This window comes from Hevea brasiliensis, chromosome 8, assembly GCF_030052815.1.
Source record: "Hevea brasiliensis isolate MT/VB/25A 57/8 chromosome 8, ASM3005281v1, whole genome shotgun sequence".
Taxonomy (NCBI): Eukaryota; Viridiplantae; Streptophyta; class Magnoliopsida; order Malpighiales; family Euphorbiaceae; genus Hevea; species Hevea brasiliensis.
In genome coordinates this window covers 96,172,569-96,299,562 of record NC_079500.1, presented here as the reverse complement: position 1 = coordinate 96,299,562, position 126,994 = coordinate 96,172,569, and the positions used below count along the sequence as shown (strand labels likewise).

Sequence of the window (126,994 nt, the reverse complement as noted above, 5' to 3'; positions counted from 1 at the left end):
ACTTCGTAGTGTTTTTTCGAGCATTAAATGAGCTTAGAAAATTTCGTAAAAATTATATACTAACCTCCGTGTTGTGGGTTTCGTGTAGGTACCTTCAATTCGCTGAAATTCGACAGTTGTTTGGATCTGTGAATTTCCGGCCAGACAGGCAGGCTACCGAAAAAGTCTCTGAATTGGGCTAAGATTTTAGCTACCCACCGTTGTCAGACGTCTCAAGCGCGTTCCCGAGATCGGAATCGGTATAGGTAAACCCGAACCTTGCTTTTTCGTTGTAACACCCCAAAATTTTAAATTTTATTATTTTATGAGCATTTTTGATATTTTAATTTTATTTAAATTTTAAGAAATTATTTGAGATTTTTCGGATTTTAAAAATCGGGTTCGATTTTTCGAAAATATAAACTTTGATGATTTTTAAAAATTAATTTAAAGACCACGTGGCAAAACTAAAAATATATTTGGAGTCTACGAATTTTTCTGAGTTTTCTGAAATTTTTTCGAAATTTTTGGACCTCGTTTTCGGTCCCGAGGCAGAGTAAAAATTCAAATTTTGTATTCTGAATCGAACCGACCGAATCGAACCGGACCGGATCGGACCTGTCGAATCGGACTGACCTTCTTCTTCCTTTTTCTTTCTCTCCCGCGCGCGTTTCTCCTCTTCCCTTTCTCTCTCTTTTTCTCTCTCCTCCCTCCTCCCCTTGCCGCGCCGCCACCTCCCTTGCCACCCCAACTCGCTGGCGCGCCGCCTCACCCCTCCCCCACGGCCGGCCACCGCCTGGAACGCCGGAAAACGGCTCCTAAAGCGACTCGCACGCACACGCGACTCTTCGACTTCCCGGCCAAAATCCAGGCGATCCGGCTACAAATCGGACCGGGTCTTGTGTCTAAACTCATCTACTCGTCGAGAGCTTTCCATAGACACCAAGAACACCGAATTCCATCGAGCGATTTGTCCAATTTTTGCCCGAAAAGTTTTAGCCCATTTTGACTTTTGGGCTAGATTTCTCACAAACTGTAAACCCCACGAGAAAACCGAGAGTACCAGAGCGCTCCACTCGTCGAGAGCTTCGCGACAACATAAATTTCGAATTTTTCCGACACCGTTTTTCGGTGGGTCCCATGGAACTTCGCAGTATTTTTCCGAGCATTTAATGAGCTTAAAAAATTCTGAAAAATTTATGTGCTAACCCCCGTGTTATGGGCTTCGTGTAGGTATCCTCAATTCGCGGAAATTCGATAGTTGTTCGGGTCTGTGAATTTCTGGCCAGACAGACCCGCTACCGGAAAAAGTCTCCGAATTGGATCGAGGTTGTGACTATCCCACCATTGTCAGACATCCCGAGCGCCTTCCTGAAGTCGGAATCGGCAAAGGTAAACCCGAACCTTGCTTTTTCGTAATTTTCTAGTGCTTTAATAGGATTAAAAATCCATAAAATATTCGTGATAGCTCAGAAAATTATGATTCTTTTTGCAATAGTTTAGTAATATTGCTAAGGACTGCGGGGCAAAGTTTAAGAAATTTTAGAGCTTATTTGGGCAGTTTTTGCAAAAATGATCAATTATAATGACTAAATTGAAATTTTACATATTGTGATGGATGACTGATTTGATGGGCGGGAGAGTGTGTGATGTGATTGAGTTGTGGATATATGGATTGTGAGTATAGAAGTGTGTTTTGAGCCCTTTTGCAGGTTGGGTAGGTCCTAGGTATAGGGAAGACTCTGCCGGATTTTCGGCACGACTTATGACGTATTTGGTCTTTTTCTTTGTTTATATTGAGTCAAATTTATTAAATGATTGTAATAAAATTGTCAGGTGAGCCGGGACAGCCTTCTTCCTCCGCCCAGCTGCCTCAGTGACCACCGTCAAGTCTGTGAGTAAAATATTAATTTTAATTGTAATTTCGATATTATTATATGTTCAAGCATGCCCATGCATCACTTATATGTATATATTTATGTAGTTAAACTCTAGGGACGATTTATGTTGCATTCATAACTGTTAAAGTGCCATGGATGTTGTTGTGGTAATTTGGAGCAGTGTGTGTGCGTTGGCGTGCGTGTGATGTGGTGTGGACTATGGATAGGACGGGTAGTCACGGCTTGAGATCTTCGCTAGGACCCGATCCTTCGGGGGTAGTCACGGCTTGAGTTCTTCGCTGGGACCCCGATTTGGTTTATTAAGCGAAAGTCCGGCTTGAGTTCTTCGCTGGCACCAGGTTGGATTTAAGAGAGCTGTATAGAGGATCAGCTCCCATATAGTATGATTGATATTACTGGGTGTGTGAGTGCTCCAAATTACCTTTTTGATGTTATGATGTGAAAATGTGATTGATGTTGCATTTCACTCTACAGGGTGCATTAGTTTTAGATAGTTATAGAGATTATGGTTAAAATTAATATTTTACTCTCTGAGTCGAACGCTCACTCCTGTTCAATATTTTTCAGGCTACAGGAGGATTTTATTGTGGTTAACCTGCTTTTCTCCTTCGCAGGTTGTTTTATCAATATTTGTGTAATTTTATTTACTCCTAGAATTTTCGCATGTGTTAGAAATATTTAAATGATTTGGGTCTGTAATATAAATTGTCATGTGGACCTGTAAAATTATTATATGCATGTTTGATGGACTGGATAAGGGAGCTGAGCTCCCATTTATCTTTATGTTGATTTGAGTATGTGGAGGGTGAGCTGAGCTCCCCAATTGATGATATATTTTGTTTACAGGTCGGGTGAGTCAAAAACTCCCCGTTGGAAGGTCCACTTTATGGTCGGACTCTGTCCAGTTGGTTTCTTGAATTTGAGCCCAAATGGGCCTTAGAGTTGGGTTAATGAATAGTTAGGCTTACTACGGGCCTCGGGGGCTTTAGGCTGGCCCAGGTCCTAGTGCCGGTCCGGCTCATAGGTTGGGTCGTGATATTCGTAATTTTCTAGTGCTTGAATGGGATTAAAAATCCATAAAATATTAGTGGTAGCTCAGAAAATTATGATTTTTTTGCATTAGCTTAGTAATATTGCTAAGGACCGCGGGGCAAAGTTTTAGAATTTTTAAAGCTTATTTGGGTAGTTTTTGCAAAAAAGGTCAATTATAAGGACTAAACTGTAATTTTACATCGTGTGATTGATGACTATTTGGATGGGCTCAGGAGGGGCTGTGTGATATGATTTGAGTTGTGGGTGTATGGTTTGTGGATATATAAGTGTGTTTTAAGCCCTTTTGCAGATTGGGTAGATCCTAGGTATAGGGGAGACTCTGCCAGATTTTCGGCACGACTTAGGACATCTTTGGTTTTTTTTTTTAGTTTGCATTAAGTCAAATTTATTAAATGATTGTAATAAAATTGTTAAGTAAGCCGGGACAGTCTTCTTCCTCCGCCCAGCCATCACAGTGACTGCTGTTAAGTCTGTGAGTAAAATATTAATTTTAATTGTAATTTCGATATTATTATATGTTCAAGCATGCCCATGCATCACTTATAAGTATGTATTTATGTAGTTAAATACTAGGCACGTTTTTATGTTGCATTCATAATTGTTAAAGTGCCATGGATGTTGTTGTGGTAATTTGGAGCAGTGTGCGTGCGTTGGCGTGCGTGTGGTGCGGTGTTGACTATGGACAGGACGGGTAGACACGGCTTGAGATCTTCGATGGGACCCGGTACTTCAGGGTAGACACGGCTTGAGTTCTTCGCTGGGACCCCGATTTGATTTATTAAGTGGAAGTCCGAGCTGAGTTTTTCACTGGCACAGGTTGGATTAAGAGAGCTGTATAGGGGATCAGCTCCCATATATGTATTGTTTGATATTATCGGGTGTATGAGTGCTCCAAATTACCTTTTGCTGTTATGATGTGAAAATGTTATGATGTGAAAATATTACAGATGTTGCATTTTACTCTACATGGTGCATTAGCTTTAGATAGCTATAGAAATTATGATTAAAATTGATATTTTACTCTCTGAGTCGAATGCTCACTCCTGTTCATTATTTTTCAGGCTACAGGAGGATTATTGTTGTGGTTAACCTGTTTTTCTCCTTTACAGGTTGTTTATTAAAGTTTATGTAATTCTGATAACTCCTAGAATTTTCGCATGTGTTAGAAATATTCATTTGATTTCGGTCTGTAATATAAGTATCATGTTGGACCTGTAAACTTATTATTATATGCATGTATGTTGGACTGGATGAGGGAGCTGAGCTCCCATTTATTTTTATGTTGTTATGAGTATGTGAAGGGTGAGCTGAGCTCCCCAATTGATTATATATTGTATTTACAGGTCGGGTGAGTCAAAAACTCTCCGTTGAAAGGTCCATTTTATGATCGGACTCTGTCCGGTTGAATTCTTGAAATTGGGCCTAAATGGGCCTTAGAGTTGGGTTGAGGAATAGTTAGGCTTACTACGGGCCTCAGGGGCTTTAGGCTGGCCCAGGTCCTAGCCGGTCCGGCCCATAGGTTGGGTCGTGACAAAATTAGATAAATGAAAGATATTATTAAATTGTATATTCTATAATTATGATATATAATAATTATAAGATATTATAATTCTAATTTTATTATATAATAAAATTATATATACAATTAGCTTTCAATTTCATTTTAATTCAATATAATTTAAATTTAATTATTAATAAAAAATCAAAATAAATTATAATGATAAATTATATTTGCTCTAATATAATATTTTATTTAAAACTTTAAAAATCATGCACACTTTTAGGCCTATTTGGACAATAAAATAGTATTTAATATTTTAACTAAAATCAAAGCAGTATTTCTCTTATTCATAAGCATAAATATTTATAATAATTTTTATAAGTTGATAAGTAAATAATGGAATGCTACTCTAAACTTTTAATATAATTTTTAGTGTTTTTGACAAAGTTAAAAAAAAAAATCACACCACAATTTTTATATTTAATAGTTAATTTAATATTTATTTTTATAATACTTTTATTTTAAATTACCATATAAATAAGTAACTACTAATAGCTAACAACTAATAATAAAACAGTTGACAGTTACTAAATAGTTAGTATTACAAAAAATTCCTTATAAAATTCAGTACTCACATGGCACAAGAAAAAAAAGGGGTATATTCATTCTTTGGATTGATGCTTTTTATTAGTAAAATGTTTAATTTAATCTCTGTATTTATTGAAAATATTTAATTTAGCTCATTTTAATTTTTTATTCAATTCAATTCAAAAGTTTCAAATTGAACTAAAAATTAAATTTCACAGATTAATTTCTTTATTTAAATAAAAAAATTAAGAAATTAAATATTTTAATTTAAGCCTAAAAATTAAGAAGTACAAAGCAATTGCATGACCAATGGTGCTCATGAATAAACTATATTTTTGGAAACCTAATAAATAATGAACAAGAAAACACTATAATTAATTTAAACCAAGTTGCTCTTGTTTATGGAACATGTGTGGATAACATGGTCGCCAAATGCTTGCTTAATTTATCAAGTTGCACTACATTCTACTAGAATGATTAAGCCAACTTCTTCTATATGTAATTTTTTTTTAATTATTATATTATTTTTTATATTATCCTCTTGATGCATTGTTAATTTATTTCTATAATAATTGATTGTCCAACATGAATATGATTAATTAGCAGTCTAATTAAATCATATTTAATTTTAATTAACACATATCAAATTTAATTTAATAAAATTTAAATTATTTTAAATTTATAATTTTAAATTTAAATTTCAATAAAAATAAATTCAATTAAGATATTATAAAAAAAATTAGATAAATTACATTATAATCTTTATAATTTAATATCTGTATATTTAAAATTAAATAATTTTATTCCTCATATTACTCCGCATCGACTTTCTTGGATTTTTGATAGTAAATTAAAAATATATTTATTATATAATATTAAAAATATATTGATATAATACCACAAATTTAATATTGATATAATTTTTTTATCAGAAAAGCATAATTCATTAAACAGTTAACGTAATACATAATCCTAAGTAGGGGGGTGGGGGTGCAGTTTTCGATTTAAATTGAAAAATTGAATCAATTTGATTAATTTGGTTTAATTGGTTTGATTTTAAAATTTAATCGGTTCGGTTTGATTTATAATTTTAATAATTTCGGATTAACCAGTTCGGTTCGGTTATTTTCATAAAAAAATCAAAAAAATCGAACCGAACCGAAATTATTAATATATATAGGAAATAAAAAAATCAAATCAAATTAAATCGAACCGAACCGAAATCAAAGAAAACCGAACGGAATCTTAAGATTTTTGAGTTTTGATTTCTAATTTTTTTTGTTTTCATGTTTTTATTATTTAGATTTAATGTTAAAAATATGAAATTTTATAAATTTCAGTTTGATCAATTTAAAATCGAATATTGGTTCGATTCGATTCGATTTTCTCTTATCAATCGATTCGATTCGATTTTTAAAATTTTTAATTTTCGATTTTATCGGTTCGGTTCGGTTCGAAACCGAACCGACCGCCCCTAAATTCCTAAGTTTCCAGTGGATTCGAAGTACTTCCAAAGGTTTGCCAAGTCAGCTTTCAGTCAGTGATTTTTGTTTTGTTGTTATTGAAGATGCCAAAATAGTTCTAGATTATTCACTAGGCTGCGCCCGCCAATGATTTTTTTTTTTTTTAACAATGTAATTTTATTTTTTAAATATTTAACTTTTTTTTATGATTATCTGTAAAATAAAACAATGAAATTGTAAAAAATTCAAATAATTTATGACTAAACGAAAAAAATAATTAAATCTTTTACCTTAATTGTTAAATTTAACAAAAAATTTTAATTTATCAATTTAATTATAAACATTTTATATTAATTTTAATTTTAATAATAAATTTAATTAACAATAATTAAATTCATTAATTAATAAATTATTTAAATATTTTCATTTATATATTATTAATATTAACTAATTTATTTAATTTGATTAATTTGTTAAGTAATTTTAAAATTTTCATTGATTTTAATAATTTTTCTATTATTGATAAAAAATATAATAATTAAATAATATATCTAATATTATATTTTTAATTTATATGTTTTTAACTATTTTATTTTGAATTTAATAAAAAAATTATTATTTAAATATAAAATATTAATAAATAATATAACTAAGATAAATTTAATTATAATTTCCCAAATAGTAAACATTTGATTCAGTAAAATAATATTTTTATTTAATTTATTTGCAAATAGTACCTAAAATGATAATAAAAATTAATTATTATCTAATGTTAATAATGTTGACATATATTTAAATTATTTTTATCAATTAAATTATCTAATTAAGTTAATTGCTCAAATTAAAACTATTATGAAAGTTTAAATTTAAATTGATAAAATTAAAAAATTGTGTTAAATCTGAAAAACTAAAATAATCTTTTTTTTTAATTAATTAATAAAATTTAAATTAATCTATACTTTAACTAATAAAATCTTAATAAGGAATAAAAATCCTAATAGAATATTAAAATCAACATCCATAAAATTATCCATATATATATTTTTAATTAACTAAAAAAGTAAAAGTAATTAAATAATAATTAATTAAATTAAAAAAAAATTCATTCGAGAAGTAAAATGTACAAAGATTAATTTGATTGTAGGAAAATTTCATCAGAATTTCAAAATAAAAACTTATACATAATAAGAAATATTATATAAATAGAAGTCTATTTAGAATTAAAATAAAAAAAAATAATTAAAATATGATCGAAATTTTAATAGTGTAATTATGAATATTTAAAATATAAATTATATATATAATTTTAGGGATTTTGCAAATAAATTTTAACTTCATTTTATTTGGCTAAAATTTTTCGTAAATTACTAAAATATTTTTATGCTTTCACACGTTATTATTTTTTCCTTGCTATAATTTTAAATTCTAAATTTAACCTCTTCCTACTTATTTAAATTAAAATATATTTTAATTTTTTTATTATATGTAAGAATAATAACATGTTTATATAATAATTAATAAAAATTCTAAATAATAAAGTAAAAGAGATAATTAAAACTTTAAATATATAAAACTATTAATTTATTGCCACTCTATGTAATTACAAACTCTTAATCTAAAAATTAATATTACCTTAACTTTTAATAAAAAAAAAACTAATAATTACCTCTTAATATTAATTATAATGTCTTTTTTACTCTCACCTTTAGTTTTATATATTGATTTGATATGAATAATTATACCCAAAATATCTATATAAAAAAATTATTAAATTAATATAATATAAGCTAATTATAATATAAAAAATCTTTCAAATTGGCATCAATTGTAGTAGCAAATTCTAAAACTCAAAAATTGGTAACATGATATATATTTTATTCAAAAAAATTTTCCTATTAGCATCTAGTATGGTGTACCAAGTGTAAAATCCCCCCATAATTATTCCTTACTATTAACACTTTAAAGAAAAAGGGGAAAAAAAAAGTAAAATAATTTCACCAATTTTTTTTTTTTGCCCTGCATATCTAAAATGTCTGCCTCATAGACTTAAAAATTGAAGAAATATAATACAACATTATATAAAATTTTGTTAGCTCTAGCAAGGCAAAAAGTGAAACAAAGCAATAAAAATGGTTAAACCTTGCCAATCAAATGCAGCGAAGCAGGCCAGCCAGAAGAAACAGCACTCTGTAAATTAGGTTGCTCCTTGTCCTCTGATAAAGCTGAGATGTAACTGCACAGCAAAAGCAAGAAGTAAGCCAAGTAATAAATGAGGCCAAAAGGCTGGTAATCTAAAGCACTAGCTTGAAACAATTCTTTAGATATTTTGAAGTTTTATGAAAAGAACGCATCAAATTAAAATTAAAATTAAAATTTAAGGTTTCTAATAAACATTTTGACATAGAGTTTTTCTCAACAATAGCTCAAAGTCTCAAATAATAATGCCAAATTGACCCAAAGAAGATTTAACAAGTGTAATGAACAAGGAGGGGATAATATTAGAATATCATTCTGAACCACAGGAAAAGAATTATACCCCAGTAAAGCATCAAACCACACATATATAGTCTGCTTATTATCATTAGGAATAGGAATGCCCCAATCCACTGATGCACGGGAAATTGAAAAATCTTTCAAGCCACTTCTGATCCAGCTTTGCACCTAAAAGCATTGATAGTAGAAAATAGATATCAAATACAACTAGCATGCATGGGGAAAAAAAACTACAAGTAACTAACTGCTTGAGTTGTAGGTTCAAACTTCAAAAAGAAAGAGTAAAGCAAAAGGACTGTCAGACTCCATAGAAACTATCAGATTCCTGGTGCTTCCAATGAACAAGAGAAGCACTAGGTATCCCAAGGCTGTTACCAAGCACATGCTGCAAGCCTGCAACTCACATTAATGCCAAACAGAGGCAAGTTTAAAATAAACCAAATAACTAATAACTTTCTATCCCGCATTCTCACTCCCTAAAATTACTGAAGACCTTTTGCAATTGAATTTAAACCTCATCTCCTGATACATGGGAACCAGGAGCTAGAAGTAAGGGCACCTTAGAAGCCCTATCATCAAACAATCAAATTTCAGATTTAGAGGCCAACTTTACCAAGCAATAACATGAAAGCTAAAACTAGCACCAGAGATTGAACTGTAACTTAGAGAATTTCCAGCTCATGTTTTGACAATATTCCTATTGATTATTCAGTTCATTTCTATCATATAGCATGCAAGAATTGATGCCATACCACCAAAACTTTCTACCTTTAAAGTAGAGCTTGATCCCTTGTCTTGGAAGAAACGGTAAGACTCCAATAAATGGACAATTAAATCTGTTTTCAAAAGCATGTCTGGAAGACATCAGCTCAAGAAATAGAGATACATAGACATGCTTTTGAAAACAAGACATCAGCTCAAGAAAGAGAGATACATAGACATGGTTTTGAAAACAGACTCCAATATATTGTCAGTAAGACCACACAGCTCCTACGATAGTATTTATTGTAGATTAACTACAATAAGTATTAGAATTGTCATTTCATTCTCTTTTATTCTATATCAACATAAGTATAGATCACTAGTAAATATGCAGGTAACACGTAACAAAAAAATTTATATTTCTAACTTTGCATTCCTGAATCTTTAGCCAGAACATGATTATGTTCAACAGAACAGAATAAAAAGCTTCTAAGATAATGTTTACAAAATAACACAGAATGCTTAAAATTAGCTGAGCAGAAGAAAAGAAAATTGTTTATTTCCTACCTCCTTCAAACGGAATGAAGGCTGCACAAAATTTGGATTATGCATCAAAGTTTCTTCTAATAGTTTTTGGTACTTTGACAAGGCAAAAAAATAATTATCCTCTTTCCGCTGAATACATGGCTTTAGATGCATGGGGCAGCAGTTGTTATCAAGTAGCTCCTTCTCATCCTGTAGAATTAGAAAGTTAATGTTGTTACTCACCAGAAAATCCTAACATTAATCTCAGTTAACAACATTTGCATCAACAAATAAAAAAGTAGAAAAAAAAAAGGGTTACCACATGCATTATATAAAACATAGCTGGGAGTGTCATCTCGTAACAACAATGCTTTTTTCGAATTAGAACTTGAAAAGAATGAAAAACAATAAACTTTGGAAATTTTTTATCCTTAAGTCTCAAAGGTTGTCCAAGAATATAATATACAGAATTAGCAGCATCAGAACCCTCTCAATCCCACTAATTGAAACAAAGGCTTTGAAAATGATAGAGCATGAAGACATGGAAATGCAAAGTGCGAAGGTGCCACCTTATACTCCTCACAGTTGACACAGTATAGTCCCTCATAGTCAGCACGGTAAATGTCCCCATTGGCAAGAACCCTAGAATAAAATTCCTTAACAATTGCTTCGTGCTTGGGATCAGTTGTCCGAATGAATTTGTCATACGCAATTTCTAACTGCTCTCCAGAAAACATAAACAAGTTACAGCCAGTAACATTCGTAAAAATCAAACAAGTAGAAAGAGCAAAATTGTCAGATGGAGAGAAAATTTCACATCTTTCCAAAGTGTCTTGTAAGCTTGAGATACAACATCACAGTGCTCACTTGGGCTGAAGCCATGGGCAGCTGCAGCAGTTGCAATCTTCTCTCCATGCTCATCTGTGCCAGTGACGAATATAACCTTCTTTCCTAAAAGCCTCTGCCAATTGATACAAGCAGCAAGAATCAGCCCCTTTTACACAACACAGCAACCACAGAAACGGCCCAATTATATCTACATTCCACACAACTTTATATGTGAAACCCACAAAGGAAAAATAAATATCGAAAAATGCCAGTAATTAAAACAAGATAACAAAATGCAGATAAACTAGTCTCTATGTCAATAAGCTAAAATGTGAACCAAAATAAATTCAATACATACATGCTGACTAGACAACATGACCAAAACGACTGTGCGTATAAACAACATAAACTTGTCCTAAACTATCAAGCTAAAAATTCTTCAACAAAACAACGAATTAACCTGAAATCGAGATATGGCATCAGCAGCAATGGTGGTGTAGGCACTACCCATATGAGGAGGAGCATTCACGTAATAAAGCGGAGATGTGAGGACGAATGTTTCTGTTGCAACTGCTTCATCGTTTTGGGCACTATTGTGACTGCAATTGTTAATTGTGCAAAACGCAACCGTTCTTGATTTAGAAGAAGAAAAGAAGAGATTTGGAGGGAAACTGAGACGATTCTTGAAATGGGCAGTTGTCCTTGGTCTTGTACTGATGGAATAGAGAGGGTTTAAGAGGCAAAGAGTGTTTTGTATTGAGCAGTTTATTCTCGCAGCCATTTCTTCCTTTTATTAAACTCAAGATTGGGTTTCTCACTGTTCAAGGCAGACTGTTGCAGCTTGCAAGCAGATTCTGGTTCTTCTTTAAACGCAGAGGCCTATCGACAAAGCAGCAGCGCTCGGTTTTGGTTCTGTTAGCCCGAGTGACGACCATATCGTCCGTCTAAAATTTACGTAATTACGATGTCGTTTTGGGCAACTCGACCTCTGCAACCGGTTAAGTGTTTTGCTCACCCCAATCGAATTTAAAACACTATTTTTTTAATCATTTATATAAATAATAAATTAAATATAAAGTATTTTTTTACAATAATTCTATAAATTTTTAATAGAATAAATAGAATTCAAATATTTTAAAAAATATTAATTATAAATTAATTATAAAATAAATAAAATTAAATATGAGTTTAATAGTTTGAATAATAAATTAAATCAAATTTAATCATTATAATACTCAATTTGAATAATTCGTGAGCTTTTAATATTCATTTTTATTTATATTATGTTTAAATGATAAATTACAATACATTTACGATCTTATCATATATGATGAAAATATAAATACACACTCCAACTCAATTTTATTTATTTTTAATTTAAAATAATAATTTTTATTTAAATTTAAAGAAATTTATAATTTAGTTCCTAAATTTTTCCTAAAAATTAATTATTTAGTCATTTGATTTTACGCTATATTATATTATAGTCTCTTAATTTTAAGAAATAAATTATTTAGTCTCTTTAGTTTTAATATATATAGTAATTTAATTTCTAAAATTTTAATATTTATAATAATTTCATTCATTAATAGAATGACTAAATTATTTTAATTTATTAAAATTATAGGTACTAAAATGTGGTATAATATAAATTTAAGTGTTAAATAATTAATTTTTAAAAATTTATAAATTAAAGTGTAAAATAGTATAAAATTAAGGTACTAAATAATTAATTTTTTAAAATTTATAGATTAAATGTAATTTAAGGCAAAACTCATGAACTAAATTTTAAATTTTCCTTAAATTTACAATGATAATAAATTCAAGCTAATTCTAAATGGGTCTGAATATTTTTAAAAATTTAATCCAGTTAAGTTTAAATATGAAAAAAAATTCAATCCAGTTTATTTTAATTTTAGTTTTTAAAATAATTTTATATAATTATTATTATGAAAAATTATGCACAAATTATTATTTAAATTTTAAAGTTAATTGCTAATATAATATATAATATATATTTTTAATTATTTTATAATTATATAGTTTTTAATTATAAGATAAATGTAAAAAATTATAAAATGATTTAATTCATTTATAAACAAAAAATTAGAGAAATAAAAGATATTATTAAATTGTATATTCTATAATTATGATATATAATAATTATAAGATATTATAATTCTAATTTTATTATATAATAAAATTATATATACAATTAACTTTTAATTTCATTTTAATTCAATATAATTTAAATTTAATTATTAATAAAAAATCAAAATCAAATTATAATGATAAATTAAATTTGCTTGAATATAATCTTTTATTTAAAACTTTAAAAATCATGCACACTTTTAGGCCCATTAGACAATAAAATAGTATTTAATATTTTAACTAACATCAAAGCAATATTTCTCTTATTTATAAGCATAAATATTTATAATAGTATTTATAAGTCGATAAGTAGATAATGAAATGTTACTTCAAATTTTTAATATAATTTTTAGTGTTTTTGACAAAGTTTTTTTAAAAAAATAAATTCAATTAAAATATTATAAAAATGTAAATAAATTACATTATAATCTTTATAATTTAATAAAATTTATAATTTAATATATGTATTTTTAAAATTAAATAATTTTATTTGTCACGACCCAACCTATGGGTCCGACCGGCACTAGGACCTGGGCCAGCCTAAAGCCCCCGAGACCCGTAGTAAGCCTAACTGTTCATTAACCCAACTCTAAGGCCCATTTGGGCCCAATTTCAAGAAAACAAACGGACAGAGTCCGGCCATAAAATGGACTTTCCAACGGGGAGTTTTTGACTCACCCGACCTGTAAACAAAATATATCATCAATTGGGGAGCTCAGCTCACCCTCCACATACTCATATCGGCATAAAAATAAATGGGAGCTCAGCTCCCTCATCCAATCCATCAAACATGCATATAATTTTACAGGTCCACATGACAATTTATATTACAGACCCGAATCATTTAAATATTTCTAACACATGCGGAAATTCTAGGAGTAAATAAAATTACAAAACTATTGATAAACAACCTGCGAAGGAGAAAAGCAGGTTAACCACAATAAAATCCTCCTGCTTTGAGAAAAATATTGAGCAGAGTGAGCGTTCGACTCATAGAGTAAAATATCAATTTTAACCATAATCTATATAACTATCTAGAACTAATGCAACTTTGTGGAGTGAAATGCAACAACCATATTTTCACATCATAACAACAAAAGGTAATTTGAAGCACTCACGCACTCGTAACATCAATCATAATATATGGGGTGATCCCCTATACAGCTCTCTTAAATCCAACCTGGTGCCAGCGAAGAACTCAGCTCGGACTTCCACTTAATAACCAAATCGGGGTCCCAGCGAAGAACTCAAGCCGTGTCTACCCCGAAGGACCGGGTCCCAGCGAAGATCTCAAGCCGTGTCTACCCGTCCTATCCATAGTCCACACCACATCACACGCACGCCAACGCACTCCAAATTACCACAACAACATCCATGGCACGCTAACAGTTATGAATGCAACATAAATCGTGCCTAGAGTTTAACTACATAAATATTTGCATATAAGTGATGCATGGGCATGCTTGAACATATAATAATATCGAAATTACAATTAAAATTAATATTTTACTCACAGACTTGACGGCAATCAACTTTGTGGCGGAGGAAGAAAGGTCATCGGCTCACGACAATTATATTATAATTATTTAATACAAATGACTCAATACAAATCAAGAAAAGACCCAATACGTCCTAAGTCGTGCCGAAAATCCGGCAGAGTCTCCCTTATACCTAGGACCTACCCAACCTGCAAAAGGGCTCAAAACACACTTCTATATCCACAATCCATATATCCACAACTCAATCACATCACACAGCCCCTCCTGGGCCCATCAAATCAATCATTCATCACAATATGTAAAATTTCAATTTAGTCCTTATAATTAATCATTTTTGCAAAAAGCGCTCAAATAAGCTCTAAAAATTATAAAACTCGCCCGCGGTCCTTAGAAATATTACTAAGCTATTGCAAAAGAATCGTAATTTTCTAAGCTACCACGAATATTTTATGGATTTTTAATCCTATTTAAGCACTAGAAAATTACGAAAAAGCAAGGTTGGGTTTACCTTTGCCGATTCCGACTTGAGAACGCTCGGGATGCCCGACAATGGTGGGGTAGCCAAAACCTCGATCCAATTGGAGACTTTTCCAGGTGGTAGTCTGCGTAGGAAATTCACAGATCCGGACAACTGTCGAATTTTCGCGAATTGAGGATACCTACACGAAGCCCAATAATAATATATAAAAAATCAGGGGTGTTACATTCTTCCCCCCTTACAGAAAATTCGTCCTCGAATTTTACACAAGGCAGAATAAAGCACATGATTATACATTGAACAGATAAGGGTACTTGCTACGCATATCCCGTTCTAACTCCCAGGTGCCCTCTTCCACTGACTGACTCCTCCACAAAACCTTAACCATAGGGATCTGTTTTGATCTCAGCTGTCTCACTTGGTAGTCCACTATGGCTACAGGCTGCTCCTCAAATGTCAAGTTCTCTTTTAGCTCTATCACATCCACATTGCGTACATGAGAAGGATCGGGAATGTATTTCTGAGCATGGAGATGTGAAACACGGGATGAGCGTGAGAGAGGTTGGGTGGTAGCTCAACCGGTGAGGCAATGCTCCAACTCTATCAGTAACCTCAAAAGGTCCAATATACCGAGGTGCCAACTTGCCCTTCTTTCCAAATCTCATGACTCCCTTCATTGGAGAAACCTTTAGGAATACATAGTCGCCCACTGCAAACTCCACATCCCTCCGTCTGGGGTCTGCATAACTCTTCTGCCTACTGAAAGCTGTTTTCAGTCATTCCCTGATTAAAGGAACTATCTCTGAAGTGTACTGCACTAGGTTTACATCATGCACCTTCGATTCCCCCATTTCTGTCCAACACAGAGGAGACCTATACTTTGTTCCATATAGTGCCTCATAGGGTGGCATCCTATCTTTGGAGTGATAACTGTTGTTGTAGGCAAACTCCACCAAAGCTAGCTGCTCATCCCATTGATCTCCAAAATCCAAAACACTCATGCGAAGCATGTCTTCCAGTGTTTGGATTGTCCTTTCGGACTGTCCATCTGTCTGAAGGTGGAAAGCCGTACTGAAGTTCAACTTTGTGCCAAGTGCCTCCTGCAACTTTCTCCAAAACCGAGAAGTGAACTGGGGCCCTCTGTCAGATATTATGGAAGCCGGAACTCCATGCAATCTGACTATTTCTCGAATGTAGAGCCGGGCGTACTGTGCCACAGAATATGTAGTCTTCACAGGCAAGAAGTGAGCTGATTTGGTTAGGTGGTCTACAATTACCCATATCGAATCATATCTTCGCGTGGTACGAGGCAACCCAGTCACAAAATCCATAGAAATCATTTCCCACTTCCATTCTGGGATAGGGAGCTCTTGCAACTTCCCTGACGGTCTCTGGTGTTCAAACTTCACCTTCTGACAAGTCAAGCACTTGGACACAAAGTCTGCTATGCCTCTCTTCATGCCATTCCACCAATAGCTATCTCTCACATCATGGTACATCTTGGTGGAACCTGGGTGGACACTGTACAGTGTATAGCGTGCCTCTCGCATGATTTCATTCCTGAGGTTGTCCACATTGGGCACACATATCCTAGAACCTTGCACTAGGGCGCCATCATTGGCAAATCCAAACTCACCACCTTCACCCTGCTGTACTCTTTCTATGATCTTCATTAATTGTTGGTCTCTGTGTTGAGAAACTCTAACTCTATCTCGCAAGTCTGGCCTCACTGAAAAATGAGCCAACAAGACCCCCTCATCTGAAAGATCTAGGATTAAACCTTGATCCATCAACTCATGTACTTTCTGAATCAACGGTCTCTTCTCTGTGAAATGTGCGCCAAAGCGCTGGAAGATTTTACGCTAAAGCATCTGCTACTACATTGGCCTTCCCAGGGTGGTACTGGATGGTGCAATCATAGTCTTCCAGAAGCTCCATCCATCTCCTCTGTCTCAAGTTTAAATCCCTCTGTTGGAAGATGTACTTCAAACTCTTATAGTCGGTGTATATCTCGCACACTTCACCATATAGGTAGTGTCTCCAGATTTTTAGTGCAAAGACTACACCGCCATTTCCAAATCATGGGTGGGATAGTTACGCTCATGCCTCTTCAGTGCCTTGAAGCATAAGCCACTACTTTTCCATTCCGCATCAAAACACACCTAGGCCAACTCAAGGCGTCACGATTACCAGTGTATCCTTCACCGCTCATAGGTAGTGTTAACACGAGGCGATGGTTAGACACTCCTTATCCTCATCATTATAACCGACTCTATCGAGCTCTCTTCTGTCCTTTGGATCTTATCCACTTCCCTTTTCCTATTTTTAGTATTGTTGATATCTTTTCAACTCATTGTACTTATTCCTTAATTTTTAGTCCTATCTCATCCTTACACATTTTCCTTCAAAGATGTCTATCCCATCATCAACTTTAACTTTCATTTTGTTTCTTAGTCTTATCTTGATTACTAGTTCTATTACTTCAGGAATTCTAACCTTACGATTTACTCCTATCAGCACATTCTTCACCTTATGTAACACTTGTAATTAACCATAGAAAATTTTCCTTGTATCCCCCTTTTCCCAACTTAACTATCAGAATATTATCATTCCCTACCAGCCTTAGTAGGAAATTGCTTATCCTGGATGGATATGAGCCCCAGAACTATAAGTTCCATCTGAACTAACACGGCTATGGAAAATGTGTGCCATGCCTTAATTCTAAACAAGATACTTCACATGTTCATTCTCCTTAATATAATCACATATATTGCCCATAGCTTTCCAAACTCCAGCCTCAACTTTTCCCATTAGTAACAATTTCATCTATTGAAACTCATCCATAAATAGTACTTCATCTAGCTCATAGTTTAGAACAGTCGCAAACCTTAGTAGCTAACTCAATTTAACTCCTGTCATTACTCTGATCGTCCTTTCATACTTAACACTAGGTATGCACTTACTGTCATTCTCATATCAGGAAATTGTATATGAATTGGTGCCTATTAAAATCTCAATAACTAGGTCTCCTTGACTCAGTTTCTGTTCCTTATATAACCTTCTAGAACCAAAAGTACAAGCTAAACTTGAAAAGAAAGAAAATATCCTCTTATATTCAACTACACCCGATTGTCATATTATAACGTTTCACCTAAGTTTCTTGGTCTTTCTCTCCAAATTTCATCATCTCCTAGCACAATTATGCTCTACCTATAAGGTATCATCTGCATGAACCCTTTACCGTACCATTTTCCTTCTTGACATAATATTTTATAATTTATTAACTTTACTTATACTCGACCTATGATTCATATCTATCATCGTTTTTATTGTGCCCTTAACTTTTGTTGATTCCTGAAAGATTTCTCTCACTAATAAATTCTTCCAACACTAATTCCACCCTTATCTAGGGTCATTAATTTGATCCTTGAACTTTCTAGTGATTTATAACCATCCAGACTTGTCACTTTTCGTTCTACCCCTACTATTGTCCTGTCATTATTGCTTCACTACAAAGTGATTCTGTTGATCACACTAAAAATGTTTGTCTGACATTCATAACGAACCTCTAACTACCTTCTCACTATCTCAAAAGTCTAACCTAAAACCTATGTGTCATTATCTATCATTCTTTTCCTCTCATCATACCTATTTGATCCATTATAATGACTTTTATTCAACTTATCGCTTACTAACTTCTCTTTCTCTACCTATTTAGGTAGTCCGCAATACCATCGCACACCTTCTAACATTTACTCATTATTATTGTATTCCATACCTCCATCACTTTTCTCACTAATGTGGTCCCATTTTGGGTTTTCCATCCTTGTCATTCTCCTTGCCAAGAATAACACTTAGCCTATCCTATATCTTAACTTTGTTCCTTTTATTATGCGCTCTTTAGGTTGTCCTTTCATTTATTTCCTTTGTCTTACCCAAAATAGAACTTGACTATTTTATCCCTGGTTCCATTCTTCTTCCTAACATAATAGCTGTACTTGCTAACTATATCTTTCAGAGTCTCTATCGCGTTATCATATGTCTGTGCTACTCATATTTGGTCCTTTGACCACTCTAGCTAGTACTTCCACTAGCATTTAGATTATATTGCATCTGCAATCAATTGCCCAAACTTTCATTCTGCACTTTCTTTATCCATTGGCCTTCTGTGATTTATCTTCGCTAATTTATTACTCTTAACACTATTATAATTAGATTATACTATTGTTTTGAATAATTTGAAATTAGAAAGGAACTCAGCAAATTACAGTCATACTTTTATTGTATGATCTCTATTCTTATCCTTTAGCTTACATAATACCCTTACTACCTCGAGAACTGATTCTGCAGTAATTTTATTTATTATTATTATTATTATTATTATTATTATTATTATTATTATTATTATTATTATTATTATTATTATTATTATTTTCCATGTTTACTCAATTCCAAAACTTAAGATTTCGGGCACCCAAACCCGTCATCCAATTCAAAGGATTTACATCCATCGTGATCTGATTATATATGATTCCTATAATGGAACTTGTATCCTCTCCAGGATACCGAGCCAACTACTCTCTACCACACTCTACAGTCCCATCTGGGACACTATTCCATAAGTCATCATTATCAGTAATAACCTTCGATCCATTCTGAAAAGATAGGACTATATCCTAACTTGCTGCAACAAAGGTACTACATCTACCACCTTGCCAGAACCATGTCAAGTTAATGACTCTTTTATCATATCATAGCTCTATAAATCATCAATTCATAGTTTCGACCTTCTTTAGGTCGTAGAGTTGTACTTTATTCCATCCTGATACCCACACGGTATGCTATTCTCACGCTATAAGTGTCACCTTTACTTTGCAACTAGTCCAAAACCTGCAGTGCGATGGCAACTCTTGATGTAACTCTAGCTCATCTTTGAGGTAATCGAGTCACGACTCTAGTTATCACCCAACCGTGACCTTTCAATATTCTAACTCTAGACTCTTAGCAGAGTTCCCAACTCCTCTGCAAATATAGAACTCTGTTACGCATAAGCTGTACCAAAGCAAGCCATCTCAAACACCCTCATTATGGAGCACCACGGGGATGCACGCGCGACTCTACACAATAATCTCATGTCGGTCTTGTGTCTGCGACTTACAGAGCGGACATCGAGAACATTGTATAGTTACTACGATACGTCTGACCGACTAGGTCTCCTAATTTCTTATCTCTCCGAATCTTCTATTATCACAAACTTATTACATTTGGGTCATCTGATGTTGCCGGTAGTGGTATCCTCATCCTTATCTAGGGCAACTGTACTTTTAAGACTCACTTTTATGTACTCGTGTCTTACGAAATGGGCACACCATTTAAACCCATCTTGACAAAATATAACATTTCTTGGAGTACGTATCCTCATGATAGATCTCACATGTCTACTAACTCTATTTCACATTTACGTGTACTCCACGAAAATCAAGACACTAAGCGAGGTAATCTTATATTTCCAGGCATAACGTAGAATCTAGAAACAAAGAATTACAGAAAAGACGAAATGAATCCTATACTCCGCATGTGACTCTAGTAGACTCTTCCCAACACTTAGATAATTTTTCCCTATGAATGGAGCCTAAGCTCGATACCACATTTGTCACGACCCAACCTATGGGTCGGACCAAGACTAGGACACAGGCCACCTAAAGCCCCGAGACCCGTAGTAAGCCTAAGCGTTCATTAACCCAACTCTAAGGCCCATTTGGGCCCAATTTCAAGAAAACAAGCGGACAGTCAGGCCATAAAATGGACTTTCCAACGGGGAGTTATTGACTCACCCGACCTGTAAACAAAATATATCATCAATTGGGGAGCTCAGCTCACCCTCCACATACTCATATCGGCATAAAAATAAATGGGAGCTCAGCTCCCTCATCCAATCCATCAAACATGCATATAATTTTACAGGTCCACATGACAATTTATATTACAGACCCGAATCATTTAAATATTTCTAACACATGCGGAAATTCTAGGAGTAAATAAAATTACAAAACTATTGATAAACAACATGAGAAGGAGAAAAGCATGATAACCACAATAAAATCCTCCTGTGCTTTGAGAAAAATATTGAACAGGAGTGAGCGTTCGACTCAGAGAGTAAAATATCAATTTTAACCATAATCTCTATAACTATCTAGAACTAATGCAACCTGTGGAGTGAAATGCAACAGCAACCATATTTTCACATCATAACAACAAAAAGGTAATTTGAAGCACTCACGCACCCTGTAACATCAATCATAATATATGGGAGCTGATCCCCTATCTGACTCTCTTAAATCCAACACGGTGCCGTGAAGAACTCAGCTCGGACTTCCACTTAATAACCAAATCGGGGTCCCAGCGAAGAACTCAAGCCGTGTCTACCCCGAAGGACCGGGTCCCAGCGAAGATCTCAAGCCGTGTCTACCCGTCCTATCCATAGTCCACACCACATCACACATGCGCCAACGCACGCTGCTCCAAATTACCACAACAACATCCATGGCACGCTAACAGTTATGAATGCAACATAAATGGTGCCTAGAGTTTAACTACATAAATATTTGCATATAAGTGATGCATGGGCATGCTTGAACATATAATAATATCGAAATTACAATTAAAATTAATATTTTACTCACAGACTTGACGGCAATCACTGTGGCGGCTGGGCGGAGGAAGAAGGCATCGGCTCACACGACAATTATATTACAATTATTTAATACAAATGACTCAAAACAAATCAAGAAAAGACCCAATACGTCTAAGTCGTAGAAAATCCGTGAGTCTCTCTTATACCTAGGACCTACCCAACCTGCAAACGGGCTCAAAACACACTTCTATATCCACAATCCATATATCCACAACTCAATCACATCACACAGCCCTCCTGGGCCCATCAAATCAATCATTCATCACAATATGTAAAATTTCAATTTAGTCCTTATAATTAATCATTTTTGCAAAAACTGCTCAAATAAGCTCTAAAAATTATAAAACTCTGCCCCGCGGTCCTTAGAAATATTACTAAGCTATTGCAAAAAGAATCGTAATTTTCTAAGCTACCACGAATATTTTATGGATTTTTAATCCTATTTAAGCACTAGAAAATTACGAAAAAGCAAGGTTCGGGTTTACCTTTGCCGATTCCGACTTCGGGACCGCGCTCGGGATGCCTGACAATGGTGGGGTAGCCAAAACCTCGATCCAATTCGGAGACTTTTCCAGTGTAGTGCATGTAGGAAATTCACAGATCCGGACAACTGTCGAATTTCCGCGAATTGAGGATACCTACACGAAGCCCAATAATAATATATAAAAAATCAGGGGTGTTACATTATTCCTCACATTACTCGGCATTAGGGGTGTGCAAACGGTCGGTTCGGTTCCGAACCGAACCGAACCGATAAAACCGAAAATCGAAAATCGAAAATTTTAAAAATCGAACCGAACCGATTGATAAGAGAAAATCGAATAGAATCGAACCGATAAATTTCGGTTCGATTCGATTTTAAACCGATCAAATCGAAATTTATAAAATTTTATATTTTTAACATTAAATCTAAATAGTAAAAACATAAAAACAAAAAAATTAGAAATCAAAACTCAAAAATCTTTAGGTTCGATTCGGTTTTCTTTGATTTTGGTTCGGTTCGATTCGGTTCGATTCAATTTGATTCGATTTTTTTGATTTCCTATATATATTAATAATTTCGATTCGGTTCGATTTTTTTGATTTTTTTATGAAAATAACCGAACCGAAATTATTAAAATTATAAACCAAACCGAACCGAACCGATTAAATTTTAAAATCAAACCGATTGAACCGAATTAATTGATTCGATTTGATTTTTTGATTTAAATCGAAAACTGCACACCCTACTCGGCATCAACTTTCTTGGATTTTTGATAGTAAATTAAAAATATATTTATTATATAATATTAAAAATATATTGATATAATACCACAAATTTAATATTGATATAATCTTTTTTATCAGAAAAGCATAATTCATTAAACAGTTAACGTAATACATAATCCTAAGTTTCCAGTGGATTCGAAGTACTTCCAAAGGTTTGCCAAGTCAGCTTTCAGTCGGTGATTTTTGTTTTGTTGTTATTGAAGATGCCAAAATAGTTCTACATTATTATTCACTAGGCTGCGCCCGCCAATGATTTTTTTTTTTTTTTTTAACAATGTAATTTTATTTTTTAAATATTTAACTTTTTTTATGATTATCTGTAAAATAAAACAATGAAATTGTAAAAAATTCAAATAATTTATGACTAAACGTAAAAAATAATTAAAACGTTTACCTTAATTATTAAATTTAACAAAAAATTTTAATTTATCAATTTAATTATAAACATTTTATATTAATTTTAATTTTAATAATAAATTTAATTAACAATAATTAAAATCATTAATTAATAAATTATTTAAATATTTTCATTTATATATTATTAATATTAACTAATTTATTTAATTTGATTAATTTGTTAAGTAATTTTAAAATTTTCATTGATTTTAATAATTTTTCTATTATTGATAAAAAATATAATAATTAAATAATATATCTAATATTATTTTTTTTTATCTTTTTATTATATTTTTAATTTATATGTTTTTAACTATTTTATTTTGAATTTAATAAAAAAATTATTATTTAAATATAAAATATTAATAAATAATATAACTAAGATAAATTTAATTATAATTTCCCAAATAGTAAACATTTGATTCAGTAAAATAATATTTTTATTTAATTTATTTACAAATAGTACCTAAAATGATAATAAAAATTAAATTATTGTCTAATGTTAATAATGTTGACATATATTTAAATTATTTTTATCAATTAAATTATCTAATTAAGTTAATTGCTCAAATTAAAACTATTATGAAAGTTTAAATTTAAATTGATAAAATTAAAAATTTGTGTTAAAATCTGAAAAACTAAAATAATCTTATTTTTTAATTAATTAAGAAAATTTAAATTAATCTATACTTTAACTAATAAAATCTTAATAAGGAATAAAAATCCTAATAGAATATTAAAATTAACATCCATAAAATTATCCATATATATATATATATATTTTGAATTAACTAAAAAAGTAAAAGTAATTAAATAATAATTAATTAAATTAAAAAAAATTATTCATTCGAGAAGTAAAATGTACAAAGATTAATTTGATTGTAGGAAAATTTCATCAGAATTTCAAAATAAAAACTTATAAATAATAAGAAATATTATATAAATAGAAGTCTATTTAGAATTAAAATAAAAAAATAATTAAAATATGATCGAAATTTTAATAGTGTAATTATGAATATTTAAAATATAAATTATATATATAATTTTAGGGATTTTGCAAATAAATTTTAACTTCATTTTATTTGGCTAAAATTTTTCGTAAATTACTAAAATATTTTTATGCTTTCACACGGTATTATTTTTTCCTTGCTATAATTTTAAATTCTAAATTTAACCTCTTCCTACTTATTTAAATTAAAATATATTTTAACTTTTTTATAATATGTAAGAATAATAACATGATTATATAATAATTAATAAAAATTATGAGGATAAGTCGAACAGCTTCAAAATGAATATGAGAAAACCCTTATTGTCTCTATCTGGGGATGAGCTGATGAGGGATTTCTAAGGTTACGTACTGTTCAGCAGATGAACTCTGGAGGGAGCATTGATCCATTCTGGAGGCCTGAACATATTCTTTTGATAAAGATCTTCTGGAAGAAATGAGAGATCTGATAGATCTGGTCAAAGATCCAGATCGTCTGTAGATGTTGTATGGACTAAGAAGAGGAATAAGAGATTCTACAACCTGAGCATCTTCAGGTAAAGTGGATATTTCCATGAGATTATCAATTCTAGAGGATAGTGTTCTCCGAAGTGGTGAAGAAATGAAAGAGAAGAAGTGAGGTCCAACCTGAGCATCTTCAGGTAAAGTGGATATTTCCACGATATTATCAATTATAGAGGATAGTGTTCTCCAAAGTGATGAAGAAAAGGAAAGAGAATAAGTGAGGTTAACAATCTCAGAGGGAGAAGGGGTCTATAAGGATGCATCTCCGAGAAACTCAGAAAAGAGAGCGTTGACTGCTTATAAGGGAGTCAGGTGGCAAAATTGAGCTTTCCTCCAAGATGACAAGTTCCCATTACCAAAGCCTGAAGCCTTGTTCACTCAACTACACGAAACCCATATCTTCTCCAAGTTTGATCTTAAAGCTGGTTTTTGGCAATTAGGTATTAACCCCTTTGATAGGCCCAAGACTGCTTTCTGCATTCCTACGGCCCCCTATGGAAAAACTCGAAATTCTTTGTCAGTCAAAACTTTAAATATATAAAACTATTAATTTATTGCCACTCCATGTAATTACAAACTCTTAATCTAAAAATTAATATTACCTTAACTTTTAATATAAAAAAAAACTAAAATAAACACCGATCAACTTTAACTCAGTTGTATTTGTTAGTCTTTAAAATTATAAGGTCTTGAGTTTAAATTTCAATTAGAACTATTTAAAAAAATAAAATAAATACTCACAAACTTTATTAAATAATATAAATTCTCTTAAATTATAAAAAAATAACAATGATATATTCTTATATTTTCTCTCCCTTTATAAATTAAGTATGCAATTTATTAAATGCAGCGATTGGACCTAAAAGTCTAAACATTTATGTTATTTTTTTTATTATGGCCAAACATTTTAATTTTAGAAAATAAAGCTTAATTTTTAAAGTTGAGTGTAATTATAATAAAAAGAAAAACTAAATTTGAGAAAGTAAAAAATAGCAAGAAATTCTGTATATGATGAATGTATAATAAGTAAAATAAATATATTTATGTGTTTAAATTTATAATAAATTAAATTTAAATAAAATTTTTATTTACAATTTAAAAATTTAAAATTTTTGTATTAGGTTTAATTTTAATTATTATAAAAGTTATTTAGTGTAACAGTAAATTTATTATATTTATAATGCCACGTGTTTGAGTTGTAGAAGTAGTCTTTTTGTAAAATAGGAAAAAAATTTTATTAGCAATGTAATTTTTATTTTTTATTTTTATAATATCTTTAAGACCAATTGAATTTAAAAGTTTAAATATTTTTCAATTACTAATTTTTTAAACATACCATGCACATTATTTATACTAATTACTTGTGATTTAATTTATTTTTATATATTTTTTATATAATTATAAGATTAAAGATTATTGCTTCAGTCTAATTAGTAGTAAAATCAAATAAATAAAATAAAAATAAGTAGTAACTGAATTAAAATAATAAAAATAAAAATATTAATATTAATTAAAATAATAATTACCTCTTAATATTAATTATAATGTCTTTTTTACTCTCACCTTTAGTTTTATATATTGATTTGATATGAATAATTATACCCAAAATATCTATATAAAAAATTATTAAATTAATATAATATAAGCTAATTTTACAATTTAAAAGGAAAAAAATTTATAATTTGATTTTGTATAATCAATTATATAAAAAATTATAATTCCTTAATATTTTTTAAGGAATTAATATAATATGTTTTTCATCATGGTAATTTATGTTAGGTACAGTTTAGACTTTTCATGATTATTAAATTAAGTATGATTAATTTCCTTAACAACATCATTAGTTATGGTGTAAGTTTTTCCTTTTTAAAATAATCTTTAAAAAATCAATCACATTATTAAATATAAAAATTTCAATTTTAAATCTCTTAAAAAAATAAATTAGTTATATGTGTTATGAATAAAATATAAAATATAAAAAAAATTTCATAATAAAATATAATATTTACCTTTAAAATTATATATGTTAACATAAAATTTATTTATAAAATTAGAAATCAGAGACAATTATTAAAATATACCTAATAATTTAAATTATATATCTATATTTATTTATACAAGGCTGACATGATATTTTTTATTTCAATTAGTGTTAATGTCAAGTTAATATTTTATTAAAAATTATTATAAGAGTATATTTTCTTATATATTTTATATTATTTTAACAATTCATTTTGTTGATCTTATTTATAATCCATTTTTTAAAATTTTTTTAAAATATGTTTGCCTATTATTTTTTGTAGCATTAAAAATTTCAATATTATAAATAATATAAACATTAAGAACATTTCTATATTTTTTGTAATTTTACTTATTTATTTGCTAATTATTTAATTAAATTTATGACTTCTTCAAAACAAATCATACCGTTAGAATCTTTAATTTTTTTTATTAAAATTTTAGTTTAGTTATAAATTTTTATTAAGAATCTTAGCTGAATTATATTTATTGTATTGTAATTTATAATATTTTAGTACTAAAATTACATATTTCTGTTTATTTAAATTTAAATAATTAATATTTTATAAATAGTAACTTTATAATTATATTAAAATATATAGATATGTTATAGATTAACTGTATTTTTTATTTATTAATTTCATATATTAGTTAATTATTTATTATATAATTTTATATTTAATTAAAATTAAATATAAGTAAAATTAAAATTAAAATTTATATAAATTTAAATAATAAAAATATAAATTTAATTAATATAAAAATTAAAGATATTTTTAATAAAATTAATGTTTTCTAATTTTTTTACTATATTTATATTATATATAGATTATAAATATTTTAATTTTAAATAATAGATTTTAATTTTTAAAATTGGATGAAATTATAATTAATGTGTAAATTGAATTTAAGAAAGTTAATCATTGCATTTGGGGAGAGAAGACAAACTTGCTTCTTACAATCGCGGAAATTACTGAAAACGCCCTTTTCACGGCCAAAATACGTGTCCCACATGAAAGCGCACACTTGGACACAAACTCTCCTGTGGGCCCCTCTCAACCGACACCCTCCAAACACTTTCGCCCTTTCTGTCTTGACGGGAAATGAGTAATTATCATGTAAACAAGTTGCACAAAATAATAAATTATCATGAAATCAATATATAAATAAATATAATTATTAAATTAATTAAAAATTATATAATAATTATATTTTTATAAAATTTACACATATATTTATATAATTTTTAATAAATTATAATTATATATATATAAAAATATTATTTTTTAAAATATATTAATTAATTATTATATATTATCTATTTTTTATTCTCTATATCAAGTAAAAATTATTATTATTATTTACATTAAGTAATTAAAAATTTAAAAAATAAAGAACTATATTTATAAATTACAAGTAATGAATTATATTTAAAATAAGGAAATAAAAATTTTAAAATAAAAAAATAAAAAAATTAAATAATTAATTTCATAAAAAAAATACTAAATAATAATTTTCTCACATAAAATTACCTCTTTATAATATAATTTCTCATCTTATTGCCGCTCGTACCACCTAAGCCTCCACCCGCAACTCATCTCTCCACCACGTCCTAAGAAAAACCCGCCTGAAACTTGTTTTCGTATTCCGAGTAGACCCTTATCCGACAGCTCTAACCTTGACGTTTTCTCAGGGACAGTTCCGTACTCTTCAGCTGTCTTTGGCAAACCAATGGGGATTCCTAGCGGCGACGACGTCGTCTTAATCCAACAACCCAAGAGCCCCGGTGACTCCACCGTCGTCACTGTCAATTGCCCCGACAAGGCCGGCCTCGGCTGCGACCTTTGCCGTATAATTCTCGAGTTTGGCCTTTGCATCACTCGCGCAGGTTTTCTTCAATTCCACCCATCTCTCTGACTCTCTCTCTCTCCGTTGACATGTAGATGTATATATCTCAAAGATTTGCATCTATAAAGTTATCGTCATTTTATTATGAATTTATATCATTTCTGGTTTTTTTTTTTTGAAATTTTTAATGAGCAATTTTCTTGTGTTTCATGGGTTCTAAGTTGCATGGAAAAGAAGAGGAAAAAAAGAAAATTTTTGCACTTTGTGACCTCTGATAGCCTCTTTTTCCATGGAAACATGCTGATTTTCTCTTTTATACAATTGCCAATTAATAGTAGAGTTGAAATGAAATAATTTGTTGGATGGCAGACTTTTCAACGGATGGAAGATGGTGTTACATAGTATTCTGGGTGGTTCCAGACTCCACCTTACATAGACTCAATTGGGATAGCTTGAAAAACCGGCTCTCTTATGCCTCCCCTCCTTGTTTGATTCCATTCTATTTTGATCAGAAGTCCAATGGTCCCTCACTGCCTTCGCTCTATCTCTTGAAGTTTTGTTTTCTTGACCAGAAAGGGTTGCTACATGGTAATTAAAAACTTGGTCTTATCTGTTTTCATTTCAAATTTAAGGAAACTTGATGATAAGGGATATTTATTCTCTTTCTTTTTTTGTAGATGTTACTAAAGTACTTACTGAGCTTGAATTTACAATTCAAAGAGTGAAAGTGATGACAACACCAGATGGGAAAGTTATAGACCTATTCTTCATCACAGATGGCATGTGAGTTTTTTCTCGTATTCATAAGAATTCAGTCGAGTTTATGATATATAGCATCCAACTGCATTAGTGTTTTTATGCATTTAATTGTAAGTTATCATCCTTTGGCCTTCAGGTATCTGTTGATTTTTTTTTCTTTAGGTGGTTTTTTTTTTTTTTTGGTAGTTCTTGTAGCCTATCTAGTTGTTTCCTGTTTATGCATCGACCTTTTACAAAATTATAGTAATTTTCATTTCTGGGCTGGTGTTGGCTTGTTTGAATACAAAATTTCGCTTTCATGTTCTTATTTACCTTGATTTTAATGGAATAGGTTCACTGAAAATTCATATATCGTAGTCTAAACATATTCACAAATTGGCAGCATTTCAGTGGTTTTACCAACAGAGATCACTACGTTTCCCTTCTATTTTCATTCTTTCTCATTATGCTAACCAAGTAGGGCAGCAAAACTAAGTTAGATGAAAAAACGGGTAGCTTGAAAGAATAGGATTAGAAATGAGCATCTTTTATCAGTCTATTAGGTACTAGACCAATGATCAAACATCTGTCAAAGCAAAAAGAAGGTTAAAACACATGACTGCTCTGAGTATGTGATAGGGAAGATTTGCGGGTGCTTTTCTTTTCAACAAATCCTACATTGAAAACTGTGCTGACTGGGTTTCCCTGGATTTGCACTTTCTGCAGCTTTTGCAGTTGTAGGTCCATAGCTTGTTGGTGTTAATGATTGACCCAGCAAAGGGCTGGTTTAAATCAGAACCACACTGGTTCAATCCGCAATCAGAACCAGTCAAAACCAGATTGACTAAAACTGTCTTTGACAGAAACTGGCCAGATTTGGTTATGGGCCAAAATAGGATTTTTTTTTCTCTTTTTTTTTTTTAAAAAAAAAAACAACTATTGTATTTGATCAAAACAGAACCGTGGGAGCCCTGCAGTTTCAGTTCCCCTGAGGCTGAACCTTGAAGCCGGTTCCAGTCCAGATCAGCCCGTTGGCCAGACATAGTTAATGGTCATCCTTTTCTGCATAGCATGCATAAAAAGGCATCAATAGAATTTGGAACTAGAAATCAACAACATAGGTTGTAATTCGCACCGTGAAATACCATTAGGCCGTGTGAAATTATGCTTGTCCGGTGATATTGGTTCATTGTAATTTTAACTTGTAACTTGTAAGCTAGAAGTATGTGCTATGTGATTGTTAGTAGAAAGATAGGGAAGAAAAATTCTGAAAATTTTTGGTGTAATGTCATGTCTCCCATATGATTTAACTCAAAAACTCTAAAATGAGATGAGCTGATAAATTTTATTTATCATGGAAAATACTTTTCATAGAATTAAATAGTTGAGTTGCCTTTTTTTTAATGTTAAATTGACCATGAGGAAGGTTTCTGTTTAATTGTTCAGTTGGCCCTATGTTTTATACTTCATTTGTAAATATCAGAGGCCTTGGGGTTGTCTGAGAACAAGATGATGATTATTTCTAGAGAGTGGACTCCATAATGAGATGGAAGTTATTACTTAATTTTGGTCATTATTATTGGTTGACATTGGTTAATCTCATGTCAGGGAGCTTTTACACACAGAAAAAAGGCGAGGTGACACATGTAGACATTTGGTTTCTGTTTTCAAAGAGTGTTGCATCAGTTGCGAACTTCAACTGGCAGGACCTGAATATGAAAGTCTCCAGGCTTTCTCTTCCCTCCCACTTGCAATTGCTGAGGAATTGTTTAGCTATGAACCATCAGAAGGGAAATCCGGTACCCAAGCTATCTGCACAGATACAGCAATGGCAAATAAGACCTCTGTTACAATGGATAATCATTTGAGCCCGGCTCATACATTACTTCAAATTCAATGTATTGATCAGAAAGGCCTATTTTACGATATATTGAGGACCTCAAAAGACTGCAACATCCAGGTACTTCCCTGTTGATTATTCTCGATACAATCTATTGTTCCTGTTTATCATTTAGCTATCTTGAATCGGATATATCCATTTTGAGTGTTACTCTTTCTATTATGAGGTACTTGCATTTAAGGTCTTTTGCTGGTCAGCTTTCATTAGTTTACTTGACCGACTAAAGAAATTACACAACAATATTTTTGTTTGTTTATCCATGTAGAATTTATTTCAGTGTCTCGGGATATGACCATATTCCAAGTGTGCTTTCTTGGGCCTCTGCGTTATTGTGTATTTGGCTATATTGATCAATGCTTCCAATTACTACTTTATCAATACACATTTGTTGTTTTTTTTTTCTCGTATAGATTGCTTATGGTAGATTCTCTTCGAATGTAAAAGGGTACCGGAATGTGGACTTATTCATTCAGCAAACCAATGGGAGGAAGATAATAGATCCTAAGCTTCAGCTCACTTTGTGTTCTCGTTTAAAGGCAGAAATGCTTCATCCATTTCGAGTGATTATTGCCAACCGTGGCCCAGATACTGAACTCTTGGTTGCTAACCCTGTTGAATTATGTGGGAAGGGAAGACCTCGAGTTTTCTACGATGTTACATTGGCTCTAAAAACATTAGGAATATGCATTTTCTCGGTAAGAATATATTATCTACGCTCACATTTTTTTGCTTTTTTATACTATGCCCAACCTATGCGAGTAAGCTCATTCTCCTTGCTGCCGATTCGTAGGCTGAAATTGGAAGACACTCAACTAAGGATCAACAGTGGGAAGTTTACAGATTTCTCTTGGATGAAAATTGTAGAGTTCCGTTAGCAAGTGCTAGAGGCAGAAAAGAAATAGTGGACAGAGTGAGACGGACATTGATGGGCTGGTAAGATAATCTCTGCATCCGAACAATGCTGGTCAGAAACATGGTTTGCTGTCTTAGAATTACTCTCAAGCTGGACATCTCAGCATTGCAGGGGGATTCTCCAACATCTTTATATTCAATAGTTAGCATAAGAGTGGTTTTTTTTTTTTTTTTAGTTGGACTAGATTTGATTGTGCAGGATATATATATATTTTTCCCTATAACTGCATATTTTTTAATGTAAATATGAAAATTTCTTTCAATTATTGGGAGGCTGAATTATTGTTAAATAATTTTCAAAAATTTTAAATAAAACATTTTAAATAAAAAAATAAATCACAACTTGCACAATTTTACTAGTTATTAAATAAATACAAGTTTAATAAGAGGGTAATTGTTATTTTATAATTTTTAATTTTTATTAATGTTATTTAAATACTTAAAAAGACTAAATTAATTTTTTACCTTATTAATATTTATGAGTTAAATATTAATTTTGGGTGGGGCTATGCACGAGTATTGTATTCCTGAATCGAATTAAAGAGCCTTACCAGATCGCAAAAAAAATTGTTATTGTAGTAATTGAAAAAATTGTTATTGTAGTAATTGAATCGTATCAAATTGAATTTAATTTACTGTTTTGGTTGGACTTTGGCTCTTTATGAAGAACATTATTGGAATCAAACTGAAACAAAATTGAAAAATTAATTTTATATATATATTTTTTACATATATTATACGATTTCAATAAAATTATATATTTTTATATGTAAAAAATATATAGTATACTTAAAATTATATTAGCTATCTTAGTTTTAATTTTAAAAAGTTTTAATTATAAAAACTCTATCATAACTACCTTAATCCTTTTTATCCCATAACTATCTTACAAATAGATGGATGTTATGTTAAATTATAATTTTTGTTAATTAAAAATAAATTTATTTAATTAAAAATAATTTATTATTTAATTTTTAAATAATTAAGATAAATTAAATGATATTAATTTAAATAATAATTTAGAAACTTTTCATGTTAAACTTTTTACATTATAATATAAGCACCCATATTTATATTATAATATAAATGCCTATATATTAATATACTTGACAGTTTTGGGTTTACAATAAAATGTTTTTATATTATAATTTAAAAAGATTTTTATTGTAAAAATAGATTTTTATACCTATTTTACCTTATCAGTGAAAACTACTTAGGTTAAAGTATAAAAATAACCTTATAAAATTAAGTTATTTGATTTATTAATACATTTAAAAATTTATCATGTGTCACATTTTGTAATGCATATTAAATAATAATTTATCAAATAATATTCACTTGACATAAATATTAATTATTTAAAATTTAATTTATTCTCTTTAATTTAAAATTTTAAATCTTTATTTTTTTTTTCTTTTTATCTATTTTGCTTCTTTCAAAATTGTAGCATTTTTATTTTTTTCTTTTTTAATTAATATATATGAACTGATTTAAAATATAATATAAATCATCTATCAAAATTTAAATTTCAAAATTAAATAGTATTTATATCTATTACTATTAAATAGTCAATCAATATATATTAATTAAAATTAAAATATATAAATAAACAATTTAAAAAAGTAACTTAAAATTTTACTCTGTCGTTTTCTTAGTATAATTATAATTAAGATTTGTTGCCATATATGCTATTGATAAAAAAATATTATCAATTTAAACTAATTTTATTTAAAATATAAAATATTTAAAATTTAAATAATATAAAATATTTAAAATTTCATTTTAACTAAATTCTCATCTTCATTTAATAATTTTATTTTAAAAATTATTGAATAAAAGTTTTCTTATTTTCATTATATCCCTTTATTATTTAATGATGAATTAATGATATTAATATTTAAAATAAAAATATCAAAATATTTTATTAAAATAAAATAAAAAAACAATTTCTGCAATACACAGGCGGTACAAGTAAGTAAATAGTACCAGTGACTCATCTGACATCTCCCAATTTTGAGCTCTGCAAGAGAGATAACGAGTCAGTGTGCGGCTGGAGAGGCTTTCAGCTGATGATTCAGTGAGAGATAGTTGTTTCATTTGACGATGTTATTTCAATTTTGGGCTTCTATAGTCGCCTTCCCGTGGGAAAATGTAAGTTTGCTTGTATCGATCCAAATTCATTGGGTCTGAGTTTGGGCTTTCCGTCTGACTTTAGGTTTGTTTGGCGGTCGGCCCAACCTAGGTTTTGGGAAATTACCGGTTAAACGGCCCCATGTCGTAGCTAGGTCCTTTGTTGCCAAAACGAAAGCTCCAGTTGCTGAAGCCTTTTGCTTGCTTTGCTCAACGCTGATCCTTGTATCAAATCCTCCTCTACTTTGACCTCTTTCACCTGAGAAGCCCTCGATACTCTCATCTCTCACCTGGTAAATTAATTTTTGTTGCTAAGATTAGGGCTAGACATTGATCGGATTTGTTTTCTATCCTTTTTTTTTCCCCATAAAATTATCTAATGAAACAGCTGCAACAAAGTGAAGAAAAGTGTAATTTTTTTTTTGTTGTACTTATAGTTCTTTGTAGCAAAACAGTGGAACGATTTTTTTTTTGCGACGATTTTTTTTCTGTTGGAAAGAATTTTATGCAATAGTTGATTATAATGTGCATTTTCATTCGTTTTTGTAATTTCGCTATGTCATACTTTTAATCTCTATGCTTGCTGTTTAGCTGATTTGTTTTGTTGAACTGAGGGAAAATAGGATGGAAGGAAGTGGAAAGCCGATGTTGAATTGACAACATGGACAGAGTGGGAAATGGATGATTTTAAGGTGGGAGGGGAGGGTTGGACTGTGCAGAGATGTTGGATTTCTTTGAAGTTGGAGGAGGAGAAAGAGAAAGGAAAGGAAAGGGAGAATTGGAGGAAGATGGAGTGGAATGAGAAAAGGATGGGGGAACCAGTAGAATCAATTCCATGAAATTAATGACATAGAAGTGCAAATTAATTTTTGGGAGGTTTTAAACATTTTAAGTATGAATGTGTAAATGATTTCCTTGTAATTTTATCGAATTCATTTGTTCCAAACAAGCTCATAGGATTTTGTTTTTGCCTTGTTTACAAATAAACCTAAACCTATATCTCTTATCATCTTATCTCACAGCCTCTTGTTTCCGCAGCTGCCCTCCATTTGCCATTCGTAGAACCCACAAAGACTTCCATCTAGTTGGCGTCTCTCTCAAGTCTCAACCTCAACCTCCTATCTTACGCTGCCCAACCCGCAAGTGACAACCTCTCTGTCATTGCCTCTTCGCCAGCTTTTACTGCAGAATGTACGACCCACAACCCGCAAGCCCTTTCTCATTTCCACTCGCCAGCCTAGTATCACAGGTGAGTTAAGTAAATATATTCCATCAAGTGGAGGGTTTTTTATAGGCAGAATTAATTGAAGGATTTAAGAGAATTTAGAACTGTTTGTATGAAATTATGTCATAAGCATGTTGGATGATTGGCAATGCATGCCTTCTATTCTGAGTTGTGGTGGCCACTGTACATCTCATATTACTTGATTTGTGATGGGTTTTGGTTTAAAGCTAAGTTTTTTTTTAAATATATATATATATTGTTTTTTGACTCTGTTTTTTAGTGGCATTTTAATCAGTTATTATAATATTATACATAATCATTTAGCCATTTCTCAAATTTTATTTTATAAATTTCACATACCTTTTAGATTTGATATTAGTATTGTTATTTTAATATTAACATTATTGTTTTTATTGATATTATGATGTTAAAAATATATAATTGTTTTTAAATATAATAATTTGAATATAGGAACCGAAACCAGAACCGGGATCAGAACTGAAATTAGAACCAAAAATAGAATCAAACCGAAATTGAATATACTAAGAACTGAACCAGAACCCAGCTGAAATTCTATTCCGGTCCCGGTTCCTACCTGGAACCGAATCACAACCACAACTGCACACCCCTAAGTCTTCAACACCTATAAAAAAATTAAATTTAGTATCACATTATTTCTTGAAAATTTAAAATTTTTTTGTGATTGATGTTGAATTCCTAAATCATTTTATTGAAAAATAAAACACATTAATTCAAATTTTTATGCCTTTCAATGATGATAATAATAATAATAACAAAAGTAGGTATACTATGGAAAATCTCAAATAAATTTTAGTAATTTATCTTAATAAAAACACCACTGGCAATGAGGCTACTGTGTCTAAAGGGTTGGAACTTGGGTTTTGGCCAAGGGACTCAAAGTTGCTGACCAGTTTGTTAGCCCATGCACCACTCCCCATAGTAGCACTCATGCATAGAACATGCCGGCTTTGCTCTTTCCGGTCAAAAGAACTCACCAAGATGCCCATGGCCTCCAATGTCAACTGCAATTTATCCAATATAATGTTTTCAATTTTTCCATTTTGTCTCGATTTCTTTGCTTTCTCACTGAACTGGGTCAGTTCTCTCAAAATCGTCTGAAATTTTTATCTCATAATGCATATTTTTATAATTTTTGTAATTTTTCCAAGTTTTTCTTTTTTTGGGTTTTATTGTGAATTGTGAACTGAAGGTTTTTAGTTGCTTTGGGATTTGATTGGGTTTTTATGGGTGTTTAGAGGTATATGTCACTTGATTTAAAATAAAGTAAAATTACCTTTTTACAGAAAATAAGGTAATTTAATGAAATTTATAATTTATTTTTTAAGTTTTTGTAAAATAATATTTTTGTTTATAGTATTTTTTAATATTATTAAAAAATATTATATATTCTCTTTTATGTGAGAAAATTTTATTTTTTTGTTAATTTAATAAATTTTTTTATAATTAATTAATTTACAGAAAAAAGCATTATTTTACAAAAATTTCAAAAAATTTAATGAAATAAATTATAAAAATTAATTAAATTGCTTTATTTTTTATAATAAAATAATATTTACTTTGTTTTAAACCAAGTAATCATATAATACACTATATAGAAATGTGAAGCAGTGTATGGTTGATCTTTGAATAGGAAAGTGAAACCTAGGGTTTTGATTCTTTGTATGTGATATTTGCTTGAGCTTTGTAAGTGAAAAATTCTTGCTCTTCCTCCACACCCCCCCCCCCCCCACCCCACACCCTATTTGTCTTTCTTGCTGTAATTCATTGTTCAGAAAGTCTGGTTTAATAATTCTATGCATAGTTTACATTTAATTGATTAAAAAGGAAAAAACAAAAAGAAGGAAAGGTAGAAATTATTTGGAAACTGGGATTGTGAAATTTTGTTTTGAAAGTCAAATGTATGGAAAATTGTTATAATACTAACTTTTTTAATGGATATAAAGGACATGCTTGAGAAAATTTAAGAAACTCAAAGAACGAAGTCAGGAACCTTCTCTGCTACTTGCAACTGCACAAAGATGCTGAGACAATACATGAAGAATCTATCTCTTCTGACTCGTCTTCACTTCTATAATCCTCATGTAAGTTGTGGCACTTTCTCAAACTACCCTCGTAGTTATTATAAAACATATTTTGTTATTTAAACTGAACAATATATAAATTATCCTCATACGAAAAGTTTGTTACCCATTAATCTCTTATTATAACATATTGCATAATTTGATTTTAAACTTTTTTTTTTCACAATTAATACATATGGATTTGCTCAACTCAATTATCAAATAATATACTAAATAATAAATTTAATTTATTTCAAAATAAAAATTTCTTTTTTTTTTCTTAAGGGTGGGATTGTAATGCTCTAAAGACACTTCATCCTAATTTTCAATGATTGTTAAACCAGAGGGACTTTGATGTAATATTCTTCAAAGAAAAAAAAAAGTTAATATTTAATCTATATATTTTACTGGAATTATTTTTTTTAATCTTCATATTTTGAAATTCATTAAATTCTTTCATTTCTTTATCAAATTTTTAGTTAGTTAATGGATTTTAATGTCAGTCAAGCTATTATTTTATTATTCTATTTTAGTAAAATTAATTAGTTGATCAATATATTAAAAAATATATATATATTTCTAAACAAAACATAAATTTTGTTATATGAAGACTAAATTTCAATTTATATTTTTAAAATTGTTCAAATATTTTTATTCAATTTATTAGATATCATTTTTATTTTTTTATTGAAAAACAATTTTCATGTATCATCAGCTCGATTATTTTGGATTGAGTGCAGTATAATTTATTAATATATCGTATAATATTATATTATATTATGTGATGTTATTTTATTATTAATATGTTTGAAAAGACAATATAATGCATAATAGTTTAATAATCTTTTCTTATTTTGTTGGATAATATAGTATAATAAAATAAATATAAATATTATTAAACTACCCTTGAAAAGGGTTATTAAAAATAAAAGAATAAAATATAATCAAAATTTTATAAATTATATAAAGATAAAATTGGAATATAAAAATTTTAAACTATTTCAAACTACTAAATTAGTGATTTGAAAAATTATGGTAAAAGTAAGAGTGATCACGATCTGGTTTGGAATCGGAATCAAATTGGAACCGGTTCCATCAAAATCGAAACCGGCTTCGAACATGACCGAAACTATCATTATGCTGTTTGGTTTAGGTTCATATTTTTCAGAAACCGTTAACCGGCGGTTCCAAACTAGATTGAACTGACGGTTTCGAACTGAACCAAACCGGTGATTTAAATATAAAAAAAATTAATATATATCTCACCTCACTCCTAATTTAGTTATATATATCATTAATTCTCTACTTAATTATTCTCTATACTCTATTCAATTCTTAATACTTTTTCAATTTTTTTCAAATTCTCTAAATAATTATTTTTTACACTCATTTTAATTTCTAATACTCTCTCAATTTTCCTACTTTATTATTTTATATATTAACTGAAATTTTTAATAATATATCAATTACTTTGTTATTATTTTATATCTTCAATAAAATTTATAATACCCTCAATTTTAATTTGTTTCTCTTTTTATAATTTTTTAATTATCAATTATCATATAATTTTTTAAAAAAGACAAGCAATAGAACTATAAATTTTGATTCATCTAAATCCTAAAGGCCATAGGCAAAATTAAGTTCATACACTTTTTGCTAATTTATTTAAAAAAAATGATTTCATCTTTAGTTTTTTTAATTAGGCTAGTCTTTACTTATTAAAATTTTTTTAAAGATAAATTAATTTCATTTTATTTTTATTTTATTTTGATTGAAAGATTTATAAAAAAAATTAAAATATTTTTATAAATATAACTTAAATTATGAATCAATAAATTTTTTTTTTAATTTTTTTTTTGTCTAAGCCACCCTTAAACCGTCCATAAATCACTCCCAAATTGCCCTCCAAATCATCTTGAACTGTCCTTTTTCGAACCGTTTTAAACTGTGACTCGAACCGGAACCGTAAGTTCAAGAACCGTCTTCCAAACTGTCCTCTAGCAGTTTGATTCAGGTTCATAATTTCATTGAACCTAAATCGACGGTTCAGGATTCATAACCGGCGGTTCCTGAACCATGGCCACCCCCAAGTAAAAGGATGATTAAGAAACAATAATTTTATAACAAAAAACCACATTTTTTCAAGAATAATCTTTTCAAATGAGGAGATAAATTATTATATATATAATGAAACCATAGCAAAAAATGATTCACATAAAGGGTTGGAGAATTTGATTAACTTTTTTTATCTAAATAACTCGAATTATTTTTGTCACGGCCCAACCTATGGGCCGGACCGGCACTAGGACCTGGGCCAGCCTAAAGCCCCCGAGGCCCGTAGTAAGCCTAACTGTTCATTAACCCAACTCTAAGGCCCATTTGGGCCCAATATCAAGAAAACAAACGGACAGAGTCTGGCCATAAAATGGACTTTCCAACGGGGAGTTTTCGACTCACCCGACCTGTAAACATAATAAATACTCAATTGGGGAGCTCAGCTCACCCTCCACATACTCATATCCTCATAAAAATAAATGGGAGCTCAGCTCCCTCATCCAATCCATCAAACATGCATGTCATTATACGTTTACAGGTCCAACATGATAATAATATTACAGACCATAATCAAATAAATACTTCTAACACATGCGGAAATTCTAGGAGTAAATAAAATTACACAAATATTGATAAACAACCTGCGAAGGAGAAAAGCAGTTAACCAAAATAAAATCCTCCGTAGTTTGAAAAATATTGAACAGAGTGAGCGTTCGACTTCAGAGTAAAATATCAATTTTAACCATAATCTCTATAACTATCTAAAACTAATGCACCCTGTAGAGTGAAATGCAACATCAACATCATTTTCACATCATAACATCAAAAAGGTAATATGGAGCACTCACGCACCCTGTAGCATCAATCATAACATATGGAGCCGATCCCTATACGACTCTCTTAAATCCAACTCGTGTGCCAAGAACTCAAGCCTGACTTTCGCTTAATAAACCAAATCGAGGGTCCCAGCGAAGAACTCAAGCCGTGACTACCCCTCGAAGGATCGGGTCCCAGCGAAGAACTCAAGCCGTGACTACTCGTCCTATCCATAGTCCACACCACATCACACGCACGCCAACGCACGCACACTGCTCCAAATTACCACAACAACATCATAGCACTTTAACAGTTATCAATGCATCATAAATCGTGCCTAGAGTTTAACTACATAAATATATGCATATAAGTGATGCATGGGCATGCTGAACATATAATAATATCGAAATTACAATTAAAATTAATATTTTACTCACAGACTTGACGACAATCACTTTGTGGCGGTGGCGGAGGAAGAAGGTCGGCTCACCTGACAATTTTATTACAATCATTTAATAAATTTGACTCAATACAAACAAAGAAAAAGACCAATACGTCCTAAGTCGTGCCGAAAATCCGGCAGAGTCTCCCCTATACCTAGGACCTACCCAACCTGCAAAAGGGTTCAAAACACACTTCTATACTCACAATCCATATATCCACAGTTCAATCATATCACACAGCCCCTCCTGGGCCCATCAAATCAGTCATCCATCACAACATGTAAAATTTCAATTTAGTCCCTATAATTGACCATTTTTGCAAAAACTGCCCAAAGAAGCTTTAAAAATTCTAAAACTTTGCCCCGCGGTCCTTAGTAATATTACTAGGCTATTGCAAAAAGAATCATAATTTTCTAAGCTACCACGAATATTTTATGGATTTTTAATTCTATTTAAGCACTAGAAAATTACGAAAAAGCAAGGTTCGGGTTTACCTTTGCCAATTCCGACTTCGGGAACGCGCTCGGGACGTCTGACAATGGGGGGCTAGCCAAAACCTCGGTCCAATTCGGAGACTTTTCCAGAACTGCAGTGCATCTGGAATTTCGAACCGGCCAATCGTCGAATTTCCGCGAATCGAGGATACCTACACGAAGCCCATAACACGGGGGTTAGTACATAAATTTTTCATAATTTTCTAAGCTCATTAAATGCTCTGAAAAACACTGCGAAGTTCCGTGGGACCCACCGAAAAATGGTGTTGGAAAAATTTGAAATTTATGTCGCCGCGAAGCTCTCGACGAGTGGAGCGTGCTGGTACCCTCGGTTTTCTCGTGGGATTCACGGTTTTCGAGAAATCTAGCCCAAAAGTCGAAATGGGCTAAAATCTTCCCGAGCAAAAATCGGACAAATCGCTAGATGGATTTCGGCGTTCTTGGTGTCTATGGAAAGCTCTCGCCGAGTAGATGATTTTAGACACAAGACCCGGTCCAATTGGTGGCCGGATCGGCCGGATTTTGGCCGGGAAGTCCAACAGTCGCGCGCGCTACGCGTCCGTTTCAAGGCCGTTTTCCGGCGTTTCAGGCGGCGGCCGGCCGTGGGGAAGGGCCGAGGTGGGGCGCCGGCGAGGTGGGGACGCAGGGGAGGCGGAGGCGCGACAAGGGGAGGGAGGAGAGAGAAAAGAGAGAGAGAAGAGGAGAAGGTCGACGCGCGCGGGAGGGAGGAGAAAAAGAGAAGAAGACCGGTCCGATTCGGCCGGTTTGATTCAGAACACAAAATTTTAAATTTTTACTCTGCCTCGGGACCGAAAACGAGGTCCAAAAATTCCGAAAAAATTTCAGAAAACTCAGAAAAATACGTAGACTCCAAATATATTTTTAGTTTTGCCACGTGGTCTTTAAATTAATTTTTAAAAATCATCAAAGTTTATATTTTCGGAAAATCGAACCCGATTTTTAAAATCCGAAAAATCTCAAAAAAATTCCTAAAATTTAAATAAAATTAAAATACCAAAATGCTCATAAAATTTAAAATTTTGGGGTGTTACATTCTTCCCCCCTTACAGAAAATTCGTCCTCGAATTTTACACAAGGCAGAATAAAACACATGATTATACATTGAACAAATAAGGGTACTTGCTACGCATGTCCCGTTTTGACTCCCAGGTGCACTCTTCCACTGACTGACTCCTCCACAAAACCTTAACCATAGGGATCTGTTTGGATCTCAGCTGCCTCACTTGGTAGTCCACTATGGCTACAGGCTGCTCCTCAAATGTCAAGTTCTCCTTTAACTCTATCACATCCTACGCATAGACATGAGAAGGATCGGAATGTATTTCCTGAGCATGGAGATGTGAAACACGGGATGAACGTGAGAGAGGTTGGGTGGTAGCTCCAACCGATAGGCAACTGCTCCAACTCTATCAGTAACCTCAAAAGGTCCAATATACCGAGGTGCCAACTTGCCCTTCTTTCCAAATCTCATGACTCCCTTCATTGGAGAAACCTTCAGGAATACATAGTCACCCACTGCAAACTCCACATCCCTCCGTCTGGGGTCTGCATAACTCTTACGCCTCTTGAAAAGTTCTCGATCGTTCTCGATTAAAGGAACTACCTCAAGTGTCTTGCACTAGGTCTACATCATGCACCTTCGCTTCCCCATTTCTGTCCAACACAGAGAGACCTACACTTTCTTCCATATAGTGCCTCATAGGGTGCCATCCCTATCTTTGGAATAATGCTTGTTGTTGTAAGCAAATTCCACCAAAGCTAGCTGCTCATCCCATTGACCTCCAAAATCCAAAACACTCATGCGAAGTATGTCTTCCAGTGTTTGGATTGTCCTTTCGGACTGTCCGTCTGTCTGAGGGTGGAAAGCCGTACTGAAGTTCAAATGTGTGCCAAGTGCCTCATGCAACTTTCTCCAAAATCGAGAAGTGAATCAGCCCTCATCGGATATTATGGGCGGAACTCCATGCAATCGACTATTTCTCGAATGTAGAGCCGGGCATACTGTGCCACGTAGTATGTAGTCTTTACGGTAAGAAGTGAGCCGATTTGGTCAAGCGGTCTACAATTACCCATATCGAATCATATCCTCGCATGGTACGAGGCAACCCAATCACAAAATTCATAGTGATCATTTCTCACTTCCATTCTGGGATAGGGAGCTCTTGCAGCTTCCCTGACGGCCTCTGGTGTTCAAACTTCACCTTCTGACAAGTCAAGCACTTAGACAAAAAGTCTGCTATGTTTCTCTTCATGCCATTCCACCAATAGCTATCTTTCACATCATGGTACATCTTGGTGGAACCTGGGTGGACACTGTACAGTGTGTAGTGTGCCTCTCGCATGATTTCATTCCTGAGGTTGTCCACATCGGGCACACATATCCTAGAACCTTGCACTAGGGCGCCATCATTGGCAAATCCAAACTCACCACCTTCACCTTCTTTGTACTTTTCTATGATCTTCATCAATTGTTGGTCTGTCTTTGGGAAACTCTAACTCTGTCCCTCAAGTCGGCCTCACGAAAAGTGAGCCAACAATACCCCTCATTTGAAAGATCTAGGATTAAACCTTGATCCATCAACTCATGTACCTCTGAATCAATGGTCTCTTCTTTCTTGAAATGTGCGCCAAATCGCTGTAAGATTTTTACGCTCAAGGCATCTGCCACAACATTGGCCTTTCCAGGGTGGTACTGGATGGTACAATCATAGTCTTTCAGAAGCTCCATCCATCTCCTCTGTCTCAAGTTTAAATCCCTCTGTTGGAAGATGTACTTCAAGCTCTTGTGGTCGGTGTATATCTCGCACACTTCACCATACAGATAGTGTCTCCAGATCTTTAGTGCAAAGATTACAGCCGCCATTTCCAAATCATGGGTGGGGTAGTTCTGCTCATGCCTCTTCAGCTGCCTTGAAGCATAAGCCACTACCTTTCTATTCTGCATCAAAACACACCCTAGGCCAACTCTGGAGGCGTCACAATACACGGTGTATCCTTCACCACTCACAGGTAGTGTCAACACAGGGGCAGTGGTTAGACACTCCTTAAGCTTCTGGAAACTCTTCTCACAGTCATCTGTCCAAATGAGTGGAACATTCTTCCTGGTCAACTTAGTTAGGGGAGCCGCTATCCTGGAGAAATCTTGTACAAAACGCCTATAGTAGCCAGCTAAACCCAGAAAACTTCGCACCTCAGTGACTGTTGTAGGCCTAAGCCAATCGATTCTGACTTCAATTTTCTTGGGATCCACTTGAATGCCGTTACTAGAAACCACGTGTCCCAAGAATGAGATGCTTTCTAGCCAAAATTCACATTTTGAAAATTTGGCATATAGCTGGTGCTCCCTCAACGTCTGCAACACCATCCTCAAGTGCCACACGTGTTCTTCGGTCCGAGAGTATACCAGAATGTCATCTATGAATACGATGACAAAACGGTCCAAAAATGGCTTGAACACCCTGTTCATCAAGTCCATGAAGGCTGCTGGTGCATTAGTAAGTCCAAAAGACATCACCAAGAACTCATAATGACCATATCTTGTCCTGAAAGCCGTTTTGGACACGTCCTCATTCCTGATTCTCAACTGATGGTAGCCTGATCGCAGGTCTATCTTGGAAAAGAATCTAGCTCCTTGGAGCTGATCAAACAAATCATCGATCCGAGGAAGTGGATACTTATTCTTCACAGTCACCTTGTTTAGCTGTCTGTAGTCGATACACAACCTCAATGACCCATCTTTCTTTCTTACAAATAGCACAGGAGCGCCCCAGGGTGAAGTGCTCGGGCGTATGAAACCCTTGTCTAAAAGCTCCTGTAGTTGCTCCTTCAGCTCTTTCAATTCTGCTGGTGCCATCCTGTAAGGTGGCATCGATACGGGGTTTGTACCTGGTACAACATCAATGCAAAACTCTATTTCCCTTCCTGGTGGCAACCCTGGAAGCTCCTCTGGGAAGACATCCATAAATTCTCTGACAACAGGAACATTTTCCATGCTGACACCTTCTACAGATGTATCTCTCACCAATGCCAAATACCCTTGGCATCCACGCCTCAACATTTTTCTAGCACTAATTGCTGACACCAAATTATATGGAGCAACGCTCCTGTCACCATCAAAGTTAAACTCTTCCACACCAGGTATGTGGAAATACACCTTTTTGTTCCTGCAGTCTAAAGTGGCATAGTGAGTTGACAACCAATCCATCCCCAGGATTACATCAAAATCCATTACTGGTAGGGGAACCAAGTCTGCTGGGAGGATCTTTCCATCCACTACTACTGGGCTACCCGGAAAAATCATATCTACATCTATGTTGTCGCTAAGTGGGGTAGCTACTGACAAAGGGCACTCTAAAGTTGTAGGGTTTCTACCCAACCTCATGGCAAACACAGGGGAGACAAATGAGTGCGTAGCACCCGGATCTATCAAAACACGAGCCTCATAAGAACAGTACCGTAAGAATACGCCACAACCGCATTAGAAGCTCGAGCATCTGGTGGGTCGGTGAAAACGAGCTTGACCCCTACCCGAGTGGCGTAACCTTGATATCGACTTCTACCTCCGATCGCCTCTAAATCCACGTCCCCCTTGTCCTCGGCCTGTACATCGAATCGATCGCCATGTTGGAAGTACCGGATACAATCGCGAGGAACATTTGCAATAGAACCTGTGACCCCATCGTGGCTCACAAAACGGCATTCTCTAGCAAAGTGACACTGTTTGCCACACTCAAGCATACTCGATCCCATCAAACAAGGCCTCAATGTCCTCTTCACACTTTGGCACACGGTGCAAGAGGATCTGAACTGCACTAATCACTGACTCAATCGTGACCACCGCTAGATCCGCACTGGTGCAATCCTCGTGGTCTGTGTCTAAAACCACTCTTCTTGTTCCTACTTCTTCCTCTGTAATTACTCTGGCCACCACTGTCTGGAGTACCCATGGAAGGGACACCTGAGGAACCCTCTGCTCTGTTTTTCTTGGCTCTCCCGCTATCATCCGCAGCATAGCTAATCTCTATCTGTCTAGCTCGATCAACTACCACGTCAAAAGACTGATCAGACATCATGGCTAGGTTCGCATACCTCCTGTCAAGCCCCCTTAGGAATCTCTTCACCTTCATAGTTTCTGTAGCTACTGCTGCAGGGGCATATCTGCTCAATTCCAGAAATTCTGTAGCATATTCGTCTACAGACTTGCTATTCTGTCTTAAGGCCTCAAAGGCCCACTGTTTCTGATCTCTGAAGCTTTCTGGCACAAACCGATTGATAAAAAGTTCCACAAACTGAGCCCATGTCAAACCCTCCATCCGGGGTAACACGTAGTCATTCATCCATTGTCTAGGCATAGGCCCCATGACATGCTGCATACACTCTATCAGTCTTCTATCAGTCAACTCTAATTCTGTTCCTGCCTGTCTGCAGGAATCCAAAAACCGATATGCATCGTCTGACACATCATAAGTACCAGGCACCAACTTCTTGAAATTTATGATCTGTTTGTAAGATTCCTCTCTTGGTACGGTGGACTACTGCTGCTGTAGAGGGTGGATCATATACTGCGCCATCATATCAATGGTCCTCTGCAACCCAGCTAGAGTAGTTGCCATGGGGTCCATGGGACCCTGTGCCATAAAGGACTGATCCTGTACTGGGGGTGGCTGCTCCTCTACTTGAGCAGCTCTAGGCCTCCTACCCCGCCTCCTCGGGCGGCGCCTCATCTGTCTTGACACCTCGTCGGGCACATCCGTTCTCGTGCGATGGCGCCTCTCACCTTCTACGCATTTTCCGAAATTCAAGAAGATTAGCCCACAAAATTCAAAACTGCACATTACACAGCTCTATAGACTCATATTTACACACAATATATGAAGCAGAAACTAGAAGCAAAGACGACAATGTAAGACGAATGTGGACCCTATTTTTTCGCATGTGACTCCTAGTAGACTCTTCCCAACACTTTAGACAACATTCCCTAAGAATCTGGAGCCTAAGCTCTAATACCACATTTGTCACGGCCCAACCTATGGTAGGACCAAGACTAGGACACAGGCCACCTAAAGCCCCGAGGCCCGTAGTAAGCCTAACTGCTCATTAACCCAACTCTAAGGCCCATTTGGGCCCAATATCAAGAAAACAAACGGACAGTCAGTCCATAAATGGACTTTCCAACGGGAGTTTTCGACTCACGACACTGTAAACATAATAAATACTCAATTGGGAGCTCACTCACCCTCCACATACTCATATCCTCATAAAATAAATGGGAGCTCGGCTCCTCATCCAATCCATCAAACATGCATGTCATTATACGTTCTGTGTCCAACATGATAATAATATTACGCACCATAATCAAATAAATACTTCTAACACATGCGGAAATTCTAGGAGTAAATAAAATTACACAAATATTGATAAACAACTGCGAAGGAGAAAAGCGAGTTAACCAAAATAAAATCCTCCTGCTTTGAAAAATATTGAACAGAGTGAGCGTTCGACTCAGAGTAAAATATCAATTTTAACCATAATCTCTATAACTATCTAAAACTAATGCACCCTGTAGAGTGAAATGCAACATCAACATCATTTTCACATCATAATATCAAAAAGGTAATTTGGAGCACTCACGCACCCTATAGCATCAATCATAACATATGGGGCCGATCCCTATCTGACTCTCTTAAATCCAACTGGTGCCGTGAAGAACTCAAGTGGACTTTCTTAATAAACCAAATCGAGGGTCCCGTGAAGAACTCAAGCGTGACTACCCCTCGAAGGATCGGGTCCTAGCGAAGAACTCAGCGTGACTACCCGCCCTATCCATAGTCCACACCACATCACACGCGCGCCAACGCACGCTGCCGCTCCAAATTACCACAACAACATCATAGCACTTTATGATTATCAATGCATCATAAATCGTGCCTAGAGTTTAACTACATAAATATATGCATATAAGTGATGCATGGGCATCTTGAACATATAATAATATCGAAATTACAATTAAAATTAATATTTTACTCACGGACTTGGACAATCACCGTGGCGGTGGGTGGAGGAAGAAGGTCATCGGCTCACTGACAATTTTATTACAATCATTTAATAAAAAAGACTCAATAAAAACAAAGAAAAAGACCAATACGTCTAAGTCGTGCTAAAATCCCGTGAGTCTCCCCTATACCTAGGACCTACCCAACCTGCAAAAGGGTTCAAAACACACTTCTATACTCACAATCCATATATCCATAGTTCAATCATATCACACAGCCCCTCCTGGGCCCATCAAATCAGTCATCCATCACAACATGTAAAATTTCAATTTAGTCCCTATAATTGACCATTTTTGCAAAAACTGCCCAAAAATTCTAAAACTTTGCCCCGCGGTCCTTAGCAATATTACTAGGCTATTGAAAAAAGAATCATAATTTTCTAAGCTATCACGAATATTTTATGGATTTTTAATCCTATTTAAGCACTAGAAAATTACGAAAAAGTAAGGTTCGGGTTTACCTTTGCCAATTCCGACTTCGGGAACGCGCTCTGGACGTCTGACAATGGGGGGCTAGCCAAAACCTCGGTCCAATTCGGAGACTTTTTTGATGCAGTGCATGCGGCGTAATTTCGCACCGGTCAATCGTCAATTTCGCGAATCGAGGATACCTACACGAAGCCCATAACACGGGGGTTAGTACATAAATTTTTCATAATTTTCTAAGCTCATTAAATGCTCTGAAAAACACTGCGAAGTTCCGTGGGACCCACCGAAAAATGGTGTTGGAAAAATTTGAAATTTATGTCGCCGCGAAGCTCTCGACGAGTGGAGCGTGCTGGTACCCTCGGTTTTCTCGTGGGATTCACGATTTTCGAGAAATCTAGCCCAAAAGTCGAAATGGGCTAAAATCTTCCCGAGCAAAAATCGGACAAATCGCTCAATGGATTTCGGCGTTCTTGGTGTCTATGGAAAGCTCTCCCCGAGTAGATGATTTTAGACACAAGACCCGATCCAATTGGTGGCCGGATCGGCCGGATTTTGGCTGGGAAGTCCAACGATCGCCTTGCTGCTCGTTCAAGGCCGCTTTCAGCGTTTGGTGGTGGCCGTGTGGGGAAGGGCCGAGGTGGGGCGCCGGCGAGGTGGGGACGCAGGGGAGGTGGAGGCGCGACAAGGGGAGGGAGGAGAGAGAAAAGAGAGAGAGAAGAGGAGAAGGTCGACGCGCGCGGGAGGGAGGAGAAAAAGAGAAGAAGACCGGTCCGATTCGACCGGTCCGATCCGGCCCGGTTCGATTCGGCCGGTTCGATTCAGAATACAAAATTTTGAATTTTTACTCTGCCTCGGGACCGAAAACGAGGTCTAAAAATTCCGAAAAAATTTCAGAAAACTCAGAAAAATACGTAGACTCCAAATATATTTTTAGTTTTGCCACGTGGTCTTTAAATTAATTTTTAAAAATCATCAAAGTTTATATTTTCGGAAAATCGAATCCGATTTTTAAAATCCGAAAAATCTCAAAAAAATTTCTAAAATTTAAATAAAATTAAAATACCAAAATGCTCATAAAATTTAAAATTTTGGGGTGTTACAATTTTTTATCAAACGATAAAAAATAAAAGAGAAAAGAGGAAAAAAATGGTGTAAATACAAAGAAAAAGAAATATAGAAAAAAGAGATAAGAGCAAAAAATAATAAAGGGAAATAAAGAGTTAATAAAATTAAATTATAGAAATTATTAATATATTTTTTTAAAATATAGTAATTAAAATATAATAATTAATTAATTAATTTCATTAAAATAAAGAGATTAAGTAATAATTTAATAAATATTAAAATTATTAAATAATAAAAAATTAATAAATAAATTAACTTATTTAACAGGTTAAATATAAAATAAATAAATATATATATATATATATATATATATATATATATTGTAATTTTGAAAATAGGGCCTCAGGGATTAAAATGTGAAGTCCAGTGTTCACGAGTGGGGCCTCTTGAATTTCTGGCTTAATGCATTTCCTTTTATATATATATATATTTTAAAAAGTGGCTATTTGCAGTTGCACCTCGACCAAAATACGCCGTAACTACGTTTATATGTAGGATTTTTGGATTTTCCTCACTTCGAAACGTCTCTTTCTGCTTTAAAATCTCTATCTTCCCACAATTTCACTGAGATCCCTAGAATCTGTGTCCCACCCGCTTTTCACTTCCTCTCCTAAGCGCTGCTTTAGCCCCGAGGAATCTTTTGGCATGTGACGGCTCTCCATCCCATTTTTATTACGCTTGGCGAGTTTGAACCTGCCTCTCCTCGCTGCAATTTCTCTTCCTGTGTAAGACCTTGATGTCAGGGTTGAATGTAACAGAGGATTTATCATTCTGTGCACTAATCTCAGGTACCCATCTCCACCCCTTAATATTGAATCTTTCTTTATGCGAGTTATTGAATCCATTTTACATACTATTCTATTGTCAAATTCGAAGCAGTTTCCGGGTAATCTTTATTAATTTTATTTCTCTCCAAATTTTTCCCAAAATTTATGTATACCTAATTGAGCTGTTGTTACGCCTCGCAGTTCAAGAAAAAATGAGTAGATTATGAGCTACCCATGTTGTTCTCAGTTTTATTTTCCAATTTCACCGTTTGAGATAGAAAAAGGAAGTAAAATATTCAATTTAATTATCATATTTATTAAGAAAATTTAATTTAATATATTTTAATTTTTTATAAATTAATTCAAAAATTTAAGTCTAAAAATTAAAATTTATATATTAATTTTTTTTATTTAACTAAAAAATAAAAAATTTAATTTCCTAATTTTGAGTTTCAATTTATTGATTTAATTTTCTTGTTTTTTAATCCAAATTTATAAATTTAACTTCTCCAAGGGCCTAATTAAGTTTCGTCAAATGTAAACATCGCTTTCCACGCGCACACACTCTCTCTCTCTCTCTCTCTCTCTGTCTCGCTTTGTCAGTTCCTGTTTCACACAGCGCAGAAGAAAACCACTTTCAATTTAGGTTCTCTTTTCAAATGTGGAGTTTCGTCCAGATACTGACTTCTTCGAGCTCCTTCTTCAGCCCTAAAACTAACATCTGCTGCTCTGCTTACACGGATTCCTTCACTGCTTTCCATGTCTACTACCTTCAGTCAGTCTCGGAACAGTTCTGGCAGTTCCCGGCTACAGCTGCACCACCTTTCCGCCGTTGGTAGTGCTTCTAGAGTTCTAGGTTGAGATCCTCTTCTCTCAAGAAGCGTCCTGAACCCCTTCGTCGCTTCTAGAACTCTTTGTGTGAGTAATTGCGTGGCCTCCACTTTTCTTTATATATATATATATATATATATATATATATATATATATATATACACACATATGCACTTCTGTTGATTCTAATTGGATCTTGGAGTTGTGGATTTCTGGTTGAGATAAATTGACGATTTAATTGGGTGTTAAGTTGTATGTTTGGGATTTTGGTATTAGAATGTTGATAAACTGAAAGGGGGATTAAAGAAATTGAGTATTTGCTGCCTTGTTAACTCGAGCTCTTAAAAATAGAAGAAGAATTTGATAAATTTAGCTTATTTCTGAATTTTCTTCGCAGCAAAGGGACTATTAATGATATAAAAAAGATTCTTTTGTGGACATTTTGTTATCATTTTAGTGAAATTGAATTTTTTTTTGGATAGTGAAAGTTTCTGGAAATCAATTATCAATTTTAGATTTACATGGAGCGAGTAGTTGATTCGGCTTTCTAGTACAAGTATTTTTGTGTTATTTGGCTTTTTCATTCTGTATTCATAAATGGTGCTTTTGTTTTATTTTTTGCCATATGTGTTTTCAACCTTTAAATGGCCTTTATTCCTCTTTGAGAAAGTTTACATCGGATAAATTTTGCCTCTTGCAGTAATAGACAGCTGGTGCCTTAATTGATTGGTTTTGTAGTTTTGATTGATAAGTCATCACAGCCAATTGAGCCTTCATTTTCATTGTCATCTGCAGTATAACATAATCTTCTTTTAAATTATTGTCTCTACCGCCCAACAGAGCCTTAGATGTAACATTCCTTTCCTATGATCTTTTTTAGAGATCTTGAATTAGCATTTGTATCTTGGTGCAATGAGAACCCAAGGTTGTCGGCAAAGCAAAGCTCACTACCCATCTAATCCAATCTAGTCTTATGTGTACTTCTTCATGAGTGATATGTGCTTGGCTCTTGGCCTATAGCTCGAGTGGTAAATTGAGTTTTTTCACTTTTGGCTTTGGGTGTAAATCATACTAATCAATGGATAAATATGCTATCTTACTATATCAATGTACGTGGGATTTAATTCTGTATAACTTTAATCACAAATGACAGGATTATCTTGCATCACCTGCAACAATTGACCTGGCTTATTCTGTAATTTTAGAACATACAACTGCTGAAAGGGAGCGCAGGTAAATATAATATTCCATTTTAATATGGAAATGGTCATTCTGGACTTACTATGCCATGTGCTATCTAAATCTGCAAAATTTTAATTTAACTTAATTTATTTATGTATGGTTTATTCTTTTTCTTAGAAGCTATTTTCTTTTCTTAAGTTTTTGCTTTTCTTATTAGGTGATTCAAGTCATGTGAATGAGTGACATGGTATTCTAGTGCCTTTGTAGGCATCAGATTAAATAAGAGATTTGGGAATCATAAACATCATGTAGGAAAGAAAGAGAGTTGCTTACATTTGAACATTTTTGTAATTATGTGCTGCTTTATCCCGTATGCACATGGTATCGAACATTTTTAGTCAGGGTCATACATGGTGGAGCTGTTCAGAGTGAACGATTTTATTTTTCTTTCTTTTTTGCTTGGTGGGTTAGGGAAAGGAGAAGTGAAATTCTAACCTTGGTTGGCTTGAACGTATTCTGATGAACCTTCCTGGTTTTACTTGTTCTTCATATTCTACTAAAAAGAAAAAAAAAAACTACAGAAAAAGAGCATTAGAAGAACATCCAAGCTCAAAAACAGCCTTAAGACGAACGACTGTAAATCTCTACATGATATCTTCAACACAATCATAATTGTGGTTATCTTGAACACCAGTCGGTCTACATTCTAGTAAACTTCATTTGTATGATAGGGCTTTGGCACATTTAACGTGAAGGTTTCTGTTTTATATAGTATCATATTAACAAAAATTGAGCATAAAATTTTAAAGCATGAAAAATATATATAGATGAAATAGTTTGTAGAACGTTTACTGAAAGAAAATCCATTAGAATGTGTGAACAAAATTATCAATTTGGTACCCAACAGGAACAAAGAGAATTCTTGTACATTGTACACTGCTCTTGGTCTATAGCAGAGGGGGTTTTTATACTGCCAACTATCCAACTAGGAAAACTATGCAACTAAAATGGAAGATACAACTAGAAAGTGCGAAAGTCTTGTATATTGTATCTTCCTTTTGTTTGATTAATTGGGCTGCAATTAGGGTTCAAACTTGTAATCTTTTAGCCATTACCACTGAGAGTATTGTATCTTCCTCTTTGTGGTAGCAGTCCCAAAGTAATCTCCCCAATCAGATTGTAGCGTAGAGTGGAATTTTTGCTGAAATTTGTATCTTAGTTGAGTACTTGCTTTTGAGCTCTGACAAATTACATGATAAGCGTAGTAATTTAGGTTTGAGAGAGATCCTTAGAGCTGCTCTCAGCAAGTAGATGTTTCTCTTCGTCCTCGAGTCTTTGCAACCATTTTAATCCAAGATCACACCCTGCTCTTGCTGCAACCTGGAACTGTTCTTTTGCCATCTCTACTGGATTTATCACATAGCTTTCAGCATTTTTAACTTTTTTGGCAGAGGAACCCCGCTTCAAATTGAATTTCATTACTGATTCTGGGACTTGAGCACCTGAGAATTACACAGTTTTAGGAAAGCCCAAATCAAAATTAAGCAATTGTATAATCTGTTTTTGTTTATGTAAACAATCTAGATAGATGATTCTACAATTTTTAGATGAAGCAATGCTGCATTTTAAACCTAAAATCTTGATAAGCCCAGCCTAGATGAAGTTCAAAAATGGTATTAACTCAACTCAACTAAGCCTTTATCCCAAAAATTTGGGGTCGGTTATATGGATTCGCTTTTTCTACTCTGAACGATTTTGGGTTAAATCCTCAGAAATGTTTAATGCTTCTAAGTCATGTTGTACTACTCTCCTCCAAGTTAATTTAGGTCTACCCCTTTTTTTCTTTCTATCCTCTAACCTAATGTGCTCTACTTGTCTAACTGGAGCCTCCGTATGTCTACGCTTCACATGACCAAACCACCTCAATCTCCCTTCTCTCAACTTATCTTCAATTGGTACCACTCCTACCTTTTCTCTAATACTCTCATTACGGACTTTATCTAGTCTAGTATGACCACTCATCCACCTTAACATTCTCATCTCTGCAACTCTTATCTTAGATGCATACGACTCTTTCAGTGCCCAACACTCACTACCATATAACATAGCCGGTCGTATGGTCATGCGGTAAAATTTTCCTTTTAATTTATTGGGAATCTTACGATCGCATAAAACTCCCGTGGCACGTCTCCACTTCAACCATCCGGCTTTAATCCTATGACTAACATCCTCCTCACATCCCCCATCTACTTGAAGGATTGAGCCTAGATATTTAAAGTGATTACTTTGGGACAGTACAACTCCATTCAAACTAACTCCTTCCCTATCACCGGTTTGGCCTTCACCGAACTTGCAATGCATGTATTCTGCTTCGTTCTACTTAACTTAAAACCCTTTGACTCTAGAGTACTTCTCCAAAGTTCTAGCTTCCTATTGACTCCTTCGTGTCTCATCTATCGAACAATATCATCATAAACATCATGCACCAAGGAATACTCTCTTGTATATGTTTATCGGTTCATCTAAAACTAATGTAAAAGGTAAGGGCTTATGGTGATCCTTGGTGTAATCCAATTGAGATCGGAAAATCACTTGTGTCCCCTCCATGCGCACAATAGTAGTTGCTCCTTCATACATATCTTTCAATACTTGTATGTACCTAATAGATACCCTCTTTTGTTCTAACACATTCCATAAGACCTCTCTTGGAACACTATCATAAGCCTTCTCCAAATCAATAAAAACCATGTGTAGATCTTTCTTCACATCTCTATATTTCTCCATCAAGCTTCTATTGAGAAAGATCGCTTCCATAGTTGAATGACCGGGCATGAAACCAAATTGATTGAGAGAGATAGAAGTATCATGACGTAGTCGATGCTCCACAACTCTCTCCCACAACTTCATAGTATGGCTCATGAGTTTAATTCCCCTATAGTTTGAGCAACTCTGTATGTCTCTCTTATTTTTAAAAATAGGTACTAAAATACTCTTCCTCCATTCATCAGGCATTTTCTTTGAGTTTAGAATCTTATTAAATAATTTAGTTAACCATGCCACTCCCATATCTCCCAAATACTTCCACACTTCAATTGGTATTTCATCGGGTCCACAGGCTTTACCCACTTTCATTCTCTTAAGTGCTTCCTTTACTTCTAAAGATCGAATCATACGGTATAATTTACATTCTTTTCTATTGTTCTATAATCTATATTCACGCTATTACCATTTTGACTATTATTAAAGAGATCATTAAAATAATTTCTCCATCTTTCTTTAATGTCCTCATCTTTTACCAACACTTTTCCTTCTTTATCCTTAATGCACCTAACTTGATTGAGATCTTGACATTTCCTTTCTCTACTCCTTGCTAATCTATAAATATCTTTCTCCCCTTCTTTAGTTCCAAGTTTCTTATATAACTTTTCAAAGGCATGTGCTCTTGCTTGACTAACTGCCTTTTTTGCTTCTTTCTTTGCTATCTTATACTGTTCATATGCCTCATTATTATCACATTTAGGTAATTTCTTATACCATTCCCTTTTTCTCTTCACTGCCTTTTGTACTTCCTCATTTCACCACCATCTCTCTTTTGAGGGTGGTCCATGTCCTTTAGACTCTCCAAGTACTTTTCTAGCTACTTCTCTAATCTTTGATGCCATCTGTATCCACATATCATTGGCCTCCATATCTAGCTTCCATACTTCGGACTCGAGAAGCTCATTTTTGAACTTCACTTGCTTTACTCCTTTGAACTCCCACCACTTTGTTCGAGCTACACTATTTCTTCTAACCTTACTTGAATTGTTCCTAAACTTGACATCCAAGACCACCAACCTATGTTGACTTGTTAAAGCCTCTCCTGGAATGACCTTGCAATCCTTGCATAGAGCTCTATTTGTCTTTCTGGTTAAGAGGAAGTCGATTTGGCTTCTATGTTGCCCACTTTTGAAAGTCACTAAATGTGACTCTCTTTTTATAAAGTAGGTATTTGCTAGTATTAGGTCGTATGCCATAGCAAAATCCAGGATGCTTTTTCCCTCCTCATTTCGACTGCCAAAACCAAAACCTCCATGAACATTCTCATAACCTTGCCTATCACTTCCTATATGTCCATTCAAATCTCCACCAATGAAAACATTCTCTTCATTCGGTATGATTTGCATTAAATCATCCATATCTTCCCAAAACCTTTGTTTACTCTCACTGTCTAGTCCTATTTGTGGGGCATAAGCACTAACTATATTTATTGTTTCTCCTTCTAGTACTAGCTTTACTAGTATAATTCTATCTCCTACTCTTTTCACAGCTACTACTGCGTCTTTCAATGTTCTGTCTATGATTATACCCACTCCGTTCTTATTTCTCTCCTTTCCGGTAAACCACAGTTTGTACCCTGAATTACCCACTTCCTTACTTTTCTCTCCTACCCATTTAGTCTCCTGAATGCAAGCAATATTCACCCTTCTCCTTTCCAAGGTATCCACAAGCTCCATCAATTTTCCTGTAAGTGATCCAACATTCCAAGTACCAACCCTGATCCTCCTCATATTCTGCTCCTTCCTAATTGGTCTCCTTCTATGATATCTTCTATTGTTTTCTATATCTATCTTGTGTTCTGTTCCACTATTTGTTCTATTATCTGTCCTATGGACTAACTTCTTTACCCACACCCGTCCATGATGTGGGAACCCTTGCTCACTTAACACCACACCCGGGCGCCGGCATGGCGCGTCGCTTTCGGTGAACGCCCTACACCCTTGCATATTTATCACTACACCCGGGCTCCGATGTAGCGCGTCGTTAGTAGAGGACGCCCCAACGTTTATATCATTTGAATCCATATCATAGGGTGTGACGAAATTTTTACGCTGGTTGTCACCTACCGCAACCCTCCTCCTTTATCCGGGCTTGGGACCGGCTAAGCGCAAACTACTTAGGCGGAGTTCAAAAATGGTATTGAGATACAAAATTTCATCTCCTCAGTCTAAATAGTCTCAATCTACAACTTTGGCACATAGTGTATTGAGCAATGAATTGCAACTTTGGCACAACATTGTCAAGTGCCACAACTTTCTGAACAATGAATTACAGCAAGAAAGACAAATAGCTAGACAAATAGGGTGTGCAGAAAGTCTGGTTTAATAATTCTATGCATAGTTTACATTTAATTGATTAAAAAGGAAATGCTTGAGAAAATTGTTATACTAACTTTTTTAATGGATATAAAGGACATGCTTGAGAAAATTTAAGAAACCCAAAGAACGAAGTCAGGAACCTTCTCTGCTACTTGCAACTGCACAAAGATGCTGAGACAATACATGAAGAATCTATCTCTTCTGACTGGTCTTCACTTCTATAATCCTCATGTAAGTTGTGGCACTTTCTCAAACTACCCTCTTTGAATTCTTAATTTTCATTTTTTGGGTGCTTTTTTTTTTTGGCAGAGAGAGATGCATAGTAGAAATAAGAAGGCGATGGAGTTCATAGCGAAGGGGTGGAGCGCTTTGAAAGAAGTAGACAGAGTCATTGATTACTGCGAACTCAATGATCGCCGCCTCATCCCGCTCCTCAGGGTACTCAGTGGAGCTTAATGCTAATTAGAATTAAGAGGTTTAGTCGAAAGTATTTATTTTATTTTATTAGGTTGTGAAATGAGTTGAGATATGACAGGAGAACCCTTTTGGGTTATCTACTTGGAGTCCTGGATATTCATGGAATATGGCCAGAACTTGAGTGGAATTTTGTTAATTATGATTCTGGGTGTGCATGACTGAATCATATCATTTTGAACGGAATGTAGAGAATCTTTGATGGATTGATCAATTTTGAAAGGGTGAAAATTTGCATATCCAATGATTATGGAACTTCGATAACACAGTTGATTGAGATGCTAGCAATTAGTTGACCATTTGCATTTGAATTAAGGGCTTTGATAATGTAATCGAGTTGCTAGTAAATGTTTGAATCAGAGAGATTCAATTATGTTTCTACTTGATTGAGGTGTTGAGAACTAGTTTATGATTATCTGTGTTAGCATTATTTAAAACTAGATTCAGTTTGATTTTTACTGGCTTTACTTGACTACTTAAATTTTTTAGAGGATGTTATTTCATATGAAATTTTTATGCTTCAGTTTAAACTAGTACATATTCCCTTTTTTATTTGAATGCATTCAGATATTCAAAGTAGAGAAGAATGTATCTTTGCTCTTGACAACTTCATTTTTATTTTTCCTCATGTGTTTTTGATGTCAGACTGCAAAAGATAACTTTGAATTGGCTTTGGAGGCTGACAACTCAAATACCCATGCTAGGTATTGGTTGTCAAAATTGCATTTGAAGTATCATGTTCCTGGGGCATGTAAAGCTATGTAAGCTTACTTCCTACTTCTCCCTTTGGCGCATGCATGTGGATGTGATTATAGTATGAGGTGTAGAAATTGTGATTTGTGAGTACTGAGTACACTAATTTGTTAAAATAGCCTGTGAGCTAGCTAGACAATCAATTACATTTTTAGTTGTTTTCCCTCTCCCAATAAGATTTTGGGAATTTGGGTTAGTTTTGAGTTTCAGATTGCTTTCAATTAACATTTTAAAGCTGAGATATGGAAATCAGTTGAGAATTATGGGTACTTTTTGATTTTTTCTGTGCCTTCTGTTGTCAAAAAGTCCATAAAAAGTACTAGTTACTTATTTCTGCAATCTTTTTGATAGTCAATTTTGAATAATAAAGTGTCAATTTAAACTCATTTTTCTCAACATTCACAACAGTTGAACTCATGTATTTGGTTCATGTATTTCCCTTTTTGATTTCCTGGCTATGTTTCTGATACATGTTATATTGTGCACAAAAATGATGTTGTTTTCTCTTTCTTTGTCATGACTTAGAGGAGCTGCTTTGTTAGTGGAAGCTGCAGACATGGGTGATCCTGATGCACAATATGAATTGGGTTGCCGTCTAAGAGTTGAGGTTGGGCAACTTAGCATGTGTTGAGTGGTTTTTATGTGAAAACTGTGAGCAAAAAATATCTATCAGATTTCTGTTTTGGCCTCTTATATGTGCATCTACGGTGTTAGAAGCCTTAAAGAATGATAGAATCAGGAAAAAATGCAAGATTTAACTTTATTACTTCAGATAAACAATGTATGAATATTCCATCCTTGCTCAATGTTAGGTAGTGTATGGGATTATCATACTAACTCCAAATAATAGTGTAGCTGCCAATTTAATTGCTTGTTCTGCCAAATTGGCACCAACCTCAAGCAGTTGCGACAGGGCAATTTTTAGGGATTTAATCTTGTTCTATAAAATAAATGTATTTGCCTACTCTGTGATAACTTTCTTTTGTTGAAACTTATTGTACTTAATTTAAATTCGCGCTGATGGATTGCAAAGCTGGATGGCTAAGATGTTTATAATCAGTATAGACGTGAGATAGATATTTTTAAATGGCCAATTATTGGTAGTTCTATTGGTTCTGAATGTCTGACGTTACTTGGTGATCTTTTTTGTCTTGTTCTTTGGATAGAATGATTATGTTCAATCAGATCAGCAAGCTTTCTATTATTTGGAGAAGGCTGTTGACCAGGTGTGTTTCCCTATAGCATTACTTAGGGAATGATGCTTGCTTGATGTCTCATAGCCTTATTTGAGCTTTGCCATGTTGCAGTTGCATCCAGGTGCTCTTTACCTTCTCGGTGCTGTATATTTGACAGGGGACTGTGTGAAAAAAGATGTTGCCTCAGCTTTATGGTGTTTTCACAGGGCAGCAGAGAAGGTAATGGAAGGTGTTCTTTATACTAAAAAAATTGAAGCTTTTGGTTATCAATTGATATATGGGGGCCAATCAGGGGACGGTACTCGTACCATTAGTAATAATTCTAAACTTGATGACTAAGATTCTCATTTTTTCGAAGTCAAAGTAGTTAGACTATAATGGATGCTTTATCAAATGGTAACTTCCTTTGAATGCTGTTCAGTTGTCAAGTTGATTTCAGAAAGTTGTAGTGTGCACCTGCTCATAAACAACACAGCTTTAGTGTACATGATGTTGGGATTGCAATGTTGATGCAGCCTTGTAAAACCACTTAAGAAATCTATCATTAACTTTTGGGGGACTCTTGTGTGCCTGGGGATTAGTCAGTGGTGAAAGAGCTTTGGACACATTGAAATTGAAAAGAAGGAATTATTCAGTATTGTTTCTTTCTTAGGATGTCATCTGAGTAAGTTCTGATGGTTTCCAAGTAAAGTATTGTTTAAGGATGATAAAACATTTTAGAAAATATCTATGTGAAATAGTAGATCATTCATAAGTCTCAAAAAAGTACCAAAGTGTCATGGGAGACCACTGCACATTGCAGCAACATTATGCTTGTGAAAAATGATAAATCTCTATCTTCCCTGATTAGAGGTTTCATGCATTTGCAAGGCTTATTGCCTTGTATCCTCTCTGTGTGTTTGTGTGTGTTGCCAGTTTTTTTTTTTTATAATAATAATAATAATAATTATTATTATTATTATTTTGGTTGTTGGGGGGGGGGGGGGGGGGGGGTTGTTCACATATCAAAGAAAAAGGAATAAGAGGTTAGGGAATTAGTTATGCCAGCTATGAGACCATATAAAAAAATGTATTCAAATCTGAGAGAGAGAATCAATGAAGAATATTATACCTGTTTCTCTCTATTCTCCTATTCTTCTCTATTTCTCCCTATTTCTTCTCTAGTTTCATTCTGCCCTATTCTATTATCCTCTGTTCTTCTTCTATTTCTGCTTTTCCTTAATCAGTCCCAACAGTTTGATATCAGAGCAGATCGCTCCTTTGGGAATTTTCTGTGTCGATGACCAAGACTTCTCATAAATTGAAGAATCTGATCGGTGATGAAGTTGAACAGACCGTAATGGAATATCCAATTAAATTGGTACAAGCTTGCATTGAAGAAGTTAATGAACTCAGCAAGCAATGAGTTGAGTCAATGCTGCAAGAGACGTTCCAGAATATTCTCTATTTCTCAGTTTTTCTTCTCTAATTTCATTTCTGCCTCATTCTACTATCCTCTGTTCTTCTTCTATTTCTGCTTTTCCTTAATCAATCCAACAGTAATCTGGTATTTTCATTGTGTTCATTCTCTCAGGAGGAAAAGAAAAAAATTGTGACCTCAGAAAGCTACTGAAGCCTTAAATTTGACATAAGTTGACTGCCTTTAATAGTGTCTAGGAATAGGCAACCCATGGCCACATAACTGGGCTTTTGGCTTTTCAGTGTTTTTATGCTGCAGTATGCTACTATGCTTGATGTATATGATGGCAACAGATATATTTTTAGAGTGCCTTTGATTAAAAAAAGAAAGGGGAAGAAAAAAGGGTTTCTTTCACTGTCTGAGAAGGAAAATGAAAATGCTGAATTTCTGGCATATTTTCAGACCTCATTGTTAGTGCATCAACTCATACAGATAGCTCCTTATTTTTGTGCAGGGCCATGCTGGTGCAGCTGTAGCGTATGGATCTCTCCTTCTTAGAGGTTAGCTGGTTACATATTTTTTTACTGTTCTGTTAGAATTCGAAGAACTTTAGTAATGTTTTCTTTTCCCCCTTTTTGATATGCAATCAATCACATATTGGATTTTCATGAAATTTATGTCTTGCTCAATACACTATGTGCTAAAGTTGTAGATTGAGACTATTTAGACTGAGGAGATGAAATTTTGTATCTCAATACCATTTTTGAACTTCATCTAGGCTGGGCTTATCAAGATTTTAGGTTTAAAATGCAGCATTGCTTCATCTACAAATTGTAGAATCATCTATCTAGATTGTTTACATAAACAAAAACAGATTATACAAGTGCTTAATTTTGATTTGGGCTTTCCTAAAACTGTGTAATTCTCAGGTGCTCAAGTCCCAGAATCAGTAATGAAATTCAATTTGAAGCGGGGTTCCTCTGCCAAAAAAGTTAAAAATGCTGAAAGCTATGTGATAAATCCAGTAGAGATGGCAAAAGAACAGTTCCAGGTTGCAGCAAGAGCGGGGTGTGATCTTGGATTAAAATGGTTGCAAAGACTCGAGGAAGAAGAGAAACATCTACTTGCTGAGAGCAGCTCTAAGGATCTCTCTCAAACCTAAATTACTATACTTATCATGTAATTTGTCAGAGCTCAAAAGCAAGTACTCAACTAAGATACAAATTTCAGCAAAAATTCCACTCTACGCTACAATCCGATTGGGGAGATTACTTTGGGACTGCTACCACAAAGAGGAAGATACAAAACTCTCAGTGGTAATGGCTAAAAGATTACAAGTTTGAACCCTAATTGCAGCCCAATTAATCAAACAAAAGGAAGATACAATATACAAGACTTTCGCACTTTCTAGTTGTATCTTCCATTTTAGTTGCATAGTTTTCCTAGTTGGATAGTTGGCAGTATAAAAAGCCCCTCTGCTATAGACCAAGAGCAGTGTACAAAGTACAAGAATTCTCTTTGTTTTTGTTGGGTACCAAATTGATAATTTTGTTCACACATTCTAATGGATTTTCTTTCAGTAAACTTTCTACAAACTATTTAATCTATATATATTTTTCATGCTTTAAAATTTTATGCTCAATTTTTGTTAATATGATACTATATAAAACAGTGGAGGAGAGTAGTACAGCATGACTTAGAAGCATTACACATTTCTGAGGATTTAACCCAAAATCGTTCAGAGTGAAAAAAGCGAATCCATATAGCCGATCCCAAATTTTTGGGATAAAGGCTTAGTTGAGTTGAGTTGAGTTGATACTATATAAAACATAAACTTTTTTGACAATAATATATATATGATTTTAATTTTAGAATTCATTTACAAATTCTATTAATTTTGATAGAATTTGATTTAATTATAATAAATTTCTTAGAATTGATTAATATTAAAATTTTATATTTATAAGTAAATTCTATAAAATTTTATAAAATTCATTTATATCAAATATTATTTTAGTTCATTTAATTTTTTTATTATATATTCATTATAATGTGTGGTAGATTAGAGGGAACATTTATATGACGATATTTAAAATTTATTATTATTTTAAAATTTAACTATCATATTATTTAAATATGAAAATGAAGTTATGTCCATTATTTCTGCAAGTATGGAATGACTAATGGGACCTGACAGAAAAGACAACAATGGAATAGAAGAACAAAAGACACTATAAACTTATATTGAATGATGTCATGGACATTAATGTTAATTGTGAAAGGAAAATCATATAAATTAAATTTCTAGAATCAATTTTTTGCTACCTTAAGTTTAGTCCATGTTTTGAAGCATGGTGAAGATTGATAGTCTTTTTGTTGATTTTGCTTTTCTCTAGTTAAGAGCTTCAATGTGTGACCACAGAATTGCTGAAAACGGAGATCTTCTACTGTTACTGCCATCTCTTGGGTTGTTTTCTACTAGTTACATGAGAAACATAAATAGTTCACTGATAGAAATAAATGTCTATTAAAATTATAGTAATTTTAGAAGAGTTATTATTCTTCTCATATAAGCCATTTACATATTTTTTTTTACGATCAATGTCAAATCATAAAGGACCAACTTATAAAATACATTCGATTCATTAATATATTTCAATGCGCAGCACACCATAAATAAAACTCTCATTTTTCACTCAAATTTTAATTTTTTTTTAATATAGATATAAGATATAAAAATAATTTAATGACAAAAATTAACTGTTGTTAAAATCATGACAACTAATTGTATTGTTTCATTTCAGGCAAGACTACCTATGCAGTAAATGCAAATTACCCGTGCATTTTGCTTGAGATTGTCCAAATATGACTGTATGCAACCACTGCATGAGAGCTCTTGCCATCTATTGTTACCATTTAATATAGAAAAATAAATAAATAAAATAGTGACTAAAATATTAAATTTTTTGACGTAGTTGATTATCCGTTGCCTTGGTCTCCATTGCCATTTTAACCAACAGAAATTGTCAATTTAAGTGCAAGACCATGGAGGGATAAGAGGAAGAAGAAATGTGCACATTAGAGAAGCAGGGCAATCTCTACATCCTCACGCTGACCGGCCCAGGCGAGCACAGACTAAACCCTAAACTCATCGACTCTATCCAGTCCGCTCTTCGCCTCCTTCGTGACCAGCCACTCTACCCTTCTTCTGCTCTCATCACCACCGCGCATGGTAAATTCTTCTGCAATGGCTACGATCTTGCCTGGGGCCAATCCGCTTCATCTGCACCTATCACTCAGTCCCGCTTCCAGCTCATGTCATTGAAATTCCGGTCTCTAATCTCCGATCTCATCTCGCTTCCTATGCCTACTATCGCCGCCGTCACCGGACACTCGTCGACTGCAGGATTTATGTTGGCTTTGGGCCATGATTATGTGCTGATGAGAAAAGATAGGGGCTTCATTTACATGAGTGAGCTCGATATAGGTTGTGATTCCTGCTTGGTTTATGGCGATGTTGAAGTGCAAAATTGGGGATGCGAGTGTGAGGAGGGAGGTGGTGTTGACGGCTGCGAAATTGACGGCAGAGATGGCAGTGGAGAGGAGAATCGTCCATTCGGCGCACGAGAGCGCGCAGGCGACAGTTGAGGCAGCGGTTGGGCTAGGGAACGAATTGGTGAGGCGGAAATGGGATGGACGCGTGTATGCAAATAATAGGCTGGTGGTTTTGGGTGAGGTGTTGGATAAGATTGGCTTTGACGAAACTGTTGAGGGGCAAAATGGGGATAGCACTAAATCAAAGCTCTAAAGTGTAATCCGATATATTGCGCTTCGTTGATTGGTAGATTTATTATAAAGGCTTATATTTATATATTTATATTTATCAATTATTTATATAAAATTAATTATATTTATGGTGAAAAATAAATACAATTATTCTGTAAAATTTATCGATTATTATTTACGTTTTAAATTTTTAATAAATAAAAGTAAAATTTTAAAAATTTACTATAAATTAGTTAATAAATAAAATTAAAATATTTTTTAATTGTGAAATTTATATGTATAAGTTCATGGTTTCAAAACAATATTTAAATATAATTAGACAAATTTTATAATTAAAATGTTATTTTTATCCTAAATAAATTTATAATTATTTTTTAAAAATTAATATTTATAAATAAAAATTAACATAATTATAAAAAATTGTAAGAACTTTACTTTTCTAATCATTAGGCTAAACTATTAGAGAAGGAGAAAGCTATGTACTTTTTTTATTTAGTTATTTTATTCATAAGGCTCATTTTAATTTGTAAAAAAAATTATATTTTTTCATATTTATGTGATTAAAAATAAATTAATTGAAAATAATTTTTTTTAAAAGAGAATTATCTTATTAATTAGTGAAAATATTTTTATATGTATAATATAAATATATACTATTAATTATATTATAATTAAATAATTAAAAAATATTTTTTGTGATTTACATGTAAATTATTTTTTGCAAACGAGGGCCATTTAGAAGAGGTTTACATTATTTATTATATAAATTCTCTTATTGCTTTGTTTGACATGGGCTTAGTGAAAGCATTGGGCTTCATTATTCAAAAATTAATCTTCCCTCTTCAATATTTTTCTTTATTTTAATTATTATTTTTCAATATCTTTCTTTTGTTTTTCAAATTTTTTTAACCAATTGAGAGCATCGCATGTATTTTTTTTTCTCAAAAATAATAAAATTTCGTTTTATAATTGAGATTAAAAAGTAAAAAAAATTATTTAAAAAAAATATTTTAAATACAGTTTAAAAATAATTTGATAAAAGCAGTTTAATTAATTTTTGAAAATATTATAATTAAAATATATTAAATTTAAGTTTGAATTAATTTTTAACATTTTCTAATTAATATAATAAAAATGTATTTTTGTTGATATTAGTTTAAATATCTATTAAATTAAAAAATATATATATATTTTTTTGAGCAAAAGAATATTTCTATTCCAATAATTTGCATTATATTCCAAATTTCATATCAAACCCAATATGGCCCTATTGATGCGTAGTTACTATAAAACATATTTTGTTATTTAAATTGAATAATATATAAATTACCCTCATACGAAAAGTTTGTTACCCATTAATCTCTTATTATAACATATTGCATAATTTGATTTTAAACTTTCTTTTTTTTTTCACAATTAATACATATGGATTTGCTCAACTCAATTATCAAAAAATATTATAAATAATAAATTTAATTTATTTCAAAATAAAACTTTCTTTTTTTTTTCTTAAGGGTGGGATTATAATGTTCTAAAGACACTTCATCCTAATTTTCAATGATTGTTAAACCAGAGGGACTTTGATGTAATATTCTTCAAAGAAAAAAAAAGTTAATATTTAATCTATATATTGTACTGGATTCATTAAATTCTTCTATTTCTTTATCAATTTTTTAGTTAGTTAATGGATTTTAATGTCAGTCAAGCTACTATTTAATCATTATATTTTAATAAAATTAATTAGCTGATTAATATATTTAAAAAAAATATTTCTAAACAAAACATAAATTTTGTTATATGAAGACTAAATTTCAATTTATATTTTTAAAATTGTTTAAATATTTTTATTCAATTTATTAGATATCATTTTTATTTTTTTTATTGAAAAATAATATTCATGTGTTATCGCCTCAATTATTTTGGATTGATTGCAGTATAATTTATTAATATATCGTATAATATTATATTATATTACGTGATATTATTTTATTATTAATTTGTTTGAAAATACAATGTAAAGCATAATAGTTTAATAATATTTTCTTATTTTGTTGGATAATATAGTATGATAAAATAAATATAAATATTATTAAACTACCCTTCAAAAGGGTTGTTGAAAATAAAAGAATAAAATATAATCAAAATTTTATAAATTATGTAAAGATAAAATTGGAATATACAAATTTTAAACTATTTCAAACTACTAAATTAGTGATTTGAAAAATTATGGTAGAAGTAGGAGTGATCACGGTGTGGTTTTGAATTGGAATCAAATCAGAATCGGTTCCATCAAAATCGAAATTGGCTTCGAACCTGACCGAAATTATCCTTATGCGGTTTGTTCATGTTCATATATTTTTAGAAACAGTGAACTGGAGGTTCCAAGCTGGATTGAACTGATGGTTTCGAGCCGGACCAAACTGATGATTTAAATATAAAAAAATTCAATAAACATCTCACCTTACTCCTAATTTAGTTATATATATCATTAATTCTCTACATAATTATTATCTATACTCTCTTCAATTCTTAATACTTTTTCAATTTCTTTCAAATTCTCTAAATAATTATTTTTTACACTCCTTTTAATTTCTAATACTCTCTCAATTTTTCTACTTTATTATTTTATATATTAACTGAAAATTTTAATAATATCTCAGTTACTTTGTTGTTATTTTATATCCTCAATAAAATTCTTAATACCCTATATTTTAATTTTTTTCTCTTTTTATAATTTTTTAATTATCAATTATCATATAATTTTTTTAAAAAGGCAAGCAATAAAACTATAAATTTCGATTCCTCTAAATCCTAAAGGGATACATATACAAAATTAAGTTAATATACTTTTTGCTAATTTCTTTAAAAAAAATAATTTCATCTTTAGTTTTTTTTAATCAAGTTTAAGTCTTTACTTATTAAATTTTTCTTAAAGATCAATTATTTTCATTCTTTTTATTTTATTTTATTTTGATTGAAAGATTTATAAGAAAAATTAAAATATTTTTATAAATATAATTTAAATTCTGAATCAATAAAATTTTTTTCTAATTTTTTTTGTCTAAGCCATCCTTAAACCGTCCATAAACCACTCATAAATCGTATTTCAAACCATCTTGAATTATTCTTTTTCGAACCGCCATTTAAACCGTTTTAAACTGTGACTTGAACCGGAATCGTAGTTTCAGAAATCGTCTTTCAAACTGTCCCCTAGTAGTTTGATTTAGGTTCATAATTTTATTGAATCTAAATCGATAGCTCAAGAATCGTAACTGGCGGTACCTGAACCATGGCCACCCCTAAGTAAAAGGATGATTAAGAAACAATAATTTTATAACAAAAAATCACATTTTTTCAAGAATAATCTTTTCAAATGAGTAGATAAATTATACTACATATAATGAAACCATAGCAAAAAATGATTCACATAAAAAAATAAAAGAGAAAGGAGGAAAAAAAGAAAAGTTTAGATATAGAGAAAAAGAAATATGAAAAAAAGAGATAAGAGCAAAAAAAAAAAAGAGAAATATACAAAACTAATTGAATGTAATAAAGAGTTAATAAAATTAAATTATAGAGATTAATTAATATATTTTTTTAAAATATAATAATTAATTAATTTCGTTAAAATAGAGAGATTAAGTAATAATTTAATAAATATTACAATTATTAAATAATAAAAAAATTAATAAATAAATTTTAAATATAAAAAATATATATATTGTAATTGTTAAAATAGGGCCTCAGGGATTAAAATGTAAAGATTATAATAAGTTAAAAAAATTGTAGCGGTTGCCAGCTAATACAACCCATAAATTACGTATGTATTTTAAGAATTAATTAATTGAAAAAAAAAAGTAAAATATTCAATATAATTATTATATTTATTAAAAAAATTTAATTTAATATATTTTAATTTTTTATTTTTTTATAAATTAATTTAAAAATTTAAGTCTAAAAATTAAAATTTATATATTATTTTTTTTTAATTTTTTTATTTAAATAAAAAATAAAAAATTTAATTTCCTAATTTTGAGTTTCAATTTCTTGATTTAATTTTGTTGTTTTTTAATCTAAATTTATAAATTTAACTTCTCCAAGGGCCTAATTAAGCTTCGTCAAGTGTAAACATCGCTTTCCACGCACTCTCTCTCTCTCTCTCTCTCTCTCTCTCTCTCTCGCTTTGTCAGTTCCTGTTTCACACAGCGCAGAAGAAAACCACTTTCAATTTAGGTTCTCTGTTCAAATGTGGAGTCTTCGTCCAGATACTGACTTCTTCGAGCTCCTTCTTCAGCCCTAAAACTAACATCTGCTGCTCTGCTTACACGGATTCCTTCACTGCTTTCCATGTCTACTACCTTCAGTCAGTCTCGGAACAGTTCTGGCAGTTCCCGGTTACAGCTGCACCAGCTTTCCGCCGTTGGTAGTGCTTCTAGGTTGAGATCCTCTTCTCTCAAGAAGCGTCCTGAGCCCCTTCATCATGCCATCGCCGATTGTCTCTCTTCCGCTGCTGCTGCTACCTCGCACCATGGGAATCCCTGCGTTGCTGTCACTGAAGCTTCTAGAACTCTTTGTGTGAGTAATTGCGTGGCCTCCACTTTTCTTTATATATATTTATATACATATGCACTTCTGTTGATTCTAATTGGATCTTGGAGTTGTGGATTTCTGGTTGAGATAAATTGACGATTTAATTTGGTGTTAAGTTGTATGTTTGGGATTTTTGTATTAGAATGTTGATAAACTGAAAGGGGGATTAAAGAAATTGAGCATTTGCAGCCTTGTTAACTTGAGCTCTTAAAAATAGAAGAAGAATTTGATAAATTTAGCTTATTTCTGAATTTTCTTCGCAGCAAACGGACTATTAATGCTATAAAAAAGATTCTTTTGTGGACATTTTGTTATCATTTTAGTGAAATTGAATTTTTTTTTTTTGGATAGTGAAAGTTTCTGGAAATCAATTATCAATTTTAGATTTACATGGAGCGAGTAGTTGATTCGGCTTTCTAGTACAAGTATTTTTGTGTTATTTGGCTTTTTCATTCTGTATTCATAAATGGTCCTTTTGTTTTATTTTTTGCCATATGTATTTTCAACGTTTAAATGGCCTTTATTCCTCTTTGAGAAAGTTTACATCGTATAAATTTTGCCTCTTGCAGTAATAGACAGCTGGTGCCTTAATTGATTGGTTTTGTATTTTTGATTGATAAGTCATCACAGCCAATTGAGCCTTCATTTTCATTGTCATCTGCAGTATAACATAATCTTCTTTTAAATTATTGTCTCTACCGCCCAACAGAGCCTTAGATGTAACATTCCTTTTCTATGATCTTTTTTAGAGATCTTGAATTAGCATTTGTATCTTGGTGCAATGAGAACCCAAGGTTGTCGGCAAAGCAAAGCTCACTACCCATCTAATCCAATCTAGTCTTCTGTGTATTTCTTCATGAGTGATATGTGCTTGGCTCTTGGCCTATAGCTCGAGTGGTAAATTGAGTTTTTTCACTTTTGGCTTTGGGTGTAAATCGTACTAATCAATGGATAAATATGCTATCTTACTATATCAATGTACGTGGGATTTAATTCTGAATCTTATAACTTTAATTCACAAATGACAGGATTATCTTGCATCACCTGCAACAATTGACCTGGCTTATTCTGTAATTTTAGAGCATACAACTGCTGAAAGGGAGCGCAGGTAAATATCATATTCCATTTTAATATGGAAATGGTCATTCTGGACTTACTATGCCATGTGCTATCTAAATCTGCAAAATTTTAATTTAACTTAATTTATTTTTGTATGGTTTATTCTTTGTCTTAGAAGCTATTTTCTTTTCTTAAGTTTTTGCTTTTCTTATTAGGTGATTCAAGTCATGTGAATGAGTGACATGGTATTTTAGTGCCTTTGTAGGCATCAGATTAAATAAGAGAATTTGGAATCATAAACACCTTGTAGGAAAGAAAGAGAGTTGCTTGCATTTGAACATTTTCGTAATTATGTGCTGCTTTATCCCGTATGCACATGGTATCGAACATTTTTAGTCAGGGTCATACATGGTGGAGCTGTTCAGAGTGAACGATTTTATTTTTCTTTCTTTTTTGCTTGGTGGGTTAGGGAAAGGAGAAGTGAAATTCTAACCTTGGTTGGCTTGAACGCATTCTGATGAACCTTCCTGGTTTTACTTGTTCTTCATATTCTACTAAAAAGAAAAAAAAAACTACAGAAAAAGAGCATTAGAAGAACATCCAAGCTCAAAAACAGCCTTAAGACGAACGACTGTAAATCTCTACATGATATCTTCAACACAATCATAATTGTGGTTATCTTGAACACCAGTCGGTCTACATTCTAGTAAACTTCAATTGTATGATAGGGTTATGGCACATTTAACGTTAAGGCTGCACAACAAATGCCTGTATACAGAAGTTTTATAGCCCTATCGACCATTCTTGACACATATTTTTAAGAGGTTTCTGTCAATTTAAACTTTCTAGCCCGTGCTAAAAGAATATTGGGAAAGCTTTAGTTGTGTTGTACTAGGAGTGTTGTTGAACTTATAGTTGTATAATCTGGTAAAGTTTATCTACACAGGTTTTACTTGCATGAGATCATTAATCTGATGGTGCTTCAATACTCAACTCAACTCAACTCAACTAAGTTTTTATCCAAAAAATTTGGGCTCGGCTATATGGATTCGCTTTCTCCACTCTAAACGATTTTAGGTTAAATCCTCAAAAATGTTTAATGTTTCTAGGTCATGTTGTACTACTCTCCTCCAAGTCAATTTAGGTCTATCCATTTTTTTTTTCTATCCTCTAACTTAATGTGCTCTACTTGTCTAACTGGACTCTCCGTATGTCTACGCTTCACATGACCAAACCACCTCAATCTCCCTTCTCTCAACTTATCCTCAATTGGCACCATTCCTACTTTTTCTCTAATACTCTCATTACGAACTTTATCTAGTATAGTATGGCCACTCATCCACCTTAACATTTTCATCTCTGCAACTCTTATCTTAGACGCATACGACTCTTTCAGTGCCCAACACTCACTACCATATAATATAGCCGGTCGAATGGTTGTATGGTAAAATTTTCCTTTCAACTTATTGGGAATCTTGCGATCACATAAAACTCCCGTGGCACGTCTCCACTTTAATCATCCGGCTTTAATCCTATGACTAATATCCTCCTCACATCCCCTATCTACTTGAAGGACTGAGCCGAGATATTTAAAGTGATTACTTTGGGACACTACCACACTATCCAAACTAACTCCTTCTCTATCACCAGTTTGACCTTTATTGAACTTGCAAAACATGTATTCTGTCTTCGTTTTACTTAATTTAAAACCCTTTGACTCTAGAGTACTTCTCCAAAGCTCTAGCTTTCTATTAACTCCTTCTCGCGTCTCATCTATCAGAACAATATCATCCACAGACATCATACACCAATGAATACTCTCTTATATATGTTTCGTCAATTCATCTAAAACTAATGTAAAAAGGTAGGGGCTTATAGCTGATCCTTAGTGTAATCCAATTGAGATCGAAAATTTCTTATGTTCCCTTCCACTGTGCGCACAATAGTAGTTGCTCCTTCATACATATCTTTCAACACTTGTATGTACGTAATAGATATTCTCTTTTGTTCTAACACATTCCATAAGATATCTCTTGGAACACTATCTTAAGCCTTTTCCAAATCAATAAAAACCATGTGTAGATCTTTCTTCACATCTCTATATTTCTCCATCAAGCTTCTAATGAGAAAGATCGCTTTCATAGTTGAACGACCGGGCATGAAGCCAAATTGATTGAGAGAGATAGCAGTATCATGACGTAGTCGATGCCCCACAACTCTCTCTCATAACTTCATAGTATGGCTCATGAGTTTAATTCCCCTATAGTTTGAGCAATTCTGTATCTCCCCCTTATTTTTAAAAATAAGTACTAAAATACTTCTCCTTCAGTTATCAGGCATTTTTTTTTAGTTCAGAATCTTATTAAATAATTTAGTTAATAATGCCACTCCCATATCTCTCAAACACTTCCACACTTCAATTGGTATTCCATCGGGTCCACAGGCTTTACCCACTTTCATTCTCTTTAAGTGCTTCTTTTACTTCTAAAGATTTAATCCGTCTAGTATAATTTACATTCTTTTCTATTGTTCTATAGTCTATATTCACGCTATTACCATTTTGACTATTATTAAAGAGATCATTAAAATAATTTCTCCATCTTTTTTTAATGTACTCATCTTTCACCAACACTTTTCCTTCTTTATCCTTAATGCACCTAACTTGATTGAGATTTTGACATTTCCTTTCTCTCTTCCTTGCTAATCTATAAATATCTTTCTTTCATTCTTTAGTTCCAAGTTTCTCATATAACTTTTCAAAGGCCTGTGCTCTTGCTTGACTAATTGTCTTTTTTGCCTCTTTCTTTGCTATCTTGTACTGTTCATATACCTCATTATTATCACATTTAGGTAATTTCTTATACCATTCCCTTTTTCTCTTCACTGCCTTTTGTACTTCCTCATTCCACCACCATCTCTCTTTTGAGGGTGGTCCATGTCCTTTAGACTCTCCAAGTACTTTTCTAGTTACTTCTCTAATCTTTGATGCCATCTGTATCCACATATCATTGGTCTTCATATTCAACTTCCATGTTTCGGACTCGAGAAGCTAATTTTTGAACTTCACTTGCTTTACTTCTTTGAACTCCCACCACTTTGTTCGAGCTACACTATTTCTTCCGACCTTACTTGAATTGTTCCTAAACTTGACATCCAAGACCACTAACCGATGTTGACTTGTTAAAGCCTTTCCTGGAATGACCTTGCAATCCTTGCATAGAGCTCTATTTGTCTTCTTGGTTAAGAGGAAGTTGATTTGGCTTCTATGTTGCCCACTTTTGAAAGTCACTAAATGTGACTCTCTTTTTATAAAGTAGGTATTTGCTAATATCAGGTCGTATGCCGTAGAAAATCTAGGATGTTTTTTCCTTCTTCATTTCGACTGCCAAAATCAAAACCTTCATGAACATTCTCATAACCTTGCCTATCCATTCCTACATGTCCATTCAAATCTCCACCAATGAAAACATTCTCTTCATTCGGTATGTTTTGCATTAAATTATCCATATCTTTCCAAAACCTTTGTTTACTCTCACTATCTAGTCCTATTTGTGGGGCATAAACACTAACTACATTTATTGTTTCTCCTTCTAGTACTGGCATTACTAGTATAATTCTATCTCCTACTCTTTTCACAGCTATTACAGCGCCTTTCAATGTCCTGTCTATGATTATGCCCACTCCGTTTTTGTTTCTCTCCTTTCCAGTAAACCACAGTTTGTACTCTGAATTACCTACTTTCTTACTTTTCTCTCTTACCCATTTAGTCTCCTGAATGCAAGCAATATTCACCCTTCACCTTTCTAAGGTATCCACAAGCTCCATTAATTTTCCTGTAAGTGATCCAATATTCCAAGTACCAACCATAATCTTCCTCCTATCCTGTTCCTTCCTAATTGGTCTCCTTCTATGATATCTTCTATTGTTTTCTATGTCTATCTTGTGTTTTGTTCCACTATCTGCTCTACTATCTGTTCTATGGACTAACTTCTTTACCCACACCCGTCCACGATGTGGGAACTCTTGCTCACTTAACACCACACCCGGTCGCCGGCATGGCGCGTCGCTTTCGGTGAACGCACTACACCCTTGCATATTTCTCACTACACCCGAGCTCCGATGTAGCACGTCGTAAGTAGAGGACGCTCTAACGTTTATATCATTTATATCATTTGAACCCATATCATAAGGTGCGACGAAATTTTTACGGTGGTTGTCACCTACCGCAACCCTCTTCCTATATCCGGGCTTGGGACCGGCTAAGCGCAAACTACTTAGGCGGAGTTCTGATGGTGCTTCAATATAATATTTTTATCTTGATATAAGGTTCACAATGCTTGTAGTGTTGAAGATAAGGTCAAGTTTTTATGTTACATGCATGCATGCACACACCCTCAAATAGATGCTGCCCCACTGATGTAGGATAGATTCAGATGCCTACCCACTGATGTTTTTATGGTAGGCAAATTTCAAGCAATTGTGTGATAAGAGTCAAGATCTAAAGAAGGGAGATTAGAGTATTGAGTTAGATCTTATTAGGTTAAGCAAAGAAAAGAAAATATAATCTGTTTTTATTTGCATGAGGTCATTCATCTGATGTTTGGGTGCTGTCACTGCTGTGAACAGTTCTTGAAGTGCTGTAGCAGCTAGGAAAAAGAGGAAGCGAAAGTTGGGCACTGAGGCCTTCCAAACCAAATCATACTCTAAACTACATTATAAAAACCCTAATAAAATAATCAAGTTACATAGGCATTTATAGAGACTTAATGATTAATCCTACTCCCATTTGGATTAGGAATTCCATATTAGGGTAATTCTAAACCAGTACTAAGTAGATAGCAACCAACTTTCTGAATGTTTCTAAGTTATTTATATTATATACAGAAGTACAAATGAAGGGAGAAGCTTTTTAAAGAACAAAATAGTACATAAAATATTGCATCATGGACAAAAGAGACTTCTAAAAGTTTTACTAATTGAGACATGGAATTTTCTGTAAATGTTTATTTATACTTGACATGTAAGATTTACTAACAAATATGGTAAAATCTTACTTGACAATAAATATAGAAAAAGAGCTACCTGTGAATTTTTATTTGTTTAGAAGAATTGTAGGTCTTTTCCCTTATAGTTGAATTTATGTAAGATTCCTATTATAATATAATTTAACTATAAATCAAATTAATTTTTTGTATAATAATGATGATTTAATTTAATTTTATGTATAGTATTTCATAAATGTCAATGTTAAAAAATGGATGTTACCTTTAGAAATATTATTTTTATAATTAACTTAAATATTCATGTGTAAATATTACAATTATTACAAGCAATATGACGTAGCGTGATGCTCAAATAAAACACACACTCCCTATAAGTATTTGAGTGAAATTCCCAACGGATTTTTATTAATCAAAACTCAAACTGAAAGTACATAGAATATTTGGGCCATTTATAGAGTTTTTATCTCTTAAACCTAATAGGAATACAAAACTATTATTTAGAAACTTTAGCTAAACGAAAATACAATAGGAATTAGAAAAAAACTGAATCCTAATAAAAATTGGAAAACAAATAGTTATTAAAGAAGGCATGCCTTTCTAGAGCCTTGCACTTGGAATAAGAGCACACGCCCAAGTGCATAAGATGCTAAGGATGGAGCCTGGACCCTGATGACTAGTGAGCCTTAAGACGTGCCTTTAATAACTATGCAAATAACTAATTCTAATTGAAATAGGAAACTAGAATTACTCCTAAATAAGGTAGGGGAAAAAAACAAAATTTGAATTAATATCTTGCTGGAATAGGAAGAATAGGTGAATTTGTACTGTTTTGGAGGTGATTGGTTTGAAGAATGTGTGATTGATGCCTACTGGACAGAGGTTAACACACCCTTGGGCATGTGGATCTTCCAGCCACACACCCTAGGGTGTGTGAGCCCCTGCTTGTGACACACCCTGGGGTGTGTGGTGGCTAGATGGGACACAACATCGGGTGTGTTATGCCCCTTTTTTGAGGAATTTCCTGCACTTTTGTCCCTTTCTCTTCCTTTTGCATGCTTTCCTTGTTTCTTAAGATCAAGCCTTGCATCATACTCCCCCACTTGATAAAGATTTGTCCTTGAGTTGGAACAATTTGCAACGAACCAAAACATTTCCATAACAACTTCCACACCATTCTCCCCTTCTTGGAAAAAATCCTCCCTCGAATTTTGAAGTGAAAGAGAATGAAAATCTTCTTTGGGGAAGCACTCCACATTGCCTACGTTGATTAGGTAGTCCATGGACAATTGAGCAAGATTGAAGTGATCAACTTTCCGTTCACTTTTGCTTCCTCAAGAATACTTAGACAAATAAAATCAGAGGAAACAATAGATGGTAAAGAGTTAGAAGTTTTTCAATTTCCATCAGCTCTTTGATTTTCGTCAATGTCCAATATTGTCTCCATGGATTGTTCTCCCTTAACTCCCATCAAAATCTCCATGGCATGATATTCTTCATTCCCTAGGATACATTCCTCAAGTTCTTCATCTTCAATCATGACAAAGGGAATACGCTCAAAGCTTCTAGTTCTGATTCCTCAAACCTAGACTTTACTTCAAGTGGCGTGTTGGAATCCTAAAGGTCCATTTGTCCTTCACTTTCTCGTTTTTCAACCACCAAGGGCTTTGGTTGGATCTCTTGTTGACAACTTTGGTTGGATCTCTTGTTGACAACTTTGTTTTTGTTGGAATAAAATCTGCTCATAATCCACAAGTAGAAATTCTCATTCCAACAAGAATTTCATCATATACCACGTACGAATTGGTCCTTTCCCTTCTCATTTCCTTCTATATTGTAGCTGTTCCCACTAAGCGTAAGCACTACCCTTCAACCAACAAGCCACCAATTTGGCTTGTTTTTCAGTTGTTGTGTCCACATGATTGAAGAATCTATCCATCTTTGCATCCAATCTAAGAATTCTTATATGTTAAGATCCCCATAGAAATTAGAAATATCAATTTCTAGTGCTATTAAAGGCAAGGAAAGGCGCTAGGCGAGGTGTGCCTAGGTGGATAGAGGCAAGAGAGGCACTCGCATAGGCATTGAGGCGATGCTGTCCAACATTTTTTTTTTTTTTAGTTTTTGTTTTGGTAAGCAAACAAAACATGACTTAGAAAGAAACCCTAGTCGCTTCTTACTCAGTTCACACTAGCAACACTCCAAGAGACCACAAACCAGTTATTTCTCTCCTCCCCTCTCCTCTCCTTTCCTCTTCTTTTTAATATGCTTTTTTTACATGTTAAACTAGTTAAAAGTATGATGTTTTTATGTTAAAAAAAAAGTCTTTGTGTGTGTGTAATTTAAGCTATGATGCCTTGCTCCAAAAAGGTCCTCGTCTCTCACCTAAGGCCACGCCTTACTTTAAAAAGGTTCTCACCTCTCACCTAAGGCAATAGGATACCCTGTCGCCTTAATGTTGCCTCTTGCCTTGATGACATTGTCCTAGACATGGTGCTTTCATACAAGAAAAGGTCTATTGATAGGGTCACCAAGAGTATTGTTATAATGATCCTTGTTTCTTTTAGTTCCCCAAGCATTAAGATGGTCTGCAATTTCTTCAAAGTGTCTCTCGTTACACCCGAATCTGAGATCCATCTATTGCTCTAAACATCACGTCATTGTTGCAATATTTCGTTCCTATTGTCAAGGGCTCTAGTTCCCTGATCACTGTCATGGGAACCACTGTAATTGCTACTTTCATCAAAGGTAAGCATCTTGATTGGGGCAATATTTCCCCACTCGGATATCGCCTGGCGCAGCGTGAAGCTCAAATAAAACACACACTCAAATTCACAATACTCAAAGTATCTAAGAGAAACTCCCAACAAAATTTAATTAATCAAAACTCAAAAACTGAAAATACATAGACTATGTGGGCTATTTATAGAGTTTTTATCTCCTAAACATAATAGGAATGTAAAACTATTATTTAGGAACTTTAGCTAAACTAAAAAGCCACAGCAATCCTAAATTAAATAGGGAAAAACTGAATCCTAACAAAAGCAGGAAAACAAATAACTAATTGTAATTGAAATACTAAACTAGAATTACTCCTAAATAAGGTAGGGGGGAAAAAAACTAAATCTGAATTAATATCTTGCTGGAATATGAAGTATAGGTGAATTTGGACTGTTTTGGAGGTGATTGGAGTTGGACTGAAGAAAACGTGATTGATGCCTGCTGGACAGAAGGTCACACACCCTTGGGCAAGTGGATCTTCCTGTCACACACCCTAGGGTGTGTGAGTGGCAAACTGCTGCCTCTGCTTGTGACACACCCTGGGTTGTTTGGTGGCCTGCAGGGACACGTCCTGAGGTGTGCTCTGCCCTGTTCTCTGAGGAATTTCCTGCATTTTTGTCCCTCTTTTCTTCCTTTCATGCTTTCCTTGTTTCTTAAGACCATGCCCCACATCACAATGCATGTGATAAAATACCTAGTACATATTACCTATGAGGATTGCTTACAGCTTTGATAATCTATGATTATTATTAAAATAAAGTATGAATTTGAATGCTTATTTTTCATTTCAATGTTAGTCATGATAATATTATTTTACGCATCAAATTAACACTGAGAATCTATGGAAGGAAAAACATGTTAACTATGAATAAACTTACAATTTTTTATGAGTTTCTAATCAGTTGTAAATTTTTTCATTAACTCTCTGATCTTAATGCTACACTTTAAATGTAGCCGTCAATAATATATTAATGTTTAATACATTAAAATTATTTGATATTATCATTGTGAAATCATTATATATAATTAACACGATTGTTTATGCATTGCAAAATGGCTAGTGATAATAAAATTTCCTAAATGGTACTAAAACCCTAAACTTCAAATTAGCAAGATCTAAATTTTCATACTCAAAAATTAAATGAAAATAATCCCCAAACATTGTTTTGTTGTTTTCTTTTATTGCATCACCAATATTTTTTTTTTTGGATCTTAACATAATATTCTTTTTTTTTTATTATTTATTGATATACTACAACTTGGGATTGCATTTTTTGTGCACGACTTCTGTTTTCATCTTTGAGCATATTTTGTTGGTTTTCATGATGTTTTAAGTTTCTTGCTGACGATATGACTTTGATTTGCACCAGCCCAGCAGTTGTTGCAAGGTGTGTGGCACTTTTGAAGCGGTACCTTCTACAGTATGGCTTCTTGCGCAAACTTGTTTTATCTATTATCTTTTTTAGTGTAAAATAAATGATAATCTAAATACAATTAATGCATGAAAGTTATGTGATCATCATTGATCTTTTAGTAGTAGTTACTTTGTTGGAGCTACCTTCTAAATTTTAATACTTCTCCCTTGCATTGCTGCTGCAATTTGTCATAGCTTGTGACATTTTGTGTCTTGGTCTTGATGATTTCCCACTAGAAATGTCTCTTGAGCTGTTAGTCAATCTAGTGAAAACTTATTTAACTGCAATTTAATCAGTTCTTTGAAGTTTGGTAAGAGGACAGGTTACCTTTTTTCAGTTATCTTGATATTAAATAACTCATTTGAGTAAACATAATTAAACTTCAGATTTCCTCGAAAGGCTTTCCTGAAATTTGTAGGTTTCTTTGTAATTATTGCACCAGATGCATGTCCATTGTGAATTGAATGAGCAACTGATATCTTTTCCATATGTGCCTCTTAATAAAGTGGCCAGCTCTGCTAAATTCTACTTACTGTGTTTCATGAGTTTATTATTCTTGTGCTGCAGATATAAACCTAGTGAGGAGACATTACTTCAGATTGATCGGTTTTGTGTGTGCATAATTGCTGAGTGTGATATGAGTCCAGATAGACAGTTGTCACCGTGGTCACCATCTCTGAATCAACAGTCTGTTGCATCAGCAGCTTTTCCAAATTCTTTACCTTCTTTGCCTGTATCTAGTTTCACTTCTGGGGCACTTGTAAAGTCGTTAAATTATGTGCGTTCTGTAGTAGCTAAATATGTTCCCAAACGGTCATTCCAAGCAGCTGCTTTTGCTGGGGCCCCCTCTACATCAAGACAGTCACTTCCATCGCTGTCATCTTTGTTGAGTAGATCCTTTAATTCCCAATTAAGTCCTGCTAATGGTGGAGAATCTTCAGAGATGAATGATGCTACTACTTTACCCGTTTCAAACTTATCAAATAGTGAAAAAGTTGATGCAAGAGAATACCTGAATTACCTTGCAATTGATGTCTTGAAGTGGCGTTGGGTTGGAGAACATCCTTTGTCATTTCTTTCTGCTGAAAAGTAATTCAATTTTGAATGTGGCTTTTGTCTTCATCTAACTTTTCATTTTTCTGTTTAATTTAGTCTTATTATGTTGTTCTATAATACATTGCTTAAATGATTCGGTTGAATGCATGCCATGTTTTGTGATGCAGTGGCCATGCTGTGGACCTCCAAGATATGAGCATACATAATTTTCTAAAACTAGGTGCTGCAGCTCTGCTTGTAGGAGATATGGGGGCCAAAATGAAGGGTCAGCCTTGGAAATATTTTGGAACTGCTGATATGCCTTATCTTGATCAACTGTTGCAGCCCTCATCGTTTACAACAATCACTAGTTCAGCCTGTGCTCGTCCTCATTTAAGAGCAATAACAGCTTCTAAACGCAGTAAATCAGGACCTCACCAAATTTGGCATGTTCTTCTTACTGATTATTTTTCTGTCACTTAGAATTTTGATCCAATTAAGATTACTTTCCTTCATTCTGCGAACAAATTCATTTCATCCCTTAACAGATAATTGGTGACTTATTTCTGTTCTCAGACAAAGTTGAGGGCTGCCTTTTCATTTAAGTGAGGGTGTTCATCTGATTGTAGTGATACAAAAGTAACTTTGGCTTGAATCTGGAGAATAGTGTAATGGTCTATGTTGTCTAGTCTGGCCTTACCTTTTCTACACCTAGCCTCATTTATTGTCTTTGAAGTTTGTAAATCTACAAGTCCAAATGTTTTAGACCTGTTAGGAATCATCTATGTTATCTAGTCTGGCCTTGCCTTTTCTACACCTAGCCTCATTTATTGTCTTTGAAGTTTGTAACATGTAAGTCCAAATGTTTTAGATTTGTTAGAAATCATCTTTGTGTCTGTTTGGTTTAGGCCATCCAAAGTTGACTATGGTCAATTCTTATAAATGTTCTTCATTATACCAGCTAGTCAAAGGAATTGAATTAGATCAGCATGCAAAAAGTTTAGTTGATTGATTTCTTTTACTGCCTATGTCATATCTTTCGTTTTTTTTTTTAAATTTTTTTTTAATATTATTTGTGCATTAGCTTTGGAGGCACAGGAGCTAGAGGGGGTGAGAATAATCTTAGTAAAGTTCATTGAGTAAAATAATCTTAGTAAAGTTCATTTAGTTTGCCTAGTCAATTGCAAGAACCATAGACATGATAGAACATCACAGAATGAAGAAGTAATTATATCATGTTATGGTAAAGAAAATTTTATCTATTCATAAAGTTTACACCAGAGATTTATGATGTAACTTCGACTAGAGGAAATTACAAGTTAAATTTTATCTATTCAAATGTGTTGGAGCATGTTACTCTCGTGGAGCATGCCTAGTCTCTTGTTTATGATAATTCAGATGTCCTAGACCATGCAGTTCAGTTATAGTAACCATATGATTTAAAAATTTGAGCATGTTTCTAATTATTTTGATTCCTGTTTTGTAGGGAGGATTCTCCTGTAAGCACATTCCGCACACGTGCTCGACAACTTTTCCAGTATCGTCACTACAGGTTCAAAATGTGATATTTTCTATTATGTTCCTAGTGTTATCTTTGAATCTAGATGTCTCTGGTTTTCTATTATTATGTTCCCAGTGATATTTCTATCTTTGCCAATCAATTTAGCTTCATGCCCGGTCGTTCAACTATGGAAGCGATCTTTCTTATTAGAAGCTTGATGAAGAAATATAGAGATGTGAAGAAAGATATACACATGGTTTTATCGATTTGGAGAAGGCTTATGATAGTGTTCCAAGAGATGTCTTATGGAGAGTATTAGAACAAAAGAAGGTATCTATTAGGTATATACAAGTGTTGAAAGATATGTATGAAGGAGCAACTACTATTGTGCGCACAGTGGGAGGGGACACAAGAGATTTTCCAATCTTAGTTGGATTACACCAAGGTTCAGCTGTAAGCCTTTACTTTTTTATATTAGTTTTAGATGAATTGATGAAACATATACAAGAGAGTATCTATTGATGCATAATGTTTGCGGATGATATGGTTCCGATAGATGAGACGCGAGAAGTAGTCAATAGAAAGCTAGAGCTTTGGAGAAGTACTCTAGAGTCAAAGGGCTTTAAGTTAAGTAGAACGAAAATAGAATACATGCATTGCAAGTTCAGTGAAGGCCGAACTGGTTGTTTGAATGGAGTTGTACTGTCCCAAAGTAATTACTTTAAATATCTCGGCTCAGGCCTTCAAGTAAATGGGGGATGTGAGGTGGATGTTAGTTATAGGATTAAAAGCCGGATGGTTGAAGTGTAGACGTGCCACGGGAATTTTATATGATCGCAAGATTCCCAATAAATTGAAAGGAAAATTTTACCGTACAGTCATACGACCGGCCATGTTATATGGTAGTGAGTGTTGGGTACTGAAGGAGTCATATGTATCTAAGATAAGAGTTGCGGAGATGAGAATGTTAAGGTGGATGAGTGGCCATACTAGATTAGATAAAGTCCGTAATGAAAGTATTAGAGAAAAGGTAGGAGTGGTGCTAATTGAGAATAAATTGAGAGAATGGAGATTGAGGTGGTTTGGTCATGTGAAGTGTAGACATACGGAGGCTCCAGTTAGACAAGTAGAGCACATTAAGTTAAAGGATAGAAAGAAAAGAAAGGGTAAACCTAAACTGACTTGGAGGAGAGTAATACAACATGACCTAGAAGTATTACACATTTTCGAGAATTTAACCCAAAATCGTTTAGAGTGGAGAAAGAGAATTCATGTAGCCGATCCCAAATTTTTGGGATAAAGACTTAGTTGAGTTAAGTTGAGTTATCACTTTGTTCATAAATTCAAAATGCCTTTTGAATTTGAGTCTGAAACTTCAACCTGCTAAATATCATTCTCAGACATCTTGGGGTGTTCGTGTGTTTGGATATAATCAATAATTCTCTATTAGTGATTTTTCCCCTTCTGGTTAAACTATCCATGTTCCTCTACTGCTTTTAGGGTTTTGAATTTGATACCTTTTATTTTATTTGCTTATTTAATGTAGTAGATGACGGAAGTTATCCATTTGAATTCATGAATTGAAGTTAAAATTATTAGCTTTTACCATTCCCCTGTCTCATACTTTTCTTTTTAAATGTGATTTAGTGAACAACAACCGTTACGGCTGAATCCTGCTGAGGTATGCGAGGTTATTGCTGCTGTTAGCTCAGAGACATATTCTCCAAGTGCTAATAATTTTACAGTATCATCTAGATTAAGTAATAACAGCGGAAAGCCATCAATGGATGTGGCTGTGAGCGTGCTTATTAAACTTGTCATCGACATGTAAGTTTTGATGCTGTTATTATTTGTTTATTTTATTTCAACGTGGCACTGAATCATTTTGCATCTATATATGTACTCTTATTGATGTTCAACACAATAATATATGGTTAATTGATGCACAATGCTCATGATATTATAATTATATCAGTAATCACCTAGTTACTTGATCCTTTTCTGGGGCCAAAGTTATTTGAAATGTGGATTGCCATGTCTTCTAATGCAATATGGTAAAGGAACAAGCAACCATCTCAAAGGGTAATGTGAGGGGATACCCTTACTTGCGGCATAATTGTCAAATTAGAAGTGAATGTGATTTGATTAGCTTAAGATCAGGGAAGTTTTTGGTCAGCAAATTTAGCAGTTTTTGGAGTGAAAGCATTCCCATCTTCATTGGTTTCCAAACCACTTTTTGCTGGGGTAATTGCAAATATTGATCATTTTGTTTCATTTGTAATATTAACAGCCAACACCATATGCTTGAGTCCTTTTGGTTTTTTCAATGAGTGTAATTGTAGGAAATATCTTGTAAAATTTATTGCCATAATTTAATCTGGGTAACCATTCATGGTAATTAAATTGTCAGAACAACAAATTTGGACTGAGAAGTATTGAAAATAGAAACAACTTATCATAAGCGTGTTACTGTGAGTCCTTCTAGGACTAGAGACAAATGAGGGATTCTCAAGATTCTTAGAGTTGAAAGCACTTGGATTCTCAAATTTTAACTTCTTGTTTTCTTCCCAAGGTTGAAAAATTGGTCAGTTGCCTCCTTTTCTTCTTTTACTTGTCATTGTGGTCACAAGAATTGATCATGAAAGATTGTTGAAAATTTTCATTGTAGGTATGTATTGGACTCTGGGACTGCTGCCCCCCTCACTCTGTCCATGCTTGAGGTGCTGCGTCAATGAAATATTTAGTTTTCTATGATTGCAGATGGTTAAAGCGTCTAATGTTTGCTTTTGAAATTAATGTTCAGGAAATGCTTAGTTCTCCAAAAGCAGCTTGTAGAGTTCGTGCTTTTGATTTGATTCTGAACCTTGGTGTCCATGGCCATTTACTGGAACCGATGATGGTTGATGGTACTTCTGCAATTGAAGAAGAGTATTCACAAGAAGCATTTTCTGAAACTGATGATCTACTTGCAGCAAAGGAGAATAGAAAAGCAGATTCTGCTGACATGTCAGGCGCTTCATCAGCTAATGATAATTTTGAGTCTTGGATTTTAAACATTTTATATGAGATAATTCTTCTTCTTGTCCAGGTATAGATTTGGCTAGCATCATTTAAGCAACTCCTTGGTTAGTTGATTACCTTCACTTGTCATTACCTTTTAACTTAACGGATGTCTTGAGCATGTTTATTGCTAACCTTTACCTCAAAGAATTGTATTTTCTGAACTTTTGAACAAACTAAGAGTGTTTGTTTGATTAAATGGACTGGACTGGAAAATTCTCCTCTGTAAGTGATTTATTGTCTTGTCTAGTCTTGTTCTATTTTGGCTCCTTCACTCCCCATGGGACCTTGTACAGTCCCATGAAATAAAAAGTAATAAAATTTATATTTGTAAAATGCCCCTTAAAAATAATATGAATAAATATTATGTTATAGATATTGTAAATTGAAAGAACTTGAGTTCTTAAAAAATTTCTTGATTAATATTATATATACTTTTTTATCATTTTATTTATATGTTTTATTTTATTATTTATTTATTTAATATTTAAATAATTATTTCGTGTAATTGATTTGTCTTATCTTGTGTGCATTAAGCACAAGACAAGTATTTGTCTTCTCTTCTCCCTTGTACCAAATACAGCCTATTAGTAACAATTCAAACTAATATATCATGGTCCAACCGGTAAAGCAAAGTTGGTACATTTTAGTAAAGGACTTAAAATTGTATTGTAGGATCAGTGATGGGACTTAGATCATGAATTATCTACTTTATTTTTAGCAATTTTACCTAGAATTCTGAAACAAAAATGTTTCACAAACTAGATAATATTGCAAGATAATGCTTTATTCATTTTATTTCTGTTGTTGTTAATGTACTATGTTGATTTTTTTATAATTCACTACCATCTGATCCCCTAAACATTTTTTGCAGTCTGAGGAGAAAGAAGAATCTGTCTGGGCATCTGCTTTGAGCTGTTTACTTTATTTCGTTTGTGATAGAGGCGAAATCTTGAGAAATAGGTTAGAAGGCCTTGACATAAGGGTGAGCTAGTATTTCTTTCCTAACTTTACTTCTCTTTGTGGTTCTATCATGAGATACAATTTCTTCCTCTCTTTTTTTCCCCTTAGTTATCCTGCTCTATGCAGCAAAAAGTCTTTATTTTTATCTATGTTTCTCACAACCATTCTCATATTGGGTTGACATGAGAGTGAGTGACCTTTTCAACTTGGTATTACCATTGTGGAATTGCAGTTTTCTTTAACCCTTTGTTTATTCTACTCTAACCAGGAGACCCTTCAACTTTTTCTATATTTGTTGCCACTGTGTATAAAGTGTCTTTGGATTATTGGATAGGTAATTAATTTTTTTAACAAGTGTACAACTAGGAGATGTTGTGGAGATTTTGATTCCATCACTATGTTTCCATGCCTAAAAAGTGTCCTGCCTCACCTATTTAACTGCCCTTTTTCAACTAGGTTTTTACATTCAGTAGTTCTCAATTTCTGTTTCACTCGGGGAGTTGAAAGAAACTGATTCCTGTTATATTGAGAGGAATCTTAAACATCGATCAAAAGTGAAATGCAATATTATCTGGACTTCAATTTGTGTTGCCAACTCTCATCGAATATTCTTCTGATTTAGAAAATATATTGAGTTGAAGAAGGAACTGTTGCCCAGTTTTTCAATTTTCAATCTATAATTCGTGACAGGAATCAGCATGAATGAATTTCACTATGTGCTTTATTATTATTGTTATTATTATTATTATTATTATTATTATTATTATTACTGCTACTACTGGTGCTACTTTTTTATTACATAATTTATGGTTCAACTTATAACTTTTAATTGCCTGAAGATTGTTGAAAACTTGAAATGACATTTAAAAACCTGGCCGTTGCTTGTGTGCTATAAGCTTGGGTTAGAAAAGCTACTCCAGGATAAGAACATCATTATATCAGTGAACTGTTTTTGCAAATTACTTCTAGTAATGCATGCTTTGAGTGAGAAAACAAGAAAAGAGAAAGAAAAGAAAGGCCTTGCTTGAATCTTACCTGTTATTTCTTTCTTTCTTTATGTCAATTTTTTCTTTTCAGGGTCAGGTTTGATAAAATTTTTCTACATCCATTTTCAGGTCATTAAGACACTTATAGAGGTTAGCCGGATGAATTCTTGGGCAGAATTAGTTCATAGCAGGCTTGTTTGCATGTTAACAAATATGTGTTATCAAGTTCCTGATGGGCCGACGCATGATGTTTTGAAGGCCCCTGTTTTTCTCATAGACCAGGTTGACCTGATTGGAGGAATTGAGTTCATTCTCTATGAGGTATGCAAATCATAATTCACATACGGATTAAGCTCTTAAGTACTGTTGATTGGCCTTTCTAGTGTAATGAATCCATCTACATCTGGATCTTTTATTTTTCTTTGCAGTATTCTCTTGCTTCCTTGAGAGAAGACAGGAGAAATCTATATTTGGTTCTTTTTGACTATGTTTTGCATCAAATAAATGAAGCATGTATAGCTACTGGAGTTTCTGAGTATAGTTATGAAGAGATTCAACCTCTATCAGCCTTGCTTTCCCTTGCTGATGCACCTGAAGCCTTTTACATTTCTGTTAAATTTGGGGTAGAAGGCATTGGAGAGCTTTTGAGAAGATCAGTTTCTACTGCATTGTCAAGATATTCCAACAATGAACGACTAAATATGGTAAGCTTAAGTGGAGACCGTTTGTATGAGCCTGTTGACTGGTATTAGCCTGTTGATGCTTCATATATGATTTGGGCAATCCTCCACCTATAAAGTGCCTGTTTGAGGGGGAGTTAGGTCCTGCCCATTTTATCAATATGGTATTATAGCCAATCCTTGTCTCGATGGTGGGCTATCCGCAGATGTTCAGTTTTGCAAACTTCACGCTCCCGATGTCCAATCCTGAGGATTGAGGGAGTGTTTTATCCCTCATCGACTGGGTACAAGGCAAATATGCTTCATATATGACTTGGGCAATCCTCCCCTACGAGGTGCCTTTTGGGGTGGAGTTAGATCCAGTCCATTTTGTCAAGAAAAGCCAAGAGTGTGGATGTGTGCTTCATTGAGAAAGGTCATCTGCTGAGGATGCCTAGGAACCATATGCATACATATTCATAATTTGCATTTTCTTGTAAAATAACTAGGTTGGATGGCTAGAATGTCCATCATTTCTGAGTTGGTCACTCTTACTATTCATACCTATTGTTGCGTGAATATCAAACAAATGATCAATGAAGGTGCTGAACATCCTTGTTTCTGATTGCCATCTTGTTAAAGGTGACATGTTTGCTATAGATGAATTGATTCCTCATCTTTGGTATTAGCACTCTCAAGACACATTGGTTTAAATTTATAGTAGCAGTGTTAATCATGAGGTAGTTCTCCCCTTCCTTTTGGAATCTTGAATTTTACTTTTAGGATCCCAAAAGACAATCCAGTATGAATGCCTTTTGCAGTTGATGCTGAACTTTATCCTAACCTGGAAACAAGTAATTTGTTGGATTAGTAAAGAATTCATGCATGCATACTTTGTGGATGGATATTTTTTTTAACAATATATTTGCAACATGGGTCTAAACATTTAGGATTTTAGAACTTAAGCCTTACTAAAACTATAATGCCACTCCATTTTGGACATCTGCAATGTCATGTAATTTATGTTCTGAGTAACCCATCACCACCGAGTACAAAGACAATTGATTTGTACTTCCTAGTGATCGACTATGTATATTGCAGAGATTGAATATTCAAATTGTGTAATAGTTACCATCTATTTATCAATGAAGTTGCATTATGAATGCTTCTAACTATTTGTGTTACTCTGGTTATGGGATTTACAATGATGAATATTACTGTTTGCAACAACCTATTATATATTATAGATACAGCCAGGATAGGTTTCCATCATTTCTTCTATTCAATAACGAAGTTGCACTATTAATGCTTCTAACTATTCGTGTTGCTATATCTAGGGGGTGTATGAAGATGAATGTTAATGTTTATAGAAGCCTATTATATATTATAGATTTACTTAGATCCCTTTGCAGTTCATCTTGAGCTTGTTCTCGTGTTTCGTTGGACAGTCATTTGATGAGTCATGAGACTAAACCGAATTGTTTAGGTTGAAAATATATGGTATGTGCTCATGATTTGTCGAGCTTTTGGCAGTTTGCCGTTCATTCCTGGTGTTGGTTGCCATACACACACAGAGTTATCATTGTGCAAAATGATTTTGCACGCTTGCTTAAACACACACGCACACGCACACACACACACGAACACCACACAGCCCAAGCACACAGCTTCATCATCCTATGAATGATTTATTCTTACTTACTCTTACCTCTTCATCATTTGAAAATTGCATGCTTACTTTTCTTGTCCTTTGATGAAGTTTTCTGATGGTAATTTACTATTGAATTGCTGAAGTACATTGCATTAGCTCATAGGCTTCCTTTGTGGATTTTTTTTTATATATATAAGCTATGTGGAAATATTGAAATGTTATTAGTTAAAATTTTTAATTGCTATTGCTTTCTAAATCTAATTTATCTTTTGCAGCTCTTAGAGAATATAACAGAGAAATTGGACACAATAATTGGTTCGTTTACTCGTTTAGACAAAGAGTTCTCCCACCTGATGCAGATAACGAAATCTTACAAGTTCCTGGAAAGCATTGAGAGTGCAGGCATAAGAAATAGTGTTATCATGAAAGCAAAGCTTGCATGGGCTACTTTGCATTCTCTTCTTCATTCAGAAAGAATTGCTTACCGTCAGAATGGCTATACCTGGTTAGGTGATTTACTCATTGCAGAAATTAGTGATGGAAGGGATGTGAGTGTATGGTCGAATATCAAAAACATGCAGCATAAAATTGCCCGTGCTGGTGTTGATGATTCATCCGTTGCTTCAGATGTTCCTTTGTCCATTTGGCTTATGTGTGGGCTTCTGAAGTCCAAAGACTACCTCATCAGATGGGGCTTCCTATATGTCCTGGAGAGGCTTCTCATGCGATGTAAAATTTTGCTGGATGAGAATGAAGTGCAACAGTTAAGCAGCAGCAATGCTGGTCAAGAACATGTGGATAACCGGCTTGAGAAAGCAAATGCAGTGATAGACATTATGAGCAGTGCTTTATCCTTGGTAGCTCAAAGAAATGAAACAGATCGCATCAACATTTTGAAGGTACCTTTCTTGGATAACTATTGCATCGACATTTTGAAGGTATCTTTCTGGGATAACATGCAGACCAATTTGATTAAATCAAGGATAAGTTTGACATTGTAGATATATTACTTGTGAATTGTGATACATGGGCATGTGTAAAACATGATCCACCGCTGCACCTTGGATATTTCTTATCCTAATCCCACCTTACATATTATTGAATAATTTTTACTTGATTAGATGGTATATTCGCTGGTTTTATTTTTATCCTAAATTTTTAGCAGAATAACATGCAGAATTATCTGATAGTTTGATGCCTTATTGTCAAGGGAACATCTTCCCCTTTTATTCATGTGGTATTAAAAAGTAATTCTAATGACCTAAAAAATTTGAAACTGTACTGTGTCAATTTTGTCACCACCCAGTTTTGCCAATTAAATTCTCAAATTCGAAGGGGTGTTCTCAATTGTAACCTTTCCGTTGTGTTGACCTTATTCAGGCAAGGACCAGTCATATATGTCGAATGAAATCACAGGTTGCATCAGCAATTAGCAAATAAAAGAAGAAAATAAAATTAACCAAATACTAGAAATTCTAAAAAAAAAATCAATAAATGCTGACAAGAGATGTTTATTTTTGAGAAATGTAAATGTGGCATGTTTTTTGGAGTACACGTTATCTTGGCACAGCTTGTCCGTATAAAACTAGCAAATCTACAAATGAAGTCTAATATAACGGATACCTGTAATTGACACCAACACCCCAAAGTTGGAGATATAATTGACGAAATTGAAAGGCAGTGCCAAAATTGACATACATTGTGGATTTTTTAGGTGATTTGGCCTACAAAATAAAGATCTGCTAGTGAATGATGCCTACTTTTATTTGGTTTTCATTAAGAGTAGTTTGCTTTTTTTTTTTGAAAATTATTGATTCTGCGGATTAAACTGTTCGTGTTTAATTTTATGACCTTCTGATGCATAATTCATGTTTTATTGAAATTATTGCATAGGATTTGATAATGAGAGTTATACCTCATGTTCCATTGGTTTTTCTATGCAGATGTGTGACATACTATTCTCTCAGTTGTGCCTGGCGGTGTCATATGGAGAGAATACCCAACAATGTAAAGTTTATGGTGGCCCAGCTGAAAATAAAAAAATTGATGCTGCTGAGCGTGTCTCTCAGCAAGAGAAGAGTCCCCGGAATGATTTTGTGGAGGAAACTGATGGCAGATCCAGCTACAACATTAATGGTTCTCTTAAGTGTGAGACAACATCCATGGCAGCTATGCTTCTCAGAGGACAGGCTATTGTTCCCATGCAATTAGTTGCACGTGTTCCTGCTGCATTGTTCTATTGGCCGTTGATTCAGCTTGCTGGTGCAGTAGCAGACAACATTTCGCTGGGTGTTGCTGTTGGTAGCAAAGGAAGAGGAAACTTTCCCGGTGCTGCATCAGATATTAGGGCCACTCTTCTATTGCTTCTAATTGGTAAATGCACAGCAGATCGTTCTGCTTTTCAAGAAGTTGGTGGAGAAGAGTTTTTTAGGTGATTCCCTACTACTCCCTAAGGAAGATTGTGCTCTACATTTTGTTAAGGCAAATTCTAAAATACTCTGAAACAAAAATCACTTAATTCCTTAATTTAAGATGTTGGATCTCATGTGCTTTGTGAGTGGGGGAGTACAAACATTGGGAGTACCCAATAATTCCTCTTTTGTTAATTTGTACCAAAATCTTCCACTTTTGGCTTTGGCAGGGAACTTTTAGATGATACAGATTCAAGGGTAGCATATTACTCTTCAGCTTTTCTTTTGAAGGCAAGATGCTTTATTTTTCCTTTACTGATGACCTTGAACTGCTAGATTTCATTAATTTCAATCCATGCTCACTCATCAATCTGGAATTTTTCAGAGAATGATGACAGAAAAACCTGATGAGTACCAACACATGCTTCAGAATCTTGTCTTTAAAGCACAGCAGGTAGGACTTCATATTACTTATTTGATGGAAGTACTGCAATGTTAAGTATGAAATAATTACAGTATGAGAATAATAGATAAGGTGCAAGTATGATCCATGCTTGTCTCTCTTTTACATGTTTAATGTATTCGAATATGATAGACTGGTAATTAATAATAATATTCTGAGAGGATATATGATGGATCCATTCCTTAACTAGTGCTTCAGAATATTGAGATGTTCTCCAATTAAATCCCAATCTTCGTTAGGATTGCATCTCATTTTTGTGGTGATGTTGTAGCTCTGCTCATGGGATGGCAGTGATTAATATCACTTGTTTGCTTGTGCCTCTACTCTGCAGAGTAACAATGAAAAGCTATTGGAAAATCCGTACCTTCAGATGCGTGGGATTCTCCAGCTATCAAATGATGGGCTATAGTCTAGTGATTCCTTTGGAATTTTATTGCTTCTGATCTGGGAGAGAGTGCATTGATGCATACTTGATTTTCTTTGTTCAACACTCATGATCTACCACCTGGCAACATTTGGCCAAGGTCTGAAGAACTGCAATTGGATTGTGATTGATTTTCTAGGCATAAATTGAATAGTTATTCTGATTAATGGAATACTTCAACCAGGCAAAAAAATTTGATTTAAGCGGAGTAGCAGGTTCCTAGACCCCCTCCTTCCCATTGAAAATAAGAAAAAGGTCGATTATGCAAATTGAAATTGGTTCAAGCTGGGAAATCCATTGTGCATATGTGCTTTCCTGGTTGGGCTCCCTCAGTTGTTTCACCTTGACGCCTAGGAAAGTGGTGAGCTTGATGATACCTTCTTCCTCCATCCTGATAATCATTAATTGACTGTTAGAACTTCCTCACACAATCATGCTTTGATATCATCTGAAGGTTTGAAATCTGGAGACTTGTTGCTAAAGCCAAACTACAAGATCTTCAGGAAATTTTTTGGAGTAAATTACTTGGTAATTGGCCATCCTTCATTTTGGCACTTTTGCAGATTCTGAGCATTACTTCAGGTACTTCATCTGTCCTCAGCTTTTAAGTTTTAAAATTATTTATAAATTCAAATTTACAAGCTATTGTCTAGTGCTATGGAAAAGTCTATAAGACTTGAACAATATATTGTAAATTTAAAAGGGTGAAGGTCACACATAGTTTTTTTTTTTTTTTTGATACCTTGAATGTAAATTATATTTTCACTAGGGCTAAAAGATGCATCATAAAGTCCCATGTAGATGCAAGTTTGAACTTGCCAAATCAGTTCATTCACTTTATGCAAGTTTAAGAACAAGGTTTTCCTGTTATGTCAGTTAAGTTCTAAAAGAAGCTCAAATTTTTATTTGTCACCCTTATGTTGTATGCATGTATTGAAGTACGTTGCTTTTTCATGTGGATGCAGTTATCGGTGTGCATTTGTCTAGAGAAGATTTACCCGACAATATCAGGGTAACCCTTCTCTTTGTTTGTGCGGATTCATAATTCATCTTGTACATTCATTTTTTCTTTTTTAATTCCAGAATGACATTAATGCTGGCTTTTTTAAACAGGCATCCTCACATAATAAAAACTGTGAGTTCTCTCTAACTCACAGGTTTATCAACTTTATTGGGACAAGAATACACCTTGGATTTTGTGTGTTTAGCAAATAGGACTTCAAGATGCTAGAAGCTGGCTTGAGTCACAAGGCCCTCTTATTTTATTTTTAGGGGCATTGTGCAGATGTCTGTAACCGAATACATCTTCAAAGTGCAGCTGAGATGTCTTTGGATTATGTATTTTTCAACTTTGTAAATATGTAATTTCATCTTATTTTTGTAGCAACTGCGATTGTTCTATAATGGGTTGAGAAATTTTCTTGTTTCGACTTTTGAAATAATGAGCTGATTTAAATAAATAGAAAAGTTTGGTTCTTGTCTCCTGTTTTATTATGTTTCTTTGATTTTAATATTTATTATCAAATTATATCATGTTTGATTTTAACATTTGTTAGTTTCCTTTCCCTTTCTATGTTCTGATCAGTCAGGACCCATTTAGACATCTCGCCCATTGAATTTGAAGTATTGTAATTGAAGTTGTATGGAATCAAAGTCCTTGTGTGGCATGATAGAAATTGGCAGCCATCATTAGAATTGGTTGAATTCTGACTCTGATAGTAGGACAATATTTGCAACTCTGTTACCAAGATCATGCCTGGTACAGGATGGATTAATCAGCCTTCTCTTTTCCTGGTATGATAAAATAGATATACAAATTATTAAAATATCTTTATTATTGTTTTAAGTATATAAATAATTTAAAAATATTTACTTAAATAAAATATTAATTTATAAATAATAATATTATAATTATAATTAATGACATTTGTTTTAATTAATCACAAAATATGCCTTACAAATATATAATATTGAAATTATATAATTTTAATTTTATATATTATGTAGGTATAAAATAGAAAAATAAAATTTCTAAATCAATTTCGTGGTTTGAAAACATATGGTAAAATGATGGTTATTGATAGTGATGACGCTGAAGTCTCTTTCTTAAAATTGCTTATGTTCATCACGTTGTGGTGTAAAATAATACCCATGTCTCTGTTCCCCTTCTTAAGCCTGCTCTACAGAGGAAACTGGGTGCGACTATTCTTATTTGCAAATCCAGTGATGATGGATGTAGAAATTTTTTTTTTTTTTTTGTCTAAATTATATAATATTTGATATATTAAAAATTAGAACACTGAATGTACAAAGGTTAAAGTGTTAATATATTATAGGCACACGATACACTACACTACAAGCACAGTTTTATGAATGAAAATGTACGTATATTACAAGCACACAATAATTTATTAATTGATTTCAAAATAGGTTTTTCATTAAAAAAAGAGGGTTTAATATTTAAATTTATATAGAGTCAATTTAAACCAGTATATTTCGACCAAAAAAATTTTAATTAATATATAAAGGTAACTTAAGAAAAAAAAAGAGTCAATTGACCCCTTTTTTATAAGAATAAATCCACCACTATAATCAATTATTTGTTTTTACTGCTTTAGCGATTGCTAGTGTAGAGTCGAGATATAGAGAGTATTCGATCTAACTTATAAATCAGTCAAACCATTATAAGTTATAATTTTAAGTTTACATGTTTATTTAATATGTTTTTAAATTTATAAGTTGTGTTTATAAAAAAAAATTGAGAGGAGTTTTTCACTTTGATATTTGTAAATTAATTTAACTAAGTATTTTCCTATTACCCTCTTTTAATTTTATACCATCATTGCGTTTTTTTCTCATATTCACTATAAAAAATTTATTTTCCTACAATAACATAAATAAATTATTTACATTAATTTTAAAATTATTTTTATTAATTTTAATAAAATATTTATCTATTTAATTTAAAATTAAGTTATATTATAATATAATTTTAAATATATTTTGATAATATTATAATAAATTATTAAATTAAAATAATTTATTAATTAAAATAATAATTTAATATATTTTTAATTATTTTAATAATAAATATATTCATAAACTGTCAAATATTTTAAGTAAATATATAACTGTTTAAAATTTTAAATATTTATAAATTAATTTTCAATAAGTTAAAACACATACATTCTCAAAGTAGTAGATAAAAGAGAGAGAACCATGGTTTCTTTACTTTTGAATTACTGCTTTGTGTTGTTTGTTAATTTTCAGATTTTATTTTTCTCTTTAATTTTTTCTTTCTATTGTTTGGTAACCGTGACTGTGAGTTTGTCACAGTAAGACGATGGATGGATGGATTGATCAAAATTAATTAAAGAAAAAGAAGAGGGGATGGCCAATGGCCGGTGATTAGGGGTGTATAGTTTCGGTTCAATTTAAAATCTATTTAAAAATTAAAATTAAAAAGAAATTTTAATATAATTTTAATTTGATTTTTTATTATTTTAATTTCAGTTTAATATAATTTCATATTAGTTCTCGATTGTTAAAATAATTTATATAATTATTTATTTAAAAAATATACTTAAATTAATATTTAAATTTTAATTAAATTATTAATACATAATATATCATATAATACATTTTTTAGTCATTTATAAATTATATAATCGCATATATAATTTATTATTAAATATATGATATAATATAATAGTATAAATATATCATATAATATACATTTTAACTATTTATTAATTATATAATATTTAGGTATAAGATATAAATATAATTAAGAATTAATATATATATATATATATAATATAATAATATATTTATAATTAAGAATTATAAGGTAATTTAATATATTTATAACTAAAAATTATTAAGAAAATATAGTAATAAAATATAATATTAAGTTGTATTTAGTTCATAATTATATAAATATATATAAATATATATAATTATATTAAAAGTATATAATACATCTAAAAACCATAAAAAAACATATGTATAAATTATGTTTTCGATTCAATTTCGATTTGATTTTAGTACATTTCCGATTCAGTTTTTAGTAAAGAACCAATACCGAATCAAAGTATAAAAAAAATTTCAATTCTATACAGTTCCTATTGATTCAATATAGTTCTTCGATTCAGTTCGATTTTCTCAAAAATTGTGCACAGTCCTACTGGCGAGGGTGGAGGTCGGCGAGTCATGTCTAAGTTAGAGATGCAGAAGATCAAATAAGTGAAGTATGATTAAGGTAGATGACTAAGGCACATTGCTGCTTTTAGAAGATAAATGGGTAATTTTCTTTTTTCTTGCCAAGTAATGTAAGATTAGCAAGTTAATTTAAAAACGTGTGATAAATTTAATATTTCTCAAATTAAAATTGATAAATTTTTATAATACAAATTAAGAGCCGAACCTAAACCTCCCAACACTTGAGAAAATGGATGCAGTAATTTTGTATCTACATCATATATGGTGATGTTATAGCTCAATGTAATGTTGCGCCTTTATCCAAACAAAAAGTGGGTATTTAAACGCATGGAGGAACTACCATCAAAAGACCAAGCCCTGCATGTGTTCTACCATGATCTTTCCAGTGACATTATCCATCTAAATTCTAACTCATAATACCCCAAAATTACAAGAGCCCAACAAGAAACTGTTGATGCAAGCAAATATCCATAATAAGTTATGAAATCAACTTATTCGCATGGCTTCAAGATGGTATCTCTCCAATTCAGCATCAAGCTTGTCTGCAGTTAACTCCTCACCATGGCGTCTCTCTTGCCCTTGGAACCTGGCATATCCTCGACCACGAAAACCACCACGTCCCCATCCCCTAGCTCTATAGCTTCCTTGATCACTGTCAAGTAACAGTTGAAAACATGTTAATTGAAGATAGATGTATAATTAATTGAGGATAGATGTATAATATTGTTAAGACACTCTAAAGCATGCAGAAACAAAAGATTAAAAATGAGGAAAGCAAACTGTCGTTCACAGTTCAACGATCACGAACACAAACATCAACAAATGGGTATTTTTTCCCCCTTTAATGAAGCATAAGCCAAGTTCAAGACACTAAGCAAATTTTAGCACACCCTTTATAAAAGGCATGCTGAAAATGACAATAAAATTCACCTTGGTTATTCAGTCCCTTTTCCCCTTTTCCCACCAATGAGATGTATTCAGATGTACTGCCGACCTCATGAGGTGGAGTTATTGCATGTGGCCGCTCACTGCTCCATAACACATGATTGCATAAGCACATGCTAATGCACTTACACCATGTTACTTTCACTCAATCGATTTAAAAACAGAGGAATAGAAAGATAATTAAAAACAAAGTACCTGCTTACACTTGCTAACAGATTTTTCATTATTTCAGAAAGCAAGATTGACCAGAAATCAAACTTGCTAAAAGCTCCTAATGAAGCAGCCATATCATATGAAACACTTCATATTAACAATTGTACAGAGCTTGTGACAAAAGAAATCAATCACTACCTGTTATTATCAGGATAGGACAAATAAGTGATTTCACCTGGTTATTTGATGTTAATTTGTTTATTGTTACACATGATTCATCAGGTTTTAAACATGAAATGACATCAAATGGAAAAATACTAAAAAAAAAAAAGCAGTGGAAGTAAGAAATAAAACCTATATTTCCAGAATGAATTCAATTTACAAAACATCTTGGGGCATCAAGACCCACAGTCACAGACATAACCTTGAAAAGAGGCACAAAACGCAAAGTTAGACTCATTTATGCACATATATGCTCAACAATTTTATTTTTTCAATTGCTGTGTGTTAAAATGGCAGCCTAGAATTAAGATTTACAAAGTCAATGGCTCCACATTTGGCATGTGGATTGTTAATAATTATGCAAAAACAACAGGAATAAAACAAGAAACGCTATACCTTCTAAAGGCACCATGCGATTTTCCCATGTTACTAGATGCAGTTACAGGCATAGGAGGAGCAAATAAATTAACTCCAACAAGTTCAATTTTCATTGGCTTCCCATCAAGCTGAACATTGTTGTACCTCTCGATAGCTGCTAGAGCATCTGTCTGGCGTGAAAAGACAACTTCAGCTGTCCCCTAGAAGAGAGAACTTATCTAAGCCATAGGTAGAATGCTAAACTCCTTAAAGGAAAGGTAGAACCTAACCCTGAGAATATACCTTTGATCTTCCACTTTTATCATAATGGATTGAGTACCTTTTCAATTCACCCACATCAGAGAAAAGCAACTGCATAGAGCCTAATATATGTTAATGACATATATATACAGTTCTTCAATCTTGCATCTTGTATGACATGAAAATAATAAAACATGACAAAAAAGACAAGGGTGACAGTACAGTGCATATTGGCGTTTTAATATAATATCATAACATATACTTTCTGATCATTTGAGGCTTATACTATATTATATAGTAGATATTGCCCCTAAGCAGAATATCGATAGATAAGAGACTAGCTGAGCTGTTAAAATTGCCATAGTTTTAACTGCTGTCTATAGTTGTCTCTATACCAGGTGTGCGTGTGTTTTACTTCAACAAAAGAACAAAAAAAAAAAAAAAAAAAAAAAAAAAAAAAAAAAGAGAGACTAGCTGAGCTGACTTCAAGTCATATTGTCACCTTATGCTACAACAGCCTAAATGCATCAATACGTTCCTACAACTCACGCAATGATATCATCACCCACCCATCAACATAACGGTTAGAACAGACATACTACCATTCACATCTCATGGGGAGTACAAGAATAACTGACTTGTTGCTAGCTTTTGGAATCCAGATTGAAAATTTGCAACACACAAAAATGAAGAAATCAGCAAATTTAGTTAAAATATATCAGAAACTATAGGGGTAGAGAAACCTGAAAAAAATGCGGTAATTGAAAACCTGTTAAGGAAAACTCATAAATGGCAAACCAATCTTGATTCAGAATTATAATTCACAAGTCATGTCTATCTTATGAAAATACATTCCCAACTCCTGAGTTCTAATACTCAAGTTCTCAAATCCTGGGAGTAAACAATACAGTTTTTAGAAAGAGAAAATATCAAATGCCCCTAGAGCCATTATCATAAGTCAGCAATACAAAAAATAGGCATCCATTTACTCTTTAGAAAAGAAGAGGAGAAAACGCATTCACTAGATGTACCTTAATATCATCATTAGAAACACCATAATCCAACTCTGATATGTAGAGCTTAGTGCCTGACTCCCCATTAGCCTCTCCACTAGGAAGCATTATCGGCTCCGGAACTACCATTGGCTACATTGCATTCAAGTTTACACATATAAACAGCTTCGTATATACAAACATACACATAGTCTTAAAAAAAAAAGCCAAGAAATCAAACAAGAATGCCCAAATTTGTTGTTTTCTTTTCCAAGAGAAAAACGAAATGAAAACCGATTTTCTATTCTATGGAAATGAGCTCACAGGCAGCATTGGGTAGGGTCTGTGCCTGATCGCGTCACGCTGGAAAAACCGGCGATTAGGGCCAGGAGCGGAGCCAGAACGGGAGGCTCCGCCTCTGTCTCTACCTCTAAAATGATTGTTGTTACGTTCTCCTCCTCGATATCCCCTGCACCTGTGGATTATGTCATCTAGAGACATGTCGAGAGAGCTCGACATTGTTAGGGTCTGTTTGGATGGGAGTGAGGGAAGTGTAAGTGACGGAGAGATTAAGAGATTGAGAGTGAAGAAGTAGCAGAAGCGTAGGGTTTAGTAGCAGGGAGCGAAGAGTGAAAAGAGCAAGCACTTTAGCTGTGCGGAGCCTACTTTTTGCGTGGGTCACGTGCCGGACCGCATCGGGTCGATTTTTTGCGAGCTAAATTTTAATGAAACGGTTCAAGTAATACATAATCGGCTTCAGATGGAATCATATTTAATCTAATATGGGTGATATACAATCGGATTTAGTGTGAATTTAAATTTAAAATTTAATATTCATAATAAATTTAAATTTTATATTTAAATATTTATTACTTAATTATATTTTTATAAATATTTAATTAAATATAAAATATATATTTTTATAAAAATTTTATAAATTTTATTTTATATAAAATAAAATTAAAATATTTTGTAAAATTATTAAAATTTTAAAATATATATTATTAATAAAAATAATTTTTAATTAAAATATATAAAATTAAATAAATATAAATATTTTTTTAGTAATAATAATTAAATTTAAAAAAAATTGAGAATAAATTTAAAATAAATTTAAATTTAAAATAAATTTAAATTTTAATAATATTAATTAAATTTAAATACACTAATTTTTACAGATATCCTTTACGAATTTCTGGACCTAATCAGTTGAATCTTTTGAATTTTTTAATAATGAAAATTATATATATATATATATTTTTTGGTAGATTGAATTTCTGCTAAAGTTAATTTTTTTGCATTATTTAATTGTTTTATTGAAAATTTATTTTCTTATACTACATTGTTGGATACGCAGCTGGTTTTTGGGTCCCTCAAGATTCAATGAGAAAGTGGGTTCTCTACCAAGCTTCTTCATGGTTCTCTGCTCGTTCATCTGTCAAGGAATTGCCAGCACATGGATATTAATAATTTTGATTTTTATATATATATTTTTAATTTTAATATATAAAAATAATATAATATTTTAAAATTTATATTAATTATTTTAAATTTTATTTTTATTTTTTTAACTCTTAAGTTTTTTAATAATAAAAATAATTAATATATAAATAATTAATATATATTAATATATTATAAATTAACTTATAATAATTATTACTTATTATATTAGTAATTGAGTAACTATTTAATAATTTATAATTTATATATAATAAAAACGTCACGTATCAAATTTTTTTTATCAATTATTTTAAATTTTATTTTTATTATTTTTATCTCTTAAATTTTTTAATAAAAATTTCATAATATATATATATATAGATAAAAATTACCTTATAATAATAATAATTACTAATTATAGTATTAATAGATAAATATTAAATAATTTATAAATTATATAAAATAAAAAAAAATCACGTGGCAACAATGGAGTAGTCATACAGGCTAAGGAACTCTGGTCTCATCAGAAATTCAAACACATAGAAAGGCGCTACCACATTATCAGATAAATAGTTGGACGAGGCGATATAGCCATGCAGAAAATAGCATCAGCTGAAAATCCAGCTAATCCATTCACTAAGCCTATGTCACAGACTCAGCTAGATCGACATCTTGAGAATATGGATTTAAGATATTGTAATGAATGGCTCTAGTACTAGTGGGAGATTGTTAATAGTATGCTCTAGAGTATATTATTTAGTATGTATCTTGTACATCTTTTATTAATAAAAGACATTTCCACTTTTCCGTTTATATAATATATTTATATGTAATAGAAAAGGTCCATTAATATTTTGTTAGAAATTATATTCTTAAGTTGTTAAGAATATGAGTGATAGTATCTCTAGCACAAAGTATCATAAATAATTTCACAATCGATGATACTTCATAATAAGGACATGACTTATCTAGAAAGATTGTATTCATGTTTGTTCCTAAATTATTTATATGAAATATAAATAAGATGGAATGGTGAATCTCATACCATATAACAAACATGATAGGCACTTATACATGATAAGTAGGCCGAACCAGTGACGCTCATGACAAGTACATGGAGTTTACTCTTGTCATTGTATTGTCATAAATCATATCAGTGCATATAATATTTAAACCTGAGATAGCACAGTTATCTTGTATATAGGTGGTTTAAGTTTGATACTGCTTTTATACTTGTACTGTGTATGGGTATATGGGCACGTGTTGGCTCCTACTAGTTATATATAGAGGTAGGTGTTGATCAAGATGGAATCTATTCCTCTAAGTAAATAGGGATAAAATCCTATGTTCATTTAATTGTTATTGACGTTTTAAGTTCCTGGCCAGGACAGGTAGATTTAATCAGAAAAGAGTTTTCTGATGAGAAAATCTTTTTAATCAATAACTGTAATTAAAAGAGAATATAATATTCATAGCAAATGAGGTTTGACATAAACCATGACTCCAGTTTGAATTGTGATTTTGTAACAGAGAGATTCTAGTGCATGGTAACATATGATTATAGGTTCATTTAAGGTAAACCTTATTACTGATTGGGTGGCCATGGCATGCTATGCTAGGTGTTAACCATGGTCTATGAGGTACATAAAATGATTTAGAGAAATCATTTATGGCAAGAAAGAGTTCTGATGATATTAAGAGTTGATATCATATCTCATTGCCAATTAGTGATGAGCCTAGTAAGTCACACACATACACAAGTAATCACCAAATTAAATATGATTTAATTAATTAATTAAAAAGTTTAATTGATTAATTAAATATATTAGGTTTGCAATTAGATTGTAAAGTCCCTAGCATGGCTTGAAACCAAATCTAGCTTATTAGATGTATACTATAAGTTAAATTTATATTTAAAGTGTTTAAATATGAATTTAATTAATGAGAAATTAATTAATAGAGATCAATTAATTAATTTATATTTGATATAAATTGATTAGAAGAAGAGAAATAATTATTTTGGGTTGAGAACTCAAAATTAAGACACATGGACATTTTGGTCATTTCACAGGGTGACATGTGGCACCATGTGATGGTGACACATGGCACTACACATAAGCTTGCCAAATGTCTTTTAATCATATAAGATAATTAAAATTAAGATTAAATATAGGTTTGATACTTGACACAATGTGATTGGGTCAATTAAACCTAGAGCCAATCAGAAGGTGACATGTGGCAAGGGTTTTAAGTGGTGACCTAGTTATATAAGTGTTGTTATGAAAAAAAATAAATAACAATCAGCTGCTGCCTCCTTTGTGCCGCCACCCTTGAGGCTACCATTCTCTCTTCTTCTTCATCTTTTATCAATTCCAAGAGATTAGCAAATAATCTTTTAAATTAAAAATATTAGAAATTGTTCATAGTATCCTGTTTACATCTTTAATATCTTAAAAGGCAAAACTTGATGTTCTAATTAATAGAAAAAGTTTTAGAAGCTGTTCATGGGCTGTCATAGGTAATCTTTGTGTGGACAAGCTAGAGGGACAACATCTGGTGTCCTAAAGACGCATCCCAAAGACACAAATACGCTGTAGTGCATCAAGAGGTTAGTGTATTTGTTATTGATTTAATCTAAGATTCTAAAATTAATCTGATTAATTCTAAAATTAATCTAATTCTAAAATCTTAAATGGCAAATACAGATAAAAAAACGTATTAAAAGAGTTTTAATATGTTGTTTATCATTGAAATCAAATAGATAAAAATAAATATTGCATAATGCATGTGACCATAAGTGAAAATTTTTGAATTTAATGATATAAACTTTTATTTTTTATACTACCGCTCCTTCAATATATATATATATATATATATATATATATATATATATATATTTGAAAGGGTTTCCTATTGTTTTTTTACACTTTATTTTTAAAGTTATTTAAAGTAAAATTTTTTATTATTTTTAAGCTTTTAAATTTTTTTAATATTTTAAAAAAATTAAAGTATTTAAGGTTAAAAAATCTCGTTACTTTAAAAAACTTGCTCCAAACAAAAGATTAATTCGACCTAGTTTTGCACGGTCCCTATACGCATCGGCATATATGGTTTCCCTTGTGACTCTCCATTAGAGACGTCGGTGGCACCACCACTCTTCTGGTCCTAGTTAGGTCTCTTAGATTTGGACTTGAGTTTTTGGTGGGCTAAGATGCTTGAATTGAGCCTTGAATTTGGGTTAGCTTTTGCACTTGGTGGGTTGATACTAAGCCTGTTGTAATTGGGCTATGGCCCATATATTAATTTGTTCACATAATGAATTCTACTATCTTTGAATATATATATATATATATATATATATATATATATATATATATATATATATATATATAAAAGATGAGAAGTTTATTAAAATTAATGAAAATAACTTTCTCTTTAAAAAAAAAGAGAATTTTCATATTTATATTATGTAAATATAAATTAATGATATATATTTATATTATGTAAATATTAGTATTTTCATATTTTGATAAAATTATTAAAGTTTAGAAAATAAAAAATAATTTTCTCTTTTAAAATTAATTTGGTTTTCTTTTTGATCAGTAAAGTAAAATATTTTTCGTTAACTTATTTTCTTGAGTATTTTAAACACTAAAAATTATAAAAAATATTTTTAAAAAAATATTTTTTATGAAATAAACGGAGCTTAAGTTATGTTAAAATTAGTCATTTGACTATAATTAAAATAGACCAAATAAAATTGATTATAATTGAAAAAAATAAAAAATATTTGCTTTTTTTTATTATCAAATTTATGCATCAATAATAATATATAAAATAATAATATTTTTATCTCTTTAACCTTCACATTAGCAATAATATGCCAATAACAATATCTAAAATAATAATATTTTTACTATATATTTTTTCATCAACACCCAAAAATTCTTAATTATGATGCTAGCCAAAATAAATAATAGTTTTAAATTAATATAAAATTAAAAAAAAAGATTAATTAAAATTATAATTCACATAGAGATTTTTTTTTATAGTTAGGTCTATTATTTTTGGCATAATTTTTTTTAAATAAAATTTTTTAAATTAACAAAAAATTAAATTCTTTTCCTTATTTATAAAAAATAAATTAATTCAATTAAAATCTTTTATATATATATATATATATATATATATATATATATATATATATATATATATATATTGCTAAAAGAGGTGCACTTTTCATTGTTTCTAATGTCCCTCCTTTATATTTTAAATTATATATATACATATAATTGTAAAAGAGTCATTTGATATGCAAAGACAGGCGTATGGCATCAATCATTTTCTTTTTATTGATTTTCTTTACAGATACCTTTTAAAAATTTTAAGCAGTTTAAAAAAATTTTTTTTAGCTATTATACATAATTATATTAAATGAGAAATAGTTTTTACTATTCTTAACAAAAAGTATTATTTTTGAATTATTTATTTAATTATATTAAATATTATTTTTTAAATTAAATTTTCCATTTCATAACAACAAAAATATAATAAAAATAAATTGTTATTTTGATTGACATTATTATTTTTTATATTATTATTAATTTAAAAATTACTTTATTTTCTGATAAAATATTTTAATTCATACATTACAATTATATTAATACAATATCAAACTTCCATTTCATTACAACAAAAATGTAATAAAAATAAATTATTAATTTAATTGACATTATTATTTTATATTAATATTATTATTATTATTATTATCTAAAAATATTAAAAAATTATTTATAGATTTTTTTTATAATATAGATTTAGAGTTTTTTTAAGCAATATTCACCCAGAGTAGTTAATATATTAAATGTGTAAATTTAATATATAAGTAATAAATAATTAAAATTTTTTTAATTTTTATTGAAATTTCTAATATATTTAATTTATTTTCATCTATTGTAAAATATTTTAAAATAATGTGCATATACATTATTTTTATATACCAAACTTATTGTATAAGAATAATTTTAAGTCATTTTTTAATGAATTAATCATTTATTTTTCTTAATCGATATTACTTATTATCTTATTTTATAACTAAATTTGAAATTAAATATTTTTATTATTAAATTATATTTTATTTAATATATTATAATTAATAATTATTGTATTATTATCATTACTTTATCTTAAGGTAAATTATAGATGCATTGCTAATATATAATATTTACCGGCCTAACTTTAGTCTAGTAGTAAGAACATAATGAATCTAGGGCTACGTCCCCGGTTTAATCTCCTTCCCCTTACAAAAGAAAAAAAAATTGTAATCTTTAATATAGCAAATGAATATAATTTTATTTTATTTTAATTAAATTGATTAAATATTTTAATAATTATTAATAAATAATAATTTTATTTATAATATATAAATATAAAATTTATATTATTTTAAATTAAAATTGAACATGTTTTTTTATATAAATATTTTTATTAAATATATTAATATAACAAATTAAAAAAAAATTCTGTAAAATTACACGGATTTTTAAGCTTGTAAAATCTAATTTTGAGAAAATTATAATATTATAAATTCAAAATACTATTTATAATAAAATTTACTCTAAAATGTAGGCTAATCCCGGTTCGATTTCGCCCTTTGCACAATAATATAAACTCTGGGTTAAAAGCTGGGCCTGACACGTCAAGCACAAATGGAGCGTGGTGAGTTGAGCCCGAGGTTGAAATGACAGAGAATTTAGTGACAGAGAATTTAGTGTCATTGCTGGACAAGATATCTTTTAAAGAGTTGGTAATACAATGACATAATCAAGGACATTTACGTAATTATACTGCAGCGCCGGCTGTGCTCGCTATTCCTTGCTTGACTTGCTCGGGGGCCATTTTCTCTTCCTTTCTATCTTTAGATCTCACTGGCTACTGCTAACCGTCGATTTTTCTAGGGAGAGAAAAACGGAAACCAAACAAGTAAACTAACGATTCTTCTTCTATTTTTGGATAGAGAGAGAGAAAATGGAGAACGCCACCGATGAGCTCAAGAATACCAAATCCATGTCCTCTAATCCTGAAAACCCTAATCCACCTCAGCGCCACACCAAAACCAGAGAAGAAGGCGAGCTCTCTTCTTCAACAGAAGGCGACGTATTGCTTCTTTAAACCCTATCTTAAGTTCTTAACACTCCTTTAGCTTCCATATCAGTGTTCTGTTTCATTTTTTAATATTGATCTTTTTTTTTTCCTGTAGAATTTGATGTTCAATGATTTTTGTTTTTAATTTTTAATTTGGTCCGGTGTCTCTTTGGTTGCTGGGAAAAAAGTGATAAAAAAAGGGAAAAGAAATGGAGTTTTTAAGTCTAATTGACATGCTCTGCGTTGTTTCCAGAAAATGAATGTTACCTCTAGTTAGCCATGAGCCTTTAGTTTTTCAGTTTATATTTTAGATTTGTCAATTCTTAATCTGCATTTTGATTGGTGTTGCACTCTATGTTTACTATCCAACCTTACGTGCTTTTCTGTAGGAAGTTGACTTTATGGTCTGATATATATGACGTCCTTGCGTGTGCCTTGTGGATATGATTAATCTGGCTTTATGGCTTTGGCTGCAGAGATGTTATTTCTTTTTTTATTGGATCTTATCTTCTCTTTCTAAGCCCCTTCGTGAGTGCTTGGCTAACTGTATTGTATGGATGTATCAATATGCTGCCTAATTGCATGTTTTTACTATGATTATTGAGTTACATGCATGTTTAACTTTGACGCATTTGTGTTTCACTATGATGCTAGTAATGTAGCTTAAATGACAGTTGTTGCACTATTGTTTTAGTTTGTTTATAAATTAAAATTTTGTGGGCCTGTGTTTAATTTGTCCCTTTTAATCGAAACATGCTAAAAAAGGGTTATGATTTTGTCTTACAGGAAAATCCTGTTTGTTCTGCTACACAGTCTGCTGGTTCAGTTAACCCGCCTGCACCTGCAGGGTCCATTCCTATTCCTTCATTGAACAAATTCACTGAAGGCATTCAGGCTAGTAAGTCTATCTTGCCTATTGATGAGAAGTTCAGATTTCTGGTTCTTCATACTATGGCGTAAAAAATCTTTATTCTTTGTCTGGATTCTATTTATTTAACAACATAGCTTGTGATATTTCATAAGGACTTCTGCTTTATCCAATCTCCACTCCTGCTTTGAGCTGTGAGCTAAGGTCCACTATTGAGCCATCTTGTTTTGTCCTGGTTGAGATTATATGTGACACCCTTTACCCGTCTACAGTATAGCCGAGCAAGATATGCTACACAGTGTGCCGGAGCACCAAAACATATTTCAATTCAATTTACCCTTTTTACTTTTTTATTTATAATTTTTGATTAATTTGAATTTTTCGCAAATTTTATAGAAAATCCGGCAGAGTGCCGGCTGTAAATTGGAAAAACAGTTTTTCTGAATATGTTAAAAACACTTCCAATATAATTATAATTTCAATCTCAGTTAACCACCAACATATTTTCAACAATTTCTCAAATCACTTCAGTATCTTAAAATTCAATTCATTTCATATCACACTCAATTCAATAAGAAATGCTCACATTTGCAGTGCATTTGGTAGGACATTAGGCTACTTTTGGTATTTTGTATTTTGTAAACTTCTGTAATGTATATTATAAACTCATGTAATTATGCTTTTGATATAATTATCTATGAACTATATTCAGTAATAAATGTGAGCATTTCTCATTGAATTGAGTGTGATAAGAAATGAATTGAATTTTGAGATACTGAAGTGATTTGAGAAATTGTTGAAAATATGTTGGTGGTTGATTGAGATTGAAATTATAATTATATTGTAAGTGTTTTTAACAGATTCAGAAGAACTGTTTTTCCAATTTATAGCCGGTACTATGCCGGATTTTCTATAAAATTTACGAAAAATTCAGATTAATAAAAAATTGTAAATAAAAAAGTAAAAAGGGTTAATTGAATTGAAATATGATTTGGTGCTCCGGCACACTGTGTGGCATATCTTGCTCGGCTACACTGTAGACGGGTAAGAGGTGTCACATTATAGTTCTGTTGTATATTAAGCAAGTTGTGTGTTTTGTATGTGCGAAGTGGCATGGTAAGGGTAAAAAGAAAATCATATTGCTATGCTAAGTTATGTGCAAGTTTAGTCTCTCTCTCTCTCTCTCTCTCTCTCTCTCTCTGTTATATTCACGAGTCAAGGATCGAGTCACGGGGCGATGAGCTACGAAGCCTTCTTCAGAACCTGTCGCCTTTGCCTTGTTGCAGTTTGGACCTATGGTGACAGAAAAGTAGGACTCATTGGAGGGAGCCCAAAACCTCAAGACTCGTTAAGAGAGAGTCTCAAACCTCACATAATAATTGAGATAATTTTGCTTGATATTTTATTCATAACCTGATCTCTTTATAAAGAGATTATTACATGATTTCACATGAAATTCTCTATTATTGGAAATCAACATTTAAGGTCATAATATAAGATAATGACAATTAGAGTAATATCTTAATTATGATATTTATTTCTGCTAATTAGTTGCTGCTGTTGAATCCACTTTTGATGCTAATTTATTTGTTGTCATTCTTATCACCATTGACTGGATTCTCTTCTGGATCAAGTCTTGCCCACAAATATGCATCCATAACATCACTCCCTTCTTGGAGAAAGAGCTTGTCCTAAAGCTCAACAGTAGGATAAGACTATGAATCACCCATAGTCCTTTTGCCTCGTTGCTTCCTTTGAATTATCCATCTCCAACCAAAACAATTTCTTATATTGATGCCTGGAGGAATATGATTCATCACAATTATAGCACAGTCCCTTTACTCTTCGTTCAGCCATCTCTGAACGATTCAATCTTTGAGATGAAACACTTCCTAAACTAGAATTCTGTAATGTGCCAGTAGCTTTGGTTATAGGCAGAATTGATGAAGTAGGTGTTGTTCTTGTATTGGACCATGAATTTATCCAATTTTCTTCCAGTTGTTGTTTTCTTTCAAAGGCTCTTGCCAGGTTCATAGTTGCCACCAAACTTTGAGGATTTCGCATCTCTATATCGATTCGGATTGAATCTGTTAGGCCTGCAGTAAACAAATCAACTTGCTAATCTACTCGAACTGTCGTTGCACGAGCTAGGAGGCTCTGGAATTGACATTGGTGTTCTTCCACTGTCCCTGTCTGTTTCAAATTAGCCAAATCGCCCAAAGGATTGCTACTGAGTGGAAGCCCGAATCTCAAATTGCAATATTCTTTGAACACGTTCCATGATAGTCGGGTTCTTCTTATTCTAATATGTTGAACCAGAGTTGTGCCTCTCCCGTCATATGAAATGCTGCAAGGTTCACCGTATTTATTTCTGGTGTCTTCAGATTAAGAAAATATTGCTCACAACGATGGAGCTAGATGAGGGGATCATTTGAACCATCATAAGTTGGAAAGTCCAACTTGGCATACCTCGGCAATACGCCTCTAGTCTATATTTCTTCCAGCCCTGTAGCAGTATTCAGATGTGAGGAATTGCTACTGATTCCAGTTTCCATTACCTTTCCATCGGTTCTTCTCATGACTGACATGAATTTTTTTTGTTGCCAAGTGAAATCTTGAACTTGTGCCTCTACCTGGGCAACTCTTGCTGTATTCTATTTTGACGTCTCACGGATAAGGGTTCGCAGTACATTGGAATTCCCCATGTTTGGCTATGATACCAATTTGTTATATTCACGAGTCAAGGATCAAGTCACGAGGCGATGAACTACGAAGTCTTTTTCTGAACCTGCAGCTTTTCCCTTGTTGCGGTTTCTCCCTCTTGATGGACCTATGGTGACAAAAAAGTAGAACTCGTTGGATGGAGCCAAAAACCTTAAAACTCATTAAGAAAGAGTCTCAAACCTTACAGAACAATTGAGATAAGTTTGCTTGATATTTTATTCATAATATGATCTTCTTATAAAGAGATTATTACATGATTTCATATAGAATTCGCTATTATTGGAAATCGACATTCAAGGTCATAACATAAGATAATGACAATTAGAGTAATATCTTAATTATAATATTTATTTCTGCTAATTAGTTACTGCTGCTGAATTCGCTTTTGATGCTAATTTATTTATTGCCATTCTTATCACCATTGATTGGATTCTCTTGTGGATCAAGTCTTGCCCACAAATATGCATCCATAACACTCTCTTTCTTTCATGCTCACGTACTCACACACACATAATTAGGGAGGGGGGATTTGAACTTTTACCTGCCTCTTTAGAAGAGAAGGTGACTACCAATTTAACCGTGCCTTGGCTGCTGCTTAATTCTATCTTTCATCTTTCTACTTCCTGAATTTTTTCTAGACTACTCTTTCCTTGAGTAGAAAAAGTTTTAGATGGTAATATTCCCAAAAATTAGTTACTCCAGATTATGAACTTAAATGAAATCAGAAAGATATCTACCATGGGAAAAAAGTATTATAGATTTGATATATAAAATGTCATCATTGCTTTAGTTATTTTTGAATTAATTCCATTCGTGAGTGTTTAATGAATCCACCTCATTCCTTGGCTACATTTGATCTACTATTTTTGTTAAGTACAAAATCCATTATGAGTTTTCTAATTTACAAATTTACTTCCCTGTTTTCATTTCATGCCTAAGTGCTTAGGTTTTACATTGTAATGATTTGATGCATTTGGGACCACCATATATGTCTTGTCTTTCTGTTATTTTCTACCTCACAAATGGAGTTGTATATGACTTTATTTTGCTGAGTTGTAGTGCAAATTGAAAAATAATTATTTCCAGATTTATACAAATTAGGAGATCTGTGATGTATTTGATTTCTTGGAAGCTAATTGGATATTTTGCTATAATTTTTTTTGAGGGAGTTACCTATTGTACAGGGAAGGCTACTTCTGGCACAAATCCTGCAAATTCTGTTGATGTTCTGCCCCATACATCCATACAACCAAATAAAGATAAGAGCTTTGAGAAGAGTCGGGTGCCATTTAAATCGGTTAATCCTGGATGGCATGGGCCTCAGGGTGCCAATACTAACCTAGTGATAAGCTTCTCAGATGATGACACAGGAAGTGAATCAGAAGATCACATGGCAGAAAAGGCTTTAGAAATTAAACAGAACACGGCTGGGGTGGATGGTACTCGAAGGCTGCCTTCTCTTTCATCTGAAAAATCAAGTAAATTACAAAAGACTGCCAGAAATGTAAACAAAGTAATGCCCAAGAAATTATCTCTTAGTCGCACATTTATCTCATCAACTGCAAAGATTAATGGTGGAGCACATTCCAGAAGTGCTGGGCCTTCATCAATTGATCAAGGATCTCTAGTTAGAAATTTTAATACTATGAACAGAAAATTTACAAGCCCAGAGCATAGTTTTGATCAAGGTTTGGGTTTGAACAACACCAAACTTCGGGACTTGAGGCAGCAGATTGCACTTCGAGAAAGAGAACTGAAGCTTAAGGCTATCCATCAGAATAAAGAATCTGCTTCAGTTTCAGGCAGGGATTACACAGTTGTGAACCTAGGTGCTGATACAGTCAGGAAATCTAATGCAATCTTGGTTGATGTTAGACAGCGAGAGCCAAAAGAGTCAGATAGGAAACGCTTAAAAGTCAGTGGATCTTATTCTACCCAGTTAGCATCAGACAGGAGACAAGAAATAACTGCGGTAAAATCCATTATACCATTGAAAGAGCATGCATTATTGAACAGTGCTTTGCCGGACAGGAATATGGTTGATCATAGCCAAAAAGAAAGTCCCTCAAGAAGGGCGGAGTCAAGTGATGTTAAATGGCAAAAACAAGATGATAAGCGGGTGGATATTTCATCAGAGAATATACCTAGTGAGTTGAAAGAAGGTGAATGCTTTGTTTGTCATGCCTAAATTCTATCCTATAGCTTAATCTCAAGATCCCATAACAATAGGGTCGTTATGCTTTGCAGGGGTTAACATCAATAGTAATTGTGCTCAGACTGACAGGAGCATTATGCAGGTTGATCCCTGTGCCTTGTTGGACCAAACAGCAACTGTAACAAATGTGAACTCAATTGCATTGCCAAAGAAGACGGTAAGTTAGAAACTTAGAAGAAATCACATATATCATGCTTTCATTACAACTCATTGCTTTGTATGTTGACCTATTTGTTACTGTCAACTTCACATGCTATATTATACTTTCTTTGATTTCTATTTTTTCAGTAACCTTTAGGTAATGCTGCTTCATTAAATGGCTTCTAAAAAGTGTCATTTTCTTCAATGTAAACTGTAGCGAAGACAAGGGCTAGAACTAGGAAGATGTGGGAGTAAGGTGGTGATAAAGGATTTAGCGACTTTAGACCTTTCTATTGATGCAGCATTAAACCAAGTGGAAAAGAGGAAAATGTATTTGTAGAGCAATCCTACCTAGATTGGAATCAAGATTCAGTTGAGTGTTGAGTTGTGGGGGTCATCTACTCATGTGTTTTGCATAAATTGATTAGATTTTTCCAGAATATACTTGAATAGCTATTGTTCAATACTCTCACTCTGATACTGGGAAGATACCATTATCCTGCTCATGCAAATGAGTTTAATTGAGCTTTATTCCATACTTGTTAATAGCAATTAGCTACACTAAATGTCCAGCTCCTGAAGCATTTGCTTGTGTAGGATATATACATATTAGGGCTGTGCATTCGTTCTGTTCAATTCCCAAAAAAAAAAAAAAAAAAAAAAAAAACTAAATAGGAAAACTGAATCAACCAAATTGAAAAATTGTTCAGTCGATCAATTCTGCGAAGTTACAATTTATAGAATGCAAAGTTTTCCTAGATTCTTAAGTACAAAGTCATTGACCCAAACTGAAAGAATGACTTTCCAGACTGAAGAATTGGGAAAATTTCAAAACACAGTAACATAACACATTAAAATTGCTCACTGTGAGGCTAAGAATTGCAAATTGCAAGGTCAAACACAAGATCTTATCATCCTAAACCGTAATTTCAAAATGGCTTCAATTAATACAAAAATTAACAATAATTTTACAGATTGCTTATTAAATTTGAGCAATAAACAAACGCGGATTCAATTGGATCTTTGAGGCTTGTGAGTCACATTTGAGAGATGACCTTAGGAGAGCAACAAAGAGGAAGGTCGTCAGTTGTTCCTTTTCAGACAGAGAAGATGAGAGTAGCGAGATGGAGGAGAGGAGGCAAGGAAATGTGAGATTAATCAAGGATCTGATGTAGTGACTTGAGACAGTAGAGATTGGAGTGAGGACTTGAGGAATTGAGGAAGCAACACAGTTTGGAATTGAGGATATGAGGAAGCAGTGAAGAATGGAGGATAAGAGCTGAGCTTCAGACTGGAGAATGACAAAATGCAGGAACTTAAGAGGAAGGAGGGGAGGAACTGAGGAGTGAGGATTTTGCAAAAAGATTAGTTTTTTAGGCCTTTAGGGATAAAATAAAAAAAATGAAGCGTATTATGGGTTGATGATATTCAGTTGGTTAGGTTATTTTGACCTTAATAACTGAACTGAAGACTGAAATTTTAGAAAAATACTGACTGAAACGAACTGAATCAGTTTGGTTTGTTTTTTGGGTTATACCCGAATTCTTCTCATCCATAATACACATACGTGGATATATGCATGGACACACACACCATTATGATTACATATTCTATAAATTGTTTAATTTTGATTTTTATCTAATTTAACAAATTTTGGTGTTAGAATTGTTTCATATATCGTACTCTATCCATACTACTGTCTGTATTTTCTCCCTATTAATATTATTGCTACATTACAGAACAGTATTGAGTTGAATCATCCGGTTAATATTGGTGGACATTGGCCACCACTTTCTCTCTTAAAGACATCGACTAGTGAACAGCATCTAATGAATGGTTGTGAGTATCGTGAAGGTGTATCCAATGACAGGACGGTTCAATCATCATTGAACAATATTTCTCAGGTGTGTTCCTGTCCCTAGATATTACATTTGAGGCTTCTGGTGTATGCCTATGTTAACGTTTTCTTATTCTTCTTCCCCCTCTCTCTGCCTCTTTACATTCTGATTTTTTTCTTTGTTGTACCTGATTATTGTGTAGGCATCTTTGAACGATATAGGCCTTTGGAATTATTTAGGTGCTCCAAATGTCTCGGAACATAGCAACATAGATATGCATTCATTGGTTGAAATGGAGGAATCACTGGACAAGGAGCTGGAAGAAGCACAAGAGCATAGGCGCATATGTGAAATTGAAGAAAGAAATGCTCTTAAAGCTTATCGAAAAGCCCAAAGGGCTTTGGTTGAGGCTAATGCTAGATGTACTGAACTTTATCATAAAAGGGAACTTTACTCGGCTCAATTTCGATCTTTCATTTTGAATGATTCCAGTTTGTTATGGTCCACAAGGAAGCCTGAGCATGTTGGAATTGGGTTGAACCATATGGATAACACGTCTAGAAATCTAGAACTAATGCCACCATCAAGCCATTCTAGGAGGCCTGAGTATGATGGTCATAACCAACCAGGTTATGATTCAAACATCCAATGCGCCAATGGTGGCCCCTTGAAGATGTCCTATAGGCATGTCAATGGGCAAAATATGGGGTCTGAACCATGCAGTGAACCAGATGCAAGTACATCAGAGCCATTGCATCTTAACAGGGAAAATGCTGCAAATGCAGTAAGCTCTCCATCAAATGATCCTGATATTTCAGCAGATGAAGATGAGGAGACATCTCCATTAGGTCAAGCAACTGTGCAACCCACTTCCACTGAGCAAAGAGAACAAAATTCCGTGGGAAGGCAAAAGAACACTAATCATTCTAACAAAAATTTGTCCATTGGTGGCTCTCAGGATTCTTTAATTCTTGAGGCAACATTAAGGTCTGAACTATTTGCGCGGCTAGGAAGGAGAATTTTCCCAAAGAATAGTGGTTTATCGAACCCTGAGTCTGCAGATGAGCTGGGGGCTGAAAATGACAATGGAAGTGAAAGAACTCAGACAAGCAATGGCAGTGTTCCATTATTAGAGGCAGAAAGAAATCAGGAATTTGATCTTGGAGGTAATCTTCTAATGATAACTCTTGTAGTTCTTAGAAGTAGTCTAGCTTTTGGCTTCATTTTGAATGTTGAGCTAATTAATTGTTTCAGTGAATGAAATTAATATTTGTTGCAATCATGTGTCATTCTAGATTTAGTTACTGTTTTCATCTTGTTATATCGCAACTTCTTTTCTTGCACATGTTCATACTTGCATGCATGCAGGGTCAAACTCACAAAAATGTTCTGTATTGTTCTTGCAACTTGTGTAATGTTTTGATGGTAAAGTCATTCCTTACTTTTATGCTTATTATTTAGTTGGTGGATCTCAATGGCTACTGTGTTAAATTGGGTGCTTTCTACTCAGTTAGTAGAACCTTGTTTGCCTGTCATTGTCGTGTCAGTACTCTGCTTGTTTGGAAAGTTATACATGATTTGTGCTCACAATCTGAAGATTCATTTTTTACAAATTTGGAAGGTGGTGACGTGATCATGCTATTTCGCATATATTTTCCTTTATTCTTAACATATTGCACTAAAATTTTATTAAAATGATATGCAATTTGACATTTTTGGTCAAATCATGTGGTTATAGATATGAATCATTTTTTTCAGTTCTGAGAATCTTTTGAATAAACGGTCTCATAATGTGTGGTTTGATCATTGGGACAACAATGAGTGCATGTCATCTCATTTTCTTTCAAATTCTTTTGCAAAATTCTCCTTTTCAATTGGTAGGAAACGGTACTTGCAAATTTACAACAAAAGGCAATGTGTAAACAAAAAGGTTTACTAGTCTGACTTTTTGACTGTGGAGTGTGTGTGTGCAATTTGGACAAGGAGAAAAGGAATTAGGACACATAATATGGTTGAATAGAGTATTAATTTGAATATTTTAAAAATATTTAATACAATTAACAATTGATAGTTATTTATTTTCTTATATACAATAAGTTTGTAATTTATGTTTTTGTTTTCATTTTTTGAAACTTTTAGTGATTTTCATTCTTTGATTTAGGTAATGATCAGCGTGAGAGAGATGTTTTTGGGTCTACTGTTCAAATCCAGAAGCACAAAAAGAAGCGTAATGAATATTCTGTTAGAGGTCATCAGTTGGCAGCCGTCTTATTTTCACCTACTTTGATTTTAAGGAGTGCATTTTATCATATGAAAGTTGAGTCTCCATTTAATTCATTAGTTTTACAAAGTAGGAAAAATCAACAAGGTGACACCTATGATGTTTACAATGGGGCTGGTGGTTGCATCAATGCTGGGGATATCCAGCAAAGCATTCTCATAGCAAAACCAGTGGAGGATAGTTTTGGGAATATATTTGAAAATGGAATTGGATCTTTTACCTGTGATCTTGCAGTTGATCCATTTTGGCCACTCTGCATGTATGACCTCCGTGGTAAATGCAATAATGATCAATGTCCTTGGCAGCATGTTAGGGACTTCTCCAATGAGAACGCGGGCCAACATCAGCATGATGGTTCTGATAGTGCTGGTATGAAATATTAGATTTTAGTTAATTTTATTTTGACTTTTCTAAGTACTTGGTAGCTGTCCTTGTACTCAATAGTAGTGCTTGTCCAGACTGTCAGGTTGGATTGACATTACAGAAAAGAAAACGTAATGGTGCCGCAGGACTTGCCAAGTGTCTTAGTTTTTTGACTCCACCAACTTATCTAGTTGGCTTAGATGTTTTGAAAGCTGATCCGCATTCATACGAGTCTGTTGTTGCACGGAGACATGGACAATGCTGGAAGAAATGCTTCAGTATCTGCTTAGCATTATCAAATTTATTTCAAATAGACTTGCCTGCTGATGAGCCCTTTTTGCATAGCAATGATGGTCGTATTGAGGTCAATGGGAGTTGGGACAAGCCATCATCATACTTTCGGAGTAGAAACAGCATAGTGGTTTGTTTGTTGCTATTTTCTTTACATTATTTTCCTATTGTTTGCTGTTTGATTGTCATCTGTTATTGTATTCTTAGAAGATATTTTGTCATAATTGTAGTTCTTTGTAGCCAACTCCCAGTCTTAACCTTCAACTTATTTACATGACCTAGACGGGGATTTTTTTTTTCTTATTGCTTTTCTAATGTTAAAGAAACTTGTGTCACATAGCTTAGCTGGTGTTTAATTTTCTGAAGAAATGTTGTTCATCCTCTCTATGTTGTTTGGGATTAAGTTTTGAAAATTCTTGACCAACTACTTGATTCCAGAGATCTTTCCACCCTCTCGTATCTGCTTTACTTGTTTCTAAGAGTGCATTTTGAACTTGAGTGGCTTATAGTGTGAAAGTAGTTTTTACCATCCACTTTGTTTGTATATTAGTCTAATATTCTTAAGCAGACTTGTTCATTTTTTATTTTTTGTGTGAAATCCAATTGGGATATTATGCCACATGTATTTGATTCGTTGTAGCTATATCTTAAACTGTGCTTCTTCTAAAGACTTAGATCTTTCTGATGTGACAATAAGAAACTCAAGAGAAATCAAGTTTAAATCTATTACTTTGACGCATTTATGCTTTACCTCAACATAGATTGTGCTTGCTCACTTGTGCCTCTTAAAGAGGTCCTTTTGTATAAATGGTGGTTTTTTTCCCTGATACATGATTGACTTCTTTTGTTGTTTAATTGACCATCTCATTTAAGTTTCCTTTTTGCTAAATGTACATTTAGAACCATCTGAACCAAATGCTACCCGGTGATGTGCAATCCCTTGAGAAGGCCCTCCTTATTCTCAATCAGGAGGTTAATAAACTAGAGGGTATGAAAAAGGTAAGCTTTGTGCCTTGCATTTTAATTTAACCTGCTACATCATGATTGATCAGCTACGGTTGTCCCAATTTCTCATTGTTGCAGGCTCTTTCTATACTTTCACGAGCTATTGAGGCTGATCCAAAATCTGAAATTCTGTGGATAACTTACCTGCTTATTTATTACGGCAACATCAAATCCATTGCGAAGGAGGACATGTTCTCCTATGCGGTATGTTATTGAGAATAAGGGAGTTAACGTCCTGATTTTCCATAATAGTCTATGTTCAGAGATTGGTTACAGCTCTCTGTTGATTTATTATTATAAATGAGCTACAAAAGAGTGATATATCTGTGTTTTACTACATTTGTAATTTAATTGGAGATGATAAATTGTCTAGGTAGACTTGTAGGGCACTAGGGCTTATTCTATGTCAGTCTTATAATTGTAGTCTTCTAATTTTTTGATTGACATGGATGATGGACCTTTGGTAATATTTTGCACTGTTCAATAAGATTGTTTTGAGATGAGACACGAGAAGGAGTCAATAGAAAGCTAGAACTTTGGAGAAGTACTCTAGAGTCAAAGGGTTTTAAGTTAAGTAGAACGAAGACAGAATACATGCATTGCAAGTTCAGTGAAGGCCAAACTGGTGATAAGGAAGGAGTTAGTTTGAATGGAGTGGTACTGTCCCAAAGTAATCACTTTAAATATCTAGGCTCAGTCCTTCAAGTAGACGGGGGATGTGAGGAGGATGTTAGTTATAGGATTAAAGCCGGATGGTTGAAGTGGAGACGTGCCACGGGAGTTATATGTGATCGTAAGATTCCCAATAAATTGAAAGGAAAATTTTACCGTACAGCCATACGACCGGCTATGTTATATGGTAGTGAGTGTTGGGCATTGAAAGAGTCGTATGCATTTAAGATAAGAGTTGCAGAGATGAGAATGTTAAGGTGGATGAGTGGCCATACTAGACTAGATAAAGTTCGTAATGAGAGTATTAGAGAAAAGGTAGGAGTGGTGCCAATTGAAGATAAGTTGAGAGAAGGGAGATTGAGGTGGTTTGGTCATGTGAAGCGTAGACATACGGAGGCTCCAGTTAGACAAGTAGAGCACATTAGGGTAGAGGATAGAAAGAAAAAAATGGGTAGACCTAAATTGACTTGGAGGAGAGTAGTACAATATGACCTAGAAGCATTACACATTTCTGAGGATTTAACCAAAAATCGTTCAGAGTGGAGAAAGCGAATCCATGTAGCCGACTCCAAATTTTTGGGATAAAGGCTTAGTTGAGTTGAGTTGTTCAATAAGATTGTTTTGGCTGATATTCTCCTTTTTGAGATTTTATCTTTTGTGAATTGTGATTAGAAAATCTAGGTGGATGATGTTCTTTAATTTTTTTTTTTTTAGAAGGCAACAATATTCCCCTTTTTGCTTTATATAGATATTATGTAGGTATGCATAATTGCATACCCTTTGGTTTTCATTAAAAAAGCAGATAACGTGCAGGTGCTGGAGGTTGTTTGTTGTATGTGAGGATGGCTTCTATTTTAGCATGTGTGTGTTCATTGTTTTAGCAATAGCGCACTATGCAGTTATCTTGTCCATTTCTGAATCTATTCTTTTTCCTCTCTTAATGTAATTGAAATGCAAATTTTTGTATGGAAACGCTTTCCTTCTTGTTCTTCAGGTCAAACACAATGACAGGTCCTATGGACTTTGGCTTATGTATATCAACAGTCGTATGCATCTTGTTGATCGGTTATCTGCATATGATGCTGCCCTCACAGCACTCTGCCACCACGCATCTGCTCGTGAAAGCGATGAAATGTATGCTAGCGCATGCATCTTAGACATTTTTTTGCAGATGATGGATTGTTTGTGCATGTCTGGGAATGTTGAGAAGGCAATTCAGAAAATCTGTGGATTCTTTCCTGTGGCTTCTAATTCAGATCAGCAACCTCATTCTTTGTTGCTTTCTGATATCCTTGCATGCTTAAAAATTTCTGACAAATATATGTTCTGGGTTTGTTGTGTGTACTTAGTTATTTACAGGACATTGCCTGAGGCTGTTGTACAAAAATTTGAATGTGACAAAGAACTCCTTGCAATTGAATGGCCTTGTACTCACTTGCTGGATGAGGAGAAGCTGAGGGCCATTAAACTGGTAGAAATGGCAGTGGATTCTGTTAAATTATCTGTTGATACTGGATCACTTGCAAGCGAGGCTGATCTTACATCAGCGCAACATTTTGGTCTCTGCCATATTAGATGTATGGTGGCACTTGGTGGCTTAGAATGCTGTGGGAGTTTGTTGGATGAATATACGAAGTTGTACCCATTCTGCTTAGAATTAGTTCTTATATCAGCAAGGTTACAGATGAATGACTTCGAGAATTTTGAGGGTTTTGAGGAAGCCATTAGGAGCTGGCCAAAGGAAACGCCTGGAATTCATTGCATCTGGAATCAATATATTGAATGTGCCCTCCGAAAGGGAGATGTTGGATTTGTGAAAGAGCTTATTGTCCGTTGCTTCAACTCCTCTTCAGAAGTTCAATATCATCAACAAGAAAAGCTGGATGTTACACATACAAATAGCTCAGATCAGTTATCAAGATTAGCCTCAGCATCCAATCCAGAGTTTTTGACATCCAATTCTAACCGGATGGATATGACATTTGGATATCTTAATTACTCTCTTGCTAAATTGTTGCATAATGATCATATTGAGGCCCGCAATGCCATTGATAAAGCATTCAAGGCTGCAGCTCCACCAATCTTCAAGCATTGCTTGAGAGAACATGCCAACTTCTTGCTTAACTATGAGTTACAGCTAAAGGAGGATGCTTTTATTAGTGAGCAACTGAATGTATTGAATGGTTATTTGGATGATGCCCGGGCTCTTCCTGTGTCTGAGCCGTTATCAAGACGATTCATAAATAAAATTGAGAAGCCAAGAGTTCGGCAGCTAATTAGTAACTTGTTGAGTCCAGTTTCATGTGATTTTTCTCTAGTTAACATAGTTCTTGAAGTTTGGCATGGGCCCTCTCTTGTACCCCAAAAATTTAGCCAGCCACAGGAACTGGTTGATTTTGTGGAAGCCATCTTGGAGATTGTGCCATCTAACTATCAATTAGCATTTTCTGCTTGTAAGCTGTTGAGCAGAGGTGAGCATTTTAGTGAAGTATCTTCTGGCAGTATGTTGTATTGGGCAAGCTCAACCTTGGTCAGTGCAATCTTTCATGCTATCCCAATAGCACCAGAGTATGTATGGGTTAATGCTGCAGGTATTTTGGAAGGAATTGAGGGTACTGAGTTAATTTCTGAGAGATTTTACAGGAGAGCTTTATCCGCTTATCCATTGTCCATTAAGCTGTGGAATTGCTATTATAACTTATCCAAGATTAGAGGAGATGCTAATTCCATCGTAGAAGCTGCAAGAGAAAAAGGCATTGAACTTGGTTGATATTTTCTGAAAGATAAAGAGTCAGTTTGGTAGAATCACCTTTTGCCCAAAATATAGGGAAGGCCTCAATCTGAATGGATGATGCATTGGATTTGTTAAATCCTTGGCAAGTTAGATATTGAGCACACAATTGAACATTAAGATTTTTTGAGATTGAAACTAGGTACCACAGAAATTCACAGGATAGGAACATGATGGATCAGGTTTCAGCTTTTGCTAGGTGAAGGGGGTTGCTTAAGGTGAGATTTTGCCCCTCCTGTACAGCCTCATCATTTCTTGACTATATTTCTTACAATACTAGTTACTTGTAATTACTGGAATTTTTTAGTAAATGTTAATTGTTTTAATTAAATGAATACAAGTTACATCAAGTTTCTGTTCTCTTCCTTGCACTTGGTATTCAAGAATGGATGTAATGATACGTGTGGAATTGCCTGAATTTTTGGTTTGATTGGAAACCTGGAGATTTCCCATGAAATAGTAAGCCTAATGCACCTCTACTTTTCTCGTTTGTTTGCAAAAAAAGGTTGCGCGTCTTAGGAAACTAGGGAATGAAACTGCTTGGTTCTTTGTCAGCATCTGCCAGCTGATGATAAGAGGAAAGGTTGATGCTATGAGAGACTATTCTTTAAGAGTTGCTCTGCTGCAAAATCATGTTATCTTGACCCTATACTAATAATAATAATAATAATAATAATAATAATAATAATAATAACAATAGCAGCAGTACTAATAGTAATAGTAATGATCACATATTCAAAAAATAAAAACTGTCATAAGGTGTATTTTATGGTTATTTAATTTAAAATAAAGCAAAATTGCATTGTTATGAAAAACAACATTATTTGATGAAATTTTATAATTTATCTCATTAATTTTTTTTAAATGATTTTTTTTTTTGTAAAAGAATAAAAATTTATTAACTTGGAAAAAATAATTTTTACATAAAAAAATATATAATATTTTTTAATAATGTTAAAAAAATATTATAAATAAACTTAAAAAGGTATACTTATTTAATATTTCACATTCAATATCTATTATTTTAATTAAAATTTAAGATGATGAGGAAAATATGGTAATTTAAGATGTTGATTTTTTTTTCGTTAAGTTAATAAAATTTTTCGTAATTGATTATTTAGAAAAAAATATCATTTTATAAAAATTTAATGAAACAAATTGTAAAATTTCATTAAATGTAAAATTTCATTAAATTATTTTATTTTTTATAACAAAATAATTTTACTTTTTTTAAATTTACCATAGCATACACCTATAATAAAAGTTATTTTTGTAATAAAAATATCAAAAATAATAGTAAGTCATATTTACAATTGAAATAAAATGCAAAAGTTAAAATCGTGGAACACTCCATATGCATTTTGATTAATAAGAAGATGGTTTATGTACAAGAGTTAGCTGATACAAAAGAAAATTCTAGAGAATTCTAGAGTTAAGAGGTTGTTATACAATCAGTTACGACTGTTGTCAGTTACGATAACTAAACTAACAAAAATTAGTTTTGGTGCGCCCGTGTAAATAGAAAAGCAAGAAAAGCTTCTGAGCTCTAAGTTACTACACATTGATCTGCACCGCATCATTAAAGTCCATGCACCATTTTTTTCCTTGCTGTCTTTGAGCTTGCAATGCACCATTTAAATAAATGTCTTCATCTGTCCCGCAAGATGGAGATGGGTTGAAATTTTACAGACCTATCTTGCATAAGAGCATACGAAAAGCAGAGGCACTAAGAGGTTTGGTGAGCAACTTTGCAACTTGGAGCCTCGAAGGGAAATGAACCGTTTTAATAAATCCTTCCTTGAGTTGTTCTTGCACAATATGACAATAAATGTGAAGGTGCTTAGTGCGTTCATGGAATACAGGATTAGCAGCAATGTGTTGTGCTACTTTGTTGTCACAAGGAAGGTGGATGACTGGATGGGTAAAGTGGTGAAACTTGAAATTATTGAAGAAGGTAGCTAATCCATTTCAACTCACATGCAGTCGAAGCCATGCTTCGATACTCTGCCTTGGCTATAGAATGACTTACAGTATTTCGCTTCTTGGCTTTCCAAGAAATAAAAGATGAACCAATAAAAATGCAGAAACCAATGAGGGATTTTCGTGACATGTGACAAGCAGCCCAATTCGCATCACAAAAGGCAGTCAGCTTAAAATCATTATTGAATGGGAAGAATATGCCTTTGTCAGGACAACCTTTTTAAGTATTTTAATACATGAATAATAATGTTCCAATGTGGCTGCCTTGGGTCCTGCATGAACTAGTTGAGTTGTTGAGTGGCATATGTCTGGTAAGACTTAAAACATAGTAATCTACCGACCACTATTCTATATCTTTGTGGATCTAACAATAATTCTCCTGTTTCATTCTCAAGTTTCTATCCTTTGGGAAAAGGAAAAAATGCAGGTTTGGCATATGATAAGCTAGCATCTTTAATGGCGTCCATCACATATTTCCTCTAGTTAAGGAACATGCCTTACTGTGATCTTGCAACTTCTATACCTAGACAGTATTTGATATACCCTATATCTTTAATTGTGAATTGCTTGTGTAAGTATTGTTTTACTACCAAAATATCATCTTCAGTTGCATTTGCTATTACAATGTCATTAACATATGCAATGAGTGCAAGAAAATGATTTTGAGAACTTTTAGTAAAAAGGCAGTGATCAAAAGATGATTGTTAAAAACCATAAGCCTGGAGATGAGTAGGGAGTTCCTTATTCCATTGTCTATTAGCCTGCTTTAAACCATATAAACTTTTAACAAGCTTACATACTTCTGTTGGTTTGGCTTTGTCGTAGCCTTGAGGTGGGTCATATATATATATATATATATCTTCATCAATATGCCCGTGCAAATAGACATTTTTGATGCTTAATTGATGAATATCCTACTGATGTGTAGTAGCAATAGCTAAAAACACCCATACAGTCACCAATTTAGCAATAGGAGAAAAAGAAATATTATGATAGTCAACTGCAAGCAATTGACAAAGACCCTTGGCAACTAACCTTGCTTTGCACTTGTCAATAGAGCCATCGGGCTTGTATTTGACCCTATATACTCACTTGGAGGCAATGGCCTTCTTGCTAACATGTACTTGTGTCAGGTACCATGTGTTATTGAATTCCAAAGCAGCTAACTCAATCATGGCCTACACCCAATTACTGTCCTCTTTGGCCTGCTTATAGGACTTAAGTT

At 33.0% G+C, this 126,994-nt stretch overlaps 7 protein-coding genes across 28 annotated transcripts; 5 read left to right on the top strand and 2 right to left on the bottom strand.

Annotated features, from left to right (window-relative positions):
* Positions 1–8,602: 8,602 nt before the first annotated feature.
* On the bottom strand, positions 8,603–11,997 carry LOC131182364 (methionine--tRNA ligase, chloroplastic/mitochondrial-like). Its single transcript, XM_058151745.1, has 6 exons — positions 11,494–11,997; positions 11,023–11,166; positions 10,775–10,924; positions 10,248–10,415; positions 9,022–9,146; positions 8,603–8,718 (listed from the first exon to the last, which is right to left on the bottom strand). The coding sequence occupies exons 1-6, from the start codon at positions 11,812–11,814 to the stop codon at positions 8,619–8,621; spliced, it is 1,008 nt and encodes a 335-aa protein (XP_058007728.1). The 5' UTR covers positions 11,815–11,997; the 3' UTR covers positions 8,603–8,618.
* A 16,611-nt stretch (positions 11,998–28,608) lies between these two features.
* On the top strand, positions 28,609–32,786 carry LOC110650278 (ACT domain-containing protein ACR9). Its single transcript, XM_021805176.2, has 6 exons — positions 28,609–28,940; positions 29,270–29,488; positions 29,578–29,683; positions 31,247–31,598; positions 31,949–32,233; positions 32,329–32,786. Exons 1-6 carry the CDS (start codon positions 28,784–28,786, stop codon positions 32,473–32,475), a joined length of 1,266 nt encoding a protein of 421 aa, XP_021660868.1. The 5' UTR covers positions 28,609–28,783; the 3' UTR covers positions 32,476–32,786.
* Positions 32,787–34,420: 1,634 nt separating this feature from the next.
* LOC110650276 (uncharacterized) lies at positions 34,421–63,665 on the top strand. Of its 8 annotated transcripts, XM_058151738.1 has the most exons (11): positions 50,779–51,129; positions 51,885–52,026; positions 53,093–53,172; positions 58,353–58,490; positions 58,569–58,697; positions 59,379–59,494; positions 60,012–60,093; positions 60,653–60,712; positions 60,794–60,901; positions 62,596–62,641; positions 63,011–63,665. In XM_058151738.1, exons 4-11 carry the CDS (start codon positions 58,428–58,430, stop codon positions 63,241–63,243), a joined length of 837 nt encoding a protein of 278 aa, XP_058007721.1. In that variant the 5' UTR covers positions 50,779–51,129; positions 51,885–52,026; positions 53,093–53,172; positions 58,353–58,427; the 3' UTR covers positions 63,244–63,665. The 8 variants fall into 8 exon arrangements, with proteins under 8 accessions (XP_058007720.1, XP_058007727.1, XP_058007723.1 ...); XM_058151737.1 differs by lacking the exons at positions 50,779–51,129; positions 51,885–52,026; positions 53,093–53,172; positions 58,353–58,490 and adding exons at positions 34,421–34,873; positions 35,619–35,829; positions 37,791–37,928; XM_058151740.1 differs by lacking the exons at positions 50,779–51,129; positions 51,885–52,026; positions 53,093–53,172 and adding exons at positions 34,426–34,873; positions 35,619–35,829.
* A 1,429-nt stretch (positions 63,666–65,094) lies between these two features.
* Positions 65,095–65,954, top strand: LOC110653246 (enoyl-CoA delta isomerase 1, peroxisomal). Its single transcript, XM_021808811.2, is given in 2 exon segments — positions 65,095–65,566; positions 65,568–65,954. Coding segments are annotated over 2 exon segments (738 nt in total). The 5' UTR covers positions 65,095–65,150; the 3' UTR covers positions 65,890–65,954.
* A 4,050-nt stretch (positions 65,955–70,004) lies between these two features.
* Positions 70,005–95,342, top strand: LOC110639396 (uncharacterized). 13 transcript variants are annotated; one of them, XM_058151730.1, is made up of 21 exons: positions 70,006–70,442; positions 71,486–71,565; positions 80,668–80,718; positions 81,280–81,801; positions 81,936–82,193; positions 83,234–83,299; positions 84,896–85,075; positions 85,917–85,968; positions 86,052–86,336; positions 87,183–87,293; positions 88,387–88,578; positions 88,686–88,961; positions 90,843–91,505; positions 92,511–92,998; positions 93,209–93,269; positions 93,364–93,432; positions 93,773–94,226; positions 94,320–94,447; positions 94,635–94,740; positions 94,831–94,877; positions 94,979–95,342. In XM_058151730.1, the coding sequence occupies exons 1-17, from the start codon at positions 70,215–70,217 to the stop codon at positions 93,848–93,850; spliced, it is 3,660 nt and encodes a 1,219-aa protein (XP_058007713.1). In that variant the 5' UTR covers positions 70,006–70,214; the 3' UTR covers positions 93,851–94,226; positions 94,320–94,447; positions 94,635–94,740; positions 94,831–94,877; positions 94,979–95,342. The 13 variants fall into 13 exon arrangements, with proteins under 13 accessions (XP_058007719.1, XP_058007713.1, XP_058007708.1 ...); XM_058151725.1 differs by having other exon boundaries at positions 93,773–93,965; positions 94,050–94,226; positions 94,635–95,342; XM_058151731.1 differs by lacking the exon at positions 94,635–94,740.
* A 2,986-nt stretch (positions 95,343–98,328) lies between these two features.
* LOC110639409 (THO complex subunit 4B) lies at positions 98,329–101,657 on the bottom strand. 2 transcript variants are annotated; one of them, XM_021790341.2, is made up of 6 exons: positions 101,341–101,657; positions 101,056–101,169; positions 100,067–100,135; positions 99,803–99,984; positions 99,017–99,114; positions 98,329–98,738 (listed from the first exon to the last, which is right to left on the bottom strand). In XM_021790341.2, the coding sequence occupies exons 1-6, from the start codon at positions 101,533–101,535 to the stop codon at positions 98,635–98,637; spliced, it is 762 nt and encodes a 253-aa protein (XP_021646033.2). In that variant the 5' UTR covers positions 101,536–101,657; the 3' UTR covers positions 98,329–98,634. The 2 variants fall into 2 exon arrangements, with proteins under 2 accessions (XP_021646033.2, XP_021646034.2); XM_021790342.2 differs by lacking the exon at positions 99,017–99,114 and having other exon boundaries at positions 101,341–101,656.
* Positions 101,658–108,364: 6,707 nt separating this feature from the next.
* Positions 108,365–124,149, top strand: LOC110640171 (uncharacterized). Of its 2 annotated transcripts, none has more exons than XM_021791376.2 (11): positions 108,365–108,612; positions 109,387–109,498; positions 113,377–114,339; positions 114,440–114,564; positions 116,288–116,452; positions 116,589–117,552; positions 118,548–119,036; positions 119,126–119,451; positions 120,222–120,320; positions 120,405–120,530; positions 121,993–124,149. In XM_021791376.2, the coding sequence occupies exons 1-11, from the start codon at positions 108,484–108,486 to the stop codon at positions 123,766–123,768; spliced, it is 5,274 nt and encodes a 1,757-aa protein (XP_021647068.2). In that variant the 5' UTR covers positions 108,365–108,483; the 3' UTR covers positions 123,769–124,149. The 2 variants fall into 2 exon arrangements, with proteins under 2 accessions (XP_021647068.2, XP_021647067.2); XM_021791375.2 differs by having other exon boundaries at positions 113,377–114,354.
* Positions 124,150–126,994: the final 2,845 nt, after the last annotated feature.

Coding starts and splice junctions, on each gene's coding strand:
- LOC131182364 (XM_058151745.1), bottom strand. CDS start 11,814: ATGGCTGCGAGAATAAACTGCTCAATACAAAACACTCTTTGCCTCTTA. Junction 11,167..11,493: donor ATGCCATATCTCGATTTCAG/GTTAATTCGTTG, acceptor ATCAATTGGCAG/AGGCTTTTAGGAAAGAAGGT. Junction 10,925..11,022: donor ACAAGACACTTTGGAAAGAT/GTGAAATTTTCT, acceptor TCTGGAGAGCAG/TTAGAAATTGCGTATGACAA.
- LOC110650278 (XM_021805176.2), top strand. CDS start 28,784: ATGGGGATTCCTAGCGGCGACGACGTCGTCTTAATCCAACAACCCAAG. Junction 29,684..31,246: donor TTCTTCATCACAGATGGCAT/GTGAGTTTTTTC, acceptor ATCTCATGTCAG/GGAGCTTTTACACACAGAAA. Junction 32,234..32,328: donor TAGGAATATGCATTTTCTCG/GTAAGAATATAT, acceptor GCCGATTCGTAG/GCTGAAATTGGAAGACACTC.
- LOC110650276 (XM_058151737.1), top strand. CDS start 37,866: ATGCTGAGACAATACATGAAGAATCTATCTCTTCTGACTCGTCTTCAC. Junction 60,713..60,793: donor TGGAGAAGGCTGTTGACCAG/GTGTGTTTCCCT, acceptor GCCATGTTGCAG/TTGCATCCAGGTGCTCTTTA. Junction 62,642..63,010: donor TGGATCTCTCCTTCTTAGAG/GTTAGCTGGTTA, acceptor TGTAATTCTCAG/GTGCTCAAGTCCCAGAATCA.
- LOC110639396 (XM_058151725.1), top strand. CDS start 70,215: ATGTCTACTACCTTCAGTCAGTCTCGGAACAGTTCTGGCAGTTCCCGG. Junction 85,076..85,916: donor ATTAAACTTGTCATCGACAT/GTAAGTTTTGAT, acceptor TTTTCATTGTAG/GTATGTATTGGACTCTGGGA. Junction 93,433..93,772: donor TTGTCTTTAAAGCACAGCAG/GTAGGACTTCAT, acceptor TCTACTCTGCAG/AGTAACAATGAAAAGCTATT.
- LOC110639409 (XM_021790341.2), bottom strand. CDS start 101,535: ATGTCGAGCTCTCTCGACATGTCTCTAGATGACATAATCCACAGGTGC. Junction 101,170..101,340: donor GACCCTACCCAATGCTGCCT/GTGAGCTCATTT, acceptor AATGCAATGTAG/CCAATGGTAGTTCCGGAGCC. Junction 98,739..99,016: donor AAAGGGACTGAATAACCAAG/GTGAATTTTATT, acceptor GTTACTTGACAG/TGATCAAGGAAGCTATAGAG.
- LOC110640171 (XM_021791375.2), top strand. CDS start 108,484: ATGGAGAACGCCACCGATGAGCTCAAGAATACCAAATCCATGTCCTCT. Junction 108,613..109,386: donor CTTCTTCAACAGAAGGCGAC/GTATTGCTTCTT, acceptor TTTGTCTTACAG/GAAAATCCTGTTTGTTCTGC. Junction 120,531..121,992: donor AGGACATGTTCTCCTATGCG/GTATGTTATTGA, acceptor CTTGTTCTTCAG/GTCAAACACAATGACAGGTC.